This window comes from Felis catus, chromosome A2 (genome assembly GCF_018350175.1).
Source record: "Felis catus isolate Fca126 chromosome A2, F.catus_Fca126_mat1.0, whole genome shotgun sequence".
Classification (NCBI taxonomy): Eukaryota; Metazoa; Chordata; class Mammalia; order Carnivora; family Felidae; genus Felis; species Felis catus.
This window is the reverse complement of record NC_058369.1, coordinates 118,122,059-118,266,237: the sequence shown is the minus strand read 5'-3', so window position 1 is coordinate 118,266,237 and position 144,179 is coordinate 118,122,059. Positions and strand designations below refer to the sequence as shown.

At 43.1% G+C, this 144,179-nt stretch overlaps 2 protein-coding genes across 5 annotated transcripts; one reads left to right on the top strand and one right to left on the bottom strand.

The window, feature by feature from the left end:
* Positions 1–38,452: 38,452 nt before the first annotated feature.
* LOC123383984 (putative HTLV-1-related endogenous sequence) lies at positions 38,453–44,579 on the top strand. The gene is made up of 6 exons (XM_045052634.1): positions 38,453–38,596; positions 38,945–39,477; positions 39,615–39,874; positions 40,108–40,310; positions 43,365–43,812; positions 43,970–44,579. Exons 1-3 carry the CDS (start codon positions 38,453–38,455, stop codon positions 39,859–39,861), a joined length of 924 nt encoding a protein of 307 aa, XP_044908569.1. The 3' UTR covers positions 39,862–39,874; positions 40,108–40,310; positions 43,365–43,812; positions 43,970–44,579.
* Positions 41,647–116,603, bottom strand: SNX10 (sorting nexin 10). 4 transcript variants are annotated; one of them, XM_019825618.3, is made up of 8 exons: positions 116,465–116,603; positions 113,654–113,801; positions 73,652–73,698; positions 55,538–55,624; positions 51,824–51,924; positions 51,329–51,427; positions 43,915–44,127; positions 41,647–43,442 (listed from the first exon to the last, which is right to left on the bottom strand). In XM_019825618.3, exons 3-8 carry the CDS (start codon positions 73,673–73,675, stop codon positions 43,361–43,363), a joined length of 606 nt encoding a protein of 201 aa, XP_019681177.2. In that variant the 5' UTR covers positions 73,676–73,698; positions 113,654–113,801; positions 116,465–116,603; the 3' UTR covers positions 41,647–43,360. The 4 variants fall into 4 exon arrangements, with proteins under 4 accessions (XP_019681177.2, XP_044908459.1, XP_006929326.3 ...); XM_045052524.1 differs by lacking the exon at positions 113,654–113,801 and adding an exon at positions 101,403–101,470 and having other exon boundaries at positions 116,465–116,600; XM_006929264.4 differs by lacking the exon at positions 113,654–113,801 and having other exon boundaries at positions 116,465–116,596.
* Between the last annotated feature and the right edge of the window lie 27,576 nt (positions 116,604–144,179).

Below are 144,179 nucleotides of genomic sequence, written 5' to 3'. Positions count from 1 at the left end.
CAGGAGAAAGTGTTAAATATAACCAGGGAGACAGTGATGAATTGACATACTGAAAAATCGAACACTTCAGTAATCAGCCTAAGGATCTGATATCAACAACATTTTTCAGTTTTGTCCAAATTCATTGAAAGGTGTACTTTAGCAAGTTCACTTCTCATTGGTAAGACCTTTCATCTTTATGCTGCTTTTCTGATTGGATTCTGTGTCATCAATGGTTTGGGTGTCTCTGTGCTCAGGAAGCAGACAGACTGTTCCCTTGGAGAGAAGAGGGACTGGAAAGAGCACAAATACAAATGCGTTTTACTCCGACATTAATTAAAAAACTATTAAATATCTATCAAAATGGTTATTTAGAAAGAATTATTAAAGCCATGGTATTTGAAAATGCATCAGGTACTGTGTTCTAACAGCACAGTAAACCTGAAATATTGAAATATTGCCCTCTATTTTGCGGTAGGAAGCTTCTATAACTATAATTCTAATTACAGAACTCTAATTAATGGTCTACGTGGTCTCAGATAACTTCATTAAACATTTGGAATATTTATATTATCCAAAGACAATCTCTATCCATTAGAATAAGGAAATCTTTTAAAATAACTTTTTAAAATGCCACTGATATGCTTTTCTTTTTATGAGACACATAAGTCATACAATTTACTTTAAGGTTTCATTCATCTCTATAGCAGTATTGCAAAAATGCTTTAACTGAAAACCACTTTTGTCCCTGGTAGAGATGTAACAAGGCGTTCAGCTGAGGTCGCTCTGTCCTCTGAGATGTAAATTAAAAACTGGCTCAAGTGTTCACCCCACATCCTGTGGGAAGTCTGATGCTCTCCCCTAGATTTCTGAGAATCCCGGAGAACCTATATTTTTATACTCACTTCTCTAGAGCTCCAGTGACTTCTCTGGGCTGGATTCTTGACCTCGCTATCTCTCACATCTTATGGCTGCCTCATGCCAATTTAGATTCCGAAGGTAACCCCTTTCATTTGATTTCTGTCAAAACACCACAGAAAAACAGTATTCGTGTGGAATAGTATTTGTGCGCGACAGACTTTCTATGTCCTTAAAAGTCTTTCATCAGGTCCATCGTATGCCGCCATCTTGCTTTCTCCCTTATTTAGTCTCTCTCCCCTCTTCTTTTTCCTCTGCTCTCCACCATTCACAAATTCCTGTAAACTTCTTCCACAGAGCAATTTTCTCTCTCCTAGTCTAGCTCCAGACTGTTCAGGCTATCTCCAGAGGCCTCATCTTCTTAGCCAAAAACTCCCATTAAGGTGGGACAGCCTCCTCCCTGAAAGGAATTCCTGGCTAGCTCTTAAAATAATTGCATTTTCCCCTGGGCGGCTCACATATTACAAAAAAGTTCTGATTCATCCCTGCAAATATTCAGGAGAAGAAACACAAGGACAACTAATTTTGTGATAAGTACCATAGGAAAGCATGAAAGGTCTACAACAGATAAGAATATTGAATCAGACTTTGGGGCCACTATTACTTGGGAGCAGAACTTTGAGGAGATTCTGCTTTCAGATTCACCCTGGAAAGGGTCAATGAAAGGATTGATTCACAGACAGCCAGAGAGCCAGGTGGCCTGAACCTCTATCTCAGTATCTTCCTAAGACCCGGAGCTCCTGGCTTTTCTCAGAAAGTTCCGTGTGGGAAGACATAAATGCTGTGGTGTGTGTGTGACTGATTTCCTCTTGCAGACTGAGTTAGAACCTAAGATGAGACAATGCTTTGCTGTGTAGACGGGTAGAAAGAATTCCAGAAATGACAAGAAGTCAATGGTTTTCCATTTATTCCCAGCTTGAATACAGGATACAAAGCATCTCTCCAATACCCGTAAGCTTCAGGTCACTCAGAACTATATGAATAATAACATGTGACTTACATGCCCCTATTAGATCAACAGCCTTAGCGGGATATTAAAGTCCCAAATCCCTGAAGACAAACAGGATGACTCAATTCATCGGCAAATTCATACACATTCTAACCCCTATCAGGATAATTCATGCAGAAGAATTTTACTTTAAACCAGGTTGCTATTCAATGAATTATTTTTCTGGCTCTCTGGCAAAGTAATGATAATCTCTAAGCAGATGATGAAAGTAAGCCAACTAGGTTCGAGCCTAAACAGTAATTTTTATCTTAGCGCAATTCTGGAAGTGTGTATTCAATGTTGACTATGTCCAGCTCAGTGGGAGGCCAAAGTGAGAATTCTCGTCTCTATACATGGGAATAAAATCATTGCAAACTGCTTGAGAGTGGTTAATTTTATGAAAAATCAGTTGCAACCAATATCACCCAGCCATAATATGACTGCCCTATGAGAGACACATTGGACAAAATTTGCCCATGCACGGAGGAAAATGTTGCATTTCAAGGGACCCAGAAAGAAAGTGACTTACAATTGGTCAAATGTCCTTTAAATCACAATAGATACGATTTGATGTAGTCGTCCTGAATTCATTCACATAGTCAATATATGACAATAAGTAGCAAACATTTTTATAACACTTTCTGTAAACCAAGCACTGTCATAAGATCTTTATATATACTGACTCGTGTATTCATCACAAGACTGTTAGGTAGGTACTACTATTATTCCCATTTTAAAAGGGGGGAAACCGAGACACGGAGAGATAATAGAACTCACCTGCCGTCACACAGATAACAAGCTGTCAAACTGGCACTTGTATACGGGTGGTCTGGCTGACCCGTGTTTTACACTTGGCTTCTGTGCCCTAAACAGCTTCCACTAAGTGTGGACCTACAGCTGATTCAAAGCAACGTTCACAGTAGCAGCCGCAGAAATAAGAATCGACTTCCGGTAGTCTGATTACCCTACCTGCAGTGCCTACCTGCAGGGAAGGCAGTGGCCAAATTAAGAGAATTTGCATTACAAAGTGTTTTAGAAAGTACAGGTTTGGTTCATTCCAAACGCATATTGTGCCTTCAACCACAAGCCATTAAGTGTGTCAAGTATAGACTCCAAGGACCTGCTTAAACAAACAAATAATGATTATTTGCATACGGGGTTTCATAGGCCAGAATAGTAAAAATAATTTAACACATCCCCTATACTTCTACTTGGACTATTGCAAACCATTGCTCCCTTGAAAACGCCAGAGTGGGGCGCCTGGGTGGCGCAGTCGGTTAAGCGTCCGACTTCAGCCAGGTCACGATCTCGCGGTCCGTGAGTTCGAGCCCCGCGTCGGGCTCTGGGCTGATGGCTCGGAGCCTGGAGCCTGTTTCCGATTCTGTGTCTCCCTCTCTCTCTGCCCCTTCCCCGTTCATGCTCTGTCTCTCTCTGTCCCCAAAATAAATAAACGTTGAAAAAAAAAATTAAAAAAAGAAAAGAAAAGAAAAGAAAAGAAAATGCCAGAGTAAATACTAGCCTGGCCAAGGGAACTAGGTCATGTTTTGAATTAATTGAGGATGCATTAGTGAGATTATACTGCAGCGAGGACAGTGGTTCCCAGTCTCTAACCTAATCCATGAGATATTGCAACACTGGAAAATATGTCTTATTCTACTTCATCTTGCATTTAAGCACCCTCTTTGACATAGCCAGTTGGCAACCAAATACAAACGTATTTGTACTTGAATCAAGAAGCTGGGTAGAGTACATTCCTCCAACTCTCAGAACGCAGTTCTCTCTTCACTTATTATCCCAGCCCTTAATTTGCATACAACATAAACGCTTGTCTGGGCACTTGTTTAATTAATTTTTGCTTAATAATTCCTTTTATTTCCCTAAGCCTCCAAAGACTAGGTGTATCCCACACAGTTGGCTGCCCTCTGGTCTTCTTTTGTGGCCTGGCCAGAATCTGTTCGGGTATCTACCCCTCCCACACGAAACTCAGGATTAATCCTAACCTGGTCCAAGCCAGTGATTGATTTAGGTGTGCAAGTGAGCAAACGTCAACTGCAGGGATTCTGGGCTTCTGTGTGAAAGGATATGCAAGGAAGAGAGAGGCTCCCTCCGTTTCTGTTGGATGTCCCTGTGTCCAGATATGGTGCCTGGAACCACAGCAACCGTTCGTGACTGTGACGTCAGCCAACCCGAAAATGACAGAACAGAAAGATGAGAAGGAGTCGGGCCCGGCATGATGTTAGCCAGCCATCAAACACGCCAACCTTTCAAACTTCTGGTTGTATGAAATAATAGATGTCCTTACTGGTTTAGCAAGTTGAGTCAGGGTTTTCTGCTGCTCAGGGCTGAAAGTATCCTAAAGGAGATGGCAGAAAAGCATGACTATATAATTCACTTTAATTAATTTGTTCAGCATGTGCTAATTGAACATCCACTAGCCCCAGGCATTGTTCTAAAACTTGGGGGCAGACCAATAAATAAAACAGACAAATCCTTGCCTTCATAAACATATGTTCTGGTGGGAAATTCACTTCGTGTGATGCCTTATACACTTAGCACAGCACAACGTGGGGAAAGAGAAGTCACCTAACCTTGGAAGGAGGGGAGGCAAGTTGCATTTATTATCCATCAGGGCACGTTTCAAGGGCTGTCTCATTCAGTCACCACAGCGGCATGGCGAGATTAGTGTTACGGCCCCATTTTGCAGATGAGGACGCTGGCGCTCACAGATCATAAGTGGCAGAGTCAGGATAAAAATCCAGATCTTCAACCTCAACTCTGACACTCTTTTGGTGCTAGTGCTACATTAAGCCTGCAAAGTAGTGAGTGGGTCAACAGTAGGAGCAGGACTGGAGACCCACAGGATCCTGGTGTGCTGGCACAGATACATGGCTGCTACCTGGTCTCAGACCAACACAGGGCCATTGTGTGCCCTGTGGGGATTGCAAACAGGACAAGGCAGTAAAATTCAGGACAATCCCAAACAGAGGGACATCTGGCATTCGTGGGATAAGCACTCAGAGCTTTTGATGAGTCAGTGACAGCGCAGGAAGGAGCAGAGGTGAGTGTTGTGAAGGGTCTCTGATTTCCTGGTCTGTCAGCTCTGAGCCAGGCTGTCCTGTAAGGGATGTGACCCCACCCTCTGTAGAAGATAAACACGAGAGCTGCTGGATCACCGTTAGGCGTACGGAAAGGGGGAGTTCACTCGAGAGCTGTATGTTTTGCAATAATAATGCATAAAGGAACCCTTCCCAGACTTCTGCTTGGTGTGCTGTTTAGTGACATAATGATGGTGGCTTCCATTTATTAAGCACTTAATGCATGCCAGGCAATGTGCAAAGTCCTTTGTCTGTAGGATCGTATTACGAAGTTGATTCTACCCTTATTCTTATTTTTACAGATGGGGAAAACCAAGGCACAGAGAATTTTAGTAATTTTAGTAACTGCTAAACAGGAGGCAGAACTGGGATTTAAACCAAGTCTGTCTTCCGACTGTTGTCCTCCCCTCTGTGAGGGTTTATGCAGCTTTCAAGATCCTGTGTGCTGGCATTCTCCACTGATTCTCAGCCTGTCCAAAGTGAAGAACTGGTTTGTTTGCTTATGTGTTTTGTCCGGTTTGCCATGGACCGATGCAGAGTTCTCATATGCTTAGAGATTCCCACCACATAAGAGTCAGAACCCAGCCTGCACAATATCCTATAAGGTAATCTTCTGACCATTTCGTGGATGGTGTAGCAATGTCAAACCACTATGTCATTTTGAGATCTAGACACTTCCTCTCAGTTTATGTATTTGTCTCGTTGCAGACCAGCAGCAAACAGTTCACAGACATGCACTGGTCCACAGACCACACGTTGAACAGCAGTGATGTAGGACATTGAACCTGTAGCCTGCTAATCTTGCAAAGGCAAGGAGGCCAGTTGACAAGGATTAGTGTTTGTATGTACAGGTACATCTCAGAGAGGGAAAGCCCAACATTAAAAAATCCAAAGGAAAATGAGGAAGCAAAGACGTTTATAAAAAGGTAGTTCCCAGACCTAAAAGCATCTTTCATATTATAAACCAATAGGATAGATGCAATTGTCTAACAATAGACGAATGGAACAATAATTCTGGTGAAGTTATTCACTGGAATAGTATACAGTCATTGGAAAAATAGATATAATGCTAAATAGAACACAAGAGTAACATATATCCAGTATAATCCCCATCTCTAACACACCAAAATCTGTTATCAAGAAAGGACTCTATAAACTATCTTGTTTCTAATTATAATTTGGTAGACGTTTTTAGCTAGCATCAATGTTTTTCTTAACATACTAATTAATATCTCCTTAACTTATTTTAAGAAAATGTTATAAATTCATTCTCACTAAGGTGTAAATGACTAATAACTAGTAATGCTTTCCGGGGAGCATTTACCTTTTAATAGGAGACATAGCAAAAAGAATTAGTTGTCCAGTTTCAATTAGCTATGCATTAGGAATATTACTTTGAAATCAGGCAACTGAAAGAGGCTGGATCCCTGATATATATGGCATATGCCTCATAAGCTTGGTCCCAGCTCTTCACTTTCCAAGAGTCCTTGCCCACAACAATGAGCCAGGAGACCAAAACAGAGATGCTGCCTTCGTCACCCACTTAGGAGGTATATAGAGAGAGGTTTTTCCATTTTTTAGGATTTAAGGCTCACCTACTTCCCAAAAGAATTTGAAAACACTGATGAAATTTAAACAATTCAATTAGGGGCACCTGGCTGGCTCAGTCGGAAGAGTGGGCAATGCTCCATCTCGAGATTGTGAGTTCGAGCCCCACTTTGGGTGTAGAGATTATTTAAATAAATAAAACTTAAAAATACATACTTCAGTTAAAAAAAAAACACACAGAATAAAACAATTCGTAATGGCTGGAAAATAGATATTAAAAAAAGTGAAGCAATGAATTTAGCCGACATTTTCCTTCTAGAACACAGTATTATTTTTGAGTCAACAAAAATATGCTGATTGTATCTCGTGTAGACTTCCCACAGTAGGTGTTTAAAATGAACAAATTTAATCAAAGTACAGCAACTTCAAGTTTTAACCATCTTTTCCTAAAGAAACTTGTGGAAGTCAGTGTGTAAATTATGAAGTATTGGGTAAATTCCAAAGCAATAGTATATTCTGGTAATTGTTTTATTTTTCCACTAGGCCATTTAAAGCATCTCAGTCCTGAACTACATTATGTACATTAAGTGTTATCGCTTTATAATGTATTTAGAACTCAGCAGACTCCCTTTCCCCTCACCTCACCATCAGATGATCCACATAGGTCGAATTTGGTGTCAAGCAAATTAAAAGTGTTATTTTATTATCCAAAGTAATTGTTTCAGTATTAACAGGCCATTATGCTGAATTGGCTATGTTGGTGATTATGCCATTAAGAATGTGGGGCTAACTATTGGTTTAGCTGAATGCCCATGCTTGTGAAAGCCTTCTTTAAGCTCTCCTACATGTGGCAAATCATTCTTAACTGGGTACTGCAAATGGTCTGTGTACCTCAGATGTATTTTTTCTAAGCCATTAACACATTGAGGCCCCTCCCCCAATTCCCCAAGCGATCATTAATTAACAGCGTAAGAAGAAAAAACCAGGCCTCCCATTGCGATGCGACTGGGACCAAACCGTTCAGCAATGATCTTGCTCAGAACCAGTCAGTCATTGGATGAGATCTCTTATTCACATCAAATATGCTATCATGGGAAGGGGGGTGTTGGGAGGGCAGAGTGTTAGAACAATGATTTTATTAAGAGCATTTGTTAAAAATCTGCTGGAAATGGATATGTTTCTGAAAGCTTCAAGGAATCTCAGTCTCGTAAAGAATTTTGAAATGAACTCCTTAACCCGGCCCTCAAATAGCTCCCATTATCTGAGGACTCACTAAGTGCTAAGACCTGTATTAAGTGATTCATTTATCATTATCGATGCTTACAAATTCCTGCCCGGTTTTCTATTTTATAGATGGGGAAAAGAAGCTTAGACAGGAGAATCTACCTAAGCCTCTTGGCAACCTGGAAATTATATCAAAGATCCACTTGGTAGGTTTCTATTACATACCAACTCCCTAAAACACCTCACTGCAGCTCTGAGTTTACAATCTATGTCAGAGGGTAGCCTGTCTAAGCATATACCTGAGAACCATATGATTAATCGTGAAACCAACAAAACCCACAAAAATAGCCAGAAACAAACACTGAGAGAAACAGGCAAAATCTGTGATACCCACTCACACACAGGACATTGTCACTTGAGACTCGGAATTGTGAAGTAACCAGCTCTCCCCCCCCAACCCCAAATTTAATCTATACATAAAATACAATTCTAATGAAAATCCCAAAAGGATCCTCTCTGAACCTTTGAAAAATGATTCCAAAATCTCTCTGGAAGACTAAACATTCGAAAATCGCCAGAAAAACTCTGAAGATGAATAGTAATGAGATATTAAAACGTGTGGTCCTGGCATAGAAATGCACAGAGCAATCAAATGACCGTGGTAGAGCCCAGAAAGTATATATGGACATTTAGTACATAATAAAAGTAGCATTTTATATCAGTGGGAATAAGATAAATTATTCAAGAAATGATCTTGAAAAAACTAGCTAGCCATTTGGAAAAAAATAAATAGAGTTGGATCCCAGCCTCGTTCTTTACACTGAGTTAAATTCCAGAGGGATCAACAAAATTACAACAAATGTAAAAATTGGAACTGTAGAAGTAATAAGGGAAAAAAGAACAAAGATTTTTATTATCCAGGAAAAATGGCAGTCTTTCTTAACATGAGTCAAAGGCCAGAAATGAAAAGAGGAAAACATGATAAATTTTATTTCATAAAAATGTAAAACCCTTGTAATTAAAAAAGAAGGCAAATGACAAACAGAAAAACATTTGCAGCGAACATGATTTTCAAAGAGTTAACATCACTAATCTAAAGAGAGTGTTTAAATACTTTCTTCTTTATATTTTCCAACATTGTTTGATTTTTTACAATGAACATATACCATTTTTCCACCAAGAAAAGTAATAAGGCTGTTTTTATTTTTTAAATGAAATATTTGTTTAACCATACCGATTTCCTCCAGCACATAACTTCCAATATTGAAGGAACCGGGCAATAACTTTAGATCACACCCTTGCAACCTTAACCATAGGAGGTCTCAAAGTTGGATGTGCTTAAGAATCACCCAGGAAGGTTCTATTTCAGGGGTAAAGGAATTTGCCTTTAATTTTTAACAAGCGTCTTGATGTGTCTCGCCTGTTAATCTCACTTTGAAAGCATCTCCAATCACAGTACATTTTAACCTGCGGAAAAAGTACACTGAGAGACGATCTTGACTTTAGGAAGAGATGAAGAAAGATCCAGTGCTTCCTAAAGCAGCTCCACTGGCCATTGAAGAATTGCTTTCTCTGTCTCCTAGCTTTGGTGGCCTCTTAAGATCTGATGTTAAAATGCTGGCGCTAAATAAAACTTATTATCTAAGTTTTATCCTCAAGACGTCTTACATTTTATACCAGGAAACCAATTCTGGGTATGACACTGTATTCTCCACATTTCTATGATGTGAAGTATGAGCTCTGTCCTCTGCAGTTAAATGACCATTACAGGAATTCAATCTTCTGCATATAGCCCGAATTTCATTTACTGAAGATGCCATATATGTCTCCTAAGTTGAAATAAAAAATTTGGATTCTTTATTGGAACTTTCCTGCTCCATCATGACACTCTGTTTTTTTTCATATATTTGGAATGACTTTGCAAGTTTCTGTTGGCTCTTTTTCCCTCCTCAGTTTTAACTTCAGTGTTAGGATCTTCACAGGCTTTAAGTGTTGAGACACTAGTACAGTTCACTAGCTATGTGTGGTGTTTTCAAATCTCCCTTGTTGGAATAGAAACTCAAGACTTCGAGCCAATTGATGACATGTCTAGATATAAATGGGGTCTACTTTGAGAGATCTTCCTATAATTGGGTTTTTCAAAAGATGCGATGGCCTTAGAAACTGACCGTTTTTTTCTAATTGTTTTCTCTTTTCTTTCAACTTTTAGTGACAAGTAGTTAGATCCTACCACCTACATATTTAGGCTTGCAGTCATTTCTCTCTTCATACGTAGGTATTATCAGACTAGATAAAAACAATCGGTTATCTTTTTATATTTTATCTAACATTGAGTTATTCTTTCTTCACTCATCATTTGATTAGTTTGTATTGACCACCTAGATAGGGTCTAGTTACTTTCTAGATCATAAACACATAAAAATTTGGGGACATCAATTCTAGATGATATACTTTTGTTCTTTCCCAAGCTTTCTCAAGAAGGAGTTGAACTTCACAATCACAACAGAGCTCCAGAAATATCAACTATATAACTACTGTGAAGTTAGTATTAATAACCTTGGCAAATGGCCCTGAAAAAATTCTAGGGTGATGTCTTACCAGTCAGACCCTAACAACTACATTACCTTCATGTGTTGCTCATGGCCCCCGGACAGGTACTTTTGGACCTTCTTGTCTCCGCTGGTGTAAAAATACGTAAGCTTCCAGACACCCAATGGTTGATTAGATGTCATGCTCTGCTAGTTGCGATTCCTCATACCTGTTAAGGGGCACATCCTTTCACAATGTTTATCCTTTCAAAACAATTTTTACTTTCCTCCTTGAATCTAGGAGAAAATCACTGAGGAAAGACTGCTGTCTGAACAAGGATTGCATGTCCCCAGAGTCCTAATGATGTCTGGGATTGCCAGATCATCTTATTCACCTACGTAGTAAGAATTCTCTCAACAACCTTGCGCTTCTGTTCGATATCTGAGAAAATTAGAAATTTATTCTCATGGCCCAGGCTTTGTTCCATGCCAATGAAAATATCAAATTTGGTTTTGTCAGGAGTCCCTCTTGGAGGTCATTGCCAAGAATTTCACATAGGAGGTGATCTCATGGGAAACTATGTTGGAAATCCCCAATATCAACGTGTGGGGGCAGGTGGCTTGACTCTGTGAGGTTTCAGCAGAGCCTCTCAGGCCTCTCGCTTTCATTTGTAAAATTCAAGACTCTGAACAGGGACTGGTAGGACTGACAGGACATCCTTCTTCAGTAATTCAATCATGTCATCAAACTCCCTAATCTGAGGCTAGTCACTGGTCACAAGAGATGTTATTGTGCCACATGTTTGGTCCTATGGGAGGCCTGCTTGTGCTTGTTTTGTTTGCTTCTAGACAGCCTCAAATACGACATGGAAATCCCTGAGCCTAAAAATTGGGGGAATTACGTAAAGTTCATCTGGAAGTCAGCACAGACTTAAACCAAGTCTCTCATTCTTTTAAGCAAAATGAGCTGGCTCATAATTCTCAAAGAGGACTGGTGTCAGCTTGGAGGGAGGTCTCTAATCAATAGGCCACAGGGCTCTCTCTGTCTTTAGACATTCCCTCAGTCCAAATGTTTTCCCCCCGCCACCGACGAGGACATGGATGGCATGCTTATCAAATCCTATGAGATTTATTCAGCGTGTGAATCCAAGAAACAGGACACCTGACATCCAACTCTGCAATATACTTCAGAGAAACGATGTAAGCAGTGTCTTTTCAAACTCCGGTAAAGATAGGATTTAGCTGCATGTGCAGAGTAATTATCAAAAGATGTATACTGCCCGCTGTTGTTTTGTGTTCTTCTTCATTCTCATTACTATCTTTTTGGGGGGTGGGGAGGTGACTAAAAAGCGTATGTAGTTTTGAGATCACAGCAAGTGGCGTTGGCAGTCCGTTGCAGCAAATTATAACGAGACACTTCCTATCATCTTAAAGGAACACCCTGAGATACCACACAGTGCTCCTTGGCACACAGAACAAAAGACAAAGTGCTTGCAGGCAAGTTCAAGTCCTGTAGCTCAAAGACCATAGAATTTTAGAAATGGTAAAATATTACAAAGTACGTAGCTCATATGTTCCATCTTAAGACCGAGGCACTTTAAAGGCACGGGATTTCCATGGCTTTTGAATGCCCCAGTGCAATTCAGATTTAGAGTCTAAGTGAAAATCCCACTCCCTCCTTATACCTCATTCTCTTTATGCTCCCGAATGCCTGACTCAGTGCCTCCTCCTAAGTAGGCTGTGCTTCCCTTTCTGCTCCCTTTCCTCTCTGTGAGCCATTCACACCAGCATTCCCACAAAGCTTCACCCTCCTATTGTGGTTTCTTCTGTCTAGAGGGCCTTCCCTGTTGCTATGGAAACGGTTCCCTAATCATCTTCCCAGACCCAGGTCAAATAAACTTTGAGGAAACTATTTACTCCGTCAGAGTTAGTTGCTCATTGTTCACTTTGCCCGTATTATGTGAATTTTCAGACTAGTTTCCATTCCCCTGTCCCTCCTACTCTGAGCTGCTGGAAGAGGAATTAAATGTCAGCCATCTTGAATGCCCAGCCTCAGGGAGAGCCAAGTATACCCAGGTATGTAGTGGACAATAAATGGCCAAATTAAAACAAGCCAATAAACAATAATAACAATAAAAACAACCTTAGGCCAGACCCAACTCCATAAATCTGTAGAAGCCACAAAGGTAAAAAGACGAAGCTTTTGCTCTCAAGGGGCTTACCATCCAGTGGAGAAGCCGCTTATAACTTCTTAGCAAATATTTGATGAATGATGAATTAACATGACTTAATTCCGATTGTCCCAAATTGATAGGCTATTATGAAATTCAACCGATCTCAGTGTGTTTTGTAGAGCAATCGCTTTTTATCTCTACTAACAGGACTTCCTACTTTGTAAGCTGACTTCCGCACTTCACCGCGTTTATCACAGCGCCCCCCCTCCACCCCCCCCCCCCCCAGGGCTGGGCTCTCACCATAAAGCTGTGCAGAAAACATGGTGGGAAAATTCACTCACACACATCAGAAGTGTCCCCCATGATAAACCATCGTATTGGCCTGGCGTGGGAAAGTAGGCACACATATGTCAGTTGGAGTATAAGACAGCATAATCATTCTAGTGACCAACTTGGCAATATGTCTCAACATTTTAAATGTACATCTCTTTGTCCCAGCATCTCACTGCTAAAAATTTACTCCATGAACATGTTTGCACAAATCTGCAAGTGTGTAAGTATATTCATTGCAGCAATGGTTGGAATAACATAAATTTAAAATTTGTTACATCCATACCCTGGAATTTCATGCAATCACCACAAAGGATGCAATAGATTAAATATGCTGGGGGGGGGGGGGAGACGTTCGCTATGTTATTAAAAACAACAGATGCCTATATTTGCATATGTATAAAAATTACTAAAAGAATATAAAAAAAATATTAACAGAGATTATAACAACGGATGGTACAGACGCCAGAAGGAAACAGGAGAATTTCATTTTTTTAGTTCATAGTCTTTGGCAGTGTTTGAATTATTTTACTATAAAATATATCACTTTTGTGATTTTCTAAAAGTGTCTTCCATCTCCTTACCACCTTCTTATTTTATCTATTTCGGTTTCGCAACTAGATTTTTCTCAGGACTGAAGTTATTTATTCCATGTTAACTCTGAAACTCATATGCATCTCTCAAACTTATTCTCTCTAAACCACTTTTGCACTTTCAACACGGCCTTTCCCACGTCTTCAGTTCATCATCAACCAGATGAAATCATCAGTACGTGGCCCCCCCAATCCAGGTATTGACTTACAAAAGTACATCTGGGGGAGGCGGGGGGGAAGCTAACTCAATTGCATTAGTGAAAACATCAACAAATGTTAGTAATGCCACAGTGGCAGGAGGTCAAAGACCCATGCACTCTGCACCAGGAGTCACAGGGGGACTTAACTGGGGCAGTTCTGGTTCTGCCGCTAGGACCAGGAGCACTCTCATCTCAAGGAAAGTGCATAAGACACCGCCATTATCCCCGGATCATTGCCATGGTAGACCCAAACAACTCCAGTCTGTCGTGTCAATGTGTATTTGGGGAGTCTTTAATGCACGGATCATTGGCAAGCTGCACCATAAAAGCCCTGTAGGAGCCATGGCCGTGCGTGGAGTCAATGCACACTCAGGGACGCCCTCATGCCTGGATCATTTGCAGCGCATCGTGTCAATGCATACTCGGGGAGCCCTTACTCCGCAGCCTGTGCATGCCGAGGAACAATGTACACCAGAAATACTTATGAAATAGTCGTTACAGTGCATACACAGTATTCACTCTTCTAAACGGCATGTCAGCAAGTTTAGTGTGCGACAAATAACTCCTAAAAGGCACAAAACGCTCCTAGAGGCCCAACTTCACACACAGACAGTTGGCCCATGGAATTGTGGCATGGCTGGAGCGGGAACAGGGGTCTCTCTTTACAGTGAACAAAGGGAAAGGGATAGTTGTTGGTCCGTGCAGTCTAAGCCTCAGCCTCTACTCAGTGTTTCAATATAACCCCAACTATTTTCTAACTATTTTCCTGGGCGTTTGACACTTGAGATCCCAGAACCTTCCCTCTCTCCCTGCCCTGCTCCAAAGCACCTGCAGAGTCAGGTAAGAGGTCACGGCTAGAGGCAGGCTGCTTGGGTCTTAAGTCTCTAGACCAGCACTGCCCAACAGAAATACAGTGCAAGCCTTGTATGCCATTTTAAGTGTTCTTTGCAGTCTCGTTTTTTTTTAAAGGCAAAAAGGAACAGACTTAACAGATTTTAATATTTTATTTCACACAAAATACCAAAACGGCATGTCAATAACCAATCAATATTTGTAAATGATGGGGAGTTTGCATTCCTTTTTTCATAGAGCCTGTATTTTGCACTTACAGCACATCTCAATTTAGACTAGCCACATTTCAAGTGCTCACTAGCCACATGTGGCCAGTGGCTGCTCCAGTGGACAGCACAGCTCCAGAAGCCCAGGAAAATGAGTCTCACGAGCTTCAAGGTTCACCAGCAACTACCTATGTCAAAGCAGGTTTGTGTCTGTCTTTCCACGTCGTTTCTTCACCAGTGCTGCCGCACCTACAGCCTTTTCTTAGCAGTCTGAGTGGGTGGCTCTGTTTTGGTTTTGTAATCAGAAAAATGACCACAAACATGCATTCAGCAAGGGGAGAAAACCACTGCAGGCCAAAGTGATAATGACAGCATTTAGGTCCTCCTTCTCGGAGATGGAGATAAGGGGAACAGGGGGAGCTGCCGGGGGAAGGGAAGGGTGCCAAGTGTGAGGGTGGTGGCCTCACTGCCACGAATTTCGTCCCCCTGGGTGCTGTCCGCAGGGCAGCGGGGACGTGCGTCTCGGGGTCTGCGGGGCCACCGGCGGCCAGCCGGGTGGGGTCGCTGGTATCGGAGGCTGAGCCTTCCAGAGACACAAAGCGGGAGGGAGGCGGAGACAAAGGCGCGGGGAGAGAAAGGGAAGAGGGCGAGGGCGGGGCGCCGGCCCGAGCGGGCGCTGGGCGCGGGGAAGCGGCGCCCCTGCAAACAAAGCGCCCGCGGCCGTCGGGGAGGGGGCGGGCGGCGCGCGCTCATCCGGGGACTCGCAGGCCGGCGCGGGGCGGGGGCGGGAGGCTGGGCGAGTCGGGCAGGTCTATTTGAATATCAGGCTCTGGCACACTCCGGGCGCCGCTGACAACTTCATTACCTCCGCGTATAAAAATGACTGCCGGCGAATGCAAATGGCTCGCCCGTCTCAGCCGCCTGCCTCCGCTCTGCCGCCGGCTGCGGGCGGAGGCCCCGGGAGCCGCCGCCGCCCGACCTGACGAACCGCCCGCGGCAGGGCCGGCGCCTCCTCCCGCGCCCCCGCGCGCCGCCGGGACCCCGGACCCCCCGCCCGGCGCGGGCTTTGAGGGCCGCGGGGGAGGCCGGTTTCGGGAGAGACATGGGGGTGGGGGCGGCTGAGAACTGCTGATCGACTGAGATGTGCTCGTGAGTGTGAAGCAAATGCCCTGCCTCTTAACTGTCATCTAATTAATGTATGGAAATGCCGGGAAAACAGAGTACTCGGTGCGTGGGATTCGCAACCTTGAACCCTGAAGCAAGAGGTTGGACCCCACTGGTCCCCGGCCGCCCTGCCTGGTGATTAATTTGGACGAAAGCATCCCTACCGCCCATTTGCGCCTACTGAGCAAGCAGGGAAGCGAGCGTGCTGCTCCCTGCTCCCCAGGCCTTAGGGTGCACCTGCCCCCCAGGACGATGCCGCGTCACCCTGCAGAGCCCCTCTCCCAGTCCAGATGGCAATAGAGGCAAGTCTAGGGCGGAAGGAAAAACAGCCCTTACAGAGCCTCCCTCCTTCCTTTGGCACGTAGAACGAGAGGAGGGCTCGCTCCCTGGCAAGAAGTCACCTCTCGCCTTGTGACAGTTCCACTTATTCCATGAGGACTCCTTGGGAGCTCCTCTAGGGCAGGAGTTAGGTCATTTTTATTAATCACATCAACAGCATTAGTTAACATCTGCTGATAGCTTTTTATGCGCAAAATATATCCCCACTCCTTTATCTAGAGGACTTTATCTTTGCCACAACAACGCTACCGCTCTCCTAGAAACCCAGGCTTATGGAAGTCTTACCAGGGGCCCAGAGTAACCCAGCAGGAAGGGATGGAGCAGGGGTTGGGAAGCAGGCCTGTCTGCCAGCAAGTCTGCTCTCAAGCACTCGTCAATGTTCATTTTACGGGGCCACTGGCACTGCTGTGCTGGGCGCCCTCCTCTCGACTCCCCAACCCCCTCCCACAGGGTCCTCTCCCTTGTGGCCTGGGAGTAAGTCCTAAATCTGTTCCAGTCAACCCCTTCCTTTGTCCCGGGCTTGGTTCAGAAACGAACACGTGACCAGTCCCGGCCAATGTCATGGGAGGGGACATCTGCTAGGGGGCTCTGGGAAGTGCTTAAAACAGGGACACACAGAAGGGATTCCCGTTTCTTCTGTTGGATGATATCTTGGTGCTGTGTGTAGTTTGATAGTGTCTACCACCTGGTAACCATGGGGGTGCCAGCCAGCGAAACTACTTTTTGTGGAGACAGATCTGCGGGATGCAGTAATGCGGACAGAGGGAGTCCAAGGCCCCAGGGAGGGAGGGGGGGGAGGGGGGTCCCACAGGACCAGCCAAGAGGGTCCTTGGCTTCACGCAGGCTAAAATTCCAATGCAAGCCAAAGAAAGTGAAAGCAGAGTTTATTGAATAGCGTGAGTGACAGAGCACAGCAGAGTGTCTGGGAAACTCTGGAAGGGAAGGAGGGTGAATCTCGTCGTCACTTTTTCCAATTTATTCTGGAAAGGGGTCTGGGGTATGTGTTCCTTCAGGAATCCAGGGCAGCGGCCAATCAAAGGCTAGTGTCAGGTGAACAGTAGGGGCTATTCCCTAAACGATCGAAGGTAGGGGTATTGAGGTCGAGGTTTGTTTGAAGCTAATGTCCTGGGACATGTCAGCGATCTGGCTCTCTCTTCTTCCATGTTGTGAGGCCTATGACAAAACTCGGAGAAGGATTAACTGTCTTGCTTCCCCCCTTGAGTTGGGAACGTAGCTTTTTGAGCTGACTCAGAAGCAAAATGTGGAACATGAGTAGATCGTTTCTAGCAGAAAAACGCAGAGATGGAGCCTTCCTAAAATGGAGTCCCTTCATCAGTACACAATGAGAGAGCTAAAGTTTAGGCAAGTCTCATTCTATTCCCATGTCTACCAGCAGTGAAATCACGCTGCCTCATGTTCATTCAGGGGTATATTTAAGTTAAGCCTGTTTGGGAACCAGAGAAAATATAAAGAAGTAAAGAAGGGAAACCCCCCCCCCCTAGAAATTTGGTCAGGTCTCTTCCCTGGTCTCTTTCCCTGTCTTCATCGGCAAAATGAAGTAAAATGACTGAAGCATCTGCACCAGACGCTTAAAGTGAGACCTCGCCTTTCCAGATTCTCTTCCCGGACACTCACGTCCAACCTCATTCAGTCTCAAGGCACTAGGCAGCTTTTCCCCAACCCCCTTTTTTTCCTTCAAGACATTCCTCTGTCTACACAGGCAAGGCGTCTCTTCCCTCTCAGCATCAGACCCTCCATCTAACTGTCCCGCACATACACACACACACACACACACACACACACACACACACGCAGGTGTCTGAGCTTGACCCCCTTTGAAATGTTGCTTACTAGCCTTCAAGTAGTGTCTTTAGAGAATGCGTATCTGGTTTGGGACATTTTCAAAAACAATGGCTACGTAACTAGGCACTTAGTAGTTTCCTTTGGCAGATGCTTTAAAATATAGAATCCACATTAGGATGGAAAATTGATTTTTATTGTTTCATTAAAACCACGCACACTTTTGGGGGTGCCTGGGTGGCTCAGTTAATCGTCTGACTCTTGATGTCAGTTCAGCTCATGATCTCACGGTTCATGGGATCAAGCCCCACGTTGGGCTCTGTGCTGGCAGCGTGAAGCCTGCTTGGGATTCTGTCTCCCTCTTCCTGTCTGCCCCTCCCCCACTTACACGCTCACTCTCTCTCTCTCTCTCAAAATAAATAACAAAATCCACACTTTTCATTAAAATGTGCAAAAAAAACCACTACATAAAATACATACCATGTGCTTTAACAATCCATCCAGAATCAAGTATGGTGAACAGCTCAAGTATCTCTAATATTTCCCGCCACTGAGGAAAAGAAGCCCTCATACATTAGCAAGGCATTCAAGACATGCCACAATCGGTACCTAAGCAGCTCTCACCTTATCTGTCTACATCATATACCCCTAAATCGTACTCTTGCATTTTCTCTCCCATGACAGACACTTTAGTATGTTCATTGCCCATGCTATCTAGAAAGCCCTCGAACCCCATCTCCCAACTATTCAAATACCACTGCCCTTTTCAGGTACGGATTAAATACGACCTCCTCCCCAAATCCTTTCCCCTTCCTCACATTTAATGATGGAAACTTTTGTTACCTAGTATTTGTTCTCAGTAATATTTAGCCTATGTTTTGAGTTTATTGACACCCAGTATTCTAAAAGTAATGTACATGCCCAAATAGCATAGGCCTTAAATATCCTCAAGCAAACAAATCAAATAGGTTATAAATATTATCGGCAGAATGTATAAACCTCACTCCCAACTTAAGGATGTTCTCTTAGATATGATAAAGTTTCTTGCACTTCTTGTTTTTACTAGGACAACTTTTTTTTTAATTTTTTTTTAAACATTTATTTATTTTTGAGACAGAGAGAGACAGAGCATGAACGGGGGAGGGTCAGAGAGAGAGGGAGACACAGAATCTGAAACAGGCTCCAGGCTCTGAGCCGTCAGCACAGAGCCCGATGCGGGGCTGGAACTCACGGACCGTGAGATCATGACCTGAGCCGAAGTCGGACGCTCAACCGACTGAGCCACCCAGGCGCCCCTTTACTAGGACAACTTTAATGTAAGTAATAGAAAAGCTGTCCCTACTAGTTCAAGTAACAAGGAAAATGAAGCATCTCACATAGGAAGTCTCAAAGTGGCACGTGCTGAGGCTGATTAATTCAGTGTCTCCATAATGTTTAGTGTTGTCAAGGACCCATGCCATCCTCAGCTTGTTGACATTGTCCTTAGCTGGTTCTCCTCAGGGTCTCAAAATGGCTACCAAAGTTCCAGGCATCACCTCAAGACATGCTAAAGACCAGCCAAAAAAGTGGGACTGTTCTAACCTTTCATTTCTTCTGAAGAGTTAGGAAAATTACACCAGACGCATCTCAGAAGATCTTTTCTCATATGTCATTAGCCGGAATTGGATCACATCTCCAAACTTTTACTGGCAAGGGAGAGGAGATTATCATCACTGGTGACTAACCGGGATTTATCCCTGGGTTATATTGGGAGAGCAGGCAAGGGATAGGACAGGTAACATCAGAACAAACGGCAAATTTTAGCCAGTCATCTCTTCTGCATGCAGACCATATCAAATTTACCGGCTTAAGAAAATAATTTGTTTTTCTCAATATTCTAGGCTGGGTGAGGAAAGGGGTGAACCCCAAGCAAGAAGGGAGGTTTGGTTGGGTGGGCAAGTGACAACATCTCTTTCATGCAAATTATGATGGTTTATTTGAAAGTTAGAAACAGTCACACTTAGATTATTCTTGTAGTTGTCCTTTCTACAAAATGTGTTAAAAATGGTATATATTAGGGGCTCCTGAGTGGCTCAGTCAGTTAAGCCTCTGACTCTTGATTTTGGCTCAGATCGTGATCTCACGGTTTGTGAGTTCAAGCCCCAAGTCGGGCTCCACGCTTGGGATTCTCGCTCTCTCCCTCTCTCTCTCCTGCCCCTGCTCTCTCTCTCTCTCTCTCTCTCTCTCAACATGAATAAATAAACTTTTAAATAATATTTTTAAATGGTATATTTTAATTGCATCAATAGCCGATTGGCTAAATTCAACCGATAATTTTCTTCGTGGGTGGTAGAATCATGTTTGCTCTTTTGCATTGTTTTCGCCTAAATAAGTAGCCATGCTATGTACTCCACATAGGGGTTTTCCTTCAGTAACATTAACACTTGGCTGAATTAAGCCATTTCTGCCCTAAATTCTTTAGGTTGTCGACATCTGAGAATTGAGGTCAGGAGGATAGCAAATAATTCCTTTGGTTTTGCAAATAATCTGGTAACTGGACTATTCGCCACCAGAGTATTACCCTTTTGAAAACCTGTAAACCACAGAAGCTTTTGAGGATACAATTATTAAATAACCATTCCTCTCGTTTTAATCAGGGCAGGTAGCAAATGGCAACCTAGTATTCTTTGTTTTGTAATGCCACCGCCTTACCCTAAATAGGCCTTCCAATTCTAACTTCCATATGTGTGAGGCAAGAAATGCTTTAGTGGCGGCTACAGTGAGATTCATATCATTTACTAAAATAATACATGGGCTTCCTTTTGTGATGATATCTTCCATCTTCTAATAAATGTATAACCGCCTCTCTAACAATACCCAGTCAGATGATGAATGTCCGTATAATAATACTACCTCTCTCCCCCATTTTTTTTTTCAAGAAGCTCGTGGAACTGCTTGCACAAAAACAGATGTATTTCAACCTCATCTCTGTGAGTCGTAGACCACGAAATCCAGCACGACAGCCCTCTAATTTGGTAAGTGAAGAACAGGAGGGCCCTTGCGTTTGGAGAATTTTTTGGAAGTTGCGGGCTAGTCGGTGGCAGAGTAGGGTCCCATCATCTTGTTTTCTGGTTACCTGTCCTTTACACCACACAATGCCATTAATGATTGACGTTAAGGACAGAACTCCCTCTAACCAGGTCATCAGGTCAAAGTCTTTATAGGTGGCACCCGCTCAGCCTGGTCCCCGAGAGGGCAGGGTGTAGGTTCTATCCTCTGGGTGTCCTCCCCACCAGCCCAACACTACCTACATCCTGACCCCCAGGTACCTCGGGTCTCCTCAGATCCCTGTTTTTATGACACGTCCCAGCAGTCCAGGCCAACCCAGGGTGCGAGGAGCGTCCCTGTCTCCCCCACACTCCCATTCAGCACAAGAAGGGACAAACACAAGAGCACAGCTACAAGGCATCGCTGGCCATCATGTCACCCTCACGGTGAGTTTGAAGCCAAATTTTAAGAATAGAGTCTTTCAGTTCAATCATGAAAGTAGGTTTTTACTTCTCAAGGTCAGCTGAATTTTCCCCCTTCAATAATTGTTTGGAATTATTCCAGAATGGAATAATAGAATTATTCCATTGGCGGCATTCACTCAAACCTACAACTCATTTGTTCATGTCGTACATTTCTTTTTTTTTACGTTTATTTATGTTTGAGGGGGCTTGGTGAGGGCAGAGAGCGAGGGAGACACAGAATCCTAAGCAGGCTCCAGGCTCTGAGCTGTCAGCACAGAACCTGACACGCGGCTCAAACTCACGAGCCTTGAGAGCATGACCTGAGCCGAAGTGGGACACTTAACCGACGGAGCCACCCAGGCGCCCCCATATTGTACATTTCTAAACAGCAGAAAGGAAAAGGTGCTCCAATTCACTAATATTTTCAACAATTGAGGCACAACTAAGAAAATGAAGCCATATTTCTCCTCTTTATCCCTTGCCTCCTCTCCTTTGACCAACAATTGCCATAATCCACACTAATGAGGTAGACTGTGTTAAGAATTTTCTTCACTTAACAGTTCTCATTATTAATAAATTTTACACTGACAACTATAAAGTGAACACTTTGGATTTATGCACCTAACCTAATTACATATGCTGCATGTACGCATTTCATTATTTACTTGACAGATTCATTCCTTGATATCATAAATAATTAAACAAGAATCAAATATTAACAATCAGATACATGTTAATTCCCCTGGAATCTGTAGAAACAAACTATATTTTTATCTTCAGTTCAACAAGCACTGATGAAAATTTCTTCGTTAGGCAAATTTCATAAGCAAAGTTCTTGATCTACTTTTCTCACTTTCATTGAAAATTAAACCTGGAGCAAATTATTCCAGGATTACTTCATGGGCAGAAAAATGGAATGTAACAGTATTTCTAACAAGCCGTTGGATTCAGAATCCTTCTCAAGCACTGCTCTCTCTTATATATGAAACATTAATCTGTGTGTTTGTTAGGAGTTTTCAAATATGGATTTTATTATAAGCCAGGAGACAGCCCCATATTAGTAGCTGGTAGTGTATTACCAGAGCTTAGTTTCCAGGGAGCTGGTGGTTTTAACCAAACAATTATTTTATCAGTTGTTTAAAGAATAATATCTGGGCATTACGGATAATGGTGGAACTAAATTTACTGGGGCTGAAAATTTACTCTGAGGTCAAAGTATAGCTTTTTCTGCTTTGATGAGCTGGGTTTCAATTTTTTTTATTCGTGTATAGCAACATCTTCATTGATCAAACCATTCTCACATTTTATCAAATTTGCTTTGGTAGAGCATACCATACAATTTCATCATTGAAAAAATATTAAAGATTCATAGATAGCCACATTATTCATAACACAAGATTAATGCCAGGCTGACAGGTTTTTGTAAAGATCTGACTCTTTTTTTCTAAGTGCATATACCATATCTATGTGAAATGTACCTCTGATGTTGCATATTGATTTCTCCCTTCTCTTCTCTTCTGATGCTAAAGAGAGAATATTATGGGATGATTGTCAGGGTTAGTGTGTTTCTGACCTACACATGTACTATTAATAATTTATGAGCCGATTTGAAATACGGCACGAAGAAACCGACTGAGGACCAGTGCCACTGCCTGGGAAGACGTACACCCAGGGCTGACAGCATGTGCACCCAGATTTTGAGGTTCCGTTAAAGTCCATGGAGAGACACAAACGCTCTAAGTGCCAGAGCTAACTGGATAAAAGGAAGCCATGCTTCTTTGTTAGAAAGTTCAAGTAGCTACATTTACCTCTTTTCGTCCTATCCTTTCTATGACATCAGATTTCCTTTGTCAATTATTTTTTTTTAATTTTTTTTTCAACGTTTATTTATTTTTGGGACAGAGAGAGACAGAGCATGAACGGGGGAGGGGCAGAGAGAGAGGGAGACACAGAATCGGAAACAGGCTCCAGGCTCCGAGCCATCAGCCCAGAGCCCGACGCGGGGCTCGAACTCACGGACCGCGAGATCGTGACCTGGCTGAAGTCGGACGCTTAACCGACTGCACCACCCAGGCGCCCCTCCTTTGTCAATTATTTAATTAGATTGCCAAGGGAACTCATAGCATCTTAAAAAATCAGGTAATCTAAATTCAAGGAATATGAAAGCATATAAAGCAAAAGATCAGGGCTTTCTTCTTATTTCCCCCATGCTTTTACACATAGAGGTTGTCTGATGAGTAACCTCCCAGCCTGTTCTGTGCTCATTTAAAGACAGAGAAGATGGGCGCCTGGGTGGCTCAGTCAGTTAAGCGGCCCACTTCGGCTCAGGTCATGATCTTGTGATTCACGATTTCGAGCCCCACGTTGGGCTCTGTGCTAACAGCTCAGAGCCTGGAGCCTGCTTCGGATTCTGTGTGTGTCTCTCTCTCTCTCTCTGCTCCTCCCCGGCTCATGCTCTGTCTCTCTCTCTCTCTCTCTCAAAAATAAACTTTAAAAAATAAATTAAATAAATAAATAGATAAAGATAGAGGAGATGGGGAGGAAGAGTTCCCCCCGCCCTCAAAAATGGCATCACACTCTACATTACTGTGCTGCGATTTGCTTTTTTCACTCAACAATATATCAAAGACGTGCCCCGTATCACCACGTACATTTGTAGCTCGTATTTTAAACAACAGTGTAGGGCTCCATTTTATAGAGGTGCCGTGGTCCATCTATCCATTCCCTCATTAAAGATTGTTAATCTGTCTCCAATTTTTCACAATGAAAAAATAGTGCCACATACACTGAACATATATGCTTATGCACTTGCTCAACTATTTCACTTAGATGGAGACCTAGAAGTGGAATTGCTAGGTCAGTGACTGATTTTTCAGTAGAACATGTGACTCTTGATCTCAGGGTCATGAGTTCAAGGCCTACATTGGGTGTAGAGCTTACTTACAAAAAGAAAATAAAATCTCCTTAATCCATTAAGTGCATAAGGCTACAATAAATGAATGTCCCTATTTAGGATCTGACTACAACATTGCATTAATAGATTTGTACATAATATTTAAATATATTTTCTTAAAAGTATAGTTTTAAAACATTAACAATATGAAGTAATTTAGGAAAAGTTCATCTAAAGTTTTAATTCCTGAGTAGCTTTATGCAAAAGCAAACTAAAGTCTAAGTTGTTCCTAATGCTTAACAATATGCCACCAGGCCACACATCTGTATGTATTTTTTAAAAATGTTTATTCGTGGGACACCTGGGTGGCTCAGTCGGTTAAGCGTCAGACTTCGGCTCAGGTCATGATCTCACGGTTCATGGGGTTGAGCCCCACATCAGGCTCTGGGCTGACAGCTCAGAGCCTGGAGCCTGCTTCGGATTCTGTGTCTCCCTCTCTCTCTCCCCTCCCCCTCTCACACTCTGTCTCTCTCTGTCTCTCGAAAATAGAGATGTTAAAAATAAAATAAAATAAAAAATAAAAATGTTTATTCGTTTTTGAGAGGGAGAGAGAGAGCGTGAGTACGGAAGGGGCAGAGAGAGAGGGGGACAGCGGATCTGAAGCAGGCTCCACGCTGACAGCAGCAAGCCTGACACGGGGCTTGAACTCACAAACCCATGAGACCATGAGCTGAGCTGAAGTCCGATGCTCAACTGACGGAGCCACCCAGGCGCCCCTGTATGTATTATTTTTAATACCAACACTCAAAGCAGGCAGTCTTCATTTTAGCCACGCTACATGTAACAAACCCTCTTAAAGTGTGTTTATAGAGATTGACAACTGTTAAACTATCGAATGTTTTACAAAAATATATTCAAAGAATTTTACGTTGAAAGACATCTCATCCACGAAATCTAATTAAAACCAGTATTGTTATGTTTATGTGAAATCATCACGAGCGAAGTGTATTTGTAAAATTCTCTGCTGTTCACCTAAACGGCTTGAAGCTTTCTACAAACAGAGTAGCGGTTACCTAGTGTGTCTGTCAAGTTCCATTACATGAAGTAGAATATGCTTTCAGAAAAGACGCCTTGCATCCGATGACAGGCACTTCCTATCTGCTAGGTTTCATAAAAATTGGAACATTGATCATTTCATGTAGAGATTTTCTTTAGCAAGAAGATAAAGGGAAACCTTGTTATGCCAAATGACTTACTAGTCAAAAGTATCCAGGACACTGAAACCTGGAAACTAGTTAATGGTTTGTAACAAGTCAGAAATAAAGATGTTCAACCAAGAAAATGACATTAAGCAGCACCGGCTACAAGAGAAAAGAGCAGCCTGTCAGAATCATGCAAGGGCTGTGGTGACAGGTAGACAATAAAATGGGATGACACCCGTTCCTCTCACTGGGGGTGTTTTCAACGGCTTTCTCTTGAGCGTTTCCATGCACTTCCTTTGTAGGAGACTTTCCCTCTGAAAATGGCAGCAGACCCGTTGGAGGTCTTATTAAAATTCTCCTTCTGTGTTATAAAATATGTTGTATAAGGCAGATGGCTGTACCTGAACAGTTAATTCTTCATTGTGTAAAGGAATGTGGGGGATAAGTCATTCCCGTAAGAGGTAGCTCCTCGGCTGACATATCCCAGCAATACTGCACCGTAGGCATCAGGAAACAGGAAATGAGTCAGGGGTGAAATCCGTCCACAACCCCATCTAAAATGGCAGACAGCACGAATCCAAACAGAAGCAATATGGTCCATGATTAATATTTCATACTCAGATTGGTATCCATTATATCTCCAGATGAATTCCACACACTCGCTTAAATCTCCACAGTGTATAGTCCAACAGCACCGTGAGGATAAACACTGTTTTCATTTTTAAGAGAAATTTTCTTTCATTTACTCTCCACCACAAAACTGCTGTGGGAAGAGCGTACCTCGACCTACCTCATCATGAGCTATAAAGGCTGTGCCATCAAAGAACGGAAAAAAAGCAAACACCCAGCAAGTGCCCAATGAGTTCCTTAACACCAGCAATTTCAAGGAATGAACCTACTCGATCTAAAATAATACTATCAATGTGTTTTACTTAACCCCGGTCTACTGTAAAGTTCGATCATTTCATATATGTCTACTTAAAATGTTATAATACCACTGAACTAATTTCCAATAGAGTAATAGCTGTTAGAACAGTTTTCTAGACCATTTCTCTCTTTTAAAAATTCTGTTCCCAACATATTTCAAGTTATATGACAAAATAAACGTTTCATAACCCTTTTCAGCTGAATTTTTTTTTTCTACTAGTGCCATTTCAACCAGTGGTGGGTGGGGGGGTCTATATTTTTCACACTGCAGTTCTACATCTAAAATTATTTCTGATAGGGGCGCCTGGGTGGCACAGTCGGTTAAGCGTCCGACTTCAGCCAGGTCACGATCTCGCGGTCCGGGAGTTCGAGCCCCACGTCGGGCTCTGGGCTGATGGCTCGGAGCCTGGAGCCTGTTTCCGATTCTGTGTCTCCCTCTCTCTCTGCCCCTCCCCCGTTCATGCTCTGTCTCTCTCTGTCCCAAAAATAAATAAACGTTGAAAAAAAAATTTTTTTTAATAAAATAAAATTATTTCTGATATAGATTAGCTGTCCCTTCCTGAGCGGTGAAAGACAAAATCTTAGTGTCTTTAACCCCGTCTGGTTTACAGCATGCACATATTTACGCGAAATAAAAAGCAAATATTTGCTCTTTTCATACAGCTGTCAGCACAAACTTGGGTTGTTTAGAAACCTGTTCACACAAACAGAATTTGTGTTTAATACATGACATATGAGAAAAGGTCAACGATAGGTAAAATCAAAGCTTATTTAAAAAGAAGTATGGAGTTGATAACGCATTTTTGGAACAGGAGGTGGCCGTGTTCTGCCATACATTATATAGCACACTGACGACTAGAACTTCGCTGTTGATTCATTTGGTTGTTTATTTAAGAAAACACGGGCCTCATTTTAGTTGCTCACTTACCAGAGTATTGACTTCGGGTTCGCTTGCGGGGATAAGTCTACGAAAATGTTGTTACCCTAAAATATTTCCGATGAGCCACACACCACCTCCAGTTACCCGACAAAGTCACGCGGCTGCATTAAGAAACTCATAGCTCCCGAGTGTGCGGGAGCAGGAGCAGTGATTTACCAAAAGATGGTTTCAGGGGTGAATCTACTTTCTTCCTTCCCCCGGGATTTGTGCTGTCCTGGGGACAAATTTCACCCGCCCCTAGACCCACTCTGTTCTGAAGCCCCGAGGACAGAACTTGTTCGGCTTCCTGTGGACAGCGTCCCATCTGCGGAACACACATTTTAATAAGTAAACTCTATTTCCAGGGAAATACCTACTGGTATTAACAAGAAAATAGCATCTCTACAAGATGCTCTGAAAAGAAACCCTGTCAGCGCCACTCACTCTGCCTTCAAAGACAAGTCCCTGTAATTACTTTCTCCTCTTCGTTTCCTTGTCTGGATAAAGCAACAAGATCAGGAGAGCCTATCCGTTTTCCCCAGATACCTTCCAAAATGTGCGTCTGCTGTGCAGGCTGGGATCAGAAATTGCATTATCTGTATTTGTATTAGTAATTCACTGCACAAAGAGAACAGGGGGCAGAGGAGGAGAGCAAGCATGGAAGCAAACATCAGACAGACAATTGTATATATGCAAATGCTTGCAAATTTCGGCCAGCATCTCCATATCTATAACCAAGCAACATGGAAGCCTATTCATCCCTCATCTTCTTTGCTGCCAACTATGGTTGTGGTTTTGGAGGAAAATATTGAGAAAACGTTGAACCTTCAGCCACCGGGACTAAATCTAACTCAAAGCCTACCATGTCAAAAGCTAATGCATAAATATAATCAGTGATTTTCTGGAAAGACATGAGATATTCAACCTCCCGGCCACAGAGGGTGGGAAACAATACGCCCTGGGAGGGGGCAGGGGAAGAGAATGGTAGCGTGCAGCTCTCCAGCCCAATTGACAGAGAACTGAAATGTTGCCTCTTGGCTTGGGGTTGTCTATTTGCATAAGCAGCCCGGGCAAGAAGGGGCATGGAAAACCGGAAACAGGCATGACGAAGAAAATGCCCCAAATTCAAATTCATAAATGCAATGTACTACCTTTCAAATGAATATGCATGATGGTTGAAAAATGACAGCGGGACTCACCGTGCATTTTGCTTTGTCTTGAAACCGATTAGTCCCAAATAATGATGGTTATAGAAATGGGGCACCTGGATGGCTCAGTCGGGTAAGTGTCTGACTTCGGCTCAGGTCATGATCTCCCAGTTCAGGAGTTCTAGCCCTGCGTCAGGCTCTGTGCTGGCAGCTCTGTGGAGCCTGCTTCGGATTCTGTGTCTCCCTCTCTGCCCCCCCCCCCCCCGGCTCGCTCGCTCACTCTCAAAAATAAATTTAAAAAAATAATAACGGTTATAGAAATTCTCATGACCTTCTTTTTATATATTCATTCTACTCACTGCACATCAGTAATAATATTAATAATTCACCCATATATATGCATTTCACATGGAGTAATTCCGCTCACCTTCACAATCACGTTTGGAGATAGGATCGGTATTGCACTCACTTTACAGGTAAAGAAAGCAAGGCTCTGATGTTCAGAGATTCACATCACTAATAAATGACGGGACTGGAACTCCTCTTCTCACGATCAACCGAGCCCCGGGTGCTACCACAGGTAGCTGCTGAGCAACATTACAAAGAGAATTCACTCCAAGTGTAATGGAAGTGGCCCTTTTTTACCTCCCAGCAACATTTGGCCCTGCTGCTCACTCCTGCCTTCTTGAAACCCTCTGCTTTCATTATGCTCGGGAATCGCTCATTCTTGATTGGCCTTCTGCCTCACAGACTTTCTCGGTCTCTTCCAAGATTTCCTCTTCCTTGGACTTCCGTCCCCTCCTCCCAATTTCCGCCAGCAGTGAGCAATCTCATCCACTTCTGTTCTTTCGTTTATTCACTCAACAAGTATTTCTTATGCGTCCCCAACGTACCACACCCCAGTCTAGTCCCATGGGATAGCACAGCGCACACCAGCGATCTCCCTGCACAAATAAAGTTTATACTGTTGGGTGGGTGCAGAGAAAACGGATAAAAACAAATAGATAAGGAAAAGAGATACAGGTGGCGAGCGCTGTGGAGAATAGAAAGCAGAGAAGGATAGGGGAGCGGCCGGGTCAGCGAGTTGAGACGAGATTGCAACTTGGGGGGTCAAGGCAGGCCTCCCTGGCTAGACATCTGTGCAGAGGTGACCTCTGCGATTCTCCTCGCAGACGATTTCTGAATTTCCACATCTGACCTCTCTCCTGATTCCAACCCCAAGCTGGCACTCCTAAACACGCCATCTCTTCCTGTACCCACACCCCGAAGTCATTCACCCTCTCCTCCTCTTCCTCCTGCACCTCCTGAGTCAATAAATGTATCAGGAGGACCTCTGAAGCAAATGCACTATTCTGGGTGCTAAGGGAATTCATTGGTCAATAAGACCTATTTTCTTCTTAAGAGCTGTGTCTGGGGAAATCACAGAGGGAAATGATTAAGGGTTTATAAACAGACCTGTGTTCAATTCCATCTCCTCCATCAATGAGCAGCAGGTTCATCTATTCAATGGGGATAATGGTACCTACTCATATTAATGCTACAGGAATTAAATGCAACAATATCAGGAAAGTGAGCAAGTGCGTTAGTGAATGAATAAATCAGCGAATGGTGTGCTTCCTGCCGTGCGTGAGGTGGGAAGTACTTAAGATATTTACATGACGTCATCAGGGCCCACTCTCTTGTCTCCCAGCTCTGTTCTGTTTCGCGTGGCCTCACTCTCCTCATTCTCAGGCAGGTTCCCCTTAGGGTGGCAAGACGGCATCCCAGAGTTCCGGGCTTACACCCTCACCCAGCCACTCCGGAAGGCAAAAGCGAGTTTCTTTCCTCCACAATTGCACAAAAGTCACTGGTCCTGGTAGAGTCATGTGCCCACCCCTGAACCAATCACTTGGGCCAGGGAAATACCGTTGCTCTGATTGGCCAGGCTGGTGGCAGCCCCCTCTAGGTAGGGAGGTTGAATCAGCTCCACCGTGAACCGAGAGCGAAGAGAGATGCCCCCCGAGGAAAATCGAGGTGCTTGCAGGAAGACAATGCGCAGTAGGCACGTAACGCAATGTTTGCCTGCTACCCTCGACTGGGGCACCTAGTTCATTCTATCCCGTATTACGGTCAGATGCCTCCATGTGTATCTGCCCTCCGATCGAGAGCCCCTGAGAACAAGGGCTATTTGTTTGTTACCATGGTATCCCCAAGACCCAGGACAATCCTTGAATATAGTACAAGTTCAGTAAATGTTTCTTGACACGAATTGATTCATGACGCTAGTTTCAACTAGTTCTTGTGCTCCTTGGAAATTCTGTGCTGTCTTGTTCTCTTTTTATTACACGAGGGTACATAAAGTCTCAAACACACACACACACACCTTTTAACGCCGAAGAGGCAAGAAGCAAATAAACCATCTTCATAATTTACATATATATTGACTCTCCTCTAAAATCATTATCTCAGCTAATTTTACGCAGGTGAGAGAAAAGCAAGATTCGGTGGTGCCTCTCTAAGCCGCTTCGTTTCGCTGTTCTGTTTTTGTTCAGCAAATGTTGCACTTGCTAAAAACTCAAGGGCGGAAGACTCACACTCGGCCTTTCGCAAGGTATCAGCAGTACACGGTTGTCATCATTTGGATTTCACCGCAGTGCGGAAATGTCCTTAGTCTTTCCTTGACTTAACTTGGATCTCTGTGGCCTTTCTCAAGGACGCCCCTCAAATCCTGTGGCCTCAAGTGACGCACTTTCCTCCACTTTCCTGGGCACACAGCCGCCTACTGGAGACTGCCCCGGCTTTGTTTACAGCTAGATGTGGCCGGGTCACTGAGTTCTTGCCAAGCGACGGGTGTGGTGACGGCTGCCACTTTCAGATAGCTTCTTAATCACAGAGTGACGGGCACAGCTGGGGTGCGGGGGTGTGTGTGTGTGGGGGGGGTATTATACTACATTATCCTTACCTGTGGGTGTGTTTGGAAATTCCTATTGGCAGATGAATCCAAATAAATTAAAATAAAACATAATTAATTAATTAACAGGCGCTCGCCCCAGTTGTTCTTACCCCAGTTGTTCTAGCCTTTCCCTCGGACTGGCTAGAAACAGGAAGGAACGGGGCAACCTTGGAAAGCACGTGTGGAGGGTGACAGAGCTACTCCACCAGCCTGGGTCCCTGAATGATTTCCTGGAGCCGGGCTCGCTGGTCTGTGTTGGAGAGTGGCTGGAAGAGAAATTGATCTCTGACTCATTGGAGCCATTGCACTTTGGGCTCTCTCTCTCTTTTTTTTTTTTTTTTTTCAACGTTTATTTATTTTTGGGACAGAGAGAGACAGAGCATGAACGGGGGAGGGGCAGAGAGAGAGGGAGACACAGAATCGGAAACAGGCTCCAGGCTCCAGCCATCAGCCCAGAGCCCGACGCGGGGCTCGAACTCACGGACCGCGAGATCGTGACCTGGCTGAAGTCGGACGCTTAACCGACTGCGCCACCCAGGCGCCCCTGGGCTCGCTCTCTTATAATTAGTGTTCTCCACCCAACTCCAGCTCCTCATTTACTTACGTTCTATTTCGAAGCAGCCTGCTTTCCTCTAACAGACAGGATGATTCGCCTGCCTTCACCATCCCCTTACTGCTTTCTGGTTCTCTTCGCGGTCAGAAGGGTGCTACAGCTCAATACATGTTTACTACGGGTACATTTTCTGCTCCTCTGCAGGTCAGGCTCCACAAGCCCCCCAGATACCTAGATTGCACTGAGACGACCTTAAATCGCTCACGACACAGCTCACTGTCAAAACCCTTACAAAAATGTCATGTTTGAGTTTGCAGGTCTACCGTTCGCTACAGTTATGGGCAAATTTGATTCCGAAAAGAACCATAGATTCTTACAGCAAAACTTAGGATGAAAGAGTGATGTTGAGAACATTTCAACGAGAGAATGAAAAGTGAAGAAAAAGTTTAAATTTTTTTTTTTTTTTTTTTTGCATAAAATATGGTTGTATTCGAAACCATCCCGTAGGTTGCATCCAACCCGTGGACCTGTTTGGCCTTCCCCTCCCCGGATCTGGCACAGTCCAACACCACTTGCAGGATTTCTGAATTTCTGTACTTCAAGGACATACGCTCCAGGGCCGCACCGCCCCCCCCCCCCAACTCCCTCCAGACTTCTTACACATTTCCCTGGAGCCCGAGGGATTTGGCCATAGACTGGGCTTCACGTGTAGCATGAGGCACACGGATTAAAAATAATTTTCTTTTAAAATAAATTTTAATGTTTTTTATTTATTTTGAGAGAGAGAGAGAATGAGCAGGGGAGAGGCAGAGAGGGTGAGAGAGAGAGAATCCCAAGCAGGCTTCACACTGTCAGCGCAAAGCCCGACGCGGGGGCCTGAACTTATGAACCGTGAGATCATGACCGGGGCCGAAACCAAGAGTGGGATGCTAAATTTGACTGAGCCACTCAAGTGCCCCTAAAATTAATTTTCTAAAAGGAGTTGTTACCCCTTACCAAAGGACACAGGCTCTTTCCCCAATGGGCCTTAGAAATAAGGTTGATTTTCACACTTGTGGCTTTAGGTGAATTCCCCTGAAGGTCAGAGGATGAAACTGATAGATAGACCTACAGAGAGGAACATAGAAATGGGTTGCGAACTACCCTTTGTTGTTATTGAACCTAAAAAAATTGGGAGTCTCAGGAAAGCTGTCCTGGCAGTGTGAGACTGTGGGTTTCCTCTGCTCACTTCTGCGATGGGGGCGGGGGGATTACCTGGCGAGTATAGCCAGCCTGCTCCCGCCCTCTGCCTCCCCCCCCCCCCGCACACCCACATACACACACACACACCCCAGCCCCCCTCCCCCCAGGGCTGGCTGCGCAGGCTGGAGTTAGTGGTAGTGTGGGTAGGAACCGGGAGGATCGGAGATTGTCTTCACCAACTTACACAAGAGCAAGGAATGGATAGGGCAGGTTCGAAAAGAAGGGGAGAAAGACGAGAGCCAGTGTGGGCTGGGATTTGGAAGTCTCGACAGACGCCCAAGTTGCCAGAAGTTTGAAAGAAACTGACTAGGAACGTGAGGGGTGTGTGTGTGTGTGTGTGTGTGTGTGTGTGGAGAGACAGAGAGAGACAGAGAAAGTGTAGGGGGCTAAAATGAGATTCCTTTGGTGTTTGTTTTAGGAGACTTTAGTAAAACTTTAAAACTCCATCTGGGCTTCAGCTTTATGTAGGGTTATATGACAAGAGCTGCAGACATTTGGAGAAAAGGCTCACCTGTCCACAGAGTCAAATATTTCTTTTTTTAATTAATTTATTTTTTTTAGCGTTTATTTATTTTTGAGATAGGGAGAGACAGAGCATGAACGGGGGAGGGTCAGAGAGAGAGGGAGACACAGAATCCGAAACAGGCTCCAGGCTCCGAGCTGTCAGCACAGAGCCCGACGCGGGGCTCGAACTCATGGACCGCGAGATCATGACCTGAGCCGAGGTCGGACGCTTCACCGACTGAGCCACCCAGGTGCCCCATAGAGTCAAATATTTCAACTCGATCATCAACTCTGTTTTGGATGTCACTCTACTGTTGACACACCGCACTAGGCACAGTGTCTTGTCAGAACCGAGTTGGCCAAAAGAAATATTTCATCAAAATGTTTCATTGAGTGGTCTCTTTGATCAACGAGAAAAGTAATGTCGAGCAAGGCATTTACTGACCCGCCAGGCAGACCTCACGAGTGGACAATTATATTACCATCGCAAGGCCTACTGCAAAAGAGAACTGGGAAACAAGGCACTGTGCTTGAGGGTTCTCATGCACCGTCAGGATGACCAAAGTCTCCAAGTTCAAGGAGGTAAACGTCTCTGCATTACCTGCTGCATTCTCTATGCTCTTCTATTTTTGCTGGTTCTGCCACGGGAAATGGAGCCTTAAGAGGGTCCACAGGCCTTTTGTTTGCCCACCACATGGCATCGTCTACTCCAGAACATGCTCCGTATTAAACTGTAGGTTGGTGCTGGGTGGCAGGGGGGTGGGAGGCAGAAATGAAATGCATTCCTCACCGTCCAGGAGCCTCTGCCTGAACAGAGGAACAGACAGGCGGGTGACCAATCATGAAGAGCAGGGGGAGAAGTGCTACCAGAAAGTCACGCGGGGATACGTGGGTCTTGCTACAGAAACACCATGAAAGGGCACCTGACTTGTAGTCGATGCCCTCAGAGTAGACCTCAGCCATCAGCGCATAGGAGATATATCATGAGCCCTGAATAACTAGTAGGAATTAGCCAAGCTATGAGGCATTGGGAGGGGAAAAGAAAAGACCCTTCTGAACCAAGGGAACCCGCAGTGACTTCATCAGCAATTCACATCCAGCCTCTCGTTGTATTATTATCCTCACGCTATAAATGAAGGAACGAATTCCATAAGGTTGAGTGACCTATTCCCACTTATCTTGTAAGCAGTGAAACCGAGATTTAAACTTGTTACCATATTCCCTGCCTCTTTATAGAACTTGCTCTCTGAAGGGGAATCCTTTTTACTTAGTGATATTCACACTTTCCTCACACACCACACCTCAGGGACACCTGGGGTGAATGCAAGTGCATTCATTCTGGGAAGAGATCCAAAGTATTACAGAATCAAATATCATGGAATTTTAGATTCTCTTCTTCAAATCCGTTTAAGGAAACTGCATAGAGAAGCCCCCACCCCCACCCCACGCCCTCCCACACGCGTACACTTAAGAGATTCACAGTGCATATTAACATATGAAAGGCACTGACAAGTCCTGCAGAAAAATTAATGTTAAATTTTGTTTAACTCAATGTGTCTGAAATGTAACTGACCATGGAAACCTTCAACTTAACCCCTTTCCTTCCTTCCTTCCTTCCTTCCTTTCTTTCTTTCTTTCTTTCTTTTTCTCTTTCTCTTTTTCTTTCCTTCCTTCCTTCCTTCCCAACCCCCTTCCTTCCTTCCTTCCTTCCTTCCTTCCTTCCTTCCTTCCTTTTTTAGTAACACTTATTAACACCTTTAAAGACATTCTGTATCCAATTTTCTTACTGCAGTGATGAGGAAACTGCAGTGGAGAGGGGTTGGGAGCTACCTTTGGGTATGTGCTAATGGCAGAGTCAGAACTCAATTCATCAGACTTCCTTCCAGTCAACATTCTCTCAGACAAATCATGCTTCAATATGTCCGTTCCATACTTCCAACATGTAAACAGTACACACAGCACATGAGTTGATAACCTTGTAATTGCCAACTTAACAAATTACCCCTCTAAAAAAAAACACAAAGAAATCCGTAGGTGAGAGCTGAGATCATGTATACAAATCTGAAGTGTGTTTATATACACTATTAATCGCCCTTGTCATGGTTTATATTAGTTATCCAACTCTTGCTGATATCAACTGTTTATCTTCACAGCCTTCCCACCGAAATAATAATACTAATAACAACTACTAGCTCTCTCGTTGCTCTCAGTGTGAAAGATAACATTAATATTTCGATGGCAATTTCTAGTGTTTATCTTTATGCATTCATTTAAACGGAACCAAAGCTGAAGAAATCACTTGTTAACAAGATAATCACAACACAAATCTTTGCACCAAGTACTTCGTTGCGAGATCAAATCCCATCATCACCACCTAAAAGGAAAATTCTTACTTTGGAATTCAGTTGGAATCCAGACAGCACAAAAAGGGAAGGGAAGGTGTTTTTTTGTTTTGTTTTTTTGGGTTTTTTTGTGTGTGAAGATTTCTATTATAACAGTATCTATTATATTAAAATTTAAGTTGTGTTTGAATGAAAACATTTTACAGGTAATACACAAATTAAAGAACACATTTCAAGAGCAGTCAGGGTGCAAATTCGAAGAGTATTTATGAATAATAATGGATTAGGAAAGGCCAGTTGGGCTGTCTGTCTAAACAGTTAAATGTTCGGTGCCTGCATTCTGCATTTGTTACCAAAGGCTTCTTTATCAGCAGAAGGAGGCAAATGATACCCTGAAAATGTTTTAAACGTGCAACTTTGCTTATCTTCCTGTATTAATGATCCTTACGGCAGTTGTTATATTAACCTTATCACATAGAACAGCAATAGGGGAAAACTATTGCGAAAGGAAGGAAAAGAAAAGACATTTAGTTTAATCTTGAGACCCTTTTTTCAGCCTAGCAATTTTCTGATTGTCAAGGGCAGGGGGTAATGAAAGTAAGGTTTTTACTGGGTTTTCTTAAAATCTCAAAAAAGAAATCAGACATTTCAGACATTTCCAAATGGGTGATTCATTAAACATCATATGCTGTGAAGAGGACGGAGATTAGATTATCAATGAAAGGCTCATTACGTGAGTTCTGGGTTTCGTGAGGTCCGGGAAAGAGCTCTGACCGGGAGACAGTGAGTGACTCCTGAGAAAGCCAGCCTCTCCTTCAAGGCTCTGAATTACTCATTTGTGGATATGACATTACAAGAAATACAATTTGCCCCTCAGAAGACTTCTAGATCCTTCTTCATACAGTCCCTGTGCTCACATCGAGGAAATTCAAAGTCTCCGTCTTTTAACTCTTTTTAACTTGGACAACAATACCAAACCCGACCCTAAGACCCCTTACCTTCTCATTCTCTCAAGGTGCTTAGGGAACCGCCTAACTTTATGATTGCAATTAATGTTTTCGCTCCACTGCAAATGCCTGAGCTTAACACACAGACCAGCAGAGTGAAGCCCCTTCGGCTTCTTCACCCAGGTAATACGCGTCTTCCTTTTTTTTTTTTTTTTTTTCCATTATCCCTTTAATGCAGAGCAGGGCTACTGATTACAAAGAGGCAGTTTGACTCCAGCAATAGGTCTTCCTCACTAATCCTCACTGTCATGGAAATTCCAGCTGCTACAAGAATAAGAGGTTCAATCCATATTTGCCAGCTCTAATATGAAATCTGTCAGAGCCCAAATTAATGAGTTCCAAATTCCTTACATCACGATAACAGGTTAAGACTGGTCAATTAATTACATAAATCCTTCCCGATTCATTGTGCGTTTGCAGCCCAGATTGTGTCTTACATTACTCCATGACACAAGGCCTTTTGGCTCCTGTTGTTCTGCAGAAAGGCCCCATTTAAGTGGAGGCTGCCTGCCACGGCAAAATGTTAAATGTCACACGTTAAATTTGCACTTTTCTGTAATTGCTTTTGTTAAAAAAAAAAAAAAAAATTAAATTAAAGCACAGGGCTCCCAGTACACCACTATGCAGAGGGCTGGGGTGGTACTGAATGGATCCCCAGGCGTGCAAGGAGCTACCTTTCACCTCTAAAGGTTCACAGGGTCTCTCTGTAGCAGGTGCCCAGTAGGCAGTGGAACCCAGAACGCGCACATTTGTGAAAATGAACCAAGTTTCCCGAGGATCCGTGGCGGCAAAAATATATATTTGGGAGAGTCTTTTCTTGATGAAAGGATTAAAATAGCATTCTTTACATAGCCAGATTCCCTTTTGTCTACCAGCAAAAGTTAGATATATAAAACACGGTTGATCTAATCACTTCTTCAGGAACATACATGGTACAAACGAATGCGTGTTATACGTGTGTAGATCTTTGCCATAAAAAAAGATGTTGCTGATGGCTTTGCTATTTGGGTTTGTAACTGGGACACATCTACAGAGGGAAAATAACTCAGGATTAAGATCTCAAAGGAGTTAAAAAATCGTCCAGGTCAAACGTTTTCCTTTCTAAAGCATCAAAATGAGCTTGGAATCACAACTCGTTTGAACTAGACGTAGACTGTGGACTTCCAGCTTCCTAGGGCAGCCAGCCTTCACTCCCGTACATGTCCTTGCGAAATGGCCTTTTATGTGCCTAGGTGTTCTGTACTGAAAGGACCCAGTCCCTGGTTGTATTTCCTGCATCATCTCATCGAGGGCTGGGGGTTCTGCGAATACACTAGCGAGCAGACGATGCCACTAAGCACAAAGTGAAATCTACATGGGGCGCAGGTTCCTCCGACCTGGAACCCCTAACGCCGCTCACTCCACCACGCGGACAACTAGCCAGACCCGAGGCTGCGTGTTCTCTCCGCCGCCCTGGCCCCGCAGCGCCCCCCTCTGTCCTCCGACGGCCTTGCACCGGGTATGCCATCTGCGCGCGCCTCTTTTTTCCAGGCGAAGAACACCCCCCCCCCGCGCCCCGCTTCTGGGCCCGCAGCCTAAAGCGGTGGAGGATCCGTGTTCCTAAACTACCCCGCTACCCCCACCCCCGCACACAGAGACATTAAACTCTGACCCAGGGCCGTTTCTGGACCCGGAGGCACTCGCTTCTATCCCGAGGCCCAGTCCCGCCACCAGGCGCGACCGTCCCCTCCCTCTCCAAACGGGAGGAGGCGAGTTTAAGGCGACGGCGCGTCCGCTAGGCAGGTTTTAAGGTCCTGGGGAGACTGGAGAGGAAAGGGGTTAACTAACGGGTGCGGTGCGTGCGCAGACATTCGGAGCGCACCGGCTTCGCCCCAGCCTCGCCGCGACCCCGGGGCGCTCGCCGGACCGCCCTCCCCCCCCCCCCCCCCCCCCCAGCCCCAGGCCTCGTCGCCTCCAGGCCGGGCGGCACTTCGTCGCCCTCTCTCCGGCCGGCCGGCGGGGCCGGGGGCCGCAGCGCCGCGAGCATCTTGCAGAACAAAGACTCGGGTCTAGACGGGGCAGCGCCGCCGCCGCCGCCGCCGCCTCCCCCGGCTCCGGCTCCGGCGCGGCCGACCCCGACCCAACCATCCCCAAACCCACCGGAGCGACGGGGTTGCGGCTCCACGCGCGCTCCCAAACCCAGCGGGGCCCCAGGAGACCACTGAGCCCGGAGGCCCGCGGTGGGGACGTCGCTATTCAAAGCTCCCCCCGCCCCTCCGACACCAAACCCACCCTCCGAGGCCCCACTGCATTTTTATGTTTTATTATTGTTTTCCAAGCAGCCAGAGTCGTCTTTTTCACATTGGGAAGGGGGCCTCGTGGTGCCCACGTTGGCAGCAGGTGGGGCAGGGGAGAGGGCGCTGCAGGTTTGTGCTGTAAATCGCTGTCTTTTTGCGGCCGTTGTTCCCACTCGCCACCCACCGCCCCCCTCCACCCGGGTTTTCTTTTTTTTCTCTCTCTTTCTTTCCGCAGCGCAGTTGCTATGGGTTACCAGGGCGGTTGCCATGGGTTACCGGACCGAGGCCGGCTGGCTCGCTACCTGCCACCCAGTCGCCGCCGCAGCCGCCGCCGGCGGAGCGCCCGGGCGGGAGGAGGCGGGAGCGCGCGTGTGCGGGACGCGGCGCGGGGGAGTGTGCGCGGGCCGCCGAGGCGCCGCAGCCAACGGGCGGCCGAGGGTGCAGCGGCGGGAGCGCCACCGCCAGTGGGGTGGGGGCAAAGCTATAAAGAAGACCCAGAGGTAAGAAACTAACAAAAACACAACCACAAGTTATGCCCGTGCTGTGCCTCTGCAGCAGCAAAGACAAGCGGTGTGGGGTTTGGGGATGAGTCTACACTTGTCGTGGGGGAGAGAAAGGGTGTGTGCCTCTTTGGCATAAGCCATTTGCATAGTGTCTTTAGACCAGAGTTTACTTTCAGCAGAAAACCGTGGCTGAATTTTTTCCCCTCTTTTCTTCTGTATCGTTTGAAAAGAAGTCTTTGGAATTTTGGAGAAAGAGAAAATGATCATTACCAGAGTTGGCGCAGCTGAAATAAATGACTGTCCAAGGCAGTGTTCGTAACAATGATCCAGAAAAGTTTCCAACAAGAGTGAACAGCAATTGTGTCTGACTTAAAGGGACAATGGTGACTCGTTTGTGAGATGCATACGGCAAAGAACAGAGTCAAAATCCTTAGTAAATATTTTTAAATTTTAAAATGTTGCTTACCTACATTCTTCTAAAATTTTTGAATTCCCTCTATTAAAATGTATTTCTTATGACCTTTATTTGCAAAGAAAATTGTATCTATGCTTTGAATGTCAAATTGCAGTAATTAATTTCAGACGGCGTTTTGTACTTGAAAATGTGTCTATATAATAAAGGAAGAGAAGGTCTATATTCCAAACAACAGAAAATTGTGTTGAAATTAATGGTTTTCCTCCACTGAAAAGATGCTACATTGGATTTACAGGACACCAACTAAGCAATTTAAGTATTAAGAGGGCAACTATTTAGAAAGAGAATAAGCTTTTGTTGTGTTATATTTGTCTTAAAACTGTAGAGGCCTTTTGTGAAAAAAACTTGTCTTCCATTTATAGCTGAAATACTAAAAACCTTATTTGTACCACAGTAGCTCCATAATGATGAATCCTTAAGGCACCAAAAAAACGGAGTTCAAAACAACATTCAATTTACTGTTGGATATAACTGTAATTGTGGCGAGGCTAAATGAATTTGTTTATGTTCTCAATAGCCATAAAAGAAATTTTATTCTTTTACCTTACTACAGTAAGGTTATTGCATATCACTTGTTTGTATTTAATTATTCAATAAAATGTGCATTAGGCTTGAAAAGCTCCTGCAAGATATTTAATATCTTAAGGGACATAACTATTTAAAGATAAACATTTCTGCTTTTCCTTGGTAATTTTTAAAACTTGTAATTTTAACTAGAATCTAAGTCACTTTCTTCCAAGTGAGACTTTAAAGAAGCCCTAAGTAACAGGTTGTTGACTTTCCTTGTTGACACCTCCGGGTTATATATAAAACCAGTTCTCAAACAAAACACACAAACTGGCTTTATAGGTGAATCATTTACCCTTTAAGAACTAGCCAGGGAAATACAGTTCTGCTGTATGTAAATCATAAAGCATCCAAGATTACATTAAAAATAGTTTTAAATAAACATCGATTTAATTTAGTTACTTAGTAACTACTTTCTTTTCCCAAAGAAAGCTTTATAAAATTACGCCAGAGAAAAATAAGAGACTTGAACATAGCAAGAAGGCCACTGGGGGCTGAAGTTTACCTAAATATCTCAGCTGCAGAAAATGAGAAGCCAGTGCTTACAAAACAACCAAAGCCAAGGCTAAAAACCTCAAACGTGTACAACTATACTGAGCAGTAAACCAAATCTTACCAAAGTTTCTCATTAAAATTTACTGCTTGCTCAAAAACACCCTGAAATTAGGTGGAAGTCAAAAAAAAAATGTATTCTCTTCTATAAAATAAGTGACCCAACAAACTGAACTTGATTTTTTCACGTTTAATGTGAAAACGATGATCTTGTGAAGGTTACATACCACAGTATTAGGCATTACTTAATATCAACTTTCATGGCTATGTTACATCATCTAAAAATATGACAATTGGTGGCACATTACATGCTGTTGAGAACTGCTGTAAAACAGAAATAATGTGAATTCAGACACATATTTGCCAAACAAGCTGGGGATCGCTCTTAAATGACTAGATGGCAAACTTCACAGGTTAGCAAGATAAAAAGAAATTGCTCCATCTTTTCCGCCCCCGTGTTAAAATGAGTCTTAGATGATAAAATAACAAGATCCAAGATACGTTAAATAAAAATATTTACAAAAGTTCGATAATGTTTTAGACCAAACAAAAACAAAAAAGGAAAACTTAAGGAAATCATTCTTGTTCTAAATTTAATTTATTTTCTGTTCTTAGTTACGAGCACTTCAAAGGCTTTTTAATAATACAGTCACTCTTAAACTCCCAGTTAAAATGAGGTGAGGTAACATTTAATTAAAGCAACAAGTTATCGCAGTTACGTGAAAGTGTCTTCCTGGTAGTTTAAGAGACACTTCACACCATTCAACAGAGAAGAAACTTGGATAATTATCTCAAGAAAACGCTGCCTCATCTGAAATTTGAAGTTCAATGTAGTTTATCTAAGACATTTTATCTCTGGGCCACTAACAAAGAAGACATTTTATTAAATTGCACCAGTCCTCAGGCAGATGCCTTAAAAGAGAGGCTCTTGAAAAATGAGTAATTCTTGAATTAGCAAGTTGACATTCTTTTCTAAATGATGGGAATGTTTATTGATAACATTAAATGTATTACTTTTTATAAGATCCCACTCGTAACTTAAAAATAAGTAACAAGTAACCACCACTGACACTGAAAGTTATCTAGTGACAAGAAATTGCACATTTAGTCAGAAAACAGTCAACCTGGAATTCTAATTACACGCCGGTAGTGAAACCACAGTACCTGTTTCCAGAAACCAGGTGTTAAAGCTGAATGTGAACAATGCAAATGTATTTCTGAATCTATATATGGCAAGTATGAGCAAAATTACGAGCACGATTTCTGTTTTCATGTAAGACGTAAACATTATTTTACCACGTCTCTAGTCATAAGGTACATTTTCCATCTACGTTGTGAAATAAAATACTGGAAAGGCGAAGCTTCGCAAAATATTTCAAACACCCAAAGCGAAGTGTTTTGCCAGTGCAGGGGAGGTGCCCACAAAACATCAGCCACATGTCTGAAAGAGGCCGTCCGGTCGATGCCGTCAGTCTTCATACTGGCTAAGACCATACAAGCTGGGTTTATGCTGACGCTGTCCCACTGACACGAGAAGGAAGGCGCTCTCTGGATTTTCAGTGCTGCCTATTTACCTATCTTTTCAAATTCAGTAAAACCAACTCGGTGCTGCTAAATGTATGTGGCATTTCAGTTCAGGACAGGATCTAGTTTTACCGATAATGTTTGCCTATAAAGGAGAGTTGCATTCGCGGGCCTTTAGCTTTTTACAGGAGCTCATCCAAAATAAGACAACATAAAAATACCACTAATAAACAACCCAACGTCTTTAATTAAATACCTACTATCATGACAGGGAGCTTTAGGGAAGAAGCTATTATTAGTGAGCTTGCTTCTCCACGACTGGACGTAATTCACTATTCCTAAGATGGTAACATCAGAATTCTTTTTCAGGATTCCTGCGGGGCTGTGTTCATTTTACATCCGTGTGAACTGCTGTCATCGCTACTATGTCCGAGCCCAGAGGATGAACTGGAAAAGAAGAGAGGGGGAAAATAATAAAAAGAGGAAATTGGTTTTCACAACACACTCAAAGCCTGAGTAACAGAGGAGAACTTTAATTATCTCCAGTCACAAAGAGAGACAGGAAATTTGGACTTTTAATTAGCCATTTGGAGTGCAGTTGGATATTTTTTTAGCTAGATAATTTAAACGCGAATAATTCAAGTCTGACTAAATGAAAGTCACATAATCAGAATGCAGATAATTGAATTTCTACTGCGTTCATTAATTCAGTGTGGAGGTGTGTGTGAAGACTACTATGATGAGCTGTCACAGCTCAATAAAATCTCAGTCAATTAATTTTTTCATTATCTTAGTATTACATCAACAAAACAGTGAGGTGCGTATGCATATACACACACGTATGTGTATATGCGCACGCACACGCGCGCTCTGTATCATACAGACGCATACACGTTAACTCGAAAATGCAAGGCAATACCTTTCTGAGTCATAATCTACATCATTTTCTTTTTTTCCTTCTTCGTCCTCTTCAGGGAAACGTCTGTTCATCAAGGCAAACTTGTGAATTGCGTCTTCTACCGAGTACTTCGTCTGCCCGGAGACGCAGGCCTCAATGTCTTCCGAATTCAAATGGCTCTGCAGGAAGAGGTGAAGGCAGCTGTCCGAGAGCAGAAGCGCGTTCTGTAGGACCCTGGGCAAAAGAAACAAGGAGACATCCTCGGTGAACAGGGGTGGACAGTTCGAGGGTAGGAGAGAGGAGAGACGTTAGAAATGTGCCACCACAATAATTTCTCTACTATGTCAAACTTTGCATCGATTACAGACTCTGCCTATTAAAAGGATGAAAGCATATGTTAACTTTTATTCAATTATTTGGAAATTTAGGTGAGTAAAACCACGAAGCTAATAGTTAACAACATCTGTTAAAAGAATAACTTCAAGGACGTTTCTTCAATTTAACCATCTGTTATGACCGTGTGGATTAATTACGGAAAGATTCTGCTGATAGTCCTAGAAATTTAGTCTACTTAAAAAAATTTTTTTACTGCCAACCAGCATGTCTGTTCTGTGATCTTTATTGGCTAGGCTGTCATCAAACATCAAAACTTTCCACTGCCATTAAAAATTATATTAAAAAGTCAATACGTTTCTCAGCATGTTTTACATTTTAAAACTTTACAAGTATACTTATATACATGTTTACAAGAGCTAAGTTGAGAGGTGGCTTTTTTTTTGAATACCTAAAATTGGCGAGAAATTTCTCCATACTCTGCAGTAGCACTGTGTATCCATGTTATTAAAATAAGCCATCAAATAAAATTGCTCCCAGCTAATTTTACCATATCTATACTTAAACCATGATGATTCTGTGGTAAGTACATACTAGCCTTCCCATATTCAAAGTCAAAGTTTACAACGAGTACAGATTTCAACCAGTGCATCAGAACTACACGGAAAATTAAAAACGACTCTAACAAATCCATACATGCTCAAATTCATATTATTACTGAATGTGGGTTTTCTTTCTGAAATGCATGTCTTGGGAGGGGAAATGAAGTCAGAGTACACCCTTATTTTTAAATAAAAACCCGTTTCATATTTTCAGGAAAGATCTTGATGTATGATAATTTAGTCTCTACAAATAGTTCAATAAAGATATAATACAAGGCACTCAGACCAGATGGAAGGGACAAAACTAAAATACTAAAACCTGAGCATAATTTTGCCCAACATGGGATTTTTCATAGAGAGCTCTAAGAAAAACAGATTATGTATGTCAGGCCAAATGAACCTTGCCTTATAGTCTGCATTTTTACACAAATAATTAGGGAAAGTGAATCTTTTCTGGCCATTCATATTAATTTACTTAAAATCCAAGGTCATTACAAGATTTCCTTTTCTTCAAAATAAAACAGAGGCAAAAGTCTAAACACGTACAGTATCACAACCAAAATGCAGCTTCGACAGGCTTACCAAATGTAGCCTGGGAAAATATTCTTTACTGGCCCTACGAAAAGGAAAATGAAAAGCTTTGTGCGTTTTGAAAGGGCAAAACTCTCAAGCAAAGCAGCTAAATACTTCCCTTCCCTCCATGTCTTCTGCCCTGGCTTCTCCCAGAAGATGAGCGTGTCACATGGTAAAGATTAATTTACCAAGTACAAGTAGTAAAGTAGTAAATCCCTTTTACTACTCTTTGAGATTTATTTTCTACATTTACAAATGTTTACCACTCTTGTTTTAAATACTTGAAATCAAGAGAAGATTTATGTGGCAACAGCCCATTAATATGAACTTGCATCCACTGTGAAGTTTGCACGGAGTGTTTCCTGCGCCCTTCTGTCTGTCAGTGGTTTTCCTGCCAGCCAGGGTACAAGTAACTGCTCGCAGGATTATACTTACTGCTTTATTTCTGTTGGAAATGTGTTTTATTTTCTTTATAAAATAATGGGTAATCCTTAAAATTGATTTTAGATGGTTCGAGGCATTACACCACAAAAGTAATGAGCACTAATGCCAATGATATTGGACACAAATTCATTTTAGCTTTATTTCACGTCTAAAGCAATTCTACTGAGCCTTGAACTGCTCACGCGCTGTTATTAACTTGCTGGTAACCTAACACACGGGTACAGCAAACAAAAGTGATCAGAGTCCAGGTTGATCGGGACCTCAAGGCTACTGTCCTTTTTCTTGAGCTATAATTCAATTTCCAATTTTACTGTACATTAGACTCATTATTTCCCAGTGTTTTCTCTTCTGCTCGCTACTGCCACCTGGAGGACATGCCCGTGAAAAGCGAGAGGGAGCCCGCACACACCCAGCTCACAATTCTCAAGTGGGAGAATGTGGCTGGGGAGGCAAGATCTGAACACCACACAGGCCTGGAGTTCAAAGACAGTACATCTGAATGCCCGCTGGCTGGCTAAATTTATGCTACCATACTCCATGGGTATGGCCTTTAAAGAAGCAAAATAATTTTTCAATGTACTTATGATTTTTTTTTTTACTCAGATAATTCATTTCACAATTAAAAATACAAAATTTTGAAAGCTAACCCTAACCCTAACCCTAACCCTAACCCTAACCCTAACCCTAACCCATCTGGTTCAGTGAGCGTAACCAGTTCATTTTAAGTAACACCTGGTTTACTGTATTTCAGAGAACGTTGTGACTGCCACCATCATAGTATTAAATCCTATTTTTACCTTAGTCATATTTGTGCCACACTTTCCACAAACAAATCTAACAGCAGAAATTAACTTCAAACTTAATATAAAGAGTACTTTGTAAAATGGTCAATAAAATGTCATCTTTATAAGCCTCCATAAAAACAAATGTATACAATTTTCAAGCCTTTACAAAAGGAGCAACAAATAGCCTCTAGAATTTTAGAGGGATTTCTGAAAAGATATTTACAACATGAGTCAAACGTTATTCCTTTCCCCATAACAAATTTAAACTAAACAAAGCAAATCTTGTTTTTCCCTTGAATTGGACACAGTTGAAAATCTGGTTTTCCTCAACCTGATTTTATTAGGTGTATTATATACCAGTTCAGTTGGGAACAATATATAGCTATGCAAAACCATTTAATCCTAACTAAGGATGCCCTGTCTACTGAACCCAATATAATGATATATACACATGTGTATAGCGTGGAAGGTTCGCAGTTGGATGTAGGGGAGAAAGAATTTAAGTCAGCCTGTTTACCTCTTACCATGAGGGGAAAAAAAAAACAACCTACAAATCTTCTCCAAAGACATTCATGATCTGTGCTATGGTGCCCTCTATTGAACACAAAGACTTATATTGTGTGTGTGTGTGTGTGTGTGTGTGTGTGTGTGTGTGTGTTTGTGTTTCCATGGTATCCTTTCACAAAAACTAATAGTCCTTAAATTTTTAAGAAATACAAAGCTGTAATAAAAAGTCTACACTGTAAGGCACACGTAGTTATATTAATGGGATGAATTCAGCACAAAAGGAAAGCTGGCTCCCATTCATGATATGAATCAAACAAAAAATTAGTAGGACTGCCATGTTTATAGTTAGGGACTTACCAACACAGTTTATCATTTTAGTCCATAACTTTCTTTTCCCATAACTATTAGCAGAAGTGACTTACAATTTATAATTAGCTAGGGAGGGAAAATCCAAACGGGAGAGTATAGCCAAGATTGAGGGAAAATGAATGTATTTGAAAAATCTCACACTCATACTGACCAAATTTAACTATCATGTAAGAGTTCTACTAATTAGAAACCTGCCAGATCCTAGAATGAATATGCCTCCACCTTTCCTCTAACTTCCTTGTTTATAAAAGTGAGATGATACCCAATTCCTAATATTATCGTAGGACCTGAGCTAAAACATGCAAAAAGCTAGACACATAGCAAGTGTTCAATAAACAGTATAAATTATTATTCTTTGGCACCTAGTCAAAGGAACAACTTTCCAATTCCTTTATGAAGACTGGCCTGGATGCGTACTTTGTTATTAAAGATGTATTACTGAGGCGCCTGGGTGGCTCAGTGGGTTAAGCGACTGACTTCGGCTCAGGTCATGATCTCACGGTTCATGGGTTTGAGCCCTGCGTCGGGCTCTGTGCTGACAGCTCGGAGCCTGGAGTCTGCTTCGGATTCTGTGTCTGCTTCTCTCTCTCTCTCTCTCTCTCTCTCTCTCTCTCTCTCTCTCTCTCTCTCAAAAATAAACATAAATTTTTTAATAAAAAAGTATTATTCCACCTTAAGATGAATATATATATAGTATACACACATATGTACAGAGACAGCAGCAATTTGGTTTTAAAGGGTTTGAACATATATACTCTTCTTGGTTCATACCTTCAAAATTTACATAAAAACCAGATTTAAAAAAATACATGCGATGATCAAAACAGGGAGGGGGACAAAACATAAGAGACTCTTAAATATGGAGAACAAACAGAGGGTTTCTGGAGGGGTTGTGGGAAGGGGGGGATGGGCTACATGGGTAAGGGGCAGGCACTAAGGAATCTACTCCTGAAATCACTGTTGTACTTTATGCTAATTTGGGTGTAGTTTAAAAAAATAAAATTATCAAAAGAAATACATGTGATAAATCTACAGCACAAGTATATATCACATTTGAGTGCTGTGGTATCTTCCCTCTCAAGTTCCTAGAAGTACTACACAAAAAACAAGGTACAGGCCACTGACAGTGACCACTACTTAGCAGGTACCTCGTGGGGCCTCAGGGGATGTCAAGCTGGGGTCAGGACACGGCGCTGAGATGGCACTGAGACCGGCGAGTTGCAAGTCACATCCCGCTTCCCAAAATGGACTTGGGCTCAGGGGATCCCAGGGGAAAAGAGCTGGAAGGTTGCTACTTCTACACAGACTGGACAAAGCTATGCATCCGAATCCGAGGGACACAGAACGGAGGGTGAGGAGGACCTGAAGGGGCCACGGTATTTAGGCCCTTTAGGTCGGGGGTGAATCCGGCCGTGTGGTATTATAGACTCGTTGCTTCCTTCAGGTTCAAACCACGTAGAAGCACCAGCTTCACTTTTAATGTGAAACTCACCAGCTTGGAGACTAATGTTCACACACCACAGTGGAACAGACACCACAAGCGAACTTGCTGTCTCTTCTCTGATTTGACTTCTAGATGGTAATCCAGACCCAATTTTAATGAACCTAGCCATCCCCTGGTAAGTACATAGGACTTTCCCACTAGAATGGAAGCTTCAAGTGGATAAGGATTGGTGTCCATTGTGCGCAGTCCAAAGTAGTCACTTACTAAATAGGTTTCCAGAGTCCTTACCAATGCATCATCTTAACGACACAACCAACTAGGGCAGCAGTGAATGTGCTACATCATCATACCCTTTATAACAAAGGCACACAAGAATTAAGTGACTCTTCCAAGGTCGGATGGCCAGAAAAAAATTAGGAGTTGTGAATTATAGGAGACCTGGAACCCCGCTCTTCAAGCTCCTGATCCAGGATACTTGCTGCTATGACGTCTGCATCAAATTCAATCCGCAAACAGCCAAACAACACAGTATGTAAAAATAACCAAGCACAAGCCTAAGCGCACTGCAGCCAAATGACATTCGTTCAGTCATTAATTTGGCAGATCAACTGTGGAAAAACGGTCGTATTCAAAGCAGCGAAGTGATTCCTGGTCAAAATCAGTTAAGTCCTGAGCTTAAATCAATGTAAAGACAGAGACACATGCTGTTCTTTGACCTCCAAAAAGGAGACTTCTCTACGGAAGACAAGCGGCCCCCCAGTGCTGACAGGGACTGCAGGATTTGGATGTCCCCATCCAGGCCCCACTGCCAATGGCCAGTCTGCAGCTTCCTGAACAGCATCTGCACTGACAGGCCATTCGGCCAACTTGGACAACTGGGGACACATCTTAAGGGAGACGCCATCAGCCACCTGGGTCTCATACAGACAACAATTAAAAGCAGAGCGGTCTCCAAAGGAAACGGGCAGAAAAAAGTTGACCAGGCCTTTGTTCCGTCATGCCTGTGACACCCAAAAGAATACCACTGTAATGTTTTCTGAGGACTCGGCTTGGTTAATGGGTTCTTATGGGCTCTTGTCATTTTTATTCCTCTGTTCTTTTTCCTTTCTGGCCCTCCTTCGATTTATAATCGCGGATATTTCTGTATGTCTCCATGACCCCTTCCAAGGAAAGACACTATATCAACTTAATGGAAATAAATATTAATATTCATGTGCATACTTAATATCCAAACCCTTTATGAGTGAGCCATATGGGGAGAAGGCAGTATATTATTTCAGGCTGGCTCTAAGGTCCCATGGAGTGAATGAACTCAAAAGGAGATTACTGCAGACCCTGAAGTCAGGAGAAAAAGAAAGACAGCTTAGGAAGCTGGGCCCTGCCACTAACCAGCAGTCCTATGACTCAGCCTATTTCCTTATCTATAAAATGGGAAGTTTAAAAAACTAGCTCAAAGCTGTTTCATGTCTTACTAAGTGGATCAAAACAATAACAGCCAATACCACACAGGACATGTCACACTATTGTGAGTGCTTTCTATTCATTAACTCACTTCATCCTCTCAACAACTATATGAAGTACATACTATTATTAACCCCATTTTATAGATGGAAAAAAACAAAAGCACACAGGAGGTAGAAAATGCTCCCAGCCCCTCAGCTCATAAGTAGCAGAGCCAAGATTTGAACCCAGACAGTCTGGCCTCAGCGTCTGTGTGCAAACCAATGTGCTGTCTCACAGATGGGTATTCTAGCATTCCGGAGCGGGGACAGAAAGAAATTATAGCGGTGAGAATTCAAGTCGTTTTAACTGCACTGCCTACCATCACCAAGCAATCCAGAGTTAATAACCCACCGGGACTATTCAACCACCAATAAATACTCCCTTATAAACATTCCCTCCAAAGAGGAGAGTTAAAGTCTTCCTTTAGAAGAGCCCAGAACAGTATCACTTAGCAGCCAATGCACTGGAGAACGGATTTTGGTCTGTCGATCCGAAATGTTGTAAATAAAGATAGTTTTTAGGTAGCACCTTTTTAATAAAGCACGTTTGCTTCCTCGCAAATTTTACTTTTGTCAGCTGAACTCCTTAGTAATTTGGCTCTGCTTTACAGCTTCAAGGACCACAGACTTATTCATTACCAGAATCAATTAGCTCATTGTTTTCCTTCTAAAAGATGTGGTCCCAGATGTGCACGATAAGATGTCAGCCACAAGATGGCGCTCTAATATAGGAAATGAACTACTGAGCTAGGCTCTATATTATTATTATTTGAAACAGTGATATTCTTCTCCCCCACATAATTATAGGACACTCAACTTTTGCAAAGCACTTTGCTTACAGCTCCTGTATGGCCGCAAGAGTTTCTGCACACTTACTTTCTGAGGAAATCTTCCAAACCCTGACGACGCTGATCTACATGCTGGCGATTATTCATGTTGAAAAACAGGTTTTTAGATGGAAGTTCTGGCAGTTGCCTTAGGAAAAAGAAAAAAAAATTTTTTTAATAATCAAATCAAGGTGGGTTAGTGACAAAATTTCTCCAAGCGAAAGCAAATTATGTTATAATTATCATATAGTTGTATATATTATAGGGTATATATAATAAGGGTATAAGATAATTAACTTAAAGAAAAACCCATTTTTAAAAATTTTTGAGGGCTTTCATGGTCAATACTCAACAGGTTAGTGAAATGCAAGCGATAAATTTTGTATTCAGATGTAGCAGCCACAAAACTAACTAAACCTATAGATGGCAATCAAGAAGCCTATCAAATCCTTCACGTTTTCTGTATCTTAATGCATGACGAATTTTAAAATATTGAATATAAAATAATAAAGCCTCCCCAGTATCACTTATTTAAATCACTTACACCAGCAACGCATTACTTTGGAGTCTCTGCCTCAGCCACACAAATTCTCTGTATCTTCTTCGCACACAGGATGTTTTCATTGTAAAACACATGCTATTGGTCTGTTTGAAGAAAAAGAAAAATACAAGCCCCATTTAAGGAAAAAATGTTTTTTCCTCCATCTCGAACTCACCAAATGTGCCCATGTTCTTTTGCATAGGATTTAAAGAAACCGAAAGCACAGTTGCACTTGTGCCAGATTCCAATCTTGCACAAAGCCCACCACTATCTCTTACATCCCTGAAAAACAGCCGGGATGACATCAACGCGCAGTGTTTTCCTGGGGCAAAGCCTGACCCTGCTGTCCCCTGAGTCCTGAGGTAGCCTCCTGCTCACCTATTAGTACTGCTTTCAAAGATGAATCATAAAAATTAAACAAATCCTGCAGTCTAAATGACCAATAAAAACTCGGGGTCATCCCTTCCATTTTAACACCGTCCATCCATGAGGCTGGAGAAGCCTTTGGGAATTAGAGACACCTTGTTATGGCCCTTGACACGACACCACGAGAAGCCATCATATCCTTGATACGGCCATCAGTACAGATCACACGAACCGCCAGGTTTGGTGGTTTTCAGGCATCCTGAAATCACTTTTTTTTTTTTAATGTTTATTTTAAGTAGGCTCCACACCCAGAGCGGGGCTTGAACTCACAACCCTGAACTCAAGAGTCTCACGCTCTACTGACTGAGCCAGCCAGGCGCCCCCTGGTATCACTTTTAAACAAGAGAAGAGCATTCTCCTTCTCTACTAGATGTGCAAGGGAGTGCGATCCAAGGTAGAGAGAGGCTTGTGGTGCACAGGGACAATTATACCCATGGGGAACCCACGTGCCAGTTCTGGCCCTGCCATATGGCAAGTCACTTAAACTCCAGTTTGCTGAGTGGTAAAATGGGGGGATGAAGTAGTACCCACCTATTTTACTGGGTGGTCGTAAGGATTGATGGTAAGTACCTGACAAATGTCATCTATTAATACTGTTATTAGATAGGAGAGGTCGGTTTGCTTCCAGCTACCCTAAGGCAGACTTGGAAAAGCCACCTACAGAGTCCCCATCCTAAGCAGAACAGCAATGCTTCTCCTCGGGGTAAACCCAAGACCAGTAAATACATGTTTCTCCTTTCTCCTTTGTGTAAAACAAGAGACTGGCAGATACCTGACTAAGGGTTTCGTAAGATTTCTGTTCTCTGCATTTATTTCAAACTTCTATTTCATGATCTTTACCTTGCCAAATGAGAGTGTTTTGGGTCCCCAAGATTTTTATTCTTTCAAAAATCATGATTATCCTACCACTTAGCACCTAAGCACCCAGCAGTTGTTTCCCTTGGCGAATGTGAGTGACTACGTGCTGAGTTCTTAAACCACCCCCACCCCCACCCCCACCCCCACCCCCATGAAAGGTACGGCACAGCTCCTGGTTCTCCTAAACTTGATAAAGTTCAGGAAACCTCAGAATGCAGACAGATGAAGAGATCTGCCCCCAAAGGAGCTACTGGTCTAAAGCCTGTCACCTTTGACAACACAGCAGCAAAACGCACAAGATGGAGTCTGGGGCACAGTAACATTCTGTATGTGAATTTCAAAGCCTACTACAGCCTCACTCTAAAGTGACCCCTGGGGACGGAGTCAGCAGACCGTTCACACCAGGACGAGTGTCCTAACAAGGCCTGGGCAGGTGTCCTCTAGAGGACCAGGCCACTGCAGGGACTCCTGACACCTCAGGTAGGACTGAACCAATTTCAACGCCCTTTCATTTCTCTGTTCTGGATTACTGTGGATGTCAATAATGTGGGTGTCAGTTGGAGATCCACCTGGTACCTATGCCAGACAAAGGTCCATCCGTAAGTCCTTCATTTGCAGGACAAGGTTAGGAGAGCATATAGAGTTCACTAGTTTACAATTCTAAATAAATGCTGAGATTCCACAGTCACCTGGTATCATTTCTCTTGAGGTTCATTTAAATGGGTTAACTACCGGCTTCTCTACTGCAAAGCCCTATGGGTACAGCACCTAAATGAGGCTGACCAGAGCTCTCTAGTCCCCCCCCCCACCCAGGCCCCCCACCTCATTCCTAATCATAAACAGGTATGGATAGTTAAGACCAGACTATGCTGAGATCACTAATTTTTAAGTTCCTCTAAATCTGTTTGCTTATTCTGTTATCTCCCAAGCCAAGAAGATTTAGTCATTGTCAACGTATTAGCATTTCAGAGAAACGCCAGAACACCACCAAATAATATTTGTGGAATCTATCATTTCTGGCTTGAGACAGACATTTCTGAATTCACCTAATGCAACTTATGTAGCAGAGAAAAAAATCTACGCTTTTAACTCTCTGAGGATAATTAAATTTCATGTCTCCCATGAAGTGTGATAAGGACACACAAATTTTTCAGAAGAAGTTAAAAAGGCAACTAAAGAATTACGTTTCATTTCCAAATGCTTACTCTTACATACTGATAATTTTCCACACAGAACGCATATCTGGTGGGATTTTATGAGTAAAACCAAAACAAAATCGAAATACAAGGTATACCCTGGCAGTGGTTTTCAACACAATCATCAAAAAAGCAGTTCTAAAAAAAAAAAAAAAAAAAAAAAAAAAAAGCAGTTCTGAGTTTTTATTTTCTAAGTTGGAGAACTTTGAAAGAAAAAAAAGGGAAGAAAGGAGAGAAAAAAAAAGTTTTATGGCTGATGCCTGGGTGTCTAATCTATCAATTTAACTATTTACAATGGGAAGATTAAAGGTGGCTAGATTTTACTTCACATTACATACAGTCACAGATAAAATCTGAGTCTATGCTCCCAAGAGAAGTCTGAACTAAATCAGATGGGAAAAGGAACCTATCTTCACCATCAGGTCCAATAAACTACAGCCTGTGGGCCACATCCAGCCTGCCACTTAGCTTTGCAAATAAAGTTTTACTGGAATACACTTACATCTATTCATGTGTGTATTGTTTAGGACTGCTTTCGCCCTACAATAGTGGAATTGAGTAGTTTTGAGACAGAATGTATACTCCAAAGCTGAAGACATTTACTACCTCAGTGTTTACAAAAAAAGTTTGCTGACCCTTGTTCAAGATGATTACAGAAGGCCATACACCACACAAAAATGCTCGAGATTATGATAAAGTATTACTTCCAAATAAAGTACGTCATTTCTAGTTATTTACGTATGTTAATTACGAATCTAGACTAAGGCAAAATAATTGCACATATTTATTTTCCACTTTCTTATTCTACATATATAACCACTGCACATCAGTTTCCCAGAAAGCTCTATATCCTCTTAAAACCTAAGATTTATCAGGCAATCTATTACCCAGAAATATGCTATAACAGATCATAAAGAAATACCATTAATGAGCTATAAATACACTTTAACTGTGAATTTTAGATGTATTCACATATTCATACATGAAGGCAATAAACTTTAAAATATTAGTATTAGCAAAGGTACAATAAGCAATTCTAATGAGTAATTTTCCAACTTAAGGAACCAACCTTCTACTCCATTTGAGACACAGGCATTAGTTATAATCATCCAAAGTCAGTTATTTGAGATAGGAACATTTTTACAAATATCTGTTTGAAGTATAACAGTGTGTCCCATCAAATGCATGATACCTAAAAACTGCCATGATTTCTGCAGACTACTGACTCAATACTTACATGAATACATATCTCATAGTCAATATAAGAATGCCAAAAGTCCTCCTTCTGAATCCGAGGATCTCGAACCCAGACGCTTACAAATTCCTGTAAAGGCATCACAAACAAAGGAATATGTTTCAGAATCGCAAGCAGGGCTGGAAAGAAGAGAGAAGCACACAGTACTGGAACAAAACTGAAATGAGCGTGGTTGTTCATTCTTTAAAAAACAAGAAGTAAAGCTAATGAATCAGGCACTATGGGAAGTCCAAGAGCATTTCTGCCACAAATGGAATTTTTAAAATGGTGTAAATCCACCCTGGGGGTCCTTCTAGGGAGTCTTACAGGTTAATGAAGACCGTAAGAAAGTAACTGATGTGTCATTTTGAATCGTGAAATATGTTCACATTTTTCTCAAATCTTACTTTTCTTTCTTTTTTTCACTTTCTTTACAGCAGCCATTTCTTACTTTTTTCATCTCCCTACGTTAAAACCATAGGCCTTGGGGCACCTGGGTGACTCAGTCAGTGGAGCGTCTGACTTCGGCTCAGGTCATGATCTCGCAGTTCGTGAGTTCGAGCCCTCAAATTCGGGCTCACTGCTGTCAGCCTGTCAGTATAGTGCCCGCTTCAGATCCTCTGTACCCCTCTCTCTGCCCCTCCCCCTCTTGCACTCCCCCCAAATATAAATAAAAATAAATAAATAAGTGAAATAAAAAAACTATAGGCCCTACCTGATAAATCACTTCTAGAAGAAAATAGAAGAGTGGCAAAGGACATGTGATAAGCAAGCAACGGAAGATGAAAATGACTTTCTACGCACCCCACCTTCATGAGAATAAGCAGCAATAACTTAGAAAGATGAAACCCTTTTACCCAATACTTTTCTATTTTTTTAAATACACTTTCCCATATAGTAAATAATTTCACCTTCTTAATAACCTCATAAGTAAAAAGAGATGTTAAAAAAAATACCTGGTAGACAATCTTGTTCCTTTCAAAAGATAACAAAAATTGGAAATACAGGGTAAAATTTAAAACACAATGCTTTCCAAAAAGTGCTCTTTACTAAATATCCTTAGTATAAAAATATGACATCATATACAACAAACGATTATTATGTTTGGCATGATAAATCTGAAAGTATTAATTTATTCACTTGGTGATCACAAATTCGCTAACTGAATTTTTAAATCTTATTGCTTATTTTTAAAGATTTCATTTTAAGTAAGCTCTACACTTACTTAAAGTAAGTGTACTTTACTTCGGGTTGTGGGAACCCGAAGATTAAGAGTTGCACGCTCCACCAATTCAGCCAGCCAGGTGCCCCAAATTCTTTCTAAAGATCTTATTTTTAGATAATCTCTATACCCAACATAGAGCTCAAACTCACAACCCCAAGATCAAGAGTTGCATGCTCTACCGACTGAACCAGCCAGGCACCCCTAATTCAATTTATTTTTTTAATTTTCTTAAGTTTATGTATTTATTTTGAGAGAGAAAACACGAGTGAGGTGGGGAGGGGCAGAGAGAAAGGGAGAGAATCCTAAGCAGCTCTATGCTGTTAGCACAGAGCCCAATGTGGGGCTCCATCCCATGGACTGTGAGATCATAACCTGAGCCGAAGCTGGATGCTTAACTGACTGTGCCACCCAGGTGCCCCAAATTTAATTTTATTTTAAATATTTCAACTTTTTATCTAAAAAGGGGGGGCATCAAAGCTGAAATCTTAGGCTTCTGTTACTGCTTTGTGCTGGCACATCTGAGAGGCAGGCTCTGAATGTTTGTAGAGCAGAAGCAGAAGAGAGAGGATGGTGTTTTCTGGACAGAGTACCTCTATTCTGTTACACAGATCATAAAATGATCATATTTCAGCCCAGGGCATTTTTTAAAAAGGCGAAAAAAAACAGCTCACATTCCCCTTTGACACCTATGAAGTTTCACCTTTTTTAAATTTTTTGTTAACGTTTATTCATTTTTGAGAGACACAGAGAGAGAGAGTGCAAGCAGGGGAAGAGGAGAGAGAGAGGGACACGCAGAATCCAAAGCAGCTCCAGGCTCTGAGCTGTCAGCACAGAGCCCGACCCGGGGCTTGAACCCACGGTCCAGACCGCAAGATCATGACCTGAGCCGAAGTGGGACGCCGAAACGACTGAGCCACCTAGGTGCCCCTCAAATTTCACCTTCTAAGGCAACATATACTTTGTTCTTGAATTTGAGACTTCTGCCCCATTGCCTGCCCGAAGGATACAGGGATTATGAGTTAATCTTCCCAAAAGTCTTACTTTAAAAGCTTTTCTTTATGTATTAAGTCATTTAGAAGACAGATAATAAAAATAAGACAACATAGTGATGCTCTTTTGGCCATTATTTCTCAAACCCCCTTTTTTAAAGTTTATTTTTATTTATTTTAAGAGAGAGAGCAAGTGGGGGAGAGGCAGAGAGTGAGGGAGATAATCCCAAGCAGGCTCCATGCTGTCAGCACAGAGCCTGACGTGAGTTGCAAACTCACCAACCGTGAGCTCATGACCCAAACTGAAATCAAGAGTCAGACACTTAACCAACTGAGCCACCTAGGCGCCTCTCAAAAGTACATTCTAAATTGTAAGAGAAACTGTTCAGAGATGGAAACTGAAACAAACCCAGGCACCCTGCCCTTAGTCTAACTGTCATTTCCGTCTCCTGTGAGTGTGTGTGTGTGTGTGTGTGTGTAACTCATTTCCCTGCAGTACTTTTCACACACCCAGAGCTCTTAATGGACTAATCATCAATGAATCAATGAACAGAAGGGAAAATAGGTTAGGAAGAGAAGACCAGAATCCAAAGCAGACCACATTTATCTTTCCAAACCATGCACCTCCCCCCTCCCCCCACCCACACACTTAGGGCTGCATTCTGGCTTTCATGGGCCTTGGGGACTTTGGCCTTCATGAGACCTTTCTGCCACATACACCAAAAAAAAAAAAAAAAAAAAAAATCAAAAGTCATACTTTATAACCACACTGACATAAAGAGGAATATATTAATATTATATATTAAAACCTTTCATTTGATCTGAAAGTTCATTTTATTTTTCTGGTTTAAAAGGAAATTAAAACATTTTCAGTGGCCGACCAACACATGAAAAAATGCTCCACATCACTCATCATCAGGGAAATACAAATCAAAACCACAATGAGATACCACCCTCACAGCTGTCAGAATGGCTAACATTAACAACTCAGGCAACAACAGATGTTGGCGAGGATGTGGAGAAAGGATCTCTCTTGCACTGCTGGTGGGAATGCAAACTGGTGCAGCCACTCTGGAAAACAGTATGGAGGTTCCTCAATAAATTAAAAATAGAACTACCCTATGACCCAGTAATTGCACTAGTAGGTATTTATCCAAGGGATACAGGTGTGCTGTTTCGAAGGGGCACGTGCACCCTAATGTTTATAACAGCACTATCGACAATAGCCAAAGTATGGAAAGAGCCCAAATGTCCATCGATGGATGAACGGATAAAGAAGAGGTGGTATCTATCTATCTATCTATCTATCTATCTATCTATCTATCTATCTACAATGGGGTATTACTCAGCAATCAAAAAGAATGAAATCTTGCCATTCGCAACTACATGGATGGAACTAGAGGGTATTATGCTAAGCGAAATTAGTCAGAGAAAGACAAATATCATATGACCTCACTCATAGGAGAACTTTAAGACACCAAACGGAAGAACATAAGGGAAGGGAAGCAAAGATAATATAAAAACAGGGAGGGGGACAAAGCATAAGAGACTCAAATATGGAGAACAGACAGAGGGTTTACTGGAGGGGTTGTGGGAGGGGGGGGATGGGCTAAATGGGTAAGGGGCATTAAGGAATCTACCCCTGAAATCATTGTTGCACTATACGCTAACTAACTTGGATGTAAATTAAAAAAAAAAAAAAATTAAAACGTCTTCATGTTTTAATGAAAACCCCTAAAAGCAGTGTGGGCCTTGATCACCACTATGCCTACACTGAGCAAGGCAGGACATTGATAACAGCAGGCAAGGTTATTGTGCATGCCCCCACTCCATCCCTCCACCACCCTACAGCCAGAAGGCACCCAGTCATCAGGTCACATGTGGGCCATGAGCCCTCACAGGGTGCTGGCAACTCCACTTTTCCACTGGAGAGGCCGAAGTTCTTGAATATACCAAAAGGGGAATTAAATATTTCCAACAGCTCAATGTTCTGTATTTTTTTTCAAATGTTTATTTTTGAGAAAGAGAGAGAGAGAGCGCGCGCTATGCACGCTAGCTAGGGAGGGGCAGAGAGAGAGGAGGGGGGGGACAGAGGATCAAAGCAGGCTCTGCACTGACAGCAGAGAGCCTGCTGTGGGGCTCGTACCCACAAACTGTGAGACCGTGACCTGAGCTGAAGTCGGACACTTAGCTGACTCAGCCACCCACGTGCCCTTCAGTGTTCTATAATAATAGCAGAAGATATGCACCTGTTACTGAAATAGTGGGTCTCTACACAGACTAAACAAAAATGAAAAGAAAAGGAAATCCATTTGTCAATGTGCTACAAACTTGTGATTAAAAAAAAAAAAATCTAAACTAAAACTATAAAACCCACAGCTACTACAGTGTCACAACGCCCCTGACCACTCAACATTCTATTAATCGATGATGGTAGCAATGACAAATAGTTCTGGGAAAAAAAGGGGGGGGCTTTTACTTCCCCCCACTATTTGCTTGCTACAGCCCAACCGTTAACATGTAAGCTTTGAGTAACATGTCCCGTTTCATGGAAAGAGCACTGAATTTATGGTCACAAGACTAGGGATAAATTCTGGTTCACTGCATTCTAAATTATGAACTTATTCACTGAGCCTCTGTTTCCACATCTGGAAAATGGGAATAATGCCTGTTCGAACAATATCCCAGCTATTTGTTACGAGTATCAAATTATAAAACACCAGTGGAAACCCTGGGAAGTTTTTCATTAAGTACTACATGAAGGTAAAGTATTATTACACAGAAAGGAAAATGCTTATAATAAACCAAAGCATTGAGACCTTCCCACAGACACTGGAAATAAAAAATTAAGCTAAACCAATTGTATGTGTTTCTTAAAGTACAAAAAATTATTAATTTAAGAACCCAGCAGCAAACACGCTAACACTGTAATTTTTCTGCAAAACTCAGACTGACCTAAGGATTTCACAGTACTTGCTCAGAGCAAGCGCCTCATAATATTTATAGAAGGGATGGACAGCATAATGAAAAATTACAGTAAAAAAGTCTTTTCTTCATCTCAATGGGTTGGAATTCTCAGACTGCTATTATTGTTACTTATTAAAGTCTACTCTTTACATAGGGAAGGACATGTTGAATACATATTCTAAAACTTTGCTGGGGGAAAAGAAGTCTTGTAAGAGCAGCAATGCATTGATGTTTATTTATTTTTGACCGGGGTGGAGGGGTGCAGAGAGAGAGGGAGACAGGGAATCCGAGCGGAACCCAACATGGGGCTTGAACCCATGAACCGTGAGATCATGACTTGAGGGCAAATCAAGGATCAGACACTTAGCCTACTGAGCCACTTGGGCCCCCCAAGAACAGCAATGCATTTTAAATGCACATTTAAAGTCAACTATGGTGCTAAAACTCCAAATATTTTTTCAATCTTGAAAATTTTTAACTTGGTAGGAGGGCTAAATATCCCTATTCTTTTGTGGATGGTGAGCTCTTCCCTTCTCACTCTCTTAAACATCGCTAGGGCCCTGAGAGCCACCCCCAGCTGCTGTCTTTCACACCCAGATGCACTTCCAGGATGATCTCATGCAAACATATGCTTTCGAGCACCCAGCAGGAGCTGATGATTCCATCCCCAGCCCAGCCTGGGCGTCTCTCCACATCTCCAGCCTCTTGCCTAGAAGTCTCACGAGCACAGAGTCTATACCATTGCCACACACCCCATCCTGCTCCCCCATCTCATCTCCAGCAACCCCGCCCGAAACGCAATTATGCCAGACTTCGCCTGCACCCAGTTCATCCCCCACACTAAGACAAGAATGGCCCCAACGCACACATCTGGGGATGTCACTTTCCTGCTAAAAGTCCTTCAAAACCTGCGCCATAATTTTCAAGATCAAGTTCACACTCCTTAGGTAGCACAGCATGATTTTCACTCTACTCATGGCCAAAGGCAAAACAAAGGTCGCCTACATGACATGCCAGTCCAGCCCTCCATGCCTTTGAACATACTGTTCCTTCTGCCTGGACTGCGATCCCTACCCTACTTTCCGCTTTCTTCTTCATCATCATCTTCCTCTAGCCTTCATGGTCTGCTAACTCCAATTCTTCTTTCAAAATGCAACTCAGTCTCTGGAAATCCTGCAGTTCATTCAGTCTGATTCATCTGACCCTCCTCCGAGCCCCTAACACCTCTGGGCACATCCTGGGCACTGTCCCTACTTGCCACAGCTTACTGTGCTGTGATACCTGTAGGTCCCCTCTGTCGGACACTGAGGTCCTCCAGGGCAGCCCAGGCCGTCACAGCCGACCTGGGCGCCTGGCACAGCCAATGCATTCCATTAATATCACCTAATGAATAAATGAATGCCTGCAGGAATGAATGAACTGCCTTCGGGAAAAAAACAAGATCCAACCTGAACTGGAATAAAATCCTCATCCGCTTGTGTTCTTGGACTCCGTGAATTAATGAGAAGTTATTTAGCAGCTGGTCTAAAGTTTATCTTAATTTACCAAACCCCTTCCTCTAAGGGTGTGCCAATTAACAGCATATGGCTACGCGAGCAATGTTTAAGATCTATGAGAACAAACTGTTTTCGAGCACCCTAAAGAACTCTAGAAGCACCTATTTACATAGAAATAATTGAAAATCATTCTGATAGCTTCAATAACTTGGGTCCCCGAAGACCTGTGCCAGACGACAATTTGTTTGCCTAGTTGGAGTTAAAATATGTACTTGAAAGTAATAAAAGTACATTTATTTTAAAATATTCTATAATTCAGATGGGCCTCCCCTCCCCCACCCCGCAATTAGTAGGAATTAGTGAAGTTTCGCCGTACTTCCAGCTATGAATAGCACACCCAGGAAGCCAAGGTTCACCTATAATCTCTTAATTAGACGCATCCCTCACGATGCTGCCCACCATCCTTCAAAGGAATGTTGACAGCTTGTCAGCCGCAGAGGACAGTTCCGAGTTCCACACCTACAATCATATGGATTTCCTCTGAAAATTGCTTCAGCAGCAGCAGTCAGTCAATTTAATAACCTTATTAAACACTTTAATGACTTCTTGGGCCTAATGACTGTATCTAGTGTGGAGGAAGAAGCCAGGCAGAGTAGAATTAAAAATTTAAACTAACTGATCCCTACTGTTCTCCATGTGGGAAAAGGCTTCTGAAGAAAGAGAGACTGCTAGACTCTTTGAAAATCTAATTCCTGTGTTCTCTTATAACAATCGCTCTTTGATTGTAATGCATCCTGTCCCCCACCACCACTGCCCCAGGTTCAACCTTTGTCTATTTACTCGTCTACCTTGTCTTTTCTTCCTTAGCCCTGATAGGAGATGAAATTAACAAGAAAAATAACTGTATTATATAGAGCACTGTGACAAGCGTTTTACATATGTTTTTCTTTAATCTTTACAACAATTCTAAGGAAGTGGTCAATTAATTATCTGTCCCATTTTACAGATAAGGAAAGTAAGGCTTCTAAAGCTTAAGCAACTGGCCCAAAGCCAAACAGCCAACAGGCTGAGCTATTGGCCATTTCAATATTCAAGCTCAAAGTTTGTGCTCTCAAACATTCTATCTAGCGGTACTTTTGGCAATGATAAATCTCAGATGATTTCCATCTTCTCTGTAATTATTTTGGAGGGAAAAAATTATCTTTGTTGCTCTTAGCCAATATCAGTTCAAACGACATGCTCTTCTCAAAGGCTTTCTATTCCATTTTTATATTTCTAGCCCCAAGCACAGTAGTAGCACATAGTAAGTCCTCATGAAATGTTTGAAAATTAATCAAACAACTGATTACAGAGATGACTCAAAAACAAAGAATGTAGATTCCGTATGCTGAAAATTACAAGATGCAGTTGAAAGAAATCAAAGAAGTCTACACTTCTCTGTATATGTCTACATAAGTATATGTCTGTACTGCGTTCATGTATTGAAAGACTCAACACAGTAAAGAGATCAGTTCTCTCCAAACTGATCTATGGGTTTAATGCAATTCCTGTATAAATCCCAGTAAGATTTTCTGAAGACACAGATGAGATTCTTCTAAAATTTACATGGAAAGGGACAGACCCTAGAATAGCCAAAACAATTGTGAAAAAGTACAAAAGAGCGAAAAGAATCCCCCTGCTGCAGTAATCAAGACAGTACAGTATTGGGAGAAGTACACAGATCGACAGAACAGAACAGAAAACCCCGAAATAGACCTATACAGGGATGTCCAACTGACTTTTGACAAACGTGTAAAAACAATTCAATGAAGGGGGCGCCTGGGTGGCTCAGTCGGTTAAGCGTCCGACTTCGGCTCAGGTCAGGATCTCGCGGTTTGTGAATTTGAGCCCCGCATCAGGCTCTGTGCTGACAGCCCGGAGCCTGGAGCCTGCTTCAGATTCTGTGTCTCCCCTTCTCTCTGCCCCTCCCCTGCTCACGCTCTGTCTCTCTCTGTTTCTCAATAATAAATAAACAAAAAATATATATTTTTTAAATAAAAAAACAATCCAATGAACTATAGACAGCCTTTAAACAAGTGGCTCTGCAGCAATTAGACATCGACAGGCCCAAGATGAACTTTGACCTGACCCTTGCACCTTCCACAAAAATTAATTCAAACGGATCATATATTTAAATGTAAACACAGGGGCGCCTGGGTGGCTCAGTCAGTTAAGCGTCCGACTTCGCTCAGGTCATGATCTCACGGCCTGTGGGTTCGAGCCCCGCGTCAGGCTCTGTGCGGACCGCTCAGAGCCTGGAGACCATTTCGGATTCTGTGTCTCCCTCTCTCTGCCCCTCCCCCGTTCATGCTCTGTCTCTCTCTGTCTCAAAAATAAATAAACATTTAAAAAAATTAAAAAAAAATAAATAAATGTAAACACAGAACCATAAAACAGTTAGGAAAAAATATGAGAAAATCTTTGGGTCCTAGGCATAGATGAAGAGTTCATCGACTCGCTACCAAAAGGATAATACACATAAGGAAATGGTTATACAGTGGACCTCACCAAAACTAAAAACCTTTCCTCTGCAAAAGACCCTGAAAAGAAGTTGAAAAGACAAATGACAGACTAGAAGAAAATATTTGCAAATCACACATCCTTCAAAGGACGTGTACCTAGAACATATAAAGAACTCTCAAAACTCAACATTTATGTGGCACCTGGGTGGCTCAGTAGGTTAAGCGTCTGACTCCTAATTTCAGCTCAGGTCATGATCTCAGGTTCCTGAGTCTGAGCCCCACATCAGGCTCTGTACTGACCACGAGGAGCCTGCTTGGGATTCTTCCTCTCCTCTCTCTCTGTCCCTCCCCACACAAGCTCTATCGGTCTCTCTCAAAATAAATAAATAAACTTAAAAAAACAAAACCAAAATTCAACATTAAAAAAAAATAAAGAATTCGATTAGCAAATAGGCAAAACACACACAGAGACCTTTCATCAAGGACATACAGATGGCAAACAAGGACATGAAAAGTGGTATAACATCATTAGCCACTAGGAAATGCAAATCACCACCATAATGTGACATCACAGCACCTACCAGTTTCTGGGGGTGTTATCCCTATAGTTTATGTTAGCCATTTTGATAGGTGTGGGGTTTTTTTGTTTTTTTTTTTTTTTTAATTTTCACTGTAGCCTAGCTTTGTAGTACAGGAAGCATAACCTTGTGCTAATTATAAGACTATTTACTCAGATTACAAAAAGACAAATAGGGACAAAAGCTAATAAATCAGAACCTCTAAGTGCTAATGAAGAGTAATTTTTCATAGTCTTGATGAGAATTTTCTATCACAAAAATGCAAACTTGTTTCATTATGTGTTCACTTTCTCAGGACTTTTTTTTTTTCCTATTCCAAAGTATGTTTTACATGCTTATGTGTTTAAACTAAGGATTCATTCATATTTTCATTCATTCATTCATTCATTCAACTAAAGAACATGGACTCTGTGCTAGGCACTGTTCTAACTTGTAGAATTTAACCAATGTCTTATTCACCAGTGTTCTGTCAGGACTCTCACATAACAATCTCAAAACTAATATTTAACCCATTTTCCACACTACATTCTTTACAAATAACAAGCTTGAAAGGCAGAAGGAATGCATCAAGTGAGCTTCCTATTTCCTAATAACAGTTATGACAAATCACCTAAAGGAATACTACAAGGGATGTTACTTTCTACTTTATAGCTTGGAGGGTGTTTAAATGCCATGCTCTGGCAGTTTTGAATGATGATTTTTAAGAAAACTTTTATTATTTTAGGAGAAATAACCATGGATAAGATTCACTTAGACCTGCCTTTTGTATGACTTATAACAGTTCGTGATGTTGCAAGCTTTTTTATACAAGTGGGGTTCAAAATTAAGGAGAGTTACCTTTTGTATCTCATAATACATTAGGAAAAGTGCAGTGGGAAAAAACTCATCTTTTGCAGTAAGAAGTAATTGCCAACCTGTATTAAACTATACCACAGGATACAATCAGCAAAATCCAGTTTGTGAAAATCTCTACTGAACAAAAAGATGTCGTTTCTTCAACAAATTAATTACAAAAGGGGAAAAAGGCAGAATAACAGACTGTAAGCAAAACAGTAACTAAATGCAATGTGTGGTCCCTATTTGGATCATAATGAGAACTAAATATATACATTCCCCTCCCCAACAGAATCCAAAAAACTTGAACACTGACTGAAGATTTGATGGTATGAAAGAATTAATACTAATTAGTTAAGGTGTAATAATCTGGTTTGTTCCTAAAAAGGGTCATTTGTTAGAAATGTATACTGAAATATTTACAGATGAAAATACACAACGTCTAGAATTTGTTTCAAAGTAATTCACTGCCTGGTCCCACGAAAAAATGAATATGGGTGGGGGATAGCTTGGTCATGAATGAACAATGTGCTAATTGTTGAATCCTTAGAATAACGTAATGAACCCTTGTGTACCTCTCTGCTTTGTGTATGTTTAAAATTTCACAATGAAAAGTTACAATCAGAGAAAGTGAAAGGGAAGAAGGGAGAGAGGAAGGGAGGGAGAGGGAGAGGGGGGTCATCCGAAGATGACTGCTTTATGAAAAGGAACAAATGTGGCACCTGAAAGTGAAAGCAAGTCAGAAACAGAGACCTAAAATGTTAACCATTTATTCAACATTTATTGACATCATTAACATAATAGCCTAATACTTATCTACCTTAAAAAATAAGATTTTTTCATTCCTATAAAAATAAAACATGTATGTAATTAAAGAGAGATACATAAAATTTCAAACACAGATGAATACACCATGAAAATGAAGTCCCCTACATGCTGGATGCTCTGCTTTTTGTCTACCTAGTGAGGACTTTTATAATTTTTATATTATATATAGATATAGAATTGGCATGTGTATGTATATATATTTAATTTTAACACAAATGGGATCATAATATAAATACTGTTTTGTATCTTGCTTTATTTACTGCACGATCTTTTAGAAACCTTTACATGTTGAGCATATATAATTCAATGTAATTTGCTTCAAAAGTGTTAATTTTAGGGGCACCTGGGTGGCTCAGTCGGTTAAGCATCTGACTTCAGATCAGGTTGGGATCTCGTGGTCTGTGGGTTCGAGCCCCGCGTCGGGCTCTGTGCTGACAGCTCAGAGCCTGGAGCCTGCTTCGGATACTGTGTCTCCCTCTCTCTCTGCTCCTGCCCTACTCATGCTCTGTCTCTCTCTCTCTCAAAAATAAATAATAAAAACATAAAATTTTTAAAAAACAATAAATAAAAGTGTTAATTTTAGCACAGTTTTGGATATACAGAAAAATCCCCCCTTATCTCACATCCAGTTTTTCCTATTATTATATCACACCACACAGGCAAAGAAGGAAAAAAAAAATTTGTTTGGCGGAGTAGGAGAGCGTTCTGTCTTGTCTTGTCACTTGCCTTCAAAGTCCCCAGCATCACAGGACCCAGGTGGAAGGCCTGCTTATGGGATATTCTTTAATGACATTCATTGGTTCCAGCCCAGTCAGTTTCCAATCAGTTTCCCAATAACAAAAGTATACTTTCCTAGAGCGAGCCCAAGAGGTTACCATCAGTCAGCAAAAGCATATCCTGAGCACGTAAATGTTAAGTTTTGAGGCAACACATCCAAAAGAGCAGCACATTCCTGGCATCTGTCCCTGTAGGGCCCTGTCTCCTCCCTCGGCGGCAGGGTCCTCATGGTCCCTGGAACTCTCCTGGGCCCACTTGGATCCGTTCCATTCAGGGTATCCACTGCCACAGAGCTGAGGATTTATTGCCACTAGATGTCAATACTGGTAGTTGCCGCTCTACCCAGTATCAAGTATGTACATTTTGAAGAAAAACCCTCATCCTAAAGGTATACATTTCTCAAGGCAGAATTCAGTCGTCATGATCCAGGAGAGCAGAGGAGATATACATCCCGTCCCCAACACCTACACCCACAAAAGGGGTTTCGGCCCACCCTTCCAGTCATATCACAGAGGCAGGACTGTCCCATTTACACCACGTGAGCCCTGGGCAGAGGAACAAACCCAGTGCCCTGGAGGGACCAGAATGTGGGACGTCATGAAACACTGTTCGGCAGGAGGGAACTGTTTATTCACACATCACAGAAGAGGAGCTCAATGTGGCATAGAGCAAGGGTCTTTAGTGACGCAGAAAAGCCAAACTGCTCACTCTGGGCATTAGAATAGAAAAAGAACAAAAATGCCTGACTCCACGAAAGACAATCTGAAACACGTTTCCTGACACAGCCACCTGCCTTTTCATTAGGATACTGGGTTCTGTCTCATTAAACAGAAGAGTTGATTCAGTTGAGTCCACCTAATTATTCTTATTAAAATATGTAACCATAATATTTTAATTGTAAATTAAAGTTGCATGCATGAATGAATCTGAATTCATTTTAATTTTACAATGGCCCAATGCCAGGGCCTTTTTATGGGGAAGATCCATCAGCTTGCATACTGTTCTCCTGGGAATCCAAACCAATGTGCAAATGGAATATGTTTAACTAACAAGGGAAACTCTCGCTCCCTGTTCTCCTCTCTCTAGATTTATTACAATAATAAAGCTATTTTAACAAGAGAGACTAGATTTGGTTACCCACCCCCCACATCTATAAAATTTTTTTTTTTTACCAAACTTCTAGGCTGGCTCTATCAGTTAGGTAGAACCAACATGTCCCTCTTAGGCCATCTGAATTTTAAACAAAGGTAGTAAATAGGTCTCACTTCATGTGCCAATGTCAAGATTAATTAGGAATGTCTGCTACGGGCACTGAGTGGAAAGTGCTTACACACACACTGATTCCTTGGTCTAGATTCTAGAGCAATCAGTGATACTACATTCAGCCCTTATATATGCAGTCAGGTGGGAAATGAATTATTTCCACTGAACAACAACCAGGCACTAGGATATTGAAAAGCTCAGCCAAAACCTTCTCCACTTCTGACCACACCGACTACAGGTTAGGTGGTGAGGTAAAAATACCTTTTTATAATTGAGGCTTTAGGAAAGCCTCTTCTTGACTTCTAAGCGGAGGCCTGAGGATAAGGAGGAGTTAGCCACTCCACTCAACATGGAGTGAAGTCTGGGGGAGGAGAGATGATCCAAGCAGTGGGGAAAACATCTGTGAAAGCCCAGGGGCCCAGAGGACACAGAGCATTTGAGTCTGCAAAATAAGGTCCAAAATAAGAAGTGAGAAGTGCATCAGGGCAAAGGGAGGCACAGAAGATGAGCCTGGAGAAAGAAGAAGGGTCCAATTATAGAGGGTCTTAGTCACACATTTAGGAGTTTTAACTTTGTTTAAGAGCAATGCCATTAGAAGCCAGGAGATCATTCTGGCCACAGGGAAACAGTGAACTGTCTGAGCAACACTACATTACAATACATGCAGAACCTGGCCCGGCTATGCTCAGTTCTTGCTGACAGAGGCTAACATAAATTTCCAAACATTAAATCTCTCTCTTCTTATCATACTTTTTTCCTTTTCAGTTGAAGGACTTTCTAGTTTACAATTCCTTAATTTTATGGGGCGCCTGGGTGGCTCAGTTGATTAAACGTCCTCCTGTTGGTTTTAGCTCAGGTCATGATCTCATGGTTTCATGAGTTTGAGCCCCACATCAGGTTCCATGCTGACAGGGCAGAGCCTGCTGGGAGTTTTCTCCCCCTCTCTCCCTGCCCTTCCTTTATTCGCACACACTGTCTCAGTCTCTCTCAAAAAAAAATAAACTTTAAGAAATTACTTTAAAATTCCTTAATATTATATTATTATTATTATTATTATTATTAGTTTATTTATTTTTGAGATAGAGTGAGCATGAGCAGGGTAGGGGCAGAAAGAGAGAGGGACAGAGGATCCAAAGCAGCTTCTGTGCTAAGAGCACAGACAAAGTCAGATGTTTAACCGACTGAGCCACCCAGGCACCCCAATGTTATAATATTATATAATTATTTATAATAAAGGACTTTTGCAAGATCAATAAAACACTTTCTTTATGTAGGTGGTTAAATTATTTTTCGTGTTGTAGTTTTTATTAATTGAAATGCGTTTGTAATCAAAATCAAGTGCTTAAACCAAGTGAAAAATTTAGAAAATTAAAAATTAAGAAATTTTTGGGGCGCCTGGGTGGCTCAGTCGGTTAAATGTCCGACTTCAACTCAGGTCATGATCTCGCAGTCCGTGAGTTCGAGCCCCGTGTCGGGCTCTGGGCTGATGGCTCAGAGCCTGGAGCCTGCTTCCGATTCTGTGTCTCCCTCTCTCTCTGCCCCTCCCCCGTTCATGCTCTGTCTCTCTCTGTCTCAAAAATAAATAAACGTTAAAAAAATTTTTTTTTTAAAATTAAGAAATTTTTAAGTAAACCCTCTAATTGGAAAAACAGTCTTTGTTGCTTTCATTGGCAGTTTTCCCCCCTACGAGAACTTTTTTTTTTTTTTTTTTTGAGAGAGAGCACAGGTGCACACAAGTGGAGGAGGGGCAGAGAGACAGGGAGGAGAGAAAATCCCAAGAAGACTCCAGGATGTCCGTGCAGAGCCCAACACGAGGCTTGGGGCTCAATCCCACGAACCATTATATCATGATCTGAACCAAAACCAAGAGTAAAAAGCTTAACCAGCTGAGCCACCCAGGCACCCTTCTCCCCTAAGAGAACAAGGTTTAAAATGTGCCTTTGGAATGTGCCATCAATCGCATAGTCTCACTCTCTCGGCACTGCCTGCCCAGTGGTCAGGACAATGCAGGTGGTGTAGTGAAGAGTTCACCTCACCCAGAGAGAGGTGTGGCCTCTGCCCTCAGCTACTGGGAGGTGATCTCTAGGCCCCTGGAACATCCTGCCTGACAGGAGTACCTTTGCCTGCCTGGGCTTTGGACACCAGACAGTCCAACAATGTGCATGTGATGGGAGTTCGGTTGTACCAGCTGCAACCTCTGGAGGAACTGGAGACTAAAGATATTAGCCTGACCCCAGGAGGAGTGGAGACTAAAAGGCAGCCACACAGGAGGACGCCGGGGTGGCTCAGTCAGTTAAGCATCCAACTTTAGTTCGGGTCATGATCTCACGGTTCATGGGTTTGAGCCCCACATCGGGCTCTGTGCTGACAGCTTAGAGCCTGGAGCCTGCTTCATAAAGATTCTGTATCTCTCTCTCTCTCCCCCTCTTCTCTCCCACTCACGCTCTATCTCTCTCTTTCTCTCTCTCAAAAATAAACATTAAAAAATTAAAAAAAAAAAGCCACACAGGGAGTATGTGACCGAGCCCCAGTAAAAACTGGACACCAAATGCCCTGCTGAGCTCCCCTGCACATATCCTCACACATCAATGGTGGGAGTGTAACTCCAGCAACTCCATACAGAGAAGACGAGCAGGAGCTCCACATCTGGATGCCTCCCCAACTCTGTCCTCTGCATCCCTTCCTTTGGCTGGTTCTAATTTGTGTCCTTTCCCTGTAATAAACCGTAACTGTGAGTATCATAGCTCTCTCAGTGAATTCTGTGAGCCTTACGAACTGTCAAAACTGAGGATGGTTTTGGGAATCCCTGAAATTGTAACCGGTGTCGGAAGTGAGAGAAGTCATGTGGGGACTTGTAGTTTGGCCAACTTCACTGAGAAGGTATTTCCTGAAACAAGCAGCCTGATCCCAGTGTTGTTTAATATAGAGACGAGAGAGAAGTCCTGGTATTATGTGAGGTCACCTCTGTGGGGAAGATAGAGGGGACTGATGGGAAGGGCCACACAGCACTGTCTGGGGTGCTGGAACCATCTATATAGCTGAGTGTGGTTACACAGGTGTACACATAAGGGATAATCTGTTGTACACGTAAGATTAAGGAATTTTATGCATTTTACTGTTTATATGTTATACCCCAAAAGTTAAAAAACACTGTCTTTGAAAACAGGAGAGCCAAGGGGCACCTGGGTGGCTCAGTCAGTTAAGCGTCCGACTTCAGCTCAGGTCACGATCTCGCGGTCTGTGAGTTCGAGCCCCACGTCGGGCTCTGGGCTGATGGCCCAGGGCCTGAAGCCTGCTTCCGATTCTGTGTCTCCCTCTCTCTCTGCCCCTCCCCCGTTCATGCTCTGTCTCTCTCTGTCTCAAAAATAAATAAACGTTAGGGGTGCCTGGGTGGCGCAGTCGGTTAAGCGTCCGACTTCAGCCAGGTCACGATCTCGCGGTCCGTGAGTTCGAGCCCAGCGTCAGGCTCTGGGCTGATGGCTCAGAGCCTGGAGCCTGTTTCCGATTCTGTGTCTCCCTCTGTCTCTGCCCCTCCCCCGTTCATGCTCTGTCTCTCTCTGTCCCAAAAATAAATAAACGTTGAAAAAAAAAAAAAAAAGAGAGCCAAAAAAAAAAATGTAAAAAAAATAATAAAAAGAAAATGTGGGAGCCCAGCCTGGAATTAAAGGGTAGAAGTGAGCTGGAGTAATGAGAATATGAACCGAAAGACAGGGCTGAAAGTAAGGATGTGAGCTCTAGCAAAGAAGCTTCTGGAAAGATTCTCTGAAATGGATTTCTCAGATTGTTTAGTGCTTTAAACTTGGGCAAGGCAAACTAAGGACCATGTGGCCGTGTGTGTGTGTGTGTGTGTGTGTGTGTGTGTGTCTGTGTGTGTGTGTGTGTGTGTGTGTGTGTGTGTGTCTGTGTGTGTGTGTGTGTGTGTGTGTGTGTGTGTGTTATGTACTCCCTAACAAGTCCCTCTGCCACTGTTCAGTCTCATTAGGCTCACCCAGTGACAAAATGTGTGATACAGGAGTAGGCAGGGTAGGACAAATGGGTACTGTGAAGAGAGGACCACTCAGCAAAGGGTTGGGGTGGTGGTTACCCTACCCTCCGCCCAGTCAGATAAAGCTCAAGAAGCCAGGACTGGAGGTCTGGGAGGTGAGACTGGGTTCAGGAAAGAACAGCGTGCTCTGAACTATGTGAAAACAAGCCAAGAGATCTGAGAGGTAACAAGCCAAGTGAAAGTGAAACTAATGGCGGACAGTTCCCCTGGGTCATTACCAGAGGTGGGGGGATTCACTCATGAGGCAAGAGAGTAGAAAACCAAGAAAGCAAGAGGGAGCCTGTTCAAAGCAGAGGGTGATAGTCGGAGCCTGGGAGAAATCTGAGTCATGGAAAAAGATATTTTTATAAGCAGTGGGTGGAAGTGAGCAAGGAGCCAGCTCAGTCACTGGAACCAAGGAATGAGGGCCGAGGACGCATCAATGCTGGGAAATGGGGGCAGCGGGGGCAGTGAGGACAGGAGGGCAGGTGTTTTGTTCTGTCGTTAGCCCTCCTCTAGGATGCCCTGAAGTATCTTGACTCTTCACCACAGATTGATGGTTACTGAATGAAGGAACTAATCCGCGGTGAGTCAAAATGCATGGATTATTTATCTTTGGATTTGTGATGACATACCTCTTTCTGTTGTTCTGGAAACATCTTCAGCACAGGATACAATCAATCTGAAAAATAAGATACCAACAGTCAGTGATTTGGAAGCAGAAATGTCTCTCATGGCCTCCCACCAAAATCCTCCAAGAGAAAATCTCTCTGCCTACTCAGTCCCTGAAAGATGAACCTCTGCTCCTCCTCCCTCCTATCTACTGCTGACCAGACCAAGGTGAACATCAGACTGATGTTTAGGACACGGCAAGTCTGAGGCAGTTGGATGCTGACAGGCGCTCAAACCCGAAGGCCAGGCAGAGTGTAGCTACAGGTGAAGCCTTGGTAAGTCAGAGCCTGGAGGTGGGGGAGCAGGGTGGCCATGGGGGACCAGCAGAGGATGCCCACTGGCAGAGAAATGGAGACAACGGAGATGCCCAGAGTCACTGCTGAGAACAGCTCTGATGGCTTCACCGGCAACCAGACATTCAAGGAACGGGTCATTCCTGTGACATCTGAACCACTTCAGTGTTCAGACGAGAAACGGTGTGGGCCCCAAGAGGGATAAAGGTCAGCACCTTGATTCCAGTCAGTACAACCAACCTGATGGGTGATTCCAGGCCCTGAAGGTCCCTGGGATTATCTGCTGGACTTTAAACCCCATTTATTACATAAGCTCATTGAATCTGACACCTGCTCTCTGTCAAAGAAAATTAAAATCCCCTAGCTGTATCCCTGCACATGTATTCTTACGACGGAAAGGTGGCTATGACTGTGTCATCACTGTCTGTCTTTATTTTGACCATAGGTGTCTGGGTCCATTTTCGGGATACTTTTTACCATCCACAAAAATCTCCTGAGCCTCTACTAACATCCTTGGGATGCAGGGAATAAAAGGAAGCGAGAACCCTAGCTTCAGCCTCCAGACCCACGTGATGTTGCTGATAAGATGCCGCACAGCAGGCAGAGGCAAGGACCTGCTGCAGGAGGAGAGTGGACCGCACGTGAGTGGCTGGAGAGTTTCCAAAGGGAAGGCAGTTCCTGTCACCTGGGAAACACAGGAGGACCCATGGAGAACACAGGAATGTCAGCATTCACGGAAGGAAGAGGGACCTCCAAGGAACAGGGGTGGTAGCAGCATGCACAAAGGAGGGAGAAAAGCATGATGGACAGTCAAGAGAAGGTGGGCAGGCCAGTTCTACTGTGGGAAAGGGATGGCGGGGGTGGGCCAGGTTGCACTGTTGCTGCCAAAAAGATATGCCCAGGTCCTAACCTCCAGGACCTATCTAGAAAAAGGGTCTTTGCAGACATAAAGAAGAATCTCAGATGTGATCATCCTGAATTATTGTGGGTTCCGAATACAATGACAAGTGTTTTAGGAGAGACAGAAGAGGAGGAAACCCGCACACAGAGGGGAAGCCGTGCGAAGATGGAGGCAGAAATTGCAGAGGGGCAGACACAAGCCAAGGACACCCGGAGTCACCAGAGGCAGGGGAAAAATGTCCCCCTAGAGACTCCAGAGGGAGCACGGTCCTGCCAACACATTGATTTCAGACACCTGGCCTCCAGAATTACAAAAGAATAGATTTCTCTTGTTTTAAGCCACAAAGTTTATGGTAACTCCTTTTGGCAGCCATAGGAAACCGATACAGAAAGGGTCTGCGGGGATCAGATAGAAAAGACAGGCTGGGGTCGTAACTGTGGAAAGGGTGGGAATTCATTTATTCACTCGGCAAATTTACTCAGCATATTTACTCGGCAAATATTTATGGCACTCCTACTATGTGACATGTGCTGGGCTAGGAGTGGGGCACACAGGGGACTACAGCATACACCGGAAGCTCAAAAGATGACTTTATAACCATAATGTGGAAGGGAGAGGAAAGGAAAGGACACCTGTTTCAAGAATGGAGGGTCAAAATAGAAGGTGGAGTGGGGAGCTGGGAAGGCTTTACTGAGAAAATGGCACTTGAGCTGAGACCTAAAGGATGGTGTGGTTTAGCGTGGAATGCAAAAGGAGAAACATTCTGAGCAGACGGACTGGCATGTGCAAAGGGGTGGAGGCTGGGAGGAGCAGCTAGAGGGCCGGGTCATTGAAGGGGTTCCTGCATTGGATAAAACTTACACCAAGAGTTGCATCCATCTCAGGACGGGTCTCGTTTCCTACACACCCTGCAATGCATCACACAGCTGAGTCTCCGCCCAGGTGGGTCTTCTACTCTCATGCCTTCACCCCTTCCAGACCCCCCTGCAAAGCTCCAGTCCTTTTCCAGGATTCTGCTCAGAAACCACTTCCCCTCTCCTTGCCCCAGCTCTCTGCGCCATTACAGTCCCCTGCCATCATGACCCTCATCTGCATCATAATATTTATATATGCTATCTATATGACCCCAATTGAGTCAATTTCTCCAACAGGGTGTATCTGTGTTTTCCTGTGTAATCAAGGGAAATGTGTAATCTTCTGTGAGGGAGATGTGAGTATCCTCACCTTACAAGTAAGAAAACAGAAGGTCAGAGGGAACAAGTTGTCCAAGGTCACACAGCCAGTGACAGAATTCCAGTCTACTTTCAACTCAAGCCAGTCTGCTTCCCGACCCTGTTCTTTCCATTGCCCAAGATTGCACCCATGACTGTGTCATATGAACCAATGGGTCAAAGTTTGGGTCTTAATTCTCCTTAAAGGGCTTGAGCTTTTCCCATCCAGACAGAAGGACTCTGCAACCCCAAAAGGGTGCCAGCCACCCCGAGATGCTACATACCAAGTAGCACAGAAGTAGGAAACTGAATGTTTAAACCAGTTCCAGAACTTCACAGAGAACCACACAGTCAACCTTTAATATGGAGAGAGGTGGGGGGGGGGGGGGGTAGGACTTTTATTTTTTACTCTATATACTTCCATATTGTTTGAATTTTTCCAGTTAACACAAATTCATTTTATACTTTTTGAAATAATGATGGTTTAAAACAAACACCATAAATTCTGTCAGAAGTAGTGACTCTAACATAAATTATGGAAGATTTTTCTTTCATGTGAAATAAATAGCAGATTTGAATTACAAAGAGACAGTATCTTTATAACAGAAACTATCAGCTGGTACTAGACCTTGCCATAGCATTTACTAATGAAGAGAAGGAAATTAACTGCTAGCACAATAGTATGGTTTGAGATAAAAGGTCAGTTGTCTATAACTTAGCAAACCAAAGCCACTAATGAGAAGCTGCCCTCTGAAAACACGACACCCGCCTGGTGGGCTATAATATTATTAGGTTTGTTTAGATTTCTAAATTCCCCAGACTAGCCCATGTGTCTTTCTTAATACTGTACGTAGGGAATTCTTGCCTCACTGGAAGATTTTCATCCCAACAACGTGGAAGTCTGCCTCCAGCTGACCAGCAACAAGACTGTCTTCGGAGCACTGGACCTCCCCACCACCGATGGGGAACCACTGCACATCTGGATAATCACCCACTGAGATCCAGGATCTTTCCTACTTACCTTCCTAGAGAGAATTATTAACTGTCCCCACTATTCTGAACAACAGGGATGACTTCTCAAACTTGTTCAGGCTAGAATTAGGTACACAGAGATGACAGAGATATGGATTGTCCCCCTACTGGGAAACATGGCGGCCACAGAGACTCATCTCAGAGACTCAAAATGTATCTTCACAACTCTATCACTGCCTTGAGAGTATGATGTGCCAAAACCAGAAAACTTCAGGAGAAAACTGCCTCCATTTTCCACCTTGGAATATTTCTTCTATAACATACAAAATGTCTGGAACCAAGATAGAATTCTATAGAGCAGGGGTGGCAAATCTTTTCTGTAAAGGGCCAGATAGCATATATTTGAGGTTTTTTATGTCAAACAGTCTCTGTTATAACTATTCCAGTCTAAAATTTGTAGTGAAAAAAGCACCCAGATGCTAAGTAATCCAACGCACATGGCTATGTTCCAGCAAAACTTTTATCTACAAAAACAGGGAGCAGTAGTTTGCAGACCCTACCTATAGAGAAATTAAGTATTGTGTTTTCAATTCTATACCTTACTGAAGCCCTCTCTTAGATAAACAGGAAAAAAATTTCACAATGTTAAGCTTGGTCTGTATACCCATGGGCAGTCTCCTCTCTGACAAGCAAACTATTGACCGAGAGTCTGTAGACCATATACGGTGCCGGAAAGAGAAGGGATTACATACTTTTCCCCATGGTGAAATAAGCAACACAAGTATAGTTTACGTCATTCTCTAAAATGAAGATGGGGGTGGAGGGAGTGAGCTTTTAGTACCATAGTTTTGGGTTTTCTTACCATCTCTTGTCAAAGGCTGATTAACCCAACAAACTTGTTAATCATGAACTAGGTCAGAATTTACATCAAAGCTACAAGGACATTCTAAACAGAACAAAACCGGTTTTATCAAAGATCTACACAGAGTCATTGACTCACTGTAACAATATACAATTTCGTAAACCAAATAGGTATGTTTTTCCATATTTCCCACCCAGAAGCCAAGAGAAATCTCATGTGCTCCTAGAAGAAAGTACAGGTAGATTTTTAATTAACCTCATGGTGGGCAGGGCTCTTCTAACAGTAATGGGACAAGGGTATATTTTTTATTAGGAAACAACTTTTATAGCTTTCTTTTTCTTTTCTTTCTTTCTATTTATTTATTTATTTATTTATTTATTTATTTATTTATTTTGCTATGTTAGAAGGAGTCGTCAACCCTCAAACAAAATACACTTAACCTCTTCTCTCTTCTGCAGGTGTGCTCAGGTTCCAAGAGCTGGGGCTTGAGCCTGGAGACAGGCCCACAAGCTGTGCATGGAGGAAGCAAACAAGTAACAAAGATACCACCTCACCTCTCTGTTATGTCTCACCATTTCACCTTGAAACTGCTTTTTTTTTTTTTTTTTAAAGAATGTGAGAGAGAGAGAGAGAGAAAGCAAGTGGGGGACAGGGGCAGAGAGACAGAGAGAATCTTAAGCAGGCTCCACCCTCAGCACAGAACACAATGTGGGGCTTGATCTCATGATCTGGGATCATGACTTGAGCTGAAATCAAGTCAGACGCTCAACCGACTGAGCCTCCCAGGTGCCCCGACACTGCTTCTTCCAATGCATTTTCACCCAAGTCTTAGAGCCTTCACACCAACATATTACTTTTCAATGTTGAAGAGACTCCACTCCGGGACAAGAGAGCTTAGCGAAAGATGTAAGTCACCCAGTTCCTTTCCTGTTACGATTCTGCCTTCAGAGAGGGCTTTTAGAACAAAGTCAGACAAAAGCCTTGGTATTGAAGGGGTGTGAACACTGGAGGAGAGGGCCCATGTGAGGAGTTGGCTGTACAGCCTGTGTCAGTCTCAGCGGTAGCTAAAAAGGTGGGAAGAGGGGGGTGGTTGCTTTCAGGGGCACCCAGGACCTGTTGATTCGGGGTTCTAAAAAGCTTATTTCCTTACCTTTCGAGAGAACCTCCTCCCACCTACACCCAGTCCTGTGCCTATGGCCTCTGTAGTGTGCACAGAGGAGGGAGACGTGTTCTGTCTACACCAGTGTCTCAGCAGCTCACCACCTAGCAGGGGAAAGGCTCACCATGCCAGGGAATTTATGCTGTGGCCACTGTGCTGCCCTGTGAGATGCCCTGGGGTGCTGAAGGCCCCACAGAGTCCTCTAAGATACCCAAAGGAACTGGTACTAATTATTACTGTCAGTAAACACCCCTCCACCCTCATACACACATAAAAACAGGACAAAATTTTTAGAAAACAGTGACAGACGTGGCCACATGAAATTTAAACCTGCTGTAGTGTACATTTCAAAAGGAATATGAAGACAAATGTTAATATTTGTAATACATAACAAAGAATTAATATTTCTTAATTTATGAAAAGCTCTTGTAAATCCATACCAAAGAGCATTTCTGTAGAAACATGGGGTAAAGGTTACCAATAATCAATTCATAAAACGAAAACAATAAAGGTCAAACTCAACAACAGAAAACAAATACCCTGATTAAAAACTGGGAAAAAGACTTGAGTAGACATTTCTCCAAAGATGATACATAAATGGCCAAAAAACATATGAAAAGACAGTCAGTGTCACTAGTCATTAGGGAAATGGAAATCAACGCCACAGTGAGTTATCACCCCGCGTCCATTAGGAAGACTAGTAACAAAAAAAAAAAAAAAAAAAAAAAAAAAAAAAAAAACAGAAAACAAGTATTGGTGAGGCTATGGAGAAACTGGAACCTGTGTGCTGGCGGGAATGTAAAACGGCGCTCCTGTAGAAACCAGTATGGAGGTTCCTCAAAAAATTAAAAATAGAACTACTCTAGAGTCCAGCAATTCTACTGCTGGGTACATATCCGAAAGAACTGAAAGCAGTATCTCAAAAAATTGCACACCCACCTTCTTAGAAGCTTGATTCCTACAGCCAAGAAGGGGAAGCCACCCAAATGTCCATCAACAAACGAATGAGCAAGATGTGGTATATATTAGAAGGGAACATTATTCACCTTTTAAAAGGAAGGAAATTGTGACACATGCTACCACATGGATGAGCCCTGAGGACACTATTCTAAATGAAGTGATCAGTCACATACACAGAAACCAGGTACTTTATGATTCCACTTACCTACATGAGGTAAGTAAGGTTTCTAAACTAGCCAAATTCACAGAAACAGAAGGTGGGATGGTGGCTGCCGGGGGCTGAGGAAGGGGAAAATGGAGAGTTCTTGTTTAATGGGTACAGAGTTTCAGTTAGGCCAGACGAAACAGACCCGGAGATGTTGTTACACAACAATGTGAATATGCATAATACTACTGGACTGGACACTTAAATTGGACAAGATGGCCAATTTTACATGTTCTTACCACAATTAAAAAGTTTTAGGGTGCCTGTGTGGCCCAGTCGCTTAAGCGTCTGACTCTTGATCTCAGCTCAGGTCATGATGTCGTGCTTCGTGGGATGGAGCCCTGCGCAGAAGCTGCTTGGGATTCTCTCCCTCTCTGTCTGCCCTTTCCTCACTCGTGCGTTCTCTCTCTCTCTCTCTCTCTCTCTCTCTCTCTCTCTCTCTCTCTCTCTCACAAAATAAATAAACGTTAAAAAAAGTTTTAGGAGAAAGGTCAATGATTTATTTAAAATGTTTAACCTTGCTATAAACAGAAATGCAAATAAAAAATAAGATACCATCTTTGTGTCTATTAAATTAGAATTTTTTTTAATGATAATATCTACACTGGCAAAGATCATGAGAAATGGGACTGATCGCTGCTGGCAGGCATGTGAGCTGTTTCAACATTCCTGAAAGACAAGTGGGCCATATGTTTCAAAAGAATTTTTAAATTGCTCGTGTTCTTTGACTCAATCATTCCACATCTGGGAACTCAACCTAAGAGAATCAATCAGACGTGTGCAAAAAAAAATTTTTTTATATGAAAGAACGTTCACAATGCAGTGTTTTTAAAAAGTGTATCAAATAAAATGGAAACATAAATGTCCATCGGTAGATTAGACAGAATGAATTATGGCAGCGCTTCATAACACACCAACCAGCTTGTGCCACTACAAATTATGTTATAGAAGAATATTAAACGTAAGGGCTGTTCAAGAAGTTCTGAATAGGGAAGGGGTTGACACCAGGCAGGGAAAGATAAGGGACCTCCACGGAGGCAGACTGCATCAGAGAGCGGGAGGCTAAGGAGGCAGCAGGGGCAGCAGAGTTTGGGGAAGAAGAGGAAGAGATAAACGTGTTCTGGACCTGCCCGCACTAGGGGCCGTGCGTGAAGTCTCACAAACTTTCTGATAGGGTCCCAATAAAAAGTCAGGGACAAAAATCCTCGGTGGCTACCCAGTTGGGACCCCTCTCACTCTTGAGAGCTTTGCACTTCCCCCCAATAAACTCTATGGCTTTGCTCGCTCTCTGTTGTCCTCAAAGATTCCTTCTTCGACTCCGTGAGACAAGGACCAGTGTCTCTCCCACCCTTCTGTAACAGTATCGCCAAGTGAATTTTTTATGTATGTTTTTATTTCTTTACTTATTTATTTAAGAACCAGGGGCGCCTGGGTGGCTCAGTCGGTTGAGCGTGCGACTTCAGCTGAGGTCAGCTCAGATCACGATCTCACAGTTTATGAGTTCGAGCCCTGCGACGGGCTCTGTGCTGACAGTTGAGAGCCTAGAGCTGTTTCGGATTCTGCGTCTCCCTCTCTCTCTGCCCCTCCTCCGCTCGTGCTCTGTCTCTCTGTCTCTCTGTCTCTCTCTCTCTCAAAAAAAATAAAAAAATAATAATAATATTAATTAAAAATAATTACATTAAAAAAATAATAATATTTAAGAACCAGAGCCTACATACAAGGAGTTAACAGTGGTCATTTCTGAGTGGTGGGATTCTAATGGCTTTTTACTCTCTTCTTTTCTGTATTTTTCAGGAAGTTTACAATGCATTTGTTACTTCTGAAGTCTGAAAACACTGCGAAATTTTTTTTTAAGTAAAACTTAATGTGCTCAATTACTTTTATGTTACCATTTCCAAGAAAACAGCTAAGTTAATTTCACTTTGTGTTTTACTTCCTCCTATGATGTTCAGCAATTTTTCTACATAAATCAAAAATTACTGACTTCTTACTTTCAGCTCATAAAGATATGCCATCAGTGAGGTTGTTTTAAATTCAAAGTTTAACTTAGTGCCAGTTTTCCACATACCTATTTCTCAGTACCACCTATGTCCTTCGCGATGCATTGGGCAGGTCTGGGGATGAGGCCATACCCCCCCCCAAACCTCCTCTAGGGGGGAAGCTCTGGGCCAAGGTCCTGCTGAAGGGACAGCTCTACAGGTAGCCCTGTTTTGTATCACCTGAGGGGACCCTTCCTAGACACAGGTGATGGCATCAATGGTTAAGTATCAGACTCCAGAGAAGCCAATCCAAGGTTAGTCAGGTGCCCAAGACACAGCCTGGCAAGCAAACAAGGGCTGGGCACCTGCTCCTGCCCACATTTGGCCCAGGAAACACTGAGAGATTTGGCAGTACTCTGGGACCCGAAGCTGGAAAATGATGAAAGAGAAACAGGAGGGATTACAACATCGCAGCCAGAGGTCTGAGGGACCAGAGCTTGCACTGAAACAGAAGCCATGCTGCAGATAAAAGATCTCATGAGATATCAAAGAAACTGGTCACCAGAAAAGCTGAATTACGGCACTGGCTTCAGCTGCTGACATCCACACAGCTGCCTGGAGCCAGCATCCAGAGTGTCCAGTAGCTTAAGGGTCCAGCGTCTCCTGGGTACCCATGCACCCCTTTACTCAAGGTGGCCTGAGGGAGAGCCCAGCTTGGGCAATCCAAAAAGAAAAGATAAACAAACTGGCACCAAAACATGAAAAATGGACCGATGTGGGGCAGCTGTGCCCTTTCGAGGAGGACCAGCAGCGCGTGCAGAACCACCTGTAAAGCCAGCCCAAGTTCTTCCTCAGTCTGACCTTAGAACTTAAAAAACACCAACCAAGGGGCGCCTGGGTGGCTCAGTCGGTTAAGCGTCCGACTTCAGCTCAGGTCATGATGTCATGGTCCGTGAGTTCAAGCCCCACGTTGGGCTCTGTGCTGACAGCTCAGAGCCTGGAGACTGCTTCGGATTCTGTGTCTCCCTCTTTCTCTGCCCCTCCCCTGCTCGTGCTCTCTCTCTGTCTCAAAAATAAATAAAAACATAAAACAACAACAACAACAACAAAAAAACACCAACCAAAACGGAAACACAAGCAGAAAGCTGAAATTCAGTGAAAGCTGGAAACACAGATAAAACTACTGCTTAAGTTTGCCACCATTTATCACAAAAGAAAAAATCAAAGAGAATACGGCATTTCTTTTTAAGGTGTATTAGCAGTCTAAAAAAATAGTGGTGCATGGTACAAAAACACAGTGAAACCACTGATTTGGTAATCTCCACAACATATGGGTTCCTTTTATGATCATGAAATGATGGTGGGCCAAATGTGGGGTCTAAAATCCAGGAACAAGAAAAAAATACATCGAATTTTAACCTCAATTATTTTGGTGGCATTTAGGAAACGTGCTACCTTAGACTTAAGGTCTTACCTGGACACATAGCCAAGTACACTGTGGGCCTGACTCTACCTCCCCTCATCTATACACTAAGGACAACACTGGGGAATAGCAACACATGACCAGAAGAAACAGAATTGAAGGAAAGAAGCCATAAAACGCAGATGTAGGAGAGAGATGGGGACACTAGAGCAGACAGGCAGGTAACACTAGACTTCCTAACTTGTGACATCTGCTCTCCCCAAAACAACCCTACCCTCTCAGATCAAACCCAAGAATGTTTTTCACATTTCCCAAATGGTCTCCTTCCTTTTTTTATGCTATTAAGGTTCTCTTAACTAGTGATGTGTCTGGACTACTCCTTTTCCTCTTCTGGAAGAGCAGGTAAGTCTTGGGGTGGGGGGTGGGGTATTAGTAATCTAAACATTAGTGTGAATTTGTCCAATCAGACAGCATTCCTATTAACCAAAAGCTATCTACAGCTACTCACTCCCCTCCCCCACCCCCATCACCATGCAGAGTTTTGATGAAAAGAGGGGAAACCATTGGTACTTGGGGGTGTGGAGTTCTTTGGAGGTTGATGCATCCCTCAGCGCCCTGCCACAGAATCGTGAAAGACTGAGACCACAGCCCCCTGAGGAACAGCAGAAAACACCCTGCTCTTCTTTCCTACCAACAATTAGAAGGCATTTTTTTCAACATCACTTATTCTAGCCCCATCCCCTGGTCAGGGGACTTTACAGAAGTACAACCACAACTTCCCATTAAAATACACCTTAAAAATGGCATCAAAAGAATAAAATATCTAGAATTAAATTTAACAAAAAAGTACAAAGCATATACTCTAAAAATTACCAGATATCATTTAAAGAAATTAAAGATCTAAATAAGTGGGGAAAAAAACCTGTTTATGGACAGGAAGACTTAACATTGTTATTGTTAGGACAGCAACTCTGCTCAAACTGATCTGTAGATTCAATGCAATCTTTATCGGAATCGCAGCTGACTTTGTGCAAATTACAAGCTGATTCTAAAACTCCTATCTAGTTGCAAGGGACCCAGTATAGACAAAACAACCCTGAAAAAGAAGAACATAGTAGCAAGACTCTCACTTCCTGATTTCAAAACTTACTACAAAGCCACAGTATGTAAGAGAGTGGCACAAAGATAAGCAGATAAACAGAATAGAATTAACAGTCCAGAAATAAATCCGTACTTTTATGGTTACCTGATTTTCAACAAGGCTGCCAAAACAGTTCAATGGGGGAAGAAAACCAGTCTTTTCAACAAATGGTGCCGGGACAAGTGGATATCCACAAGCAAAATAAAGCTGGACCCATACTTCATACCAGCTAGAGAAATTACCTTGAAATGGATCAAAGACCTAAATGTAAGAGCAAAAATTATGAAACTCTTACAAGAAAATACAGAGGTAAATCTTCATGGCGTGGGATTTAGCCAAGGATTCTTCGATATATACCAAAAGCATGAGTAACAACAACATCAAAAAAAACAAAAAAAAAACAAAACCCAGATAAATTAGACTTCATGAAAATCAAAACTGTTGTTCTTCAAAGGACACCATCAAGAAAGTGAAAAGACAATAAATGAAATGGGAGAAAGTATTTACAAATCATGTATCTGATAAGAAACTTGACCTAGAATATATAGAGTTCATACAATTCAGTAATAAAAAAACCTTAAGAATCTAATATATAACCTGGTGACTATAATACACTGTATTGTATAACTGAAATTTTCTAAAAGAGTAGAACTCTCACCAAAAAAGGGGAGGGATATCAATAGGTAGGGTGATGGATGTGTTAAGTAACTTGATGGGGGAATCCTTTCACAATGTATACATACCATCAAATCACATCGAACACTCTAAGTAATTTACAATTTTGTCAATTATGCTTTGGTAAAGCTGGAAAAATAATAAAAATAAAATATATATGTTGTATTACATTACACATATAAATAGAATAATAAAAAGACCACTGACAACTTATAGAGATAACTGATAGCTGATAATTCAAAACCAGGCAAAGGATCCTGAACAGACATTCCTCCAAGGAAAACAGAGAAATGGCCAAAAGCATATGAAAAGATGCTCAATATCATTAGCCATCAGGGGAGAGCACATCAAAACCACAATGAGATATCACTGCACTCCACTAGGCTGACTAGAATCACAAAGTCCAATTATAACAAATTTGGCTAAGGATATAGAGAAACTGGAACCCTCATACACTGCTGGTAGATTTGTAAAGTAGTACAGCCACCTCAGAAGACAATCTGGCAATTTTTCAAACCACCAAACACAGGCTCATCATTTGACCCAGCAAGTCTCCTAGGTGGATACCCAAAAGAAATGAAAATGTATGTCCACAGAGAAACTACTATATAAATATCAGCATTATTCATAATAGCCAAAAGGTGGAAATAACCCAAACATTCAGCAATGGACAAACGGATAAACAAAATGTGGTATATCCATCCAATGGAATGTTATTTGACAATAAAAAGGAATGAAGTATTGATACACCTGCAACTTGGATGAAGCTTGAAAACATCAGGTTAGAAAAGGTCCACAAGAGTCCACCTGTTATAGAATTTCATTCATATGAAAGTGCCGAATAGGGAACTAAGGACAGAAAATAGATTACTGGTTGCTTAGGGTTCAGGTGGGGGGTGTGGAGAGTGAAAGGGTGGAGTGTAGGGGTTCAGGGAAGTGACAGCTAAAGAGCAATGAAACGAGGTGATAAAAACATCCTAAAATAGTTGTAAATATCTGTAAATAAACTGAAACCAGTGAATAGTACACTCAACTGGGTAGTATAGTATGTGGATATTTCAAGAAAGCTATTTTTTAAGTGTTACCTGAAACTCTGAGTTTGACCCATTTTATTCATAGCCCCGGTGTCCCTCATCCTACAAAACACCATGTGTGCCAAACTGAAAGCCCTGTGGGTATCATGTACCCCTAGGGTTCTCTCACCCCAACTTGGCTCTGACCCCATCCTTGCTCTGCCATCCCGTCTTCCAATCCTTCCTCCCACTATGCCTCGGAACTTCATTCCTAGATCCAGCAAGTGCCCCACATTCACACCCACCTCAGCAGCACGATTCTGGCTGGGCCCTGACCACTCTTCCCTTCCCTTGTGACCCTCCCAAGTCAGCACTCCCATTTCTAAGGACCAGGAGAAAACCAAATTCCCCAGGTCACTACAATCTCCAGACAATAACCTACCAACAAGTGCCTAGAACCTAGGAAGGTGGCCAACTCCCTCCTCCTCACTTCCTGGAATGACTTCCTTCTCGCCAGTTTCCTGCTTCTCCTTTCTACACTTTTAGGAACCTTCCCTGTGCTTTCCCATTTTTTCCTGATCCCTCCAAGGAGGACCTCATTCACGGTAATGATCTAAAACCTCTTGGTCTTGCCTTAGCCTATTGATTCCTGTGACCTAACCTCTTACCAACAATGTGTTTACCATGTGACCATATCACATCCTAACCAGGAACTTCTCTTTGAAATGTAAAACTAAAAGTCTCCTCTGATTACCCTTCTTTCTCACTTCCTCATTCTCATCCAATTTGCTCCGCCATTTGAATGAAAACCACAAGAACTTTGATCCTACCCTTCCTATTCTCCCTCTGGGCCTCACTTCCTCGGGTAGTCTCCCTCCAGTACCCCTCATTTCCTGTTCCATTGACACATTCTATATGTCAACCTCCAAACACGGATCAACTTAACCTCTGTCACCTCCATTTCACCTACCACTGAAGAAAAATGCCATCGTTTCTATGACTGCCTCCATCACCAGGTTATGAGTTCCAACTTCAGTGGGCTCCTCCAGGGTTCAGGAATCTTCCACTCATGCCAGCAGCTTCAGACCTTCACCCCTCACCTCCAGCCACCTACCTCCTCCCAGTTTGCTACCCCACCCCATCATCTGATAACTCTTATTTCCAATTTCATCAAAACAGTAAGACCATCAGGTTTACTTACATCAAAACAGTAAGACCATCTTCATCCTGGTTCTCTGCCCCCTTGAAATCTACCCACATACTCACCCACTTCCCTCAGTCTCAGAGAAAAAGGGTCACATTTCCCCCTGTCTTTGTGATCTTATTTCTCCTACCTCCTCCAAGACGTCGGTTCAAGTACCCCTCAGCCTTACTAACTCCAACTGCTTCCCTCTCCAACAAACGAGCTCAAGTGCCTCTTATCCCAGTGTAGATGGGCAACACTGGCTAATTCATTCAACCTATTAAGGACCAGGCACTGCTGCAGATGTCAGAGATAGGACAACGAGCAAGACACCAGGTCCCTCATTTCTCTTACATCATAGTGGGAAGGGACGGGAAGACGACATGTAAACAAATAGACAAGGTAATGAACAAGCTTAATGAAGAAAACAACAGGATGATGTAATCGAGCGTGATGCCGGGTACTTGGTGGGGACTACTTCACATTCGGGTGATTCGGAAAGGCTTCTCTGAGGAAGTGACGTCTGAACTGAAACCTGAAAGGCCAAGAGGGAGCCAGTGACAAGGCGGTCTTGGGAAACAGCACTCCCTGGTGAGGCTCCCATGGGGGAATGGGCCTTCTTCTCCCCAGTTCTGCACTGATACCTCCCGGGCTGGCCTTGAAGTACACAAGGGACAGTATGTTCCTGGTGGGGACATGAAAAGGTTCCCTGGTGAGGCACCCCACACGGCTTCTCAGCAGAAGCCACGTACTCACTGTCACCCTCCATTTTAATCAGGGCAGTTCCCAAACGGGCCACTGGCAGAACCTCTTTCCTTCCACTCTCTACTCATTCTGTTTTGGCTAACACTCCCTTATCACATGCGAAGGAGTCCAGAATCAGAACTGCCTTTGAGGACAACCTGGCCACCTCCTAGTGGACATCTCCATCCAGACATCTGTAGGCACCTCTAACTTACTGTGTCTAATCCAAGCTGGCTGTCACATGTCACCTTTTCCCTGCACTTCTGTGGCCTAGCCTATTCTACCACCTCCTATGTTGCCCATTTTAATAATGAATCACATCAACATCCACACAGTGACTCAAATGGGAGTCCCAGAAACTGTCCTTGATTCCTTCCTTTCCCTTACTTTCCAAATCCAACTGGTAAGCAAGCCCTCTCTCTCTGAATACCTCCTACGTCCATTCCCTTCTCCTGGCCTCCAGGGTCAATGGACGAGCTCAGGATCTTTTCATTTCTCTCCTGAACCCTAGCTGAAATACTGGAGATTCCCAGGGCCCAACACCCTTAGCAGATGCTCAGTAAATGATTTTTGAATAAACAAAAGAGAGGGAGCATGCATGAGTGAACAGAATGATTGAGTGATCAAATCAATGAATAAATAAAAGAATAAATGCATGCCGTGTACAAAGAAAGCTAAGAAATATAAAGTCTAAAGGAGGAGTTAAATAATGTCAAAGGAGTCAAAGGAGTTAAATAATGATCTACGGTGGCAGGGCTTAGATTCATACATAGCAGGGTTTCGATTCAAACTGAGGTCTGCAGGCCCCAAATCCCATCATGGCTAATGGTCACAGGCTTACACGACAGGCTGGACCTCAAAAGATAATAGTAATAGCCAACACACAGAGAGTGCTTCTGATAGAGTCACCATTCTAAGAACTTCGCATACACCCTCACAAAAATCCTATGAGGCAGGTACGGATGTGATCCCCGTATTAACAGTGAAGGAAACAGAGTCACCAAGAAGTTAACAATTTGTCAAAGGTCATAAAGCTACTGAGTGACAGAATTGGGATTTGAACCCAGACAGTCTGGCTCCAATGTCTGCGTTGGCCGTCCCTTTAACTTTTTGGCATACTGCCTTCACGATGGAGGGAAGATGGCAGAGGGAGGTTCCAGGTGGAGGGAACGTACGATTACACGCAGCAAGGCAAGAAGGTGGGAGTCAAATCTGGCAACAGGAAGGGGGGGTTGCTGTGGCTGGGATCAAGGGGAAGTAGAAAGTAAGGCCCCAGAGAAAAGACGGTGTCAGACACAAAGCTTCCTGTTACCTGGTCCAGGGCCAATGGCCAGTCTTGTTTGATACATAAAGTGCCTCCATACTTTCACAAGGTAGTGAACTGTCAGAGGAACGTGTTCACTCTGTTTTCTTAACCACGGTATTTAGTTCTCCTGAATATCAAGGTGGAAAAGCTAAAAGGCAAAGAAAGAGCTAAGTTGTTCAAGGTCCTACGGTTAACTAGATGGTACAACCGGCCCCAAGGTCCATGGAAATAATCATCGGCACCCTAACCTGCAAGCATTTATTTTTGACACAGTATTAGTTTGAAAAGATCACACATATTTTTAAAAATCTCTAATTTTGTTTCATAGTACTTCAAACGTGAGCCAATAAATTGCCATCTTCACACCTCACTACTGTGAAGTTATATACAAGTCAGTCAAATATAGATTTATATTAGAGGGGTGCCTGGGTAGCTCAGTCAGTTAAGCATCCAACTTTGGCTCAGGTCATGATCTCACGGTTCATGAGTTTGAGCCCCACAACAGGCTCTGTGCTGACAGCTCAGAGCCTGGAGCTTGGCTCAGATTCTGTGTTTTCTTCTCTGCCCCTCCCTCGTTCGTACTCTCTCTCTCTTTCTCTCTCTCTCAAAAATAAAAAAAAAAATTTTTTTTTTAATTTTTTAACTAAAAAAAAAAAAAAAAGACTCTTTCCTGGGGCGCCTGGGTGGCTCAGTTGGTTAAGTGTCCGACTTCGGCTCAGGTCATGATCTCGAAGTTCGTAAGTTCAAGCCTCACATTGGGCTCTGTGCTGGCAGCCTGGAGCCTGGAGCCTGCTTCGGATTCTGTATCTCCCTCTTTCTCTGCCCCTCCCCTGCTCGTACTCTGTCTCTCTCTCAAAAATAAATAAAACATTTAAAAAAACTTAAAAGTGAAAGAGTCTCTCTTGGGGCGACTGGGTAGCTCAGTCGGTTAAGGGTCCGACTTCGGCTCAGGTCATGATCTCCCTGTTGGTGAGTTTGAACCCCACATCAGGCCATCTGCTGTCAGCACAGAATCTGCTTTGGATCCGGTCTCCCTCTCTCTGTGTCCTTCCCCCACTCATGCTTGCTCTCTCTCTCTCAAAAATAAATAAACATTAAGAAATATATAAGATTCTCTCCCTCTTTCTTTGCTCCTCCTCCCTGCTCACGTGTGCACGCGCGCACTCTCTAAAATAAAAATAAATAAAATATAAATTTATAGTAGGAAAACTTTAGTAGAAAAAAAATTAAAAGCCAACCTTTCACCCTAAAACTGCTTCGGGAAAGAAAAGGGAAGCAGCCTTGCAAGCCATCTAAGCAAGCCCTTAGGTCCCTACGGACCTACAGATTCCTAATCTCATCAGTCACTGGAAATGGTCACCTTGGAATCTGTAAGTGCTACTCTGGTTCCCTCCTTCATGAGGATCCAGGAGATCAAACAATGACCACAGCTTCAAGGCCTCCCAACTCGTGGGAGACCAACATGGTCATCCCTCATGGTCAAGGGGAGAGACATAAATACTAAGTGAAAGAACCCAAAGAAACGTTCTCTGACCTCTGAAAGTAAATATTCCGGAGGGCTCGTCTGGCTCCAAGGGAAAGGGGCAGGACCAGATCACTCAGTGCCCTCGGCCATGGGAATACCAAGCAGGGAGGGAATGGGAGATAAAGCAGAGGCAGGGTGACGTGAGCAATGCGTCTGACAGAAATAACCCCTGCCCCAAGCCCGTCAGAGCCCAACGTTAAAACCTGCTAAATAAACTACAAGTGCACCCTCTTTCTCTGCCCCTAACCCACTCGCATTCTGTCTCTGTCTCTCTCAAAAACAAACATTAAAAAAAAAATTTTAACTACAGGTATAAAATTAAAGTCACTTGTTGAGCCCCTTAACGTAAGTTGCTGCTGAACATAGAGAAGTAGAGGGCCAGGAAGTCACTAGGGTGCCCAGCAATCAGCTGGCCTCGCTCACTCCTTTTACGTGATTCACTTCCTGCCCCAGCATAACCTTGACAGCAAGCTGTCAATGCTGGATCCGTGACCTCGAGGGTGTGTTGTACATCCGGAAAGGAGCCTTGGCCCAGGGAGTCTGGCTAGGCAAGGGCTCACAAAACTGACCAAAGCAGAACTATTGATTTTCACAAAACTGACCAAATCAAACAAAGCCAAAGGGAGTGTTTTCCAAACAACACTGATCTTGTGGTCTTGTGAAGTCCAAAGATTAACAAAATACTAAGAAGGCAAACAAATGCAGGTGGTTGGGGAGTGGGAAAGAAAACTCAGACTGGCTTTGTTCTAGGAGCAGACTTGACAGATTCAGGTTCTTTGTGAATATATCTGGATTGAAGCAAAAGCCCAGATTTAACACTGGTTAAATCGTTACCTTCACAAATTTGAAAAGCGTAAGCTAGCTGGGAGAATCATCATGCCCATTAACTAGCCCTGTCACGTGGCTCTGGGCTGGGCACTGCTCTGCATGCCTCAGGGGCACATAAGACAGGACTCCATGCAACTCAGGCCAGGATTTACACCTTGACCCTGACCAAAATACAGGGTTACTGACTTCAAAGTCTAGAGCTCACACACCCTCCAACCCAGCATCCCTACTTCTAGGAAGGGATTTCTGAGAAAAACTGGCACCAGGTGCAAAGTCCCATCTGTGAGGCTGTAGCCATGTTTATTAACTGGAGAAACGGAGACAGCGTGAATGCCCGTTAGTAAAGGACAGATTGAATAAAGTAAGGCGCATTCATGGCATACCTTGCAGCTGTTCCAAAAGAGGGGACGGGATCTGTAAGTGCTGAGATAGGGGATTATCCACGACGCACAAAGTGGGAACAACAAACTGCAGAATGATATGTAGTGTGATTCCATCGTTCAAGCGTGTACATTGTCAAAAAGAAAACCATGGGCCCAAAATGGAGTCACTTACACAAGGCCACGCCACCAGCCGGGGGTGGGGGTGGGGGGGCTTAATGACTAAGCTAAATGCAGTTTAAACCTCCCCCAGAAAGTAGTCTTAACCGGTCAGTCAGGAATTTTCTGGTCAGCACTAATGAGATAATCTGTTACAAGGGCCTCTTGGTCCTACTCCTCCACTCTCCCCACAGAAAGAAGGTAAAATAATCTGCAGGTAATACCCCCACTCTTCCCAAGGGACAATGGCCTTGCCTGAAGCAATTTTTTCTTTTCTTTTGCTAACAACTTCCCTGCCCTACCTTCCTTCCTATAGAAACCTTCCATTTTGTACAGTTCCTTGGAGCATCTCTCTACCTGCTAAATGAGATGCTGACCCGTTGAATTTAATTTTTTAACAACATACATGTGTAAACACTTAAATTCCCAGTGATGCATTGAAAAAGATTCCACAGGATATGTGCCAAAGTGAATGCAATGGAGGTGTATGGGGGGGGGGGGGGAGGGGGAGGGAGGCACTTTTTTTTTTTTTTTTTTTTTTTAGTTTATACACTCCTGGATTGTTAAGAACTCTCATTGTTAAAAATGAGATTTTGTGATTTGAAAGTATTTATGTAAATATATATAAATATATAAAATAAACCGGAGCCCCTGGGCATCTCTATTCCTCTTTTGCTGAATCAGAAGATCCCCATTACTAGGAAAGGAAACACGGCCTGGAGAAGTGAACACATCACTTTCTCCAGAAGTGTGTAAGATATTTCTCCCTCCTTTAGCTGACACATCAGGCCAGATTTGTATTCAGTTCGGATCCATCAGAAATGATGAGGGAGCCTGAGGCAGGCTGAGGGGCAAAGCATAAGCTAGGACCCCCACCCCCACGCCGCCCCCGCCCAGGTGGGACATGTATGATATCCCTTGGACACTCCAGGCTACCCCAAACCTGGAAAGGACAACAAAACAAATGGTTAAACTGGTAAGAGTCTCCACCAGTTTGCCAGAAAAAGGCAATCCCATCATAGCCTAAAGTCCAGGGACTCCCTACTGTCTTAATGTTCATGCTTTACTGGAGGGAAAAACAACCTTAGCTTGACAATAAATAGCTAGGCTTCCAGTAAGTCTTTTGCATGTAGAAGTCTCTTTGGGAAACTCCCTCTCAGACTTTATCTCCCCCAACTCCATTAAACAGTCACCACCCCCCCCCACACACACACACATAACCCCAGTGCAACTCTTCCTGCCAACGGGTCCTGTCCCCATGCTTTACTAAAATCACCTTTCTGCACCAACAACGTCTTCAAGAATTCTTTCTTGGCAGTCGGCTTCGGACCCCACGAACCCCCCATCACCCCAAAACTTCATCAAAAAACAATTACTATTTTTTTAAATAAGAGAGAGAAAGAGAGTGAGCAGGAAAGGGGCAAAAAGAAAGGGAGAGAGAGAATCTTAAGCAGCCTCCATGCTGACTGAGCCCCGACATGGGATTCGATCCCACGACCCTGGGATCATGACCTGAGCCAAAATCAAGAGTCGTACAACTCAACTGACTGAGCCACCCCAACAGTTAATTTTTGAAGCAAGATTCGCATTAGCAGAAACACAAAACAGGAACTGTAGAGCAAATCCACATGGTTTGAAAGCCAGCCCGGCCCAGCCCAAACAGGCTCCATCTAAGTCTGTGGCCAGTATCAGGCACTGACAGCCAACAGCTTAACTGGCCAAAGTCTCAGGGGTACGTCTTTCCAACTCCACCCACCTGGTCTACACCCATTTCTGAATATATCATTTATCTCTAATTCATCCTTCCCTTGCTTCCAAATGGATGGGAAGCAGTTCCCAAATAGTTAAGGCAGTAAAGCTATTAACATAGGAATTGTGATACAGATATGGTAAGAATGAGGAAAAAGTAAAAAGGTCATTTTAAGTATAAACTCCTAATACTTATTTAATTTTGGGTTGAAACATATTTAATTTTGGGTTGATATACACTAGGGCTCCTTAAGATCCGTACTGTAAAACCAAGGAATATAACAATCAGGAAAATAATCCAGAAGGAGAGCACTACATTCTCCACTTCTACTGACTCAGTAAATAAATCTGAACTCAACAAGCTTCCCCATGCTCTTCAGAGGACACTGGCCTTTTTCTAAGCCTTTGTCTTAATTCTCATATAAGTCTAATCGATCTTCTGGCACATACCTAGCTTGCCGACACAGCAGCTTAACAATCCTCGATAACCAGCTCAAAAGGCAGCATGGAAGTGTTTAGTGCTCATACTTAGAGCCATTCACATCTGGATTCAAATCCCAACCATTCCACTCATGGCTGTGTGATCTTGGCTGAGTGACTTAACTTCTCTGGTCCTCCATTTTCTTATAGGGGCAAAGAAAGGATTCTTTTTTTTTTTTTTTTCAACGTTTATTTATTTTTGGGGCAGAGAGAGACAGAGCATGAACGGGGGAGGGGCAGAGAGAGAGGGAGACACAGAATCGGAAACAGGCTCCAGGCTCTGAGCCATCAGCCCAGAGCCCGACCCGGGGCTCGAACTCACGGACCGCGAGATCGTGACCTGGCTGAAGTCGGACGCTCAACCGACTGCACCACCCAGGCGCCCCAAGAAAGGATTCTTAATAGTGCCAGTTTCGTAGGATGAGAATTAAATCACATAATGACTTAACTGCGTTTACCAAGTATGCAATAAAAGTTAAGTGTGACCAATGGCTGAATTCTTGGCACCTTTTTCTTCAAAATCTAAGAACAATGGAAGATGCAAAAAATTGTATATTTTCAATAAAAAGCTCAATTGGATGGCTGCATATACATGTATATGTCCCGGAGCAGAGAGAGAAAAGCAAAACTTGCCATTCACAAAGGATGCACAAGACCACTGCATCTTTAGCTATAAAAAATATCCATGTAAAACTATAAGCACTGCAGCAAAAATCAACGGCCAAACAGAATATGGCACTGGTACAGAAAACACACATTAGCCTAGCTATTCGTGATTGACTGTCACGAGAAATAGAAATGGAGATGTGATCTAACACTACTGTGTCTTAAAATCCTAGTCTATTACAAATGCTTCCCAGGCAGCCCCATTATGAATGTGATTTTACACCAACAGCTCTGTATGAGCCGAATTTCCCACATCTTAGGTGCCAAGGACAGTTGGCCTGGTTGAAGACCAGCAATAAATCTCCCTTTAGGCTTCCATTTTCCAAGTTAAGTATCCTCAGGTATTCAGTGGCTCTTGATAACCAGGATAAAAAAAAGATGTAAACAGGTACCTTTTCAGAGTCTCCAAATGAGCAGAAAACACAGACAGTAATAAAAATAGCTACCACTTCTGAGCGTCAACTATGTGCTGGCATTGTGCTAAGTATATTATGTGCACTGCCCCGTTTAATTCCTAAAATCACCCATTTTATAGATGAAGAGGTCAAGGCTTAGAGAGGTGAAGCAGCTTGCTCAAGGTCACCAACTTGTCCAGGGGCAACACTGGAATTCAAACCTACCTGCCTAGTTAATCACTACTCACTTTTCAGATCTCGGTTCCACTGGCACCAACTCCCTCCAGCAAAGTCAAATCCCCTACTTCCCTTGCACCATTGTCTTCCTCTGAAATTCTGATCACAGTGATATTTTTACCCTTATTTGTGTCGATACTGAAGTAATGTCTGTCTCCCCACCAAACTGTAAGCTCAGGGATAGCACAGCTCCTCGCTGTGCTTGTTGACTTAGGGTCCCTGACCTCCTACCCCAGTACCATGCACATAATGGGTTTTCTACAGACATTTACACTGATTGTGCAAAAAAGTGGGGAAAAACAGTATTTAGAAATCAGCCAGCCGCTTGGGCACTGCACCAAGCACAGGCAGTTCAGTGTTCGTCTGTGTGTGGGCACCACAATGCCACCTGCCCGTTCTGAGGGACAAGATAACTGGAAGAACTGGAATAAGCAGAACTGGAGGATCTCAAGCACAAAACCTCCCAGGGGTGAGACATGGTTCTATCTTCCCATCTGAAAGAGGGCAGTACAAGAGATGGACTCTTCATCGACCCAATTAAGATATTATTAATAATAAAGCAGGGGCACCTGGGTGGCTCAGTCGGTTAAGCGTCCGACTTCAGCTCAGGTTGTGACCTCACGGTCCACGGGTTCAAACCCCATGTCGGGCTCTGTGCTGACAGCTCGGAGCCTGGAACCTGCTTCGGTTTCTGTGTCTCCCTCTCTCTGTCCCACCCCTGCTTGCTCTCTCTCTCAAAAATAAATAAAAACATTTAAAATAATAATAATAATAAATCATGCTTCTGATTCATTGTGGTCAACTCTTTCCACTGTATATGGCTTAATTCTGTTTTGACACTTCTTTAATTAAATTTTTAAAGATTTTGCTTTTAAGTAATCTCTGTACTCAACGTGGGGCTCAAACTCACAACCTTGAGATCAAGAGTCTCATGCTCCAGCCAGGCATCCCCTCTGTTTTCTTGCCCCCCCCCATTCTAATCTGCATTCTATTCCCTTCCTTGAAGATCTTTTTTCTCAAATACTTGAAGCAGAATCACATCCCATTCACAGGCTAGTTTCTTAACACTCAGCTACGAAACCAAAAGCAACTGGAAATAAAGGAAACTATATACAAAACAAAAAGCAGTTATTGAATCTCAGCATTTCTTTGTAAGGCACTGTCACAAGGAAAATCCCAATGGTTTGAGAGTAAAATTTTTTTGTCTCTTTTTTTTAAGTAGGCTCCACGCCCAACATGGGGCTCAAACTCACGACCCCAAGATCAAGAGTCGCGTGCTTTACCGACTGAGCCAGCCAGGCACCCTTGAGCAAAATCTTTTAAGCAAATCATATAGCACCATCCCATATTATACGCATTCATAATATTAAAATGTTAAATGGTAGAAGCATTAAGTCCTCCACGAGACTGGAAAACACATCCAGAGCAAGCTATTTTAGTCCAATAAGATAAAAAAGGAGTAACTTTTTTAAAGAGAAAACTACATTTGCTACCTGTGAAAAAAACAGGTTTTTTAAGGGCTCAGGATCTGATTATCAGTCTGATGATAGTTCTAACTTTGTAATGTTTTTTAGTTTTGTATCACAGGTGAATGCCAAGCTTTAAGAGTATGGAAGAGGTGGAGACAATCCAGAGAGGGGGTTTTATTACATAAATGCTCAGGAAAAAGGGGGAAAAGGTTAACTTAGTCCCACTGGTTTAGCAGAGCCCCAAATTCATGAAAGGTCTACATGATCTTACCCTTTTTTAACATGCAATCTTACCCTATGATTCAGCAACTACACTACTAGATATTTACCCAAAGGATACAAAAATACACCCTGATGCTTATAGCAGCATTATCAACAATAGCCAAACTACAGAGAGAGCTCAAATGTCCACTGACTGATGAATGGATACAGAAGATGTGGTACATACATACTACGGAATATTACTCATCCATCAAAAGGAATGAAATCTTGCCATTTGCAATGACGTGGATGAAGCTAGAATGTATTATGCTAAGCGAAATAAGTCAATCAGAGAAAGACAAACGTCATATGATTTCATTCATATGTGGAATTTAAGAAACAAAACAGATGAACACGTGGGTCAGGAAAAAAAGAGAGAGAGAAACAAATCACAAAAGATTCTTAATGATAGAGAACAAACTGAGGGTTGATGGAGGGAGGGAGGTGAGAGATTGGCTAGATGGCTGATGGGCATTAAGGAGGGCACTTGTTGGGATGAGCACTGAGTGTTGTTCATAAGGGATGAATCACCGAAGTCTACTCCTGAAGCCAATATTGCACTGTATGCTGACTAAAATGTAAATAAATGTAAAAGAAAAAAACACGCAATCTTTACAGGTATAGAATTCCCCCGAATATTCTTTTCAGAGAGTCACAGGTACAGCAGGTTCTCCGGGCCTGGCAGAACAACCAACCGTGAAGAGCCCAGTTATGCAATGTCTTAGTCAAGGAAAAGTGCTGCCTGTGAGGGAAACAATAGCCCTGAGGAGACAAAACACCAGTGTACAAGTTCTAACACCATCCAGTATCTCCTAGAAGGACCAATTCTAGAGAGCTGCTGTGTGATATGTACTTATCGTTAACAATACTGCGTGTCAGTGGCACCTGGGTGGCTCAGTTGGTTGAGTGGCCGACTTCAGCTCGGGTCATGATCTCACGGTCCGTGAGTTCAAGCCCCACGTTGGGCTCTGTGCTGGCAGCTCGGAGCCTGGAGCCTGCTTTGGATTCTGTGTCTCCCTCTCTCTCTGCCCTTCCCCTGCTTGTGCTCTATCTCTCTCTGTCTCTCAAAAATAAATAAATGTTAAAAAAAATTTTTTTTTAAACAATACTGTGTAGCATACTTAAAAATCTGTTAAGAGGGTAGATCTCATATTAAATGTTCTTACTACAATAAAAAAAAATGATCAGGTATCTGCTAAGTGGTTTTCTAGTTAGCCACACATGAAGGCTGAGCGAGAGAAACTGCAGGGTCCCCAAAATGCCCCATGCATGGAGGTTCTTTGCACCTCTTCTGTGCATGTGCGCATGCACACACACACACACACACACAACTAACTTCTTCCTCCTTTTGCCAGTTAACTTCTACATCTTGATTCCTATGTGTGCTTCACGTATCTTTTTAATATAAATACTAGGCCCTTTCCCAAGATGCAGCACATGTATAAAAGAAGAAAAAGAGGGGCGCCTGGGTGGCTCAGTCGGTTAAGTGTCTGCCTTCCGCTCAGGTCATGATCTCACGGTTCATGGGTTCGAGCCCCGCGTCGGGCTCTGTGCTGACAGCTCGGAGCCTGGAGCCTGCTTCGGATTCTGTGTCTCCCTCCCTCTGCCCCTCCCCTGCTCGCTCGTGTGTGTGTGTGTGTGTGTGTGTGTGTGTGTGCGCGCACTAGCTCACTCTCTCTGTCAAAAATAAATAAACATTAAAAAAAAATTAAAAAAAAAAAAAAAAGAGGTTCTGTTCCCAAGTGTGCTACTACCTGGGAGTGGACTCGGTCCAAGCCAGTTTCCTCAGCAGAGGAAGGGATGAAAAACTACAATCCTGATCTCAAGGGCCCAGCACAAGCCCTAACATGACAGTTTTAAGAACTATGTGTAGCCTCTGCTCTGAATGAAGTAACCCACAGCCAGACTCACGCACGACCATTGGCATCTGGAGCTTCCTCAGAATCTAATTTTAAGCAACTCAAACTTCTTTATCACAAGAGTCCTAAATCTCCAGTGACCCCTCCTGGCAACTATCATGAAGTCAACAGTGACCAAAGCTTCTGTCATTTGCTGCAGAAGCCAAGATCCTCTTTCCTTTCCTGCACACAGGACTGGGAAGCAGCCCTGCGTCCAGAGGGCACACCTGTGCACTCACCTGCCAGGCAGTGAGAAGGCAGTGAAGAGCAAGGCCAGGCGCCCATACAAACACCGCCCAGATGCCAGCTGGAAGCCCCGGCAGAGGAAAGAGAACCTCCACGGCATGATTAAGGGAAAGGAAGAGCAAAGCACTCTCAGACGTTTCCCAACCCATCACGCTATCCACCCAGAAACCCAGGAGACCTTGAGCCCAAACTGCTGAGTTACTAGAAGGCCTCCACCTTGGTAAACCAAAGGCTGCCATTTACAATCACAGCTTGGCCAGGGTGCCTGGGTGGCTCAGTCGGCTGAGTAACTAACTTCAGCTCAGGTCATGATCTCATGGTTCGTAGGTTCAAGCCCCACATCGGGCTCTGTGCTGAACGCTTGCTCGGAGCCTGGAGCCTGCTTCAGATTCTGTGCCTCCTTCTCTCTCTGCTCCTCCCCCGCTTGTGCTCTGTCTCATTCCATCTCTCAAAAATAAATAAATGTAAAAAAATTAAAAATGAAAAAAAAACAAACAAAAAACCAATCACAGCTTGGCCCCGTCACGGACATTACCATGTACCCATAAGCTGTGAATACATATGCTTTTGTCTCATTTGTGATCTGTCCCCACAAGAGTAGGGCAGGCATCGCATCTGTTCTATCACTAATTTATACCTGCTGCTTGGCACAGTATCAGCCACGATGTCGGTACTCGATGACTATGGAACGGATGAGTGAATGAACAAATGGATGAATGATATCCTAGTCACAACAGTCCTCTGAGGCGGGGCAAGTATTACGGTCTCTGTTTCTCAGATAAGAAGAGACACCTAATGGAGGTGATGACTTATCCAAGGACAGGCAGGCCTGGGCATTTCCTCACATGATCATAATAAATCCACTCATTAGCCCCTACCTGTCCCTTTGCACAAGTTCACTCACTTATCAGATAATGTAGTAGAGAAGAGGCTGTGGAAGACTGACACTCCAGCTTGTAAATTCTTAGGAGACAAAAGCAGGAGTGAGAGGAGGGGCAGAAGGATAAGATAAGCCAAGAGCACAGAGTTGGGGGGTGAGGGGGGATGGGGAGGAAGGCCAGGCGGGAATCCCATATTTCAGGGACAGCTCCCTGAGAGGCCCTGGGCATCCCCGAATGAGCAAGAGGAATCTGAGCAGCTATGAGGAAAGAGGGATTTCCAAAAGGCAGAGGTTGAATACACAGGACACAAGGACTAGGCAGTCGGGTCTGGAAAATCCAGATTCCCATTTCTGCTTACAATGCTGCACCTCAGGACCCTTCTCTCCAAGAACTCTGAAGGTTCTGGTGGCTCATCTGTGCAAGAACCAGCCCTACATGTTGAGAAGACACAGACCCCAAATGGCCAGAAGAGAGCTGGCTTCTCAAAGGCAACAGGTATAGGCCCACACTCACCACCAGGCCCAGCCATCAGCCTGTGGGGACTTGCTGACGCCACACAGCTCAGGTCTCTGCTCCTTTGTCTGTGGGGACACAGAAGAGGCTGAAAACTGGCTTTGAAGAAGCAGATGACTCTGAGCATCTACATACATGAGAGCCAGCTACAGATCCCACAGTGTTCTCTAGAGACACGGAATCCTGGTGATCCAGTACTGACAAGACACCAGGTGGTGGCCCCGAATCCAAATCCTGCAGGGTGGCCCTGGTAGCAGAGAGGAGAATGAAGAGTGACCATCTTGGTTAGAGGTCAGGCTGCTCAGAGGGAAGGGATGGAGTAGAGGTGAGTGGGAAGAAGACTCTGGAGTCAGCTCAAAAACCACACCTGCCTCCCCTCTTAGAGAAACCTGATCAGCACCCTCGCTGAACTCATTGTCATCCTACCTGCTGAAACCTCTAGGGCACTAAGTGGATGTCCTTCCATCCAACTTCCAAGGCCACCATCATCTGGCTCCATGGTCTGAAACAGTCTTAGTTTCTGCTCCTTCTTCCCACCGGCGATCCCACCATTCAACTGAGAGCCTTCCTCTCCCCAGCAGTGGGCTCGGTGTCCCCAGATGCTCCATCACGTCTCTCTGCCTATCTCTGCCCTACCCATCCGTTAGGGCAAAATATCAAAAGCGTACACCTCCACAGCCCTTAGAATGGCCAGAAACTACTCCGAGCACTCGACACACATTAACTTATTGACTTTGCACAACAGCCTTTCGAAGAGGCGTTATTAAGTATCCCCACTTTACAGATGAGAAAACTGAGGCACAGAGAGATTGACTTTCTCCAGGCCCCATAAATAAGAAGAGGCAGAGCCAATATTCAAACCCACAATCTGCACCAGAGTCCCTCCTCCCAATCAGCAAGCCACACTGCCTCTCACAGCACAACTCACCTGCACCTCTTCCCCGAGCCTTCCCTGGCTCCTTCGTGAACAGCTCCTTGCAAATCTTCATGCCACTTTCCATGTTTGCTTGGCATGGTAATTGACTAGATTCTTGTCTTCTCTTCCCTCCTAGACTCGAAAGCCCATGAGAGCAAAGCTTCGGGGCTATTTCTACATCATCTTTGCACGCATTTCCTATAGCTGCTATAACAAACTGCCATCAATTCCGTGGCTGAAAACAACACAAACTTATTATTGTACAGCTCTGTAGATCGGAAATCCAACACTGATCTCTCTCGGCTAAAATCAAGGCATCTACAGGGCTGGAGGCTTTAAGGGAGAGACTGCTCCCTTGCCTTTTCCAGCTTCTAGAGGCCGCCGGCACTCCTGGGCTCCTGGCCCTCTTCTCCATCTTCAAAGCCAGCAACATATCATCTCTCTGACCCTTCTTCTGGGGGAGCGTCTCCCCCTGACCACGGCCAAGAAAGTTCTCTGCCTGTAGGGATCCATGTGATTCGACTGGGCCCACGTAGAAAACCCAGGATAATCTCATCTCCAGGGCCTTAATTTAATCACATCCACCCTTGAATACAAGGAAACATTCACAGCTTGTGGGGATGAGAACATGGACCTTTTGGGGGGCCATTATTCTACCACAAGCTTTGTATATACACTTTGAACACACTGTTCCCCTGACTAGTGGAGAACCGAATCCCCATCAGAAATCAGCTGCACCAGCCCCTGAACGTTTGATTAGATGGTCCTTCCACCGGCCTCTGACTGTGGTGTATATTAGTCTCGTGTCCCCAAAATGGCCAACAGCTCTTTGAAGAGTGTCCTCCCTTTTCACAGCCCCAAACTGTGATAGTGGTGAACACATAAAGACGTTTAATAACCTGGGGGTCAAACACAATGCTGAATCTCTGAATCTATACGTAGGTTCAATCCCTACCTCAACGACAGTTTTATGTTGTATTTTTTTGTTTCATATTTATTAATTTTTAAAACATAACTTACTTCAAAATATAAAATACACAAAAGAGTATAGAATAAAAACTCTCCCTCTTTTCCCTACCTCTTCATCATTTTTAATATAACTTCCAGAGATATTTAACGCATATGCAAGTACATACACAATCCCCACCCCCCCGCCGCTTCCTTTTCTGTAAATCGTAGACTCACATATGGCCCTTCCTACACTTCACTCTGCACTTAACAATACACACTGCTCCACAGATATTCATAGACCATTCTTGTTCTCTTTTTGTGGCTGTGTACTACTCCATTGTGCAAATGTACCCTAATTCGTGTTCACCAGCTTGCGTGGATAGGCACTCTTGCTGTTAGAAACAGTGAATCCCGTGAATTTATCTGAAGGGTAAATTTCTGCACATGGAATTTCTGAGTCAAGCAAGACCATGTGAATTTTCCACTCTGACAGATACCAGCAAGACAGCCTCTATAGGAAACTAATACACATTCATCAAGCGAGTATGTGAGTTCTGTTTTCCCACAGCCTCCCTAACATGGATGGTTTTCAAAATGTTTTTCTCTTTGTGAATCCCAGACAGGTGAAATGTTGTAAATTTCAGTGCAATTTAATTAGAATTTAAAAAATTATTTGTGAGGTCAGCATTTTTATGTGTTTAGGAGCCACTAAGTTATTTTCTATGAATTGTTTGCTCGTATCCTTTGACCATTTTCCTATAGTATTCTTGTTCTTTTCCTTATTGATTTGTAGGAGTTCTCTATGTATTAGGAAAATTAATCCTTAATACATAACATGAAATACAAATGTATTTTTCTGGTTTGTAAACTTTTTTTTTTTTTTTTTTTTTTTGCTTATGGGGTTTTGCTATGCTAATTGTTTTTAGGTAATGAATTTTATCAGTCATTTCCTTTATGGCTTTTAAGTTTTGCCCCATACTTACAAAGCCTACTCCTAGTGTAAAGTTATAAAAATATTCTCCTTTAAATTATTCCAGAAACCAATCATCTGTAAGCAGTGAAAAGTTACCTTCTATGTCATAAATTATATCGGGGCCATAAGAGCTATTGGCCATAATGTACACAAACAGAATTTAAGTTCTTTGGGTTTTTTGTTTGTTTTTTTTAAGAGAGAGAGAGAGAGAGAGAGAGAGCAAGAGAGCATGAGCAGGGGGGAGGGGGAGAGGGAGAGGAGGAGGGAGGGAGGGGGAGAGAGAGAGATTGAGAGAGAGAGAGAGAGAGAGAGAGAGAGAATATCCCAAGCAGGCATCAAGCAGGCTTGATCCCATGATCCTGGGATAGTGACTTGATGAGCCAAAATCAAGTCAGATGTTCAACCAACTGAGCCACCAGGTGCCCCCAGAATTTAAGCTTTTCAAAGTTAACTTTTATTTTCTGACGTTCTGACGTTTATAAAAGCACTGTCCCATGACAGTTGGTGAGGCAGGCAACTTACGTGTCTCATTTCACACAAGAGGATACCAATACCCAGAGAGGATAAATGGCCACTGAAAGCCACACTCTGTGGTGCAGACTCAAACTGAGGCTCCTAAATGCCAGAAGCTCTTCTCTCGTCTCCCCTCGACCGCCTCTCCTAACACAAGGACAACATCCACGTGCATTGAATCTTAAAGGACATCTCCAAAGTCATTTCTAAATAATTTCAAAAGAAAGTGAAAAGTAACTTTTCTATTCAAAAACGGTTAGGTATTGAAGTGGGTCACACAGCAATCCAATTAAACAGTGACTCATCCTCAAATGCCCAAGCCAATGTTCTCACCAGTTGACAGAATTCCATGTCCTATAGTGTGCCTATATAACCTCACATATTTAATTGAAAAACAAGGGACGTAAAAGTTCCCAGATCCCACGGCTTCTGAGTGGATCCTGACGAACAGTCCTTCTCCATTTGGGAAAGGGGAGAAGGAGGTACATCCCAATCACAGAGGGCTCTTTTCAAATCGCACAGACCCGAGACTTCCCCATCACCAACCCCTCGACAGCCCACCCCAGAAGGTCACTGCCTGCTCCCTCAAGTGTACTGGTGACAATCTTTGAAAACCCCTGTTTCAGAGGACAAAGTCTATATCTGCACAACCCCTGTAAAGCACAGCGCTCTGGTTCTCTGACCAACCCCTTGGCTCAACTCTGCACACTCATGGTGCCTAGTTGCCCTACAGGTCAATTCTGAAACTCCCACCTCAGTCCCTTTGCGCCTCTTGTTCCCTCTAAAGCCCCTCCCACCCCGACCTCCCCACCTAACCCACCACGGAGGCTCCTTCCCATCCTGCAGCTCTTGGTTTCAATGCTACCTCCTCAGAGGAGCCTCCCCTGATCACCCACTAAAGCAAACTCCCCCCAGTAATGTTCTACCCTTTTATTTTCTCTTTAGAATTTATCACAATCTGTATTGTTTTATCTATTAATCTATTTTGTTGTTTATTATCTGTCCTCTCAAAGGTCCCACAAGGACAGGGACCTTGTCCAGATCATTCAGGCTTTATAACAGCACTTAGCAGAGTGCCTGGCATATAGTAAGCGCCCAATAAATATCGGGTCAATTAAATTTGACTGCATTACTCCCAACTAATTTTCTCCATGTCTGCACCACCATCAAGTTTCTAAGCGGCCTAACCACGTGGGCTGAGAGGAGGGGCATACAAACACTTCACCTGCCTCTCCTCCCAGCCCTCTCCCTTCTCACTCATGGTCATTAATCATTCACCTTGGAAGAAAAGAAAGCTTTCAGCCAGCAACAGCCTAGAGGGGACTATCCGAGCCACCCAGGTCTTCCTCTGTCGTTTTCTGTCTTTCCTCCTGACCTAACTCCACTGGACTGTAAAAGAGGAGAATGGGGAATAATGTTACAGTTATGCCACTGATAATCAGAAACTGTAATCAAAATAAAAAATAGCAGACTGCTAACCATGTGTCAGACACTGAAGAGCTTGTAAGATGAATTATCTCATCTAATCCCCAAGACGGCCAAGTATCATTACTTGCATTTTACACATAAGGAAACCACGCCCAAGGTCGTGTAGCTAGTAAGTGAAGGAGCCAGGATCCAAAGCCAGGTAACCAGCCTCCTCCTCACTCACTACACGGGACCCACTATGTCCAGCATGGCACCTGCACCATCTCCTTAGAAATAAACGCTTAAAAGACAGCAACCGATACACTGGCTCATTAATGTCTCAAATGCTTTAGGAGGTGAGCTGGGGGCAGAGTCCTGTCTGTATATGAACCTGGGAAAGCCTGCAGCCAAACATCTAGATGTGACTTTCTCCTCAGAAAGAAAGAATACTGAGAGAGGTGTGCTGCATTCACATGACAGACCTCTTTAGTGTCACTGGCAATAAAGGACCCTCTAAGCATTATGGGGGACAAGGACAAGTCAATTCAATATGTAATCACTGAGCCTCTGCTGTCTGATTGTTACAGGTCTGGTCCTGGTGACGGGTATTTTTTTAAATGGTTAAGTAACACTTTCTCACTTCCACGGTCTAAAGATGCCCAGGCACAGATATGAGACAGTCCGCTTGTAATGCAGAACTCACAGTGTGTCACTCTCCCCCCCAAAATAGCACTGACAACAAGGCCACAGGAAGAATGGAGAGGCAGAGGCTTCACGGAGAAGACAGGGAGTGAGGAGGCCTCGATGCTCGCATCAGGACAAGCACAGAAAATGGGACTAGGTGATTAAGCAGCAGTACCACGTTCGGAGAGCCAGGAATCCGGCCCCCCAGGAGTGGAAGAGCTGTGTTGGCAGAATACTGCAAGGAGGTAAGTCTAGAAGGGCTCCAAAGGGCATCTAGGATGGGGAAGTCCCTGCATGATAAGAGGAGGATTTGATGGGGCTCTGGGGTGGCTAAGTCGGTTGAGCTTTTGCTTTCACCTCAGGTCATGAGATCAAGCCCTGTGTCGGGCTCTATGCTGAGTGTACAGCCTGTTTAGGATTCTCTCTCTCTCTCTCCCTCTGCCTCTTGCTCTCTCTCTCTAAAATAAATTAAACAGAGGCGCCTGGGTGGCTCAGTCGGTTGAGTGTCCGACTTCGGCTCAGGTCATGATCTCGCAGTGTGTGGGTTCGGGCCCCGCGTCGGGCTCTGTGCCTACAGCTCGGAGCCCAGAGCCTGCTTTGAATTCTGTGTCTCCCTCTCTCTCTGCCCCTCCCCTGCTCATACTCTGTCTCTCTCTGTCTCTCGAAAATAAATGTTAAAAAAATTTAAAAAAAAAAAAATAAAATAAAATAAATTAAACAAAATTTTTTAGATTATATATTAAAAAAAGAGGAGGAATTTGCACTTCGATCCTGCTGGAAGGCAGGGATGACTGAGTAAGTTGCCATGATATGATAGCAACAACTCATGCGAGGATGGGGTGGAGGATGGATTGACCAGGAGAGAAATTAAAGGCCATGAGCTTCATCAGGGGGCTGCTTGGATGCTCCAGCCAGCAGAAAACATCACGGACCCAAGGTGGGCTGGGGGGATGGGAAAGCACTAGAAAATAACAAGAAGCAGAACACAGAGGGTGTTGGGTGCAGTGAAACTATTCTGTAGGATACTCTAATGGTGGACACGTGTCTGACTTGTGTCAAAACCCACAGAGTACAACACCGTGAGTGAACCTTAATGTAAAGTGTGGACTCTGGGTGATGATGGGGGAGGGGATGCAGACAGTATATAGAATCTCTCTGTGCTTTCCCTGAATTCTGCTGTGAACCTAAAACTGCTCTAAAAAAGCACACAAAATCTATTTAAAAATATATATATCATGAAAAAAACTTGGACAAGAGCATGATGGAGAAAAGGGAGTCAGTGATGACTCACCAATCAGGTGACCGGAAAAAAGACTGTGGTCACTGGCAGAATGAAGAAGTTGGAAAGGTGTGGGGGTGGGGGGAGGGCGCTGTTTTGAGAGCTAAGAGAGAAAGATGAGGTCGAGTGGGAACAAGCTAGGATGATGTAGGACATCCACACAAAACAATCTTGTTTTGGAGAACAGGTTGGGAGTGAGATAAGAAAAGGGTACAGGGATGCAAATTAGAGACAGAAGTGAGCACTAAATGTTCCTCTTTAGTACCAGTGATAAATTCTCTTTCAAAAGGAAAAGCATTACAACACACTGGAAATGACAATCTTTCCACGAGCTCGCAGCCTCCGTTGCAAAGAACTGCAACTAGGGAGGCAATTTCAGTTACTTGTGAGAAGAGCAACACAAGGAACTATGACCTACTGGTCAAGTTCAAATCTGTCCAAAGTGACATCAGTCCAGATAGGAAGAACTCGCAAGTTAAAATGAGGGACAAGCAAGAAAGGAGATTTCATGTTTGAGCAAGATTTCACTTCTGACTTCCCCTAAGAGGAGCAGGAAGGACACAGTGAATGGGAAAACAGTGGAGCTGTTCAATGCCAAGCAGCCTGACTGTGAATTCTCATTCTGCCCTTTGCCAGGAGAAAATAACCTTTCTGTGCCTCAGTTTCCTCATCTGTAAAAACAGGACACCTGCCTACTTCGTGGATCTGCTGCAAAGACTGAAGGAACAAACATGGAGGCGGATGCCAAGGATTTGCCGTGTCAGCCACTGTCCCTGTTCATTACGGTCCTAGACTTCTCCAAGACCCCTGAGGAAAAATGCTGAAGTCTCCCTCAATATCACAGATCACCTGTGCCTTTAAAAAATGTTCTTTAAAAAAAAAATGTTCTTTTCAAGTATCTGTTTTGTCAGATGAAACAGTAATATTTACAGAAGCAGAAAATCTTAGATCTTTATACGGCTCTGAAACTCGGCCCACGTGTGTGAAATGCATACCTGGGCCATTGCCTGCAGTAAATCATTTACCCGGGGATGTCCGATGCCCAACTTTGATCCAAGAAGGCGAAGATAAGCCACATAGAAAGTCCTTTTCAAGTGGGTAAAATACCAAAGTTATTATTCCCTAAATTACTTGCCAAAGCACTGACTGTAATCCAAGGGCATTTTGACGTGTGTTTGTTTACCGACTCGGTTTAGCAAAGTTCTCAAAACAGAGGTCAGTTTTTCAAGGTTTCTCAACTGTCAGGGAAATGAGCTGACTAGGAAAAAACCAGCATCTAGTCTGCACCTCCTTGTAAATCACTGCATTGATTTCCTGGCATAGGAGCTTTCATGCGTGTTTGAGCGGGAGCCCAGATTCTCAGGGTCTGATCATCCATAGATAGCTGACAAAAAGTCTCTGTGTCTCCTGCTGAGATACCAGAACCCAGAGCTATGGTAACACCATCCCCCAACCCATCTGGTGACCCCGGAATGCTGCGAGGACTGCCTTCTCCCCTTTTCCCCCTTCTCCCCAGCTCTTCCAAATGCCACTCTATAATAAGGAGAGCTGCTATGTCAATAAGAAAGGGGAAGAGGGGTGCCTGGGTGGCTCAGTCGGTTAAGCATCTGACTTCGGCTCAGGTTATGATCTTGCGGTTCATGGGTTCAAGCCGCACATAGGGCTCTGTGCTGACAGTTCAGAGCCTGGAGCCTGCTTCGGAGTCTGTGTCTCCCTCTCTCTCTGCCCCTCTCCAGCTCATGCTCTGTCTCTGTCTCTGTCTCTCAAACATAAAAACAAAAACAAAAACAAAAAGAAAACCTTTTAATTAAAAAAAAAGGGGGGGGGGGAGAAAATTATCACCTAATAGAAAACTCTCTTCTTTACGTGTTTATATTTCTAATTTCTAAGAAGCACAAGTCTCCAATATACAAAGCCCCTTGTTGTGCTCTGCACTTTGAACTGTTTGGGTTTATAAGTCTGAGGAAAGACCTGGGAAGAATCCAGAGTCATGGAGGGAAAAGACTGGAGCTCAGAGGAAAATGAGGAGGGAGGGAGGGAAGGACTAAGAGGCAGAGGGAAGGACACACAAGATGGCGGGTCAGGGGCCCCACCGGCTGACCTCCCACTAACCTAGTTAAGTCCACTGACCCAGCAAAGCACATGGTGGCAGACTGCTCTATCAGCATGTCAGGGCTGACACCAAAGTAAAACAGAGAGAGCAGGTGAGCCTTTCTCCCACTTGCACCCCAGGGAATTGGCAGAAAACCTGGGAAAACTGTGGAATTCCCTGGACTATGGCTGGTGGGTTCTCCCCGAGGTTTATTAGTTCTCTAAGGAACAGGAGGCCCCCGGGTGCCACCTGGGTTAGAAGAGAATGTGCCTTTCTTCCCCAAACTAATTAAACAGTCTGATTTTACTACATAACATCTAATCACCACAGGAACGCACCAAAAGGCAAAGAATGGACATCCCCCCCCGACTTTGCTCGCACTCCACAGGTCTTACATGGCCCCCAAGTTCTAACAGGAAAAGGCGGTGAACTGGGAGGGAAAGCAACAAGCCTTAGTGAACAATGCGGGCGTGCCTCCCCAGATGCACCCCACTTCTTTGAAACCAGTCCCCAAAAAGGTCAAGCTGGTATAGTGTGACCCCAGCCCGACCCTCCCCCACCCACCCCACATTCATGGCCCTGCCAGGAGTCTCAGCCATCTGCAGGGACAATCCAGTCCACACTATGGGGCTGGCAAATCCAGAAGACCACACGTTTCAATGTATGTTCTTAAAAAGATTACTCTGGCCGATTTAGGACACTGGATCTGAGGGGAGCTGAGTGGAACGAGAGGTGTGATCAGGGGCTGATATGAATGTGTGTGGCAGCAGCCTGAGCTAAGGCGGGGAGCTGGGGTAGGGGGTGGAGCATAGACAGATGGGAAAATGAACCGAGACCTTGAGCCGGCTGGGAGGTGGGGTGGAGAAATGGCTCCCGGTGCTAGCCTGGACACACGAATAGACGGATGGCAGTAATGATTTCTTCAGATGGGCAAGGGAGGAGGACGGGTTGGGTGAGAGTGGGGAGCAGAGGAAGAATCACCAAGAAGTTAAAGAATCTCCAGTTTCTGGGCCGGCATCTGCACAGACACCTCTGCGGACCTGTACTGCATTTTGCGTTCACAATGCTGCGTTCTTTTTCGTAAAGAGGACCCCACACCGCTTGAGTGTCAGGCCCCGCAAAACTGGGGAGGGGAGGGTCAATAATGTTGGGCAAGTTCACTTAAAATGTCCCTGACACATCCAAGGAGTCAGATTTGATGTTAACTACATAATCCTGGGGCTCACGAGAGAACCAGCCATCTGCATCAAGGAATTAATGGTTCAAAGTCTCAGAAACAAATTAAACCAGCTTGTCCAGTGTTTGTCATTGCATCTGGATCACATGGGAATCAAAACACAGAATCCCAGGTCTCATCCCAGACCTACTGCATGAGAATATTTGAAAGTAAGGCCCAGAAATCTGCTTTAACAAATTTCCCAGAGAATTCTAATGCGCAAAAGCATTTGAAAACCACAGATATACGGAGAGAGTGTGGAGAAATAAAAGAGGATCAGGGGGCACCTGGGTGGCTCAGTCGGCTAGGCGTCCGACTTTGGCTCAGGTCATGATCTCACAGTCTGTAAGTTCGAGCCCTGAGTCAGGCTCTGTGCTGCCAGCTCAGAGCCTGGAGCCTGCTTCTGGTTCTGTGTGTCCCTCTCTCTGCTCCTCCCCTGCTCATGCTCTGTCTCTCTCTGTCTCAAAAATAAAAACATTAAAAAAAATTTATTAAATAAATAAATAAATAAATAATAAAAGAAGATCAGGACAGGCCAAGGAGCCACCAAATGGAGGGGTCAGTTGGGAGAGTGGAAGAACAGGGAAGGCAACAAATCACTTATCTGATTATTAACAAAGTTAAACGTGTGTGTGTGTGTGTGTGTGTGTGTGTGTGTGTGTGTGTGTGAATTACCTGTTAATAGCCTTTACCTGTATTTTTATTGGGTTATTTTCTTTTCTCTATTGACTTTGAAAACTCCATGCCTTTTATAGATATTGCAACTATTTGCTTTGCTAATCTGTCATCTGCCTTTCAACTTTGTTTACGACATCTCTTTTCTTATTATTAGTATAACGTTTCATAAAGTTAAATCAATATTTTCCTTTATGCCTTCTGAGTATTAAAGTTGGCAAGATCTTTCCTACTCCAAAGTTATTTTTGAAAACCATCACATGTATGTATATTTTAATGTCTATAATTTGTTTCTGACATATAATCTTTACTCTAAATGGAATGTGCTTTTATGAATGGTATGAGGCAACCATCTCAACAGACTTAACTGTAGTTGATTTTATGTTACTTTCAATTCCTGTCTTCACAATGGAACCATTTCTGGACTCCCCATCCCTGGTCCTACATGATATATTTTGAAATCTGGCTGGACGGTACATTTCAAAATGTATTACCTATTAGGACAAATCTATTTTTCCAGGTAAACTTTATCAATTTGTAAAAATGAAGCCAAGTTAAAGGACTGGCCTAAACTAATAAAGATCTCATGACCTTTCAGTCTTGCTTAGTCACTGGAGCATCAGCCTTTGGCCAGGAGGTGGCCTGACTTCCTAGTGACTCACACACTACACAGAATTCTCAGACTTCACGGAATTTAGATTGAATTTACAAACGTCTCAGCAAAACATTTTCTAACACTACAATTCTACCAAGAGGCCTCAATGGCCTCCTTGCGACTCAATCGGTGCATGTTAGGACTCTTTCCTCACCTTCTCCCCCATTTTTATGCTCCTGCTCATACCTTTCAGAGTTGTTGATGCCCATCCTGAATCACAGTAAAGGGGTTCAGTTTACAACATGATATGCCAAAAGATGCTGTATTTTGATAGGCACTTCCAAAAAGCTTTGCGGGCCCCACACACTGTGGCAGCCTATCGGGTGAGGAGTGAGTCTTTTGACATCTCATAATTTATTCACCTGGCACCACTTATTCCAAAGGGAAACATGGGAGTGCGATGGAAAGAAGACGAGATCAGGAAACCCGAGTTTTGGTCCCCTTTCTACTCCTAATTAGCGGTGTCGTTCAGATTAAGTTATTCTGCCTTTCCACTGGGTCTCCATTGCCCCATTTGTAAAATGAGATGTCGGGAATAGAACAGTCATTTCTAACCTTTCTTTCCGCCACGGGTGACCCTTTAAGAATCGGAAGTAAGCTGTGGATTCTCTTCTCCAGAATAATGCACTTTTGCACATGAGTATAAAATCAGACATTTTCAGGGGGTTCACAGATCCCCAAAAGCCTATCTCTGTATTCCTAGGATCAAGATCTCTGAGACCTACCACACACTGTTAAAAATACCAGAGAATACCATAAACGTATATAGAATCACAAAACCTTACGCAAAGTTGAATCTTTGCAGAACTAAAAGCATCTCCTCTGCAGATAACTGGGAGGAGGAAGTAGTTACTTAGGGAAGAATAAATGAAAGTGCCAATAAGACTTGCCTTTGATTGAGGCCTGGCTCAGCCCTTTACATACATTCACGGGGGACTGTGTGAGAGCACCCATTCCAGAGCCAGGCTGCCCAGGTCAAATGTTGTCTCCATCATTTACTAGTTGTCTGCCCTGGGCTCTGAACCACAGTTTCTCCATCTATAACCAAAAAAAAAGAAGGATGTGGGGCGCCTGGGTGGTGCAGTTGGTTAAGCGACCGACTGACTCTTGGTTTTAGCTCAGGCCATGATCTCGTGGTTTCCAAGTTGGAGCCCCACATTGGGGCCCACATAGGGCTGATGGTGTGAAGCCTGCTTGGGGTTCTGTCTCTCCTTCTCTCTGCCCCTCCCCTGCTTGTGTTCTATCTCTCTCTCTTAAATAAAACTTAAAAAAAAAAAAAAAAAGAAGTGTGAGGGGGTAGAAAGGACTGTTAATATATACATAGAGTATTTGAAAAAGGGCCTGGCCTACAGGAAGCCCAAAATTATTATCAGCTATTATAGAAAGGTGGGATACATTTGCTGAGTGGTTAAAATTGTGAGCTGTGAAGTTTAGGGAAGTCTTAAATACCTTGATGCCTTAGTTTCCCCAGAGGTATATGTGCTGCCGAAGCGAGCACAGTTTCCCCAGAGGTTAACAGGATCGGATTCGTAAATTTGTTGTGAGGATTAAGGAGACTGTCACATAAAAACTCTCTCACAATGCCTAGCACATAGTAAGTGCTCAAGAAATGTCAGCTGTTGTTATTTACAATTCTGGGACGCAAGGATTACCATTGCTTTTTTTGTTTTCATTTCTGAATAAAGGATAAGTCAGACAGGTTAAGTGCCCCCACTGACAGTACTTCAGCTAGCAAATGACTATGCCAAGACTTCAACGTGGGTGAGCCTGAGACCATAATCTGTAACCACTACCCCGTACTATCTTTTATTTGAACAGGGCTAAGAGAGCATAAATGCTGATTCATAGTTACTGCGTTAACCAAGAGAAAGAAAGAGGTAGGTGCTAACAGTCTAAAATTTGGGATATTCTCCATGGAAGTCAGCTCTGACTTGGCAAAAAGCCCTTCTTTGCCACTCTTAGAAATGAAAGACTACAGAGGCTGGACTCTCATCTCAACCAGTTCTAAGCCTTTTGCAAACTTGGTTGTTAAACCACAGCAGTGACACCAAAAGAGGAAAAAAAAAAAAAAAAAAGAGGCCATTTCACAAACTAGTTTAACTAACAAAGTGAACCCTTTAAAATGAAAGCAGAGGCCCTAAGGCTGAAAGAAGATACTTAAGAGTGCTCCAAAGCCACGGAAAACTGCGTCTAGGACACAATCGCCAGCCGTTAATGAATACATTTTTATTTAGAAAAGAATGACAATTTAGATCTATTTTTTGGATACCATGCTCCAGGAGGCCTTCCCCTAAAGTAAAATAAGAGGAAGTTCTCACCACAGCCCAGAATGGTGGGGAGAGAAGTGGAGTGCCAGTCAAGAGACCCCCTGGTGTGGAGCACTGTCACCTGAGCACGCCCCCACTCTTTCAACACCAATTTGCTCACCACTGAACCGGGTAACTGGTAAGGTGGGAACTGAGAATGAAATACTCGGGCAGAAGAAAACAGGACGATGAGTTAAATACAAGCCAGTGCTTGTAATCACGTTTTTCACATCTTCCCCTATTTACTTCTAAATGTATTTTATTTTTGTACCTTTATCCAAAACACCCCCAGTCATCAACCTGAAATCTACCATTCCTTAGAATAAAAATGGCCTTAGGAACAGCCATCCCTGGAAGTGATGGCAGAAATGGCAGGAGTGCTCACCTCACGTGCCTGGTACCTCCCGGACACGGAGGAGCCGGTGGGTTCTCACTGGCTCTCTCCCGGGCGTCCACCTTACACCGCGGCCCAGCTCACCCGCCCCCCCCCCCCCGGGGCGGGGGTGGGGGGGGTGGGGGGAAGGAAAGGGAGTTCTGCATTCCAAGCCCGCCCCTGCCCCCCCCCATGTCCCCCGAGGGTCAGAGTCAGAAGCCCACTGGAATCTAGGCCTGTTTCTGCTTCCATCCGGCTGAAGGACTCCCCTCCCAGGGCCTTAGTTTCCCCGTCCTTAAAATGAAAGGTTTGAAGGAGATCACGTGAAAGCCTCGTTCCTGCTCAAATTTCTAATTCCATCATTCTTACAAGAAAACGTTTCCTGCAGAAATAGACGCCTTTCCTTTCAAGCAGGGCACGCTGCCCTGCGTCCCCGTGACCATTCCCCTCGATAATCTCACATAAGTATGATGCATCAGAACTGAAAAACAGGCTGTTGCTTTCCCGTGGTACCAAACCCGGTCACCAGTCAACGTGGATTTTCTCTCGGGCCTCTTCCCTCAATCCCGCAATCCCACGAAAACCCCTACCTACCCTTCCCAATTTCTAAACTCAAAGCTACCGTTTCATGGGTTTAAAAAAAAAAAAAAAAAAAAACACCCAAACCCGGCCTGGAGTAAGGTGCTACAGCACTTTTTTGGGCATCCAGGATTCCATCTCCGCCCCACCCTCTCGCCGGGGTATCTCTTCAGCCATAAACCCCTGTATCGATACGTAATACGCTCCATGCCCTCCCCTGGCAAAGAAGCCGACCATTTCTTCCTCCCCTGCACATCCCGGCCAGAAAGGTGGCAGCTCCCCGCTCCAATCCCGGGAGACCCAAGCTCTTCCCGGCCCGCAGGGAACTGCACCTGGGCGCATCGGCCCCTCAGGAAAAGAAAAGGGTGGCCGGCTCGCCCACGGCCGCGGTCCCCACCTCGGCGGCGCGAGGAGGCCTCCCCCGCAGGGCTCCTGTCACTTACGGATGGTTCCTCTGGGCAGGGCCAAGCCGGCGGGCTGGCTGGCAGGCGACGGAGTTTGCTGACTCAAAGGCACAGCGGCGGCGGCGGCGAGCGCCCAGGAGCGCACCCGAGCGCAGCCCCGCGCGCCCCGCGCACGTAGCGGCCCGCGCCCGCGCTCAGCTCCCGCAGACCTCGTGGGGCCGCCGGGCCTCCCGCTTCCGCCGCCCCGGGGCGCCACCGCACCGCCCAGCCCAGGTGCAGCCCGGCGCCCTCCGGGAGCCCCGCCCTCCCGCCCGCGGAAGATGAGACGCACCCTCGGCCCGCTGGGCTGCAGCGAACCGTGCCGCCGCCCGGGTGCGCCGCGTCGCCCCGGAGCCCGCGTTCTCTTTCCCGAGTCCGCCAAACCCGGCTGGGGAGGCAATATCCGCGCTTGCCGGGGCTCTAAAGCTGAAGGTGTGCAAGCGGCATCCTTTGGAATCACCACCTGAAAGCCACCTGGAGTTTGCCAATCCTGCCCCCTTAGTGATGGAAGGATTGATGAATGGGGAGAGAGGGGATAGAAAGCGTGACCGACAAGAAAGGTAAATTGTTCATGGTAGAATCTAGGCGGTGGGCACATGGAGTGTTTGCTGTAAAATTCTTTCAACTTTGCTGTATGTTTGAAATTTTTCTGCCAAGGGACCTGAATCCTTTCTCAATGACACCTTGGGCTGCGCCTGACCCACCTGTTTGCACGGAATACCCCAGGGTTCGCTGAAGCAGCTCCTAGATGACTACAGGCCAGAATAATAAACGTAGCCTTATACTGCATTTTCCCAGCACGAAATTTCCCGTTAGACGCAGCCAGCTGCAGATTATCATTCAGGGCCCTTCCAGGCCCACCTGAAAATGTGCCTGTCTTTGGGGCGTCTGGGTGGCTCAGTTGGCTAGGCGACCCACTTCGGCTCAGGTCATGATCTAGCAGTTTGTGAGTTTGAGCCCTGCGTTGGGCTCTGTGCTTACAGCTCAGAGCCTGGAGCCTGCTTCGGATTCTGTGTCTCCCTCTCTCTGCCCCTCCCCTGCTCACCCTCTGTGACTGTCTCTCAACAATGAATAAACGTTAAAAAAAAAAAAAAAAAAAGGAAAAACTGTGCCTGTCTATCCTCCACACCTAAACTAACTTTGCATAACAAAACTTCCAAGTCTACAAGGTAGTGTCTTAACATCTTGGATCCTGAACTTAAGGCTCTGAATCTTAAAGCTACTGGTGTTAAAATTTAACAGAATCAAATTTTAAAGATCTTATTGGCTTTATTCAACTATTCATGAATCTGGCAGCATCCCATGTAGCAGACAGAAAGAAGCTCCGAGGAGCTGGACAATGTGAAAGATTTTATAGGCAGAAGGGAGCAGAACAAGTAATACCAGGAAAAAGCAGGTTGGTTGTGGCCAGGTTATTTTCCTGGAGGGCTTAGCAGGAGTGTATCAGGCAGATTACCCAGTCTGTGCTGACCAGGTTATTCCTGATTGACTGGTTTAAGAGTCCATTTCTGGAAGATCCTGAAACTGTAATGAAGTCTTAGTTTGGTGAGGTGGGGCCCATTTGGGGCCTGTTGTCTTGTTTTTAATATTGCTATTTAATGTCTTAAAACTGCACCCAAGTCATAATACACAAGTGATGTAAACACGATCACTTTTGAAAATCAAATTAAAGTTTATTTTTCAAATCTTGTTCCTTTGCTCCACAAAGAAAGAATTGAATGGAAAACAAAATGCTGCATATGTCTAAGATCCCCAGAGATTCTGGAAAATTAAAATCTTTCTAAATTTATTATTGTCAAAGCACAACCTTATAACTGTAGATAGAGCAGCAAAAAAAAAAAAAAAATTTTTTTGGAGAGTCTATAGGAGGTCATTTAAATATCTGTTAGGATTATGGCCCTAACAAAGAGGAAGACTATGGAAAGAATTCAGAATAGAATGATGCAATAATGAGGTATTTCAATGCACTCCGTGGATGTAGCATCTGGGTGGTGTTACCAACTTAAGAATTATAATGTGTAGCCTGAATCTAGGGGACTAAGCTAGGTGACTGCCACCTTTTTAGGTTCTGACTTTTTGTTACAGCATCAGTAGGCAGGTAAAAAAAACTAGGACTTTCTGGTGCTTAAAAAATCCTAGCCAGCTGAGAAAGTCACCATAAAACTGCTTTAAAAGAAAATTTTTTTTTATATATTTTAGAGAGAGAATGAGAGTGAGTGGGGGCAGTGACACACAGAGAAGGAGAGAGAGAGAATCCCAAGCAGGCTCTGCATTGTCAACGGGGAGCGTGACACGGGGCTCGAACCCACAGACTGTGAGGTCATGACCTGAGCTGAAGTCAAGATTCTGACACTTAACCAACTGAACCATCCAGGTGCCCCCATAAAATTGCTGTTAAGAAGAAATTCTTTTAACCGTCCAGTCTGGCCTCAATAGTTACGAGGGCCCGGTTAACTGAGTTTAAACCCTAGCTTTATTACCTCTCATTATGCGATCTTGGGAAAATAATTTAAACTTTCTGGGCCTCATTTTCCCATTTGAAAAAGGAGGATGGTAAGATTAGCACCAGCCACCTATGGTTGTTGTGGGGGTTAAGTGAAATAACCCGGGTATGGGTGTCTGGTCGACCCAGTTGGTAGAGCACATGACTCTTGATCTCGGAGTCATGGGTTTCATCCCCCACATTGGTTGTCGAGATTATTTTAAGAAAAAAAGTGAAATATTTAATCCAGGTAAATCTCTTGGAACTGTGCTGGATACACAGCAAGGGCTCAAGAAATTATATTTATTATTATAACATTATTATAGCTTTATTATAGCGGTTACTATCATTTGATCCTCTAATCTCTTCCATCTCCAAGCTGCCCATAAGGAAGCCACCTCCAATATACTGCCTATAGCTCAAAAAAAGTCACTAAGAAGACACTGAGTCCTTCCTCTATTCCCTGGGAAAATTGCAAAACCCACAGACAGTACAAATGGAAATTGCCTGAACTCAGTGTTCAGAAATTATAATTAGCTGTTACTATACAGAACATTACATTAAAAACTCTTTACCTTTAAATTTACATTAATTGTCCTGTCTTCTTGAGAAGCACTGTGATGGTAGATACGATGTACAGAGGGTGGTTTTTGTCATGCATCAAACAATAAGGGACATCAGCAAAAAAAAAATTAAGCAAATTGCAAATAATTTGGATTTTGATTTCCGACCTTACAATCATAATCTTTTTTCAATAGTATGAAGACAGATTAACATGAGTAAAAAATAACTACTCCTGACCATCAATCTAACCTGTTTTTTCGAAATACCTCTCTTATGCATCCCTGCCAAACAATGACTAAAGAAAACTTTTGGGCCGGATTACCTATTTGTAAGACAAAAGGGCTTATTTAGACTTCTCATCCATTTACCCACCACTTCATCTTCCTGGACTACCTTTCTCTCAGGTAATGCCACAATCCTACCAACTTTGGCACTGGCTTTGACCTGCTCCCTTCCCTGATCCACAGAGATCCAAGTTCCATGCTTTTCACTGTGGTCAGATCTTGATGTCACTCACCTTCTCTGCTTTCCATTCTCTTATCCAGCTCTCCACTCTCTCAGAATCCTACAGCATCCTCTTTACGGTGGTCCAAGATAGTGGTTTTCAATTGTGTTTAGCAAGGGACCCTTTCTTAAAAATGAACCCCCTTTATAAACAGCAATAGATACTATTGCGTTGCTATACATTTATTTGAAGAATTCGACTTTGTAACATTGGCATATTATAAAGAACTCCCAGACCACTGGAAGCTGCTTTGTTGAACACCAACATTTGAAATCAGGGGTTTGTGAATGATTGTTGGAATCTGCTATCAGCATTAACATATAATTTATTTCAGTATTTGATGGCTCAATATTGGAAAAAAAACCTAATCTACTTAGAGAGGTGTTTGTAAATAGTCACAGTTTGTAAACAATTTAAGATTTTCTTCAATATAAACTATTCAGAAGTTTGAAAGAGGAATAATGGAAATTTTCATTTCAAAGATGAAGCACTAAGAATATATAACACATCCTCGTGCTTTATTGTAAATAGAAAATGCCGGTCGGAGGGGGTGGGGGGGGGTGCCTGTCTGGTTCAGTCAGAAGAGCATGTGACTTTTGATCTCTGGGTTGTGAGTTTGAGTCCCACACTGGGTGTAGATTACTAAAAAATTAATTAAATAAACTTGAAAAAAAGGAAAGAAAATGCAGAAGACCAATATTTAGAGTAGATGCTAAGATGCATATAATGGGAATTATCGCCAGATGACAGGCTATGTGTCCACATGTCTTTACATAACCATATAAGAAAAAACCCTCCTGTGTTTCTCCTTTACTCTCCCATGACTACCACATCCGCAGCACTTCTGATACAAGATGTGTGCGGTTTCCAAGCCATTCTACGACACCAGTTCCTACAGTTCGATTCAGTTCTGACGCTATCTACCTGAAGTTAGTGTCAGATCCCACAGGTTAAGTCTTCAGGCCCACAAGCCTGCCTGCACTTCAGATGCCACTTGCAAGGTCCTAGTTGTCACCCCTACGGATGGTTCCTGATTTATGACAGTTCAACTTAGGATTTTTCAACTTAACAACAGTGTGAAAGCGATATATCTTCAGTGGAAACTGTACTTCGAAGTTTGAATTTTGATCTTTTCCTGGGCTAGGCATATATGGTATGATCTTTTGGGATGCTGGTCCCTCTCCCCTTGCTAAAGGTTAGGAGGTGGAGTGGAAAGTTTCAAGCTTCTAGCCATGGTTTGGTCTTTCTGAGGACCAGCTTCTATCTTGAAGCTATCCAGGAACCCACCCAGCGTTGCCTAATTAGAACAAAAGACATTCCAAAGGATCTTGGAAATTCCAAGGGATTTAGGAGCTCTGTGTCATGAACCAGGGTCAAAACCAAGTATTAGAACACAAGATCTCCCAATGTTCTTATCACTTAGGAAATTACAAGGATCTTAGGAGTCCTATCCCAGGAAACCGAAGCATACGTGTGTGTGTGTGTGTGTGCGCGCGTGTGTGTAATTTTTTTTGTATTATTTCACAACAACCAACAGAAGCACACACCAAGCAGAGGGGTGGGTACCTCGCCTAGTTTTCCACAAGACCCACCCATGGATGCGTGCTGCAGGGATGTTCTGTCATTCTGCTCTTTCCAAATAGCCAATAGCTTCATTCCCTAAAAGGAAAGAAAGAACCGAAAAAAAAAAAAAAAAAAGCTTTGCATTATTCAAAACTCCATTTTAAAAGCATTGGTTTTAGTGGCAGATTTTATTATTACAAACCAAAAATAATAAATGGGTTCATTAAAACTGACCAAAACCAAATAACAGAACTTAGCATTACTGAGCATATCTTGTACTTAAATCCAGTCCCATGACATAGGATTTCTAGGCCTTTGATATAAATTGTAATACGGTATAATTAGCACCAACGGTCAATCAAAGAGCAAGAGAACAATGGAGAAGCCACCCTCTCACATAGAGGAGCCAGTAGAGGTTCCTGCTCTGCAAATGCTCTAGCCTTTTAGTTTATACACACGGTACTAGTTCTAGATTTTGGGTGCATCGCAGCCCATAGCCATGTGGAGGTGATAGAGGGCAGTGGTTATGGTTCCTGAGCCAAAAGCTCTGTTATCTTCCCAAAGCTCTCACTTGGTAGCCACATGACCTGATAAATCACTTCATCTCTCCAAATCTCACTTTTCTTATCCATGATAGTATCTACCCAAGGGTTGGAATTAAAAGATGATATAAAAACATAACTTAGCGCAGTGCTGCAACGGAGTAAAAAAAGAGCTTCGTAAGCATTACTTAGACAGTATTGCTTCTAATGCACACCTCATCTTTCCTGGGTAAATGGTTGCCTAATATCGAAATCTCATTGTGATAACTCTTGCAGAAGAGGATATGCTTATACTCATGTATGCAACTTTCTGGGAACAGGCATAGACACGCCTACATTTTTTAAAATAACCAGTCTGTGCATATGCATGAAATATCTCTGGTACACTTGGATGAGGAGAAATAGGGCATTGGGGCCAAGGTGGGAGGAAGATTACTCTTCACTCTATATCCTTCTGAACCTTTCAAATATTAGAGAGCACATTCACAAATATACAAACGAAGTAAGAGACAAGCACGGAACACATGAACAGACAACTCCACAAAAGACGTACCAATAGCTAATAGACCATAAAAGGAGAATCCATTTTTCAACCGTTGGCTTAGGTTAAAAACTGTAATTGAGAGCATCACATGGTGACAACAGATATTTTCAGGCTCTGTTCTTGAGAGTCTAAATTGGAAGAACAATTTTGAAGCGTGATTTGCCAGTGTCCTACCAAATCATGCATACCCTGTAGGCCAGCAACATCACTTCTCAGCATCTCTCCTAGAGACCCTTACTTGTGTGATTGAGAATATGTGCGTGCAGGGATGGGTACTGCAGCGTTGTTTGTAACAGCAAAAAAACTGGAAGCAAGTTCAATGTCCACCAATAAGGGAACGTTTAAATAATCTATAGCACATGCGTAGCAATGTCTGTATGCATTGACATCAAAAGATTTTCAAGACAAATTAAGTGAAAAAAGAAAAGTGAGAAATAATGTAGTGTGCTACTGTTTTATGTAGAAGTTTTAAGCTTATAAAACTTGTTCTGTTAGTATATGTATATATATGTATGTATGGTCTAGGAGAGCTTTAAACTTTTACAGATGTTTCCTCTGGAGAAAAGAATGACCCAACATTGCTGCTAGACCTTTGTGAGAATCTGTTAAACACTCTCTTTCATCAGGATGCTTTACTGCCGTCTGTGCAGAACTATCACTAAAACTACGTGAAAACTTACTACCCTGTGAAGATTGCCCCCTAGGGTTGTTCAGGGGTACAACCTGCATGATCCTGCTCTTTGCCTATAGAGGACATGCCCCTTATGTGTAAGAACTAAACTTCTTTGTGGTGAGACTGAGATCAAGTTTTATTCTGAGCTCTACACAAAACAAGGTAACAGTTACCTTGGCCACATGGATAAACATCAGGTCGTTTTCAGTGTGTTAAAATTTAGCATGTAACACATTTCAGCGTGCAAAGCAGCAGCTAAGTGGCAATGCGGTGAGGTCTGTGGGTTTAACATCATCGCCAACATCAGAGACTGACTGCTTCCAAGTGCAGGGAGGATTTGAGCAGCAGCAACCTTGGGTATCAGATGAGATAAATTAATTACCTCTCAACTCCTTCCTTTTAGATGATAGGAGAGCAATAAATCTTGCATAACAAAGTATCATTTCTTCAGTGGAACCAGGTATCCATCTTCTTGCTTCTCTTTATATTTCAAACCATGTTTTGGAGGCACCAGGAATTGGTAAAGTATTTGCAGCAATTGCTCATGGCAGCTTCGAATGTTTTTGCAATATTAAACAATTCAAATTACTGTTAAATTTCTATGCGGGTTTAGATATACAAGGGTCAAATGTGTTACTGGTTATTTATAGTGGCAATGAAATTGGCATTGAACATAAAATTGTGAAGAATTTTGTTTGTATGAAAATATTAAATAGTATTTCATTCATTTTTCAAAAAATCAAGTCAAAAAGTGTCAGTTTCTTCAAACAATTTATTTAACAAATTTTATGTTTAGCGTATATGCTTCATTTTTGCTTTTTTGGTTTTTCATGTGTGTGTTTTGTTTCTGGGGGCTTCTGTGGGTCAGGAATTCAAGTAGAACTCAGCTAGGTGGCTCTTCCACATGTGTTGGCTTCCACATGTGATGGCTTCTGTTGCCCCCATTCACTTGCTTGTATTTGGTTGGTGGCTTGGCTGGCCTCTCTCTCTCACGTAGGTCTCAAGTCATTTAGCCTCTTTAGACTGGTTCCATTTCTTCCCATCTAGGGTGCCCCCCGTTGCCCGCTGCAGCACTTGTCCCTCAAGGTCCCAGGAGTCTGCTCAGGCGATTTCTGGGATAAACCATGGAGTCTCCCAGGAAGAACTTGTCCTTGATGTGGGGCAGACAGGGCATAAGGCATCTCTGCATCCAGGACCTGTCTGCCCATCACAGGGAGCTCAGCTTTGCAAGCTATTCTGAGCATTTCTGGCCACTCCCACATGCCACCAGCTTCTCAAGGTCTATTTTTGCTTTATATATATATTTTTTTAAGTTTATTTATTTTGAGAGAAGGAGAGAGAGCACACACGAGCATGTGCCTGTGAGTGGGGGAAGAGCAGAAAGAGAAGAAGAGAGAGAGGGAGGGAGGGAAAGAATCCCAAGCAGGCTCTGCGCTGTCAGCATAGAGCCCAATACGGGGCTCGAACCCAGAAACCGTGAGATCATGACCTGAGCCCAAATCAAGAGTTGGGCCACCACCTGAGCCATGCAGGTGCCCCTATTTCTGCTTTTTAATTTTTAATAGGTGATAGTGAATGTTTTAGAAGAGGAATAATTTTTGGAAAACAAATGAAACTTTCAATAGAAATACATTCAAATTTTGGTCGTTTTGACCATAGTTACATCTTTCTTTGTCTGTTTGTTTTGTTTTCCTTTTTTTCTTTTTTTGATTATAGTTACATCTTATTTTTAATTCTTTAGATCATTAGTGTCAATAGAAGACAAATTGTGTGAAAAATCTTTATTATAGTAATAAAATTAATGATTTAGATAAAATAAAGAAACATAACTTTATGGGATAAATATGTAATAATTTATGAATTGTGAATGTTTATTTTATCCCTCATACAAACATCACCAATCCATCAACAGAAGACTAGATATGCCCAATAATTATTAAATTTGGTCATCTTGGGTATTTTATCAAATGTCAATCACATGAAAACACGACCATGAACATATTTTTCAACTTTGACATTATAAAGGTACATCTATCAAGGTAGAAGAATTGTGTTTCATTTAACAGTTTTCCAGTCTGATTTATAATTTGTAAATATTTAGATATATGATATGTATGTCTCCATTATACACTTGGCCTGGGGTCTGAAAATGTAAGGGGCACATTTATAAAAATATATATATATATATTTACACTGTATTTACATCATATATATCTATATATATGCTGTAAATAAAATTAACATCACACCATATAGAAATATCATTTCAAGATGCATCATAGACCTAAATGTGAAAGGTAAAACTCGTATGTTTCCAGATGAACATTTAGGATACTATTTGTTGGCCTTAAAACAGGACACAAAAAGCATTAATAATCAAGAACACAATTTGATAAATTGGACTACCTTAACATTAAGAAGTTCCATTCATCAGGGCACCTGGGTGGCTGAGTCAGTCAAGCGTCCGACTTCAGCTCAGGTCATGATCTCAAGACTCGTGAGTTCGAGCCCCACGTCAGGCTCTATGCTGACAGCTCAGAGCCTGGAGTCTGCTTTGGATTCTGTGTCTCTCTCTGTCTCTGCTCCTCCCTCACTCATGCTCTGTCTCTCTCCCTCTCTCTCTCAAAAATAAACATTAAAAATTTTTTTTTTAAAAAGAAGTTCTGTTTATCAAAGGATACCACTAAAAGAATGGAGAAATTAACCAGAGTAGAAGATATTTGAATATATGAAATCTAACAACAGATTTGTGTCCAGAATATATAAACAACCCCTTCAAATCAATTTTTTAAAGGCCAAACAGCCCAATAGGAAAATGAGCAAAGTCTTGAACTTCCCAAAAGATGATATTCAAGTGAACAATTAACATAAAGCTATAACAAGGTGTTCAGCCTCGTAAGTTTTCGGAGAAATATACATTAAAACTACTGACTGGAGTAAAACAAACAGTAAATCTTGCTGAGGATGAGGAGCAACTGGAACTTTCATGATCCATTTTGGAAAATCCTTTGGTATCATGTAGTAAAGCTGAATAGACACTATATGGCCAAGCAAATGCACTCCTGGATATATGCCCAACATAAATGCACACGTACGTTCATGGGATACGTATAGGAATGTTCATAGCAACACTATTCATAATATTCCCAAAATGCCAACAGCCCAGATGACCATCACCATCAGGAGAACTAAACTGTGGTCTATTCATACAATCCTGACAGTGAATGCACCTATTACTATGCAGGACAATGTGGATGACTCTTACAGCATCATGTTCAGTGAAAGAAGCCAAATACAAGATTGTATAAAACACAAACCAGGCGAAAGTCAGCTGCGGCATTATTAGTCATGGCAGCGGGAAGTCATGACTGGAAGGGACATGACCTAATATTCTACTTCTTGATCACGCTAGCATTCACACAGGTGCATATGCAGAATGGATGCATACAGGGACTCAAAGGGTCTAATGTGATTCCCCTCACACATCTTGCGGCTCAGCCCCTGCCCAGCCAAGGGACTATTGCTTACAATCTCCCTCCTGTAAACTCTTATACTCCCTATAAAGGTTCTTCCCAGGATTCCCTCTAGGAATAAGAAACTGCTGGCTCCTATTGAAGCACTTTGGTAATTCTCCAGGACTAGGTCCCCAGGGAGGATCACATGCCAAACAGTGGTCCACTGTGTGAGATGTCTTCCCCTTCCACCCCACAGCACCCCAGAAACCCTGCTGATGTCAAGTCTGTGGTTTACTGGACCTGACAGTGGGCCCAGCCTCCCCTTCATGAGAGTATGTTTTTTTCATTACTTCAGTGTTGGGCAATTTTCTTTTCACTGCCTCTCAAGTGTTCTGATAAGCATCATTGGAAGACACAGATGGCACTTCAAGAATTTCCCTGCTCAACATTTACATAAGCATGAATTGCAACAACAAGAACTTGAGCAATATGACTTCCATGAAAGTCTTCATTCACCACAGGTAGAATTTTTCCCAGCCTAACATAGCCTGGTTTTACAGCCCTGTGAAGCATGCTTGAGCCAACAGTGAATTATTTTATTTGGTATAATCCATCAAAGTGGAATAAATGGCTTTCATCAGCAAACATTCTGCAATCCCAACTAGATATGACTATTGCATTAATTCCTGCAGAGTGATGCTTTTTTTTTTTTTTTTTCTCATTTAACATACCCTATAGGCAGCTTCCTGGACACTGTCAAGCCATTCTGCCCTCCTGATCCAGGGACACAATTGATAACCTACCACAGGTCATGGAGGCATCATTGTCATTATTAATGAAAGCAGTCGCAAGAGCAGGGGCCTGGAGCAAATCAGAAGGAAAAGAAGGTAGGATCGAGCAAGGCTCAGGGACGGGTGGGTTAGAGTGCAGTGTATTTTGTGTATATGACTCAATCCTTTTTTAAAAAGAAAACTCGATGGGGTGCCTGGGTGGCTCAGTCAGTTGGGTGTCTGACTTTGGCTCACGGCATGATCTCGCAGTCCGTGAGTTCGAACCCCGCGTCGGGCTCTGTGCTGACAGCTCAGAGCCTGGAGCCTGTTTCGGATTCTGTGTCTCCCTCTCTCTGACACCCCCCCCCCCCCGTTCATGCTCTGTCTCTCTCTGTCTCAAAAATAAATAAACGTTAAAAAAAATTAAAAAAAAAAAAAGAAAACTCGGGGCACCTGAGTGGCTCAGTTGGTTAAACATCTCTTGATTTTAGCTCATGTCATGATCTTCAAGCCTTGTGTCAGGCTCCGCCCTGATAAGCCTGCTTGGGATTCTCTCTCTCCCCCCTCCCCTCTCAAGACAAATAAATAAACTTAAAAAGAAAACAAAACTCAAATTTAATGGTTTGTTATTTTATCTGCCTGAAAGTATGTTATGTCAAAACATCAACATCGGCTTCAACTAGTTTGCATCAAGATAATTATGTCAACAAGGTCACATACTACAATAAAGAGGCTGATTCTTTTCTTTTCCTTTTTTATGTTTTCTTTTTTTTTTTTTTAATTTTTTTTTCAACGTTTTTATTTATTTTTGGGACAGAGAGAGACAGAGCATGAACGGGGGAGGGGCAGAGAGAGAGGGAGACACAGAATCGGAAACAGGCTCCAGGCTCCGAGCCATCAGCCCAGAGCCTGACGCGGGGCTTGAACTCACGGACCGCGAGATCGTGACCTGGCTGAAGTCGGACGCTTAACCGACTGCGCCACCCAGGCGCCCCACCTTTTTTATGTTTTCTGATAGCTTTTAAGTCTTACACCTTGCTCTTTCCCTTGCATCCCACATCTTGGCAAGCTGATAAGAAAGTGTGGTGCTCCCCCCTTTGGCACCAACAGGAAGTTCAAACACACACAGAATCCTTACCTGGCCTTACCCCAAACATAATACCCAGAAGCCGGTCTCTTTTCTCTGCTCTCTCAAACTATTTTGAGACCTGCTGGGGGGACACCCTATTCTTCTCAGTAAGTAGTAAACCTTTTTCATACCCTTTTGGGGTATGTGTGCCATAATCAGTCTCCACATCCCAACCAAATTCTTAGGTAATTAATTTGTACAGATGTGCTACAGATACACTAGGGTTTAAAATATCCCCAGGATGGGGCGCCTGGGTGGCGCAGTTGGTTAAGCGTCCGACTTCAGCCAGGTCACGATCTCGCGGTCCGTGAGTTCGAGCCCCGCGTCGGGCTCAGGGCTGATGGCTCGGAGCCTGGAGCCTGTTTCCGATTCTGTGTCTCCCTCTCTCTCTGCCTCTCCCCCGTTCATGCTCTGTCTCTCTCTGTCCCAAAAATAAATAAACGTTGAAAAAAAAATAAAATAAAATAAAATAAAATAAAATATCCCCAGGAGGGGCCCCTGGGTGGCTCAGTGGGTTGAGCGTTTGACCCGGTTTCAATTCAGGTCGTGATCTCAGGGTTGAGAAATTGAGCCCTGCGGCAGTCTCCATGCGTGGAGCCTGCTTCAGATTCTCTCTCTTGGGGTGCCTGGGTGGCTCAGTTGGTGAAGCATCTGTCTTTGGCTCAGATCATGGCCTTCTGGTTCTTGAGTTCGAGCCCAGCATCAGGCTGTCTGCTGTCAGCTGTCAGCACAGAGCCTGCTTTGGATCCTCTGTCTCCCTCTCTCTCTGCCCCTCCCCAGCTTGTTCGTTCTCTCTCTCTCTGTCTCTCTCTCTCTCTCTCTCTCTCTCTCTCAAAATAAATAAAATGTAAAAAAAAAAAATTCTTTCTCTCTCTCTCTCCCTCTCCCCGTCTCCCCTGCTCATGCTCTCTTTCTGTCTCTCTCTCAAATAAAAAAAAATAAATAAATAAATAAACAAGAATAAAACAACCCCAAGATGAAGGTCCCCAGAGGAGCTCCGTAAGTATAAAAAATGGTGCACCTACATTATGCCCTCATCACAATGCTTTGGTGCGTCACCTACTTGAGAGAAGTACTTTAGCTCCTCTCTTCCCAGACCCCCTCCCTTGGTTGTCTTTGGAAGCCCCCTAACAGGTCCTTCTGTGCAACTGTAAACTGCCAGCCTCGGTCTCCACCTTCAATTGCCAGTTCTTTCTCTCCTGCTCCAACAATCCCATGTTGCTGTCCACTGCCCATACGGTTACCTCCAGGAAGTTCCCGTTGGTTGCTGTGGCAGAGGCAAATCGGGAGAGAAGCTTTGTCTCTTTCTTCTCATGTGAGCTTCAGCCCTGACCCAGCCCGGATGTTCTCCCACGTTGCCCTCCAGGGCATGAGACGGATCACCCCAATCACATCCACCCGCTGCTATGTCACCGCACAGGAGAAGGTCCTTTCCCTGTTGCAAGCAGGCCCGGAGGAGCATTTCAGCGACTCGGGCAACTTGACAGCTTCAGAATGGTTTCCTGTGAGCTTACCCCCCACGTGGCTTCCTCTCCATACCCTGGCGGGCATGAGCAGTACTTGACAGACCTTCCGCCAGCAGCACCTGGTCTCCGTCTCCATGGCAACAGGCAGGCCTGAAGGAGGACAATCTCCAGCTTCCCTCCGGAGGACAAAATTAGGGTGCCCACACGTAAGTGCACCAAGGAAACAAAGATAATTAGATAAAGAGAAAATGGAGTCAGCGAAGGAGCGATTAATCTGGACAATGAACAAAATGAAGTTAACAAAAGTAAGAGAAAATATGCAAGGATGGAAAGAAGTTCATGATGTAAAATCTAGTGAAAAAAGGCAAGTTATAAAGGGTATGTAAATTATGCTTTTATTTTTGTTTCCTTGAAGGAGACGCATATAGGTAGGTATAAAGTGGCAACGATAGTCTTATTTTTTTCCAAGAAATGACCCATTTCTATATTTTGTCTATGGCAATAAATCAGACTCTAAGTTCTACTGCACTGGGTCAGTGGGGAAGTCTATTTCAGGCATTACTAAAGGCTGCTTAACGTCCTTTCCCACAACCCAATACCTGCCTCCATGACAGGCTAAAAAGGAACAAGAGGTCTTACTCAGAGCTCAATATTTAAAGAAGCTTCAAATCTTTCAGTATCCACTGAGATGCCATTGTCCAAACTCTCGTGGTCCTTTAATGTTAATTCTATCCCATGGAAATGTGAAGAAGCTTTGTAGAAAAGGCATTGTATGAACTGGGGATGTTAAAAGAGACAAGTGAACATTGTTCAATATCCATTAAAGAAAAAAATTATAAATCCAAACTAGGCAGAAGAGAAACGAGAATAATTGATTATACAAAATCACCAACTGAAACTCTTAGGAAGGAAAATTAGAGTCAATGACATCTAAAACTCAACATATAGGATAAAGTCTAGGCTGGACAGAGGTGAAGAGAGGATTGCTAAACTGGAAAACATCATGGTAGCATTTGCTCAGAATGCATCACAGAGACAGTTAAGAGAGGTGGATAATAGATCCAGAGACTCCAAAATACATAAAGTGGGGTTCCAGAAGAAGACGCTGGACTGAATGGTACAGAAGCCATGTTTAAGGCAATGACTTGAAAATTATCCAAAATTGTTGAAAGGCATGATTCTTCAGATATAAATTGTGCTTTAAAATACAAGAAGGAAAAAGAAAAATAAACCTACGCTTAGACTTATAAAAGTGATATTGCAGAACATCAGAGATAGAAGACGATCTATGAAGCTACCAGAGAGAAGAAGCAGATGGCGGGAATGATCTATAATTGGCCGTAGGCTTCTCAGCGGCAGCAAACAGACACCAGAGATGCTCGGGGAAAACAACTGACAACCTAAAGGTTTTTGTTCAGCTAAGCTGCCATTTAATAGTGAGCTCAAAACGTAAGGCACACAAAGACTAAGAGAGTTTGCTACCCCCAAACAAAAATATCAGGGCTCGCAAGGCAACTCCAGCTCTGATCCGCCATGAGATCAGGTGTTGCCAAGAAAGGGCACTGATTCTGAAAACAGTTGCCATAACTCAGTGTCCTGGGTGCCAGACATTCTTGTAAACCGTCTTAATCCTTTAACACCTGTGCCATGCAAGCGGTCAAAGTATGTGAATATTGAATAGGGGGAAATAAAAGTAGTCCCTGTTTTATGTTACTTTGCCTCTGTAATAACTCCTTTGCTTGACTTCTTTGGAGAAAAAAGTGTTATATGTTTTCCAGATGAGGTGGGATAAGAAAGAATAACACCCCTCTCACCTAGAGGATTCTGGCCAGCACAATTGTCTGCAATGAAGCTCCATGATTATTATAAAGGAAGTACAAGCCCCATTGCTAAAGCTCAACACCTCACAGGTAGGAGACCCTTAAACCTCAGACCCCTCTTCCTTGTAGTTACAGCAATTCTTGACAAAATAGTAGCCCAGAAAACAGAAGGGCAGGAAATGGCAAAGGTAGGTATGACAACACCAGATAAGAGAGAGAAAAACATTTTATTTTATTTAAAAACATTTTTTAAATGTTTATTTACTTTTGAGAGAGAGAGAGAGAGAGAAAGAGAGAGAGAGAGAGAGAGGTGCGAGTGAGGGAGGGGCAGAGAGCGAGGGAGACACAGAATCCAAAGCAGGCTCCGGGCTCCCAGCTGTCAGCACAGAGCTCGACGCGGGGCTCAAACTCGCAGACCATGAGATCATGACCAGAGCCAAAGTCAGATGCTTAACCAACTGAGCCACCCAGGTGCCCCAAGAGAAAATCATTTTAAGAGCACGTCTGAAAAGATCCCTAAAGTTCCAACGCCACCACAAGGCTGATGTCTACCTTCCCCACCAGACTGTGAGAGCTTCCTGAGGGCAGGGGCTGTGCTTATACAGAGTAGACTTCTATAGTTCCAGACACAGTGCCTGATACACAGGCAGCAGGTCCCCAATGAATAGTCATTAGGATAAAAGGACAAGGGGACAAAGGAGGAAAAGAAAGGAGGAAGCAAACTGAAGAAACCCAAGGAAGTCCCAGTTGGCTGCTCCTAAGGTGTGTTGACTCTATTTTCTTATTTTCTGTATTCTTGCTGCTAAAGAGACTGTTCCTCCCAGGGGTAGTAAGTCCCTACAGATAGCAAATGACTCCCCTACAAGTGTGCCTTTGATATGTAAACCAACCAATCCAGAGCTCACACCCTCAACCCTCTTCTTTATCAAACTCTCCCACACCAGGCTGTATTCTTCTTGCCCTAAATCACCCCAGGGCCAGGTACTGGACAAATACAGACCACCCTTATAGCCCAGAGTCTGCCAAAATTATTCAAACCATCCAATCCTAAGCCTACTCATTGTATCAATCCTGCCTTGCCGGTTCTTTCCCAAGAGAACTCCAATAAAGGTTCTGGGCCATACTCTGCCCTCTCCCACTGTTCTGCCCCCTGACCATCCTTGGTCCTTCCCCCTGCGGCCCTGTGTCTCTCCTGTTTCTAGGGATCCATGAGCATAAACTTTTTCCTTCATGACAGCTATATCCATGTCTGCTGTCTTACCACACCTGAGTAAAACAAATCTGGCTACATTTTGAACATACCAGGGCAACCTTTTTTTCAAAGAAATAGATCTCCAGCTCCGTAACAGAATTGTATGGAGGAGACAGGTAGGTTATATAGATTTTTATTCTATTATCTATTCCGTAAAGAAAAGAGAAGCTTGCAAAAAAAAAAAAAAAAAACCCACAAATTTTATGAGATGAAAACAGAGCCGTATCTTTTGCATCCAGCCAAAGATGGCTTCAAAGTCATTCAAAGTCAGTCATTCAAAGACAGCATCTCTTCTTTTCTTCCTCAGATATGCTTGATCAAGTCCTAAGAAAATTATAGCTTGATTCTGGAATTTTATTTTATTTTCTGAAATTAAAAAAAAAAACAAACTTTACTATCCAGCAAGTCTGTTTCAGTTTCCAGTTGCGAGAAAATGAAATTAACAATAGACATGTTTGTTCCTTTTGTAATCAATACAAGGAGCATTTAACTGTGTGAGGCAGCAATGAGACAAAGTTAATCACAGTTTGTACTGTTCCAGTAGCTCATTTGGAATATTTCTCTTTCTTCAGTCTCACTGTTTGTGATTCAGTTTTCCTGGAAATGAGTGTGGACCAGATGAAGCCAGTCACAAGCTGTCCTAGAGTATTTTTCCTCTACAGACATTAATATATTTCAGCTATATATCAAAACTCTAGTTATAAAACATCACTTCCCTACCTACTAATTTTTAAAACAATATTGAAATGTCTTTTTCTGTTTTCCACAATTCCCTCTGTGTAAGAAAGGCCATCAGAGTAAACCCAGAACCATAGATGATCCTAACCATCTCCTTTGCCCCTGTTTTGGTTTCTGCTTATCTTCTTAAAGTTAGTTCATTCCTTCAACAGGTATTTATTGAGCACCTACCATGTCTCAGGCCACAAGGTGGTTTGTTCACTAGGTATTGTCCCTCTTGTCATGGAGCTAACAATCCAATAAGAGAAATGGTCATTATTAATCTAATGATAACAAAAATTAATAATTAAGTACAACTTGTGTTAAGTGCTGTGATGTTGAAGTGCTAAATGTTACAATAGTAAAAACCGAGAGAACTGACCTGAAGGAATCACAGAAGTTTTCACTGAGAAAATGGAATTTGATGCAAAATCTGGAAGGATAGGGAAAGAATGCAAATTTTACAAGATGTAAATAGGGAGATTTTATGAGATGTGCTAGGGAAAGAATGCAAATTGTTCCGAGTGTTTGGAACAGCATGTGCAAAGGCCCTGTGGCTGAAGCACAGGGCTGGGAATGGCTACAGAAGAGGAAGCTGCAAAGATGTAGAGATAGGTAGCCAGGTTAGGGATTTGGGGTCAAATACTAACATCACAAAGCCAAGTGAGGGGTTTTAGATAGGACGAAAATGTGATCAGCTTTCTATTTTAGAAAATCACTCTGGATTATATTTGAAATAGGAATGGGAGTGGGAAGCAGAAGAGTGAATGCAAGGAGACTAGTTAAGAAACAATTTCAAATGTTTAGCTAAGAGATAACGGCCTAGATGGTTGGCAATAAGTGTGGAAAGCACGGAAAGTTTTGAGAAGTATTTAGAAAGCAAAATTGGCAGTCTTGGTTAACTACATGTGGATTGCTTGGCAGTAATTTCAGAAAAGAAAAATATAATTCTCATCATGCCTGAGAGGTAGCAAGTTAAGATGGGGAAAGTCTGGGTTGCAGAAGGAAAAGTATATTCAATTTTTAACTCTGCTGCTTATTAGCCGTGTGGTCTTGGACGAGTTATGTAACCTCTCTGAGCTTGAATTTGTTGGCCAGTAACCCATGTTAATGTCACTCTATAAACTGAAGTCTGTAAGAAATACCTTGACTTTCTTCAAATAAACCAACTGGCTCTGGTTCCCCATTTTATTTGATTTGTGGGAGATTCAATCTTAGTTATTCTTGGGGTTACCTCTGCTGTGATTGGGCAAAAGTCTTGGAGCATTACATAGTGCCAATACACAAGGGAAGACCTGGGTCATCAGATAACTGCATAGCCTAGTTACCACCAAGCCATCCATTATTCCAGAGTCTGGGATCTGTCACTTTTGTACCTTGCAAGGTAAAAGGATATTTCTGGTAAAGTCCAGAGATCATTTTCCAAGAGTCAGCCTTCTAAGGGTACCTCCAAGCCCAAAGGCCTCCCAGGGACCTGAGCCAGTCAGAAAATGAAATGCAGCTACCCAGTCCTTTCAGATAGGACTCAGAGAGAGAGAGTGGTGTGGAGCCAGGACAAACTACCTAACCTACAGTCTGGAAGAGAGTCTGGGACCCAAATATAACGTCATGTGAAGATTTTATGCGGTGCACCCTAGAAGGTGAACCTCATTTGTTTCTACTAGTCAGAACAAAGTTTTGATGGTCCTTCTTGGAGGACTCACAAATGTTTCACCTGAGGAAACTTTCCTGTCCATCACATGGCATCTCAAAGGCACCTCCTTCTTTCAATCCCTCTGGGACACTCCAGTAGTTTTCTCCATAAATGATCTTGCAATGAGAAGGACACCTTCTCAGGGATGAAGGGAGGGTAACGTGAGTAAATCCAGCCAGAAGTCTGACACATTGTCACTTCCCTTCCCATAAGATTCTGGAAAGGTGGTAAGTTTCAAAACTCAGGGGAAAAAAAGGTTCAAGACAGAACAATGTCCTGCAGATAGTATCTAGAAGGTGCGGAGGGAAGTTATATCTCTGCCAACCTCAGCTGAACACAATGGCCACATGGGCCTAGTATTGCAGGAGAGAACCACAAGAACTGAGTGAACAGGATCCTGTCAAGGCTGAGGTTCATTTCCACCAGTTGGGGAGGCAGCAGGAGAGGAGAGTTAGGAGAGGAAGTTCAGTGAAGGCCCGAGTCAGGCAAACATAAGGTGAATCCTGACAGGGAAACACAAGAAGCCAAGGTAGGGTAAGGAAGATAAAAGAGCACATCTGTGTAACTTCTTTCCAGTAAGTACCACTCGTCCCTTGTGTCTCTGAAGTGTCTCTTCCTACACTCCAGTATCTAGTCAGTTTGCTCCACAGCAGTTTGAACCCAACATACATAGCTAGGGAAACAAACAGATTTTTTCAGACTTGTTTTGAATTCTAGATGTTCTGGTCCGTTCTCAGGTCTCTTCGTGGTGGGGGAGGGTAGGGGCGGTGGAGAGAGAACAGCTGGGTGAGGACCCAGCCTGGGAATTAATTTAGATGCAGGGCTGGCCTCCCAACTCGAAGCTACAGCCATCACGAACCACTGTGGCAAGATAATATTTTCAAGCTATTATCCTGTGTTCTTCCTTTCCCTCTCCCACCCCTTCTTTATCAAGTGTTTTCCTTTTTTTTTCTCTTGCTCTTTCCCCCAAACAAAAATCAGAACTATCACTAAGTCTCCTGGCTTTGGCTTCCAAAACTCTAACCCCATGGAGTTAGCTAAATGTCCCTGAGCGAAGCATCAAGAGAAAGACATATGGGTTTTAAGAATGCATTTGTCCCAACAATCAGTGGCTTAATAAAGAGGAGTTTCTTTTTTTTTCTCACACAGCAGGAAGTCCTGAGGTAGGGCTTTGTTTTTTGGGTTCAGTGGCTCTTTGATGCCCAACTTCTGGGGCCTGGACTCTGAGTTTTTTCTGCCTTCCCATCACGAGTGCAGTAGCCCCCCATGTCACCTTCTCTCACAAACGTTTCAACAGGGCGAGCAAGTTGGATGTAACAAATGCTGTCAGTACCCTGCCCATACCCCCTTGGCATGTACCATTTTCATGGATGCTGGCCCAGCTTCAGACTGCTAGCAACCCACCCCATACACGCTCCTAGCTGAGGGTACTCTGGCCACTGGGACCCCTGGGAACAGCACTCAAGCAATAGCTGATGGGAATCGTTGAGTAAGGCCTGCTCCTTGCCCTTGGGGAGGGGGGCTGTTCCACATCGTTTCCCAGTGGGATTATGCCTCAGCTACCCCCAAGGGAACTTGCTTTGATAACTCATCTTTCATTGGCATCTTGCCTTTTCCAGTCTCACTTCCCCACTCCCCTACCAGTGTTTCCTGTGAACATCTCCCAAACAAACTACTGACGCTCAAATGCTTGTTTCAGAGCCGGCTCCTGGGGGAGCTCAAACTAGGACAAGTAGCACCTGAACCTCATCTGCTCTGCCTGAGACTGGGGAGTTTCCCAGAAGCCCTCTGCAGACGCCCCTTACAGCCTATTGGCCAAAACTGGGTCACGTGCCCCCCCCCCCCCCACCAGTTGGAGAGGCGTGAGGAGTCAGCACCTGGTGGAAGGTGGGTGAGGGACTCGGCAGTGTGGCCCTTGGCTGTTGTTGGGTTAACCAGTGTATTTGTTTGCATTAAGCTCAGCTACCAGGGACGGGAAACCCGCAAACAAGAGTGTTTGTTTTCTTCTTTTTAAGTTTTTAAACGTTTATTCATTTTTGAGAGAGCGCGCGCGCGTGGAGGAGGGGGAAGCTGCAAACAAGAGTGGTTTTGGGGTTTGTTTGTTTTTTTTAACATGTATTTATTATTGAGAAAGACGACAGAGCATGAGCATGGGAGGGGCAGAGAGAGGGGGAGACACAGAATCCGAAGCAGGCTCCAGGCTCTGAGCGGTCAGCACAGAGCCCGAGGTGGGACTGGAACTCACAAACCGCGAGATCATGACCTGAGCGGGAGTCGGAGGCTTTACCGAAGGAGCCACCCAGGCGCCCTATGGTTTTTTTTTTTTTTTTTAATGTTTATTTGTTTATTTTTGAGAAAGAGAGAGAACACGAGCGGGGAGGGGCCGACAGAGAGGGAGACAGAATCTGAAGCGGGTTCCAGGCTCTGAGCTGCGGCACAGAGCCCCAGGCGGGGCTCCAACTGCGAGGTCGAGACCTGAGCCAAAGTCGGCCCGACAGAGCCACACAGGCGTCCCAACAAGAGTGGTTTCAACAGGGTAGAAGTATATTTCGCTTTGTCACGTAAACACGGAGAGGTGGTTGCTGCCTGTTGGTTAGGGGACCAGACTTTTATTTGTTGCTCCACAAAGCACGGCTTCCTACGCCAACATCACCACGTGGTTTCCTACGCAGCAGGCGCTATGCTCTCCGAGGCATCATTTTGTGTAATCCGCTTAATCCTATGAGGGAAGTGCTCTTTTCCCCTCTGTTTTACAGAGAAGGAAATGGAGATAGGGAGAGGTTAAGCTACTTGCCTGCTACGAAGTGGTAGAGCCCAGCACATTCTGGATCCGAAGTTTATGCTTTTCAGCCACATTTTTAAGAGAACATCTTTCTATCCAGGAACATGCATTTAGCATGTCGTCCTTAATTCCTTGTACATCTTTTAGTACATTTATTACTAGGATCTCTCTTTTTCTCTGGTTAATGGTATCATTTTGGAAATTAAGTTTTCTTTGTGGCCAGAGTATCTACATAAATTGATGTTTTGTATATTGACTTTGTATCTGGCCATCTTAACTTATTAATTAATTATAATTTGTCTGGAGAATCTTGAGTTTTCTAGTAAACATTTGTATCCTCTGTGGATAAAACCAATTTTGTTTCTGCCTTTTCACTCCTAATGCCTATGTATCTTCTCTCCTTCCTTATCCTCTCCCTTTTCTTCCCAATTCCTTTCCTTCCTTGTCTTGCTGGGCTGGCTACAACCACCAGTACGGTGTAGACTAGAGGTGATAAGGGAGATCACCTTTTTTGGTAGATACTATTTATCTGGTTAAAGAAATTTCTCTCCATTCCTAGTTTGCCAAGGTTTTTTTCACAAATGCTTTTGATACACTTCTTGAGAATCTATGATTTTCCTTTTTGAATCTACTAATGTAAAGAATTACATTTACAAAACTTAATATGAGGTGAAATTTGTATTCTAGGGATAAGCTGAACTTACAGTGTATTATCTTTTCTACACATTGCTGGATTCACTTTACTAATATTTTGTTTGGGGTTTTGCATGTATGTTCATGTATGAGACTGTAATTTTTCCTTCTTGTATCATCTGTCGTATCTAGTCTAGTTACTGAGTTTGCACTATCCTCATAGAACGAACTGAGGAGTGTTTTGTCCTTTTGCATTCTTTGGAAGTCTTGTATTAAATTGGAATCATCAGTTCCTTGAAAGTTTAGTAAATTTCCTTGTAGGTATGGTGATGAGTTTTATACTTTAAACATTGTCTTTGCTTTTTGTTTTTAGATAATTTCAGCATATAGAAAAGTTGTAAGTACACTACAAAGAACTCCCATATATACTTTACCCAGATTTTCCAGTTGTTAACATTTTATCATATTTGCCTTGTTATTATAGTACATGATATTTTTCTGAACTTGAGAATATGTTGCAGACTTAAAGTTCCATTGCTTCTTACTTTGGTGTATATTTCCTAAAAACAAAAACACTCTCCTGCATAATAATATATAACCAATAAAACAAATTAACAGGTATTATATTTTCATCTATCCACAGACCCTTTCACGTTTCACTGTTAGTCCCAATGATGTCCTTTATTTGCCTGGGATCCAAGCCAAGCTCAGAATTGTACATAGTTGTAATATCTCTTTATTCTTTTCAATCTGGAACCGTTTCTCTGCCTTTCGTGACCTTGACATTTCTGAAAAGGACAGTCCGGTTACTTTGTAGATTGTGGTGAAATTTGGGTTTGTCTGATGATCATTTATGATTAGATTCAAGCTGTGCGTTGTTGGGGGGAAAAAAACCTCCCACAAGCAGATGTTGTGTTTTTTTTTCTCAGTGTAACATAACAGCACATAATGTCGATTTGTTCCATTACTGGTGATGTTAACTTTTGTCATATGATTAAGTTAATGTCCCCCATGTTTTCCCACTGGTAAGTTAATGAGTATTTTGTGCTATCAATTAATAAGCAATTAATGACTATTTTTGTGAAGAGATACTTTAGACTCTATGAATATCTTGTTCTCCATTCAACTTTCACTCATTATTTTAGAATTTATGATTCGTGTCTGGGTTTTTTATTACTATTATTGTGGTTACCAATTGGTGATTTTCTAATTCTGTCATCCCTTCTACATTTATTTGTTGGCACGCTCCTAAAAGAGCTTTACTTTCTCTCCCATTTGTTTATATATTCATTTATTTTTATCACAATAGACTCATGGATTTTTATTTTATTCAGTAGATTCTAATCTGATGCAATGGCTTATATAAATCAAAATTATTTTTATAGCACGAATTATTCCATACATGACAGTTTCTATGACCTCATTGACATCCCCCCATAGTTCTTTGAGCACTTCATTGTTTTTCGGGCACAACAGGATGTTCCAGACCCATTTCTAGTTTCTCTACCCCAGCCCTGGAATCGGTCACTTCTCACAGAGAATGGAGAGGACAGAACTTCCCAGTGAGGGTTGGCATGTCCGCTAGGCACTGTATTCCTTTCCTTCCCAGAGGACAGAATTGCTGACCAAAGTCTTCCTTGAAAAATGGAATTAGGGAATGGATTGTGATGGTGAGGGGGTGTCAGACTGAAGATGCATGTATTTAATCCACAAAGTGGAGGCACGTGTTTGGTGTAAATGCAGATTGGTATGCCTTGGAGGTAAATTAAGCACAATCTAGTAAGCTTTCAAATGCACATACCCTTTGATACAGTAATTCCACTACTAGGAATATAGTGTGGCTTTCCCCTGTGCAAAGGACTGATATCCAAAGATACTCATTGTAGTATTGTTTAGAAACAATCTATAACCAGGGGATTTATTACATAAAGAAATGGAATATCAGCTGATAAAAAAGAATACGAATGAGTTAGTTATGAGCCAAAAAGAATGACTTCCAAGGCGAATTTTTAACCACTTGTTTAAAAGTTGTACAGAAAAACTGTCCCTATATTTGTCCATCCCAGGAAGAACATAGAAGAAATGGTAGTAGTGGGCAGCTGTGGATAAACCACTTGAGTCGGCCTCTAGTGCTGACGGCGTCACACCAGCTCAGGAGTTAGGTGAAGTCTGCTTAGCATCACCTGTGATGGGAAATAACGCAAAGTTGTTTGTCCCTTCTCTCTTTATGTCTAGAAAATCCCACCCTACTACCATGAAAAGAATTCAGAGCAGTATGATTAGATTAATGAAACAGGCTGGCAAGCCAGAGTGTCTGGGTTTGAATTCCAGCTCCATTGCTCATAAATCATGCAACCTTGGGCAAGTTATTGAACCTCTCGGTGATACGGTGTTGTCTAGAAATATGAGGATTGTAAGCCGAACATATTCAGAGAGTTGTAGGGGATTTGAGTGAGTAAATATATGTAGGAAATCTAGTTTCTGAGACAGAGTAACCACTAAAAAAAAAGTGATTAGTAGTAGTAGTATTAAACCCAGCAAGGGAAGAAAAACAGTCTCTAACTTTGGCAATCTTAAAGACACTTGCTTTCCACTGTATAAACACTAGTAATTTGATGATGATGATGATGATGATGCTGAATTAAAAAAAAAAGAAAGAAAATCCAGTCATGATAGATTCAAATGAGCTCTCCAGCTCCACCCATAGGTACACTGGGGCACATATTCATTCATTCGTGAGTATTAGAGCCGGGTTCCCTCTTCCCTCCTTAGAACTGGTTGAACCACCCAAATTTATCACACCCGTTAAGTCACCCCCTTTTTGTCAAATGTCTTAAAGCACAATATAAGTGATTAAGTTTGACCTTTTGCGGTTATAACTACATCAGACCACACGGTTCTGAGATTTCATCTGGATGATCTTAATTGGATTTTGACTGCCCTGAACACTGCAATCTGCCTTCTTCACAGCCTGCCTCAGACCTAAGCACTTCTCACCTGGTCTCCCTGTCTCTAGGCCTCTTTACTCAACTCCAACCCTCACGTTGATAGGGTAAAGTCCTTTCCTGCTTAGAAGCTTCCTTGACTTTCTCAAATGTACATAGAATTAAGTACTAATTAAAAGCAAAATAAAATAACAAATGAGGGTTTTTGTTTGATGCTGTGCTAAGAATTAAAAAGGAGAAGAGTGCCCATTTTGGAAATGATATCGAGAAACAAGAATTCTTCTACACTGTTAGTGAGATTAACCATCTTTTCTGGGGATAAAGCTGGGAAGACGTATCAACATTTTTAATGTGCATGTCCTTTGTCTCAGCTCTCCCCTTCTGGGAATTTAACTTCAAAAAATAAGTACACAAAGATGGTTGTACAAAGACTGAATATAGCTTTAAATCGTAATAACAGAGGATTGGTTACTTACTTATGATGTATTATACAACAGAATACTGTGCACCCATTAAAATGATTATATAGATCTGTATTTACTGGTGTGGAAAAATATCTAGTGTATAAAACAATGTTTGGCACACGGCAGATATCCAGTAAATTTTAACTAAATGAGTGACTATAATAGGTAAAAAAAAGTTACAAAACAGTATACATGCTCCTATTTTTTTGTTTTTTCAAAAATATATGTATCTCTGTGTTATCTTAAATATATACATAATCTCTCTGTCTTTCCTATCCATTTTTCATCTGTCTGTCTCTCCCTTATTATATGAAAATACCCTGGAAATATATTGGTAAAACAGTAGAGAGTATTATTGGGAGAACAGGGTTTGGTGTGGTTTTTTTTAAGATTTTATTTTTAAAAAAAAATTTTTTTTAAATGTTTATTTTTGAGAGAGAGTGAGTGCAAGTGGGGGAGGGGCACAGAGAGAGGGAGACATAGAATCTGAAGCAGGCTCCAGGCTTTGAACTGTTAGCACAGAGCCCAGTGCCGGGCTCTAACTCATGAACTGCAAGATCATGACCTGAGCCGAAGTTGGACTCTTACCAACTGAGCCACCCGGCACCTCTTAAGATTTTATTTATTTATTTATTTATTTATTTATTTATTTATTTATTTATTATTGTTTTTTAAATTTATTTTTTAATTTACATCCCAGTTAGTTAGCATATAGTGCAACAATGATTTCACAAGTAGATTCCTTAATTCCCTTACCCATTTAGCCCATTCCTCCCCCACACACACCCCCAACAACCCCATCTGTTCTCCATATTTAAGAGTCTCTTATGTTTTGTCCCCCTCCCTGTTTTTATATTATTTTTGCTTCCCTTCCCTTATGTTCTTCTGTTTTGTATCTTAAAGTCCTCATATGAGTGAAGGCATATGATATTTGTCTTTCTCTGACTAATTTCGCTTAGCATAATACCCTCTAGTTCCATCCACGTAGTTGCAAATGGCAAGATTTCATTCTTTTTGATCGCCGAGTAATACTCCATTGTGTGTGTGTGTGTGTGTGTGTGTGTGTGTGTGTGTGTGTGTGTGTGTATATACCACCTCTTCTTTATCCGTCCATCCATCCATCGATGGACATTTGGGCTCTTTCCATCCTTTGGCTATTGTTGACAGTCCTGCTATAAACATGGGGGTGCATGTGCCCCTTTGAAACAGCACACCTGTATCCCTTGGATAAATACCTAGTAGTGCAATTGCTGGGTCGTAGGGTAGTTCTATTTTTAGTTTTTTAAGGAACCTCCATACTGTTTTCCAGAGTGGCTGCACCAGTTTGCATTCCCACCAGCAGTGCAAAAGAGATCCTTTCTCCGCATCCTCGCCAACATCTGTTATTGCCTGAGTTGTTCATGTTAGCCATTCTGACAGGTGTGAGGTGGTATATCATTGTGGTTTTGATTAAGATTTTATTTTTAAGTAATCTCTACACCCAACATGGGCCTCAGACCCACAAAACCAAGATCAAGAGTTGCATGCTCTACCAACTGAACCAGCCTGGCACCCTGAGAACAGAGTTTTCACTTTCTATTGATGGGACTTTGGCACAGTTTAAGTTTTTTAAATTAATATATATTAATTTTATGATTTCTTCCAATGTTGAAAGAACAAAACCATAGTGTGTGGAAATTACAAACAAATAGGAATTCACTTGGAAGATAGACGTAT

Coding starts and splice junctions, on each gene's coding strand:
- SNX10 (XM_019825618.3), bottom strand. CDS start 73,675: ATGTTTCCAGAACAACAGAAAGAG. Junction 55,625..73,651: donor TTCCAGAACAACAGAAAGAG/GTATGTCATCAC, acceptor ATGCCTTTACAG/GAATTTGTAAGCGTCTGGGT. Junction 51,428..51,823: donor CAAAGTAATGCGTTGCTGGT/GTAAGTGATTTA, acceptor CTTTTTCCTAAG/GCAACTGCCAGAACTTCCAT.
- LOC123383984 (XM_045052634.1), top strand. CDS start 38,453: ATGGGGCGCAGGTTCCTCCGACCTGGAACCCCTAACGCCGCTCACTCC. Junction 38,597..38,944: donor CTCCGACGGCCTTGCACCGG/GTATGCCATCTG, acceptor GTGCGTGCGCAG/ACATTCGGAGCGCACCGGCT. Junction 39,478..39,614: donor GGTGCCCACGTTGGCAGCAG/GTGGGGCAGGGG, acceptor TCCGCAGCGCAG/TTGCTATGGGTTACCAGGGC.